Below are 144179 nucleotides of genomic sequence, written 5' to 3' on the forward strand. Positions count from 1 at the left end.
TGCTCAAGATATCCAACTCTCAATTTGAATGCCTATGTATAGGATTGCAAGGACTTTTTTTTTTTAATGAAAACCAAGAACTTTATTTTATTTCAAATGTTCTCTTTCACCATGCAGAATTTCCATGCAATGACAGACAGGATCACCATACACACCCAAACCCCCAAATGTCGTAATTTAAAATAACTGTGCAAAGACATTAGTTTGCCATCTGCATCCTCTGCTGGTCCATTTCCTAGCTAGTGATCTAACAGAAATTCCTTCCCTCTCTGAGCTGTGCTTACCATGCACAACTAATTTGATAACAAAGTGAAGCAGAGGACCTGAGATGCCAATGGACCTCACTGCTGAGCTAGAGCAGCCATTCTTCTGATTCACACCAGTAAAGCTCTGTTCTCTATAAATCTGATTTCCCTAGACTTTTCCTGCACATCAAAGTATCACCTAGTAATAATGTGGAGCAGAAATGAAGGTTTCTTGGCTGCTGGATAGAGATATGACAGCACTCAGGATTAACAGATGTTTTTGCTTTATCAGAAAATGATCTCAGCTTTCACCCCCTAAATTTCTCCTTCTATGGGAAAACCAGATTAAATCAATAGATTAGGTATTTGATGAGTGGGAGGGGAGCTATTTTTCCTTTAATCTTGGCACTAGTAGGAGCCCAGGCCAACTCTGGCACTTCCATCTCCTCTTAGTTCTGTGAGTGTTTAGGATGGGCAAAAGCCATTTTCCTCACTTTCTTCCTCCCCTGTACGTTTAGGGCAGTTTCCAAGGCTGCTATATGCTTCCTCAGCCAGGCAGAGCTGCTGGGCCTGGGGCCAGGAATCTGGCTCACTGTCCAGAAATGTGAGTCTGATTTGGATTTTGCAATGGGTAAGGGAGTTGCGCTTAGCTTCCTTTGGGAAGAAAGGAGTTTGGCCAAAGCCTTTGTAACGTAATGCAAGTGTAAACCCCAGAGCTAGAAAACATAAAGGAATAGAACCAGTTTGGGCCAGCTTCATTTATATCACTTGCAACATTGCTAAGTCTTGCAGCTGTAACATGGCTATATTACATGTAAATGCTGATAGACCATCACTGTGTTCATAATCATGCAAAGGCACAGGAATCATTCAACATATTCCCTAGAGTCTACGGTTCATACTAACCTCACAGCTATCTGCCCCTAGTTTGGAATAGGATTAAAAATCCACAGAGAGCAAGGAAAGGGGCTCTGTACTAGTATCCTGCTTGATCAGAAATTCAGTAAACATGGAAAAGCAGAGAAGCAGACAAGCTCCCTCTCTGAGGAGCACTGGCTCTTCTCAGGCTCAATGGGATTTTGGCTGGTTGGGATTGAGAAATGCAATAAGCCAGGCTGTTAGGGTTTGGCACCACAGCTTTAACTATCTGAGCTGTTTGCCTTTTATTTTGCTAATTGTTATAAGATTATATAAGTAACTATTTAATGCTTTGTTCCTTAGAGTGAGAGTGAGTTATAGAGTGTATGAATTCACAAACCAGTAGTTAGGATGTTGAAAAAACATGTTAGATGCTAGGACGTTGCTTCCTAGCTAGACTGTGTTTTACATTATACAGAAATAATCTCTGGCCCAGGGATGGAGCCCAAACCTCCTTATAAGACTCCAAACCCACGAGCTCCTGCACTCTTTCTCATTGCACCATCCTAGATCCTTGCACCTATAATATCACCTAGCATCAAGAAAATGTGTGGCCAGGCACTCTCTGTGAAATGCGAGCTGTCTGCCTGAGCCATTCTATCTTACAAAAGAGGACAGTAGCACAATTTCCTTGGGACACTGTGCTTTTATGGTTACCTGTACAAAGCTGTAAGACAGCATTTGATGATTTTATTCTCAAGCAGCCCAAAACATCTAATGTGTTAGTTTGTGTTTCTGCCTAAGTTTAAGAAAGGAGAGGGAATTCAGTTCCACAACAGCAGCATGCATAGTATTTCTAGCAGGAGCACTGATGCTGTGCTCTTCAGACACACCTAATTTTTGCCTGTTTGCCAATCCTTTAATAATTCTTGCTATATAAATAACAGTGCCTAATTTTGATAATTCTATGAAGGCCAAGAACCCACATTGTACATAAGAAACTGTGTTACCTCTGTAACTATATAAACTTTGTGAGCTGCCAGAACTGCATTTTGGAGAATCAGAATTCTTTTCATCACTCTTAGAAATCTCTAGGAAATTTACAATTCCAGATCTGCAAGCTGAGTCTTTTTTTCAGAGTTCTCTTCTCAGGAATTACAGTTCTCTCTTCTCAGGCCAGTGGGCTCTTCCTTGATCTTGTAGGGTCCTAAAAACCATGGATCATTTTTTAATTACCCCAGATAAGACAGGATCTGGATATAGCTCTGGCTCTCTGACATTATGTACTTGAAAAAAGTGACCTTTACGTAGAGCAAATACAAGGTCTAGATTTATTTTCACAGTAAGAATTCTACTTCACTCTTTTTCTAAGATTATGCCTCTAGATTTTAAAATCTCATTTTGAAATCTTCTAATAATAGCCCAATAATTTATGCTGTCTTTGCTTCACTTCTCCTGACCTGTGCGACTATTATTATTGTGCTATTGACTATATTGACTATCATCCTACTTCTAATGAGGAGTAAAATTTGTTAGTTCCAAATAGATATTCCCATCTAAAATCTATAGGCAGACAGTAGTGTACAGCACCATTACACTGGTATACTTTCCAAACCTTAAATTCCGTGTGCAGCATAGAATAAAGATTTTTAAATATACTAAAGGCTTTTTTTTTGTCAGTCACGGTTTTCATAAAAGCAACCTTGCCATTCTTCAGTGCAGTTACAGAGAAAACGAATACAGTTGTAAGCACAGCAGTTCTTCTACAGGAAGGCCAGGAAAGAGATAGAGACACAGAGCAGGTAAGAAACACAGCAGAAACCAGTCTTTGGACTCCCAGAGTGGTTTTGTTCAGCTAACAGCAAAAGCTAGTTCTTAGTAATTAGCCTCCAAAAATCTCGCTTGTTTACCCCTGCCATTATTTTTGTGTTATTATCTTCATTTTTGACTGGAAAAAGATTTGGTATCACAGGCTCAGAAAAAGAAGCATTTTCACATTGCAGTCAAAGCTTTTAAGTGTATGCATGTGCTACTAGGCAAAAGTGCCAGGCAGACACATCACAGGTAGCAATAATATAAATTCTGACTATAGAACATCACTCCAGTGAATAAGACTAAGCTATCTGTTTACCCTAGGAAACAAACACTAACTTAGAGTTCTGGTGCTGCACAACAGATAACTGATACCTAATAAATAGGCTCAGTTTTTATGGGAAAATCTGAGAGAGTGAAGGAAAAAGAGGCAGACCATGTTATTACATATGTAACTACAGTAATATGTTTAGGTTGTCCACAAGATAATAAAAAAGCGTTCCTTAAAAACAACAAAAAGAGATAGGAATGGAAGGAGAGGATAAACAACTCCTCTGCATCTAGAGCTGTTGTCAGGTTCAGGTATTTCAGATATTTGTCTCCAGAGGGAAAGAAAACTGGGGTTCCAAGCAGAGCAACTAGCTTTGCTATGCTGATTGCAGCAGTAGGCAAGCAGCAGGCAAGAACAGGAGAGTTTCCTGCTGAAATGAATGGAATTACACCTCTATAAAGCTGGGTGGAGTGAGAAGAATATGTCCTCTCCCCAACCCTCCTCAAGAGAAGGGGATTTCTCTGCAGACCAATCTAAGCCATAAAAAGAGGCCTACTCTTAGGGACCAACCTGCTAAAAACACTTAAAAAATATTTTTCCTTTCTAAAGAGATTGCTTTTTCATCCAAGAAGAGACAAATTAAATTGCTCCATTCAACTCCTTTCAGCCTCATTCTTTTTTAATTCATTTTGGCCTTGTGACAGCTTCCCTTTCCTACCCTGTTGCTCTTTCAGATCTCTTCTCTTACCCCAGCTAGCTGTCAAAATTCTTTTTTCTATCTCTGGCTGCTATTTAATGCCTTTACGCAAACCCCCCACCACAGGCTCTACCCCACAAGTCTTTTTTCCCTTGGTCTGTGCTTGCAGACTCTCATCTTACTAAAATACAATGGAAAAAGACCACTCCTTATTTTGGCTTCCATATTTATGCTACTGTTACAGAAATGGTCTGTTGAAAGACAGAAGAGACATATGGGTGTTTGGGTTTTCAAACTGCATAGCAGTATGCTTCAACATTTCACCACAAGTGCACCTATTAAAAATGTCTTTTTGGACTGTGTGCACTTGTGGTTAGCAGGTACTGACAGGTCTAAGGAACTGTTCCGTGTCAAGTAACAGTTTAAAGGCCCTCTGACTTCCCTGTGTTTTTACTCCTCCCTGCACTTCATTGCTTGTGAACCCTAAACAGAATTTTACCTTTTTCATTACCAGTTAATCTTCTTTCTTCCAATACTTTTACATAACATTACTGCAAAAGGCATATGATTGGGGAGAACACTGGAAAGCATTAAGCCCTACTGGTTCATCTGGCAGACAATTGCACAACTTCATTAACACTGACATGTTTGCAGAGATAAAATAATCAAAGAATTTTAAGTACTAATTTGACTGCAGAACCACATTCACAGTGACTGCTCATGAAAGATATCAGATAACTGTTTGGAAAGTACTAAATATTTGACTCATACTGAAATATGAGACTCATAGTGACAGGCTTCCTTTAGTATAATGTTTGACAACATGTAATAATTCAGTGTACCATATGCCTTCAAGTGAATTGTAACCAACTACTTTGATGTATGTAGGATATTGTGCTGGATAAAAAACAGACTGAAAAAGATTTATAGAAGCTCTTTATCGGAACATTGCATTGTCATTATATATGAGAATAGTACATTTCCAGCCTGCTGAATCAGACTTTTTTTTAATGGTCTTGTATGGGACCTGGATATGAAAATATTTCCCCGTACTTGTAAAGGTTTTTCTTGTCTGTGAAATCATGTGTTGAAGTATTCTTATGAATCACTTTGTTCTTGATTTATATCCCAGCTACTTCTCTGGGAGACTACTTAAAGTGAAAAACAGAAAGTTAGATTTTTTGATAGGTTTGGATTTTTGTTTCTTGGGGTTTGTTTCTTTATTTGTTTTCTTCCCAGGTCTTTGGTGCTAGTTCAAGTACCATATTTTTCCCCTTCAAAATACCCGATTTGTATGTCAAAGCTAATGGCCATTATTTTATTCAGTTGGAACTTGAGCATTATGATGTTATCCCACTATGACTAGCTGTAGGGATATCAACTGCCAGACATAAGAAATTTATTATCTTGTCTTTATGAAGTGCTTAGAAACTATTACAGAAGAAATAATGTCTCCAATCTCATTACCATGTTCAAATACAAAGTTAGTTTACAGGTGCCGTTAATTTTATGACAAGTCTATTTTTCAGTGAACAAGGATTACCTAAAAGGATAGTAGGGCATATCAACATTAGAGCCTTCTTAAATCAGGTTTAAAAACTACTTGTACAACCTTGACTTAATAGTGAATATCTAATGATTACTCAGTTAAGCAGTTGCATGGTTTTCCTCTGAGTAAACCAGTGACTGCAACTCTAGATTAGAACTTTTAGAAAATATCATCAAAACCAAATGAAAAATGAAATTACATTTTAAAAATGAATTAGTTGCTTCCCAGTTACACTGACTATATTTTATGAGTAATATGTACCACACTCGTTGACCCTAATGATACTATTTGTCACTTACTATCAGAACCACTAGTATTTACAAACATAAATATCACAAAAGAATGTAACGTCAATTATAATATATTTAGTTTGCTGGACCTACAAGGATACAATAAAAAAATATTGTGACTCAGGTCTTGAAACCCTTGAGCCTCTAAATCCATACTTAATGTTTCAAATGAATTGTTGATGCCCAGCGAGGGTGGACACTCAACCACTGCAGAAGTCAGAGCAAACTCCTTTCTTGTTAAGGAACTTAGCCATTTACTTAATTCTCGGTGCAAAACCTCCATCTCCTGGTTCATTTGTATCAGTCTTTTTTGAATCAGGATCATCAGGAAGAATCAGAGCATTTGGTGCTTGAGAGATAATGTCCATGTTATCTCATTGTGCTTTACTGTGTTTTAACTGCTACATATTATCCTTTTGAAGTTGTGATCAGTAGTATTAAAATGCAATACATAGTACATTCAAAACACAGCAAGCTGAAAGTGGAAATTGCTTCTGTACACAGTAGTATAAAACCATTGAAATGTTTTTAATAGTGCTGTGGCTCATTTTTAAAGAAAAATCCTTTTTTACAACACAGACTGGATTATAAATTCATGGTTTTCATATGAGAAGAGGACACTGTGATCCTTGACTAAAAAGACAGTTCATGGGGGATTAATGCTTGCCAAGTTAACTAAAAAGGAGCCCAAATTCGCATCAATTCAAACAGGAAACTGTTTTGTTTTCCTGTACTTCATTTCAAGATCAATTCTTTACCTCCAAGTTTGGAACTGTTTGGAATTAAGCCTGGCTGAAACACTTGAATGATTTTCTATTGTTTAAAAATAAATACAACAACTTTGGAATATTCTATAATAGAACTTCTGTGGTTACTTTATTCCTTAATTTTTTTTTAGTAGGAGAACAATTCTCCCTCTATCTTCCAGTTATCAAAAGCACAAGAATAATTCATGTTCCATTGATAGTAGTCAAATGCTTCTTGACTTTGTCTGGAATATTTTTCTTTTTCATTTTATGGTATTTCAAAATAGGAGGATTCAGAAATAGATAATATTACTATAGATATATAACCTAATTGCTAAGTACAACGAGTATATCACAAGAAAGGCATTACTTGGAAATGGCGTCAATCTTCCTCTGTTTTCAATTAAACCCAGGCCCATTCCCATGACAGTTTTCAGTTAAGGAGGAAGGAGAAGTACTCTCTATATTAGTAAAAGCCAAAATCTTAGAATGAATTCTTTTGTTGACATAAGTAGCCCTGCATGAGCAATATTTAGTTATACATTTGAGGTGCTTGCATGAAGCTCAGTGGGTGCAGATGGATGTATGTCTTTAGACCTATCACACAACTCTGTATCACAGAACCCAGGAACAAATATGTAACTGCTGCAGCCTTTGCCTTGAATGCTTTTCCTGCCCAAGGTAACTTTTTCTTTTCCAAGAAATCCTGCTGTGTGCTCCATTCCTGTCTGCATGTGATGAAAGAGCTGGCTGGTAAGTTGAACACAACCATGCTTGCAATCATAATTGCTGGAAGGGCTTTTTTTGTGATGATACATTCTCTTTCAACACTTCAGTTAGCTGTACAGGAGCTCCTTAGAATTTATGAATCATCCAGACAACTGCATCTGGTGGAAATGCAAGCAAAACATTACAAGTGATTTCATTATTTGCCAGCTTGTCGCATCAGCATAGAAAGAATAGGGTGGAAATAAGTTTCTGGTGAAACTTCTTTATCTGACAAAGGCATGTTTTGAACGGCATTCAATAGCTCTTTGGATTCACTGCACATCCTGCAGCCTGTCAGCACACCAGCCTTCTGTCCCTGAGTCTGCAAAGAGCTTGATCCTACGCTGATCTCATTCCCCCTTCATAAGCCAGAGAAAGGCCACCCTGGCTTACTAGACTTGAGAGAAATGAGGTTCAATGCCATAGCCATTTAAAACACTTCTGAGGTAAATGAATTTATGAACTACTGGAAACTTGGTTCTACACATGGAAGTGGATGCGGTAGTATTGTTACTACCATGAGTTGGCTGACATAGAATCAGTTTTCTTCAAATTGAAAGTACAAAGCCGTTGATAGATACAGTAAATTAGCATCACCATTAACAAAAGGACTTGCTTCTTCTGAGCTAGTGTGCAACAGTCCATATAAGAGAGTTCCTGTATAGTCCATTTCACAACTTCAGACCTCTGTTCATCCTGGAGAAGTTAAACAGTTCTTTGATAGTCTTTGAGAAAATAAGAAACTGAACAAATTCTGTAGCTCATTATTTCAACTCTGCTGAAGTTAAAGTTGTGAGAATAATGAATTTATTAATTTGGTGGCTGACAGGAAAAATTTAACACCAAAAATAATTTTAATCTGAAAAAAATGCTTTGCATTTTTTGATGAAATATAAGAAATTCGGCATTTTACATTTTCTTGACAACTTTTGGGGACAATTTCAAAAAAAGGCACTTGGAGTAAGTGCAAAATAATTTGGAAGAGTCAAAACTTTGTCCTCCTCTCCTCAAATGAATTTACCCTAATCGATCTTCAAAGTCCTGAGTGCATTTGATGGCATATAAGGCACAGAGCATAAGATTCAGACTGAAAATTTTCAGAAACAAGCATGTTTCCTCTCCCATTCCTGAGATGCTGCTATTCTTTGGTTTCGTGTACTCTGTCCATCCCTAGAAGCATGCATCTGCCTTAAATCAACTTCTTCAGGGCTGGTGGAGTTTTTTTTTTTTTTTTTTTTGGTTGGTTTTGTCTTCATTCTTATAGAAGTAAGAACAGAGTATCAAAGGAAAAGAGTGTGAAAGATTTTTTTGCATGGTCCCTTTTCCTGTCTGCAAAAACACAAACCTAGACAAAAGGACCACTGCTTTAAGTGTTCTATAGTGATATCAGGACAAACACAAAGCAGCTTTTTTTCCCCCTTCTTACCACAAATACACATTTATTATGCAGTGTTGCAATTCTATTTGACAAGTTCAGAGAAAATCTATTGTTTCACTCATTCCCTTACCCGTACCCCTCTTCTTCCAAACTGATTACACACACCCCAACTTACTGACTTCCCCCATTCAAAACGAGATACAATGGGTCCATGAAGCAAGTAACATTAATAGGAGAAATTGATTCTTAAGCCTCATATCTTAAAGCCTTGTTTAAAAGAGTTTTAACTTAATCATGTTACTGGAAATCCTTTTACAGACACTAGCATATGGCTTTTCTTTCTCTCTTTCTCTCTCTCTCTCTCTCTCTTTTTTTTTGGTATGCTTTGGTTTGTTTTTCATAGTCTTGAGTCATGACTCACAATAATGTGTTATTTCAGTCTATAATTTATTGCTATCTCCTGTAATACCTTTGAGAAGAAAAAGGACCATGGATATTCCAACAGAATAAACAGAAGTGAACTCCACTGAACGTAACCCTTAGGGCAAGAAGGAAACAGGCCTGAACATGAAGCAAGCGCTTCAAAACAATACAGGAAATATAGCCATGGATGTCTTTAAAGTGAACTAGTTAAAAGAAGCCAGTAAATGTAACAACTTTTTGGCAATATATGAAACTATACTGTAACTCAAACTTGATTTTCAAGGTGGCTTGTATTTTTCCTTTCAGTATGTCATATGCTAAGACCCTATGCAGAGAAAAAAACCTCACACTTTTGGACAACAGATGTTCTAAAAGTCAATGATTGCTTCTATAATCTTCTTGCAGCTTTTGTCTTTTTAGCTGCTTGAAGTTATGCCAATCTAAGATCAACCAAAGAGATTCAGAGAGAAAGAAGTTATGGATTGAATTATTCTAAGTAGAAGGAAATGTCCTCCACTCAATGTATGGAAAACACTAGAAGCAAGAAGATATTAAAAGGTAAATTTTTCCTCATTTGTATCTTTATTATATTAATCACTATTTTTGTTGACAGCCTAAAATAAAATAAAATAAAGAGAAATCAGACTCATAACAAAGTTAAATAATTATGAGGACGATATTTTTTAGTACTGTTCATGATTTTGGCACTGGGATGGGAAGCCTAGTTTATTTTTGAATAACAACGACAAAAATCATCAATCCTTTGATGACCGAAGCTTATTTTATACTTGGAAATTAGAACAAAATCTTTTGCAACTTGTATCTGTCACCATACACCTAATGGGAGTTTGTTTCTCAGGCTGATAATTTATTATTCATGTGAGACCATTTTACTCCATGAATCCCATCTCCAGGTAAACTTTTTTACCTACAAATAGATACCCACTCTGTTCAGACCACAGAAGAGGCTGAGAACTTGCTTGTATTGGAAGCTTTACTGTCCCAATGACATCTTCCTTGCTTAGTACTTATACAAGAAGAAAACCACACTGAAACAGAACTTACTGTATAGCTGTATTTTTTAATGCATTTTTTGTTTAAAAAATGTGGCATGTCACATATTGAACTTAGTATCTTGCACATAAATACTTAATAATTTTGAACTGAGAAAAAAAATGTAATAAATTAACACCATCTCATCTGCTCCTTTTCCCTATATGTAAGCCTTACATTGGGGGGAGGAGGTGGGGATAAGCTAAGTTTTACACTTCTATCACAGACTTGGACTTTAAAGCCATATAAAAGGCATTTAAAGTACCAGTGAATGACAACAACTAAGAATTTGTTTTCTGGAGATTAGCAATCCACAATCTGAAGGAGGGTAAACTGACAAAATGGGGGCACCCCTTGATAGGCCTCACCTCACCGATTTTTTACTGAAAGCACCCTTGGAGAATTTGTCCAATACAAAACAGAGGACAAGCTATGGATCATTCACCATGACCTGGGTCACAGTTGGAGAAATGCCTGTAGTATGTTAGCTTTGCTCTTAGACATTATCTGGTGTCTGAAAAGCCATAGCTGTTTTTTTCTATTACGTAACTTTTGACAAGGGGGTGGAAGAGGAGAAAGGGTTCCAACTTCCTTTTTTATTCCTTTCATTCAGTCATGTCCACTTTTAATCCCCAAAGGAAGAATTAAAATCAGACCATCTTCCTGATACCTGTTTGTTCAAGCAATATTACTTTATTTACAATATTAAAGTATTTTACATCAAAAGCTTAGTATTTTTAAATATCTTATTCTTAAATTGAATTCACAAATTTTCTTTATTCAGTTGCTAAGTCAATTTATTAAAGTATTAAAATTTTAAACTAATTAATATATTAATTTCAAACCTGTCATGCTTTGCATGTAAATCATCACCAGCTGTATAAATATTTAAAATAGTTAATTGCTGGGAGAATCTGTGGAGTCTTTAAACAGACTTCGCAGACGTTTTCATGATCCAAAAATCTATCATCCCAAATTCAGTGGTCAGCAAGAAAACCTGACTGAGTAAAGGCCACACATATGTTGATCGTCTTCCTAGGAAAAAAAAAAATTCTCCCTTTCCTCAATGGTCAGACAATTAAATTGAAGAACAAATTCATATCCTAAACACTACTTACTTAAATGATCCATCACCAAACTTTTCTTCTTTCATCACCAAGTTTTTTTTGTAGATTATCCATGTCACAAGAACTTTGGGTAAAGATTTAAAAATGGGTTCAAAACATGCTATTTGAACTTTGTGTTACTTAACAGCATAATGCAGTATGTTTACTCTCCAGCAGCAAGTACCTGGAAAAAGAGAATATAAGCACTTCAACTACAGTCACTTCTTGGAAACTCCTTTTCAGATCAAATAAGTAGAACCAATGCTTTTGATCCAAAGTTCAGCTCACAGCAGGGAAACCTTTCTCATAGATCAGTTGAGTTACTGGACTGACTTACTACTGCTCTGTAGATGATGGCAGAGATCGGCAGCAGCAAGAGAGCGTCACGGTACAGGAGTTCAGAACTGCTTTAAGAGATAGGCCAGTAACAAAAACCTAAATTTGAATATGCTTAGATTAAGAACGCTTTAATGTAGAACAAACTTTGTTGTTCCCTGATAAAGCATTTAGACATGTACCCCAGCTCAGTATTATCAACACAAAAGACAATAACTTATCTACTTTTGTTTACTCACCAGTGGTCTTTTCTTGTAAAATGTGTGACTGAAATGGGTAAAAGCTTGACCAAGAAATAACAACAAAAGGCTCACTGAATAATTTAATCAGCAAGTCTCAAAAGAAACTTAAAGAAAAATAGCTCAACTGCTTACAAGTGAAAAAAGACATGCTACTTTTGAAGGTTTTATCATATTAATAAGATTTAGCAACCCCCCCCTTTTTTTAACAAGCATTATAACTAACTTGTAAAAATATTTATAAGTTGGAAGAGGGGCCTAAATTGATTTGAAATTTCTTTTAATTGAGAAATTAAGATCAGATCACAGAAAGTATCAGAGAAATACTCCATATTCCATCTCTTCCTTGAGAGAATAATTAAATTAAGGTTTTTAAATTAAAAAAAGAAGTACAGCTACTTCTTTTAATCACTGAGATTGCTGTATAATGTTTTTAAAACAGCAATGGACAGAGTTGTTCCATAAAGAGAGGAGGAAGAAAAAAATGACACTATGAGATTTTTTTTTTTTTAAAGTTTCATATTTGCCATGATAATTACAAGAAGATTGGTAAGACTGGCATTACAGCAATATTCATAAGCAATGTTGGCATAGCTACCTGTAAGATTTAAAAGAAAAAAAACAATTATTTTAAATACTTTTGTCACTACATACAATTATCCTATCTAAAATTGTATGCTTTAGCAAGTACACCTTTGCTTTAAGGAAAATTTGTAAGTTGAAGAGATGCTTTAAATCTGTAGTATCAGAACTTAAACTTATTATGTGCTAAACATTCTGCACACCAAACCTCAAGTAAAATTTGCAGTAAGCAGGTGTTACACTCCCTAGAGGGAGGGAAGGAAGGGTTCCTTCAAACATCACTTACAGCAGCAAGCTAGAGCCATTGCTATACAAGGTAGCGTCTGTGATCTTTTTTCATAAATCAGAATGCCAAGAGGAAAACAATTGAAATGTACAGCGAAAAAAATAAAATCTCCAAAACAGCCGCTGCATTGTTCTTTATTCCCAATTTACCCAGCCAAACAACAGTGGATAACAGATACACAAGTGAGGTTAAGAGAAAGTAGTGTTGCTGATACTACAGGAACCATGCACTTTTAGGGATGCAACATACTTTCCAGTATAGGTATCTTCCTTCCCAGACCAGTCTTGTAAACCTGTCTGCAAAGTACCCTTCAAGCTAATTTCCCCCTCATACTTGCAGCTGAAATTTTCCATCATCACAGCTCAGAATTTTCCAGGGCAAGATTAGAATATCTGGATAGACTGAAAGAAATTCTTACAATTTCTGTTGCTAAAGCTTTAAATACTTCTGGTTTAAAGGATAAATAGGAAGTTTGACATACATTCATGGGTGGGTTTTCTGGAAGGGTGGATGGAAAGCAGGAGGGAAAGAGCAAAGGGACAGCTAGGCTCTGCTACTGAGACCTGCCGTTACTACCCCTGTGAAAAACTGCCTAAATTTGGAAGTTGAGATTGTAGTTTCTAGCAAATGTTCAGAAAAGGAAGAGTTTGATATCTAAATTACATAAAGATTCACAAAGCACTGGGCAAGCACCAGAGTTGTGAGGATGCCAGTGGCTTTTAGCCATTTCTCATCATAGCACAGGGTTATTGGTTAACAGTGAAACAGAGCTAAAAGCCTGAACTAATGTTGAATTACTTAGGAGGTTAAAAAGAAACAAAACAAGCCATATCAAAAAGAACCAAAACAGAGATAAGATTGAAGACGAAGGAAGTAATGCCACCAAGTTGCTCTGTGTGGGAAAGAAATAGTGGGGAAGGTCACAGAAGATTCTTGTCAAACACTGTTTTAATAATGTTTTGCGGTAAAAAGGGCTGATGAACCATGGAGTTGAGACAGACTTGGGGGTAGTGAGTAACATATGATCCAGACAAAAAACGTTATTAAACAATGAGAGCTACCTGTCTTTCATTAGTGAGAAAGCATATTTAAAATAACTTATATTATTCAACAAAGGGTGTATGCAGCCAAAAAAGTTACAGTACTCAGTTTAAAACAAACAAAATCCCTCTAAAACATCACAGGCGGCTGGAGTAAGAATGAGCTGCCAAACCAAATTCTTTGCAAACACTCTGGACACTCGCTAACATTTAAAAATTTGGTGTGTTCTAACTGAGCAGTTCTTTCCCTTTGATTCATGTCTAAGACATGACTAAAAGCTTGCCAGGGCTCATTGCAGTGTTCCTTCACTTTCCATTAGCAGTGTTTTGAGGCACATGACATAGTGGTTTACAGAGAAAAACGCCAATGCACAAAATTTAGATTTAGGAGAGACTGAAAGGAAGCATTTAAATTCTGTGTTAAAAAAACAAAAACAAACAAAAAAACCTCTGAACTAGACCAAACTGTGTTCAGTCTATGAACACAGTAGTCCATATGGACCCTGTGTAGTATACGTCTACATAAATATCTCTGCAAGGTAGAGATCTCTAGTGGACAAGAAATAAAGTGTAGTTGACCAGGGAGAAGCAATTTAACACTAACAGCTACATCAATTTTGGTAAAAGTAGACTTGAGGTTCCTGATGGAAGATGAAATAAAGGTTTAGTTAGGTGTGTCTGACATTGTAAGCATGTTTTTTTGATACTTAAAGAAATGAGGTGGTATAAAATGAATGCTCAGGAGAGTGTTCAGGTCATTAAACTGTGAAAATGCCAAACCAATTAGGACCATAGAATCATTAATGAGAAGTCTGAGTTAACACTTTTTAGTATGAGAGCACTACCTGAAATGAACTGGAAAATACACTTTCTGTAACTCCTGTGCCAGCAGTTATTGAAATACGCTCCACCACTTGTGTCTTGCTCTGGAAAGATTTAACTTCTGAAAAGAAGGAACAGTTGTTTTTTCCACTGCTCTCCTTTCTCACTCAAAATATTTTGGATGAAGAACCTGTACCTCCTCCCAACATAAATGGAAGCAAACTAGGTTTAAACATTTAAAAAGATATAAAGGTTTATTAAATGAATCCAGATTTGACAGATATTACATAAATTAAACAGCAATAAAATTTTACTAGGGTTTATATACAGATCACAGTGATTTTCATTGTGCAATGAGGGCTGACTTTGTAACTTCGAACAGTACTTATACATGTGAGCTACAACAAGCAACCAGCAACATATAACATTAGTCCAAGTTAACCTGGAAAGTCTAGCAGTTCAAACTGATTATGTAGTACATCAATACCTGCTACCACTATCACTACTTATTACACAGAGTATTTATAAAGCAGTCAGGTTTGCCATAGAAAAGTGCAAAACATGGAAAGTCTGTACACAGTACAGTACAAAAAGGAATCATGCTACAGTCATTGAAAGCTGAAAAATAATTCTATAGCATAGGAAGCACTGCATCACAACTCTTCTGAATGGCAAGCAGATGGGCTGAGGAACAGCCATATCTTAAATTGCTTTCAAAACTGCAAAATCCCTGTTCATCCATTTAAACATAGTTTAGTACCTATATTTTGATCAATTAACAATGACTTTTCTACAGTGGAAGATCACATTAGTTAAAGCTCAGTAGCACACATATTCATTGATCAAGCTAATTTACAGGAAAATCTACAGCATGTTCTCCATTTAAATCATGAAGCATTTTTACCATTTGGTTACAAGGCAATTGTGTTTACAATGCACATTTATTCACTTAAAACCTCAAACTGGGCAATTAAAAATATATATATATAAAACTCAAAAATAAAGATTGTTTTTTAATGTTTAACATTCTTGTTCACCAAAGCAGAAGGAATATGAAAGGCCTGTGGGCTCTTGCAAGAAAACAGTCCTTATGCAACAGTCTATATGCAAAAATACATGTTAACAGAAGCAACCATAATAAAATGAACGTCAGAGAATACCATACTTAAAAAAAAAAAAAAAAAGTGTTCTAGCTTGCTTAAAAAAAAAAAAAAATCCAGAGTCCTTAGTGCACTTTGTATCTGGAAACTCCTTATTTAGCACACAGACAGAACTACATTAGTGGTCCATGAAGTTCCAGCAAAGACTTAAGATAAAACTGACTCACTTGTGCAAATAAATAAAACAGGTGGATAATTACAGCTCATTAAGTTCAAGACTGCAGAGAAAATAATTGATCATTTAAAATAATGCTTCAAACTTTTTTTGTTAAGTATTTTAAATTAAAAAATGTGGAAGGAGTTTTGTACTAGAAAGCATATCGACGAGGTCAGTAGTTAGGTATATTTACTCATGGCTGTGGAAACAATGTAAAGTCAGTGGATCAGCATAATTAATAAGATTATATTTGTTTCTTTAGTCTCTATCATAATGTGTGTCAGTGCATCCACTGCCAGCAATGGATAAGATTCATAAACAGAAAGAAAAAACACTATCTCCTGTTGTTCAAGCATTCAAAACTTCTAACCACTAATGTGGCACATTTATTCAGATGCTACTTCATTTATTCAGCTTTGAAGACTTAAACACAGTCCAGGTTTTAACTTTTGCAAAAAGAACTTGATATTTAGGATACTTGCTTATTGCAGTATATACATCTTTAAATAAGAAACTGTTTTTGCAGTACTCAGATTCCATACAATACTGTAAGCTTACAAAAGTAGAACTGTAGTGGCTTCCTTTAGACACTGCAAGTTGTGTTTTTATGTACTTCAGTTTCTCTAATTGACTTGGAGTATTTAACTCCAAGGATACAGAAGAGAACAATGTATCTTTACCATGTTAAAATGATGATTCTCTATGCATTTCCTGTACTTTATTATATATTCTTATACAGTTTTCAGTGAGTGGCAGCTGGGGCCATCAACTTGTGGCATTTGCATAACATTATCAAGACAACTTTTTGATGTTCCAGAATTACCGCTTTGAAATGTCATGATTTTGTTACACAAAGAAAAGCAACATTTGCAGTTCTGCAAAAAGTTATACAATCTCTTACAAATTTGTACTTCTTATAGAGAGATAGCTCTAAAGACCTAGAAATTGCAACTCTTGAAGTACATCTACTATTTTCCTACACTTCTGTACTATTTAGAGCTTGGCAACAAAAATGGAGGTAACTTTTCTACCAAGAAACTCCAGCTATAACTTTGTCAGAAAATTACTGACACAGTAATTTTATTAGTTGTTACCAAATATCTACTTTTAAAGCATGCAGAATTTAGTTCAGAAAAATTAATCTTTGGCCTGGATTTCTTATGGTATTTGAGAACAAAAATATGGAGAACAGTTTGTGGGGTATACGATCTACTTAAACAGTTTTAAGTTTTATATAGAATCATCAAAGAAGAACTCCAGTGAACTGATGTGCTTTTCAAAAAACACATTTGGTCTAAATATAACAATTTCACTAAAAGTCATCAAAACCCACAACATCTAAAAGAATGCATTTGTGTTTTGAAATCGAAGCACTTCAAAATCAATTTCCCTATATTAGCATAAGTATCACAATATGAAACAAAAAAACCTGAAAGATATCCTGATTTGTATACAATCTACCTTCATCTTTATGTATATTCATATACATAGATACATACATACACACATAGTGATATTTGGTGCTACTTAAAATGAAGCAATATTGCAAATATTTCCTAAATTCAGTGTACTCAATCTGCCAGAGCCCCATATAGAAAGCTGTTAGTATAGGATCAAAGAAAGACTCCTTACATCTAAGGTTTCAACTCTGTACATATGGAAATCCTGGCAGTAGAGATTTTAGAACATTTCTAAACGTGGAGCAGAGGATCGGCTCTAATACATATTCAGTCTTCTCCCTGATATTCAGAAGTGCCAAGCATTCAACAACAACTGCTTCAATAATGAAAAGAGTCTGTTATGGCTCGTGCTTTAAATTTGGAGAAGACAGAGAGAAAACAACTCCTGTAAGATTCACTCTGGGAACTTATTAGAGCCCTTTTATCAGTATGCACTGAATTACATGTTTACAGAGTCTTTACATGAGTAATCTCTTTTTAGACAGCGTATCATTACTCAATATCCTGGTTTGTAAAGAGACATCACTGTAACAGAACTTCATGAATTAGCCAGTCAGATGTTTCTTAAATCAACAATAAAATATGCCCTTGTCTTTCTGCTTTCAAGTACTATGGTTGCAAGTGTGTGAGGCATTGGTAATTTTAGGTACAAATCTTTTTTAAAACTTAATTATTTTTATTTTTTACAAAGAATTATAAAATGTATATAAGATGATGAAAAACTCATTTATCCTTTTAAGATTTTTATCCCTAGAGAACTTCTTGAAAAACATTATTTGAAAAATAAAAATCATAGACTCTGCAAAGTACAAAAATTTACATCTTTGCACAGTTCCTGTGCTTTAGTTGTACTGTATTCATTATATACATATATACTAATTTGTGCTTTTAATTACACAAGTTTATACTAAACTTATAAAATTAAGTCAGAGATAACTACGCAAAAAGGATCTGGGAATAGCAGGAAACTCAACAAAACCATAAGTTAAAAAAAAATCTAAAATATACCATTTTAGTAAGCCTACTTCAGAGTAGGCTATCAATATTACAATTTGCTAAACTAACGCCAAATGTTTACAGCTAAAAATGAGTTTTGTCTGCCTCCAACTCTTTAAATATTTAGTATGCATATCTGAATGCAGTAACATTCTCATCCACATCAAAAAAGTCTTCATTTACGTATGAACTCATTTGTCTTCAGACTTGCTCTTAGCACTTCAGTTTCCTTCCAGTTTCTAATACAAAAATAACAACAAAAAAGAACACAAAAGACAATATTGAGCATGTAACTTGGACAAATATCAATCCATCACAGTTTAAAAAAAAGACAGAATCCAGGGTACAAAATTACTCTGATGATCTTTTTTCCTCTAGCTAAATTTTTGGTTCTTAATGTAAACATCTCGCAATCAAGAACAATCACATTTGCTTATCTGTCAAATCAATCTAGATCTTTGCTTTTAACACACTATTTAAAAGTTTTAAGGACAGAAAAGTTTACATGCCTGTACCTGGAGAACTCTTGATCATTGTAGAAATAGCAAAGCCTGTGAGATAAATTACTTCTGTCATCCAGTAGACCTACTTTAAAATATTTTACAATATATTATTTCAACCGTTTCCTCTACTTTATACTTTTATATATACTAATATATACTTTTATACTTTATATGTTCTTACACTGACCAATTCACACTGGTTTTAACAGCTATAATAAAGCACTAATCAGTGTTATGAATCAGAAGATGCAATTTCTGCATAAAGCTCTCACTCACAGAACTGAAGGGTTTTGAAGAGAACTCCTGATATGTGGACATACCTTGTCCAGTGTGGATGTCACATTCAGAAGTTCTTGAAAATTTCTAGATCTTTAGGGGGTACCGGAGGTGTTTTGTTCCAGTCATCTTCAGGATAAGCTTCAAAATTGGATGTATCCCCATCATTGGATACTTTCGGCACTATAGGAGGCTAGTCAGAACAAGCAAAACAAAAATATAAATGGTTTCTCAATCAGCCACTTTCCATCATATTATTAAAGAAGAAATTTTGTGAAAAATTGATTTAAAAAAGTGATACAGATTTATGAAAATTCACAGCTTTCACCAATAATGAATGGCAAAAGAGAGAGAAGCCTGTAGCCTGTGGTTAAAAAACACTTTTATAATACAGATACCTATTTTATTTAGCCCTCTAATTCTAGCTGCTATGAAAATAAAAGATAACTGCAAAAGAATTCATTAAAGTTCCAAGCATGTTCTGTTATAGCATAGTCTGTCACTCTCCTTTCCCCTCCTACCCTCCCCTTCAGCCAACCAGCAAAAAGAAACATAATCACGTTAGGCCCCTTTCTCCTAAAAAGAAATGAGTCCTCTTGATAGCAGTGTGGGTAAAAGCTCTGTAATTGAAGGGGGGGAGGGAGGAGAAACCCACACATATCTTTCCAATTGACTGCTTTTAAGGAGGTTGCAATAACTACTGCATGCTTCTCACTACCTTTTTTCTAGTCTAGCAATGAATTCAAGAGGGAAAAGAAAGTGCTCAACTGTAAAAATTGTGATTTCACAAGGATGTCTGCAAAAGAACCTGACATTCAAATGACACATTTTCACAGTTTTACTTTCAAAGGACTTAATAAGTATCTTATGGTGTTGATAGCTTTTGCAAACATCAGACCTCATGTAATTACATTCATAAACCCTTCTCTTTCACCCTCTTCCTCCTACTGCCATATGCTTTATATTTTATTAGAGCATTTATCTGAGTTGAACTTGGAACAAAAATTTAAAGCCTAGAGTAAATAATTCCCACAGATTTTCAGTGGAAAAAAACAAAACAAAACAGTCACTTCACAATAGTTATTTACAAAATCCTAAGAACTTTAAATTAAATCCTGTATTATGTAATGCAAATCAACTTCACATTAGATAAATAAAGTAGGGATTTTTAAACTTGTTTATAGCAAATGCATCATGTAAACAGACATTCAAATAAAGTAATTCTACTGCATAAAAAGGCAAAATGCATATATATAAATAGCAATGTGCTCAAATATCCACACACGCTCATACACAAACAATAGGCAAAAAAGCCTCAGCAAACAGTTTAAATGAATGATAATATCTGGTTGCCACGGCCTATAGAATATTTTGAAGAATATACCTTCAGTTTTCTTTGAGGTACAGCGTCCCAATCTATAGACCTGAACCATCGATGTCTCTTCACATCATCTGCTCCATTCTTTAAAGAAAAAGGAAAATAAATGTTTAAAGAAGTTGCATATATGCCAAAACATGTATTTCATCACAAAAACTGTGGCATCAAGGCAGACTAAAGGTCCATCTAACCCTATATTCTCTATCAGGTGGTAACCAGTAAAAGATTCTATAGGACAAGTTCACAGTGTTACTTCCTACCATCTCCTGAGTTCCAGCAATAATATCCAAATAAAATTTTAACTTTTTTTTAAAGCATTCTTCTGATACAAAAAAGATCAAAAAAGGCTTTCTGTAGGAAAAATATTACAAAAATATTAATTTGACCACAGAAAATATTACTTTGGCCTAAAATATTAATTTATTTCTACAGAAATATTAATTTGACCTAAAATGATTTAATATATAACAAATTCAGAAAATTTTGTATCAGGTCAACGTAAATCAAAAGACTGTTCAAATCTCTCAATTTGGCTACTGATCTGGTAAAAAACTAACAGACAAGCAAAGAAAACCAAACCACTGTTGTACACAGTTCAACCATTCACTGCAGTTCTGTTCACTTCTGTTTTCTCCAGTGTTTTAGAGAATGTCTCTTATTCACATATAACTGAGGGTTGATGGTGTCTTAAACTTATGGCTAAGAAATGCTTAATTCTAGGACCTACATATATATCAATATATTTAAGGAGCCTGAATGACTGTTCATCCTTTACCTGCTTCAGCAATGTGCAACATAATTCATGCTTTAGGCTAAACAAAAAAGCTAACAACCCCCACCCCCCCAAGTTCTACCATTCTCTGCCCAGTGAAATGGAAATTTTAGCTGTTTTTAAACACCTAAAGGATTAAGCAAGCTAATTTAGGTATCTGTAACACTGTAAGCATCATAACAAGTCAATGAATATAGGGTTAACTTACTGTGCTAGAAGGGTAAATTAACCTACCCTTAGTTTTGTGTTGCTCTGGATAGTCTGTCACAGTATCTGTGCTAGTTCACAAACAGCTAACTTCTTACAACGCTACCAACCATAACTACAACTTAGCTGCATAATCACATCAGCTTGTAATACAACTGTCCTCCTCTTGGCATCAGACATAGCACCTCATCAGGACACCTGACAAAATACGCAGGATTGCTTTGTGTTGCTCTTTGACAAATCAGATACAGATGTATATTCGAGGTAGGCTGAGATGCTACCTGATCCTTGTGAGCATATTTTTGACTAGTAAGCCACTTCCTCCAGAAGTCTACAAGATGACACCAACAACAATTCTTCCTGGCAGAAGGAAGACTATTTGACTGTGCTTAATCAGCCCAACCACCAAACTATCAGGACAAAAATGACCAAACATCACAGTACAACACCAACCTCTATGTGTCTAAGTAAATATGAAGCCTCAAATTTGTTTAGTGCCCCTTCTGGGGTTAAACACCTCCAAAGGAAGAACCAAATCATTTGGGTTCTCTCAGTCCTACAGGGTTTACATTAGACCAGAAACACAGTGCTCAGTCTTCAAATCAATCAATAAACAGGTAGTGGGCTTTGGGGGCAGGGGGAAGAGGCAGGCAGGGGCATGAGGAAGGGGGGGGGGTGCACACGTCTGTGTGTGCACAAATCAAATACAGATTAATCCTGATGGTATGAGTAAGATTTTCAGAAACACAGTTAAATTTTGCATTTAGGACAGCACAAAAAATCAGGTATGGGAAAATGTATCTCAGTTTTGTGCTTACAGAAATGAACAAAAAACATAAGAATTTTTCTATATCTTTCCTATAGATTTCTTCCAACCCTGTGCCTTGTTCTGCATGACATAGCACTTTATACTGACCTTCATATTTCCTAATCGTCTTGTCCTATCAACCACAAGCAGCTTCTTAATAAGGTCTCTGCAGTAAAGAAAATATTATACATTTTGTTAAACAAAAGCAAATTACATTTGCTGCCATACAAATGTTACAGAATGTGAGCATACTTCCCTTTGACTAGCTAATACTGTGTATAATTTACCCAGCCATTTCTTTCATACTTCAAAACAGTTAGTTAAGAGTGAATGATAAAAAGGGCAAAAGGGGGTAACCTGGTCTAAAAGGAAATAACAAGATTTATTCCAAGTCTCTTTCAAGAAGCTACACTGCAAAGGAGACAAAACCTGTCTCTCTCTCTTTTGTAGTACTGTATCTTTCTTAGCATTTTGCTGGGCTTTTCAAATTTCAAAACATATCTCAAATCTATTTGCAGAACATAACTATAAAGCATATCAAAATAAAAACACAGATGTAAAGCTGCACCTCCAATTTTATAAATTCATATTTAAGTTTCTGTGATAGTTAAATATTCAGAGAAACCACATAAGAGCTAGTCATCTGCCTAAAGCTAGTAACATTCACAAGTTCTCATTTCATTGCAAACGAAAAGCCTCCTTTGAGGCTAGTTCATTGAACAACTCTACATGAAGCTATATTAACATTTTAAAAGATGAAGGTAAGTTTAGAGACAGAGGACTTCATTTGTAACAGCAAAGTACTTTAAATATCAAGCACCAAACAACTCCAATATAAATCAACATGAACACCACAGATATTGTTGAGTTAAATCCATTACATATGGGTTAAGAGAAAATCTGGCTGCATAGTTTTATAAGCAGTTACTTTGTATCTCAAAGATTATTTCGCTATTTACGTTCAGCACAATGCAATTTTGCTCTCATTGCATAAACTACCAAAGAGAGGAAAAACAGAACAGTTTAGCCATCCTTCCTGTTTCTACAGCCTAAAATAGACATAAAAAAAATACAGTACTGCATGAAACTCTGGGGAACTAAAGAACATGGTAAATTCTGACTTTTAACCATGCAGAAGGCTTTGAAAAAAAGAAAAAGAAAGCAGCTTTATTAACAGAAGAAAGGCAAGCAAAAAGGGCATATCTGCCTTCCCCCTACCCCAAATTGTAACACCTACCAGTCTCCCCCCCAAAAAATATTATGTCATGTACTCTAGAAATCACAAAAGCATACACATAAAGAATATATGAACTGAGACAGAATGTGTTGGACTGTTTGAAAAGCTGTCATATTTGGCAGGGATATAATTCTAAAACTCAACTGGAAAATATTCAATTGCCAGATAAAAGGAGAATAAAAAAAGTCAAAGCAGAAAGCAATTTTCTAAACTCTCATGATCATTCCATCCAATCAGCGTTTGGATTAGATTGAATCATGTGACTGAATCCTTTTACGGTCACCCTCAGAGAAATACCTCCTTCTAGTTCTTTACGGAGAAGACTACTTTTTATAGAGAAGACTACAATAGCTATAATAAAAATTTTCAATTAAAGTAGGACTGAAAAGCAATCCAGAAACCCAGAACCAGATTCACAGACCATATGATCAAAATTAATTCATGAGGTTTGCTTCTCCTATACAACTAGAGAATATGCAACAGATGATTCTTGGCTTGCTTTAAAGATTCATCTTGGAATTGCACAGCTATAGGATGAGCTTACTCAGTGATACCGTGTTATCACTGAAGAAGAACACACCTGCTGCATTCAGTAAAACAAATAACCATTAAGCCACATCAAGTAATAGCTAGTTTATTGTTTCTTTATTACAGAGTTTCCCAAGTATAGTTTAGAAATGATCATGTTAAAAATCAATACAATAAATACACTGCTGTATGTATACATATTTATATGTATATATGGGGGATGAAATTCTATATCAAGGTATTCCCAGACCAATGACCATTAGGCTGCTGTAGCACTGACATTATGTTTTGCACTTTCCAAAACTGTCTTTGCCAAGAAGAGTTTACAACAGCAGGAAAGAAAAATGAAACAGAACGGAATAACTTATGAACTCATGAGTGGCCAAAGAAACAGGTGGAATATCAATTAATACTTTGTTTTACCAGAAGTGACGTAGTGCAAAACTATGCCAACAACCTCCTATTTCAGAACTACTAGTTGGTTAACTAATTATCATATTCATGGTAGAAGAGGGTCTTCAGAAGATATTTGACCTAATGGTCAAATGCATTAAGGACTCCATATATACAGAATAATGGACTTACAGAAAACATCTGATCAAACAGTAAGAAAACTAGCAAAAGGGACACAGTAGAGAGCAATGTGAGAAGAGGCTAACTTAGGCCAGAAGAAACAACAGTTATACAAGATCTTATAATATATTAAGAGACAATGAATGTCATATGATAGAAAGGAAAATTAAAGTGGCAAAAATTCAAAAAATAAAATAGCAAGGTGGTGGTGGTGAGAGAGCAGAAAATTTTCAGCTAACAGGTTGTGTAGTAGATCTTGGTAGAAAAGCTTTCTCAGGGTGCAACAGTAACTGCGGGGAAAACAGCCTGGCTGCCTAAAAGCAGACAGTTAAAGTTCAGTTCTTCCAAATACTGGATTACATTAACATTTTAGACATAGCCTGGATGTGACAGATAGAACCCAATATATTCCCCATCCCTGCTGAGATACCAAGTGATAGGAAGAAGGGAATGAAACCAAAGGGGATAAAAGGAAAGGGAGAAGCAGACTGACTTATTAGGACAAGACAATATAACTTAAAGCACTAAGTTAATGGTGCAGAGATGTCAAAGACCATCCATTCATTTCTGCATGTTGTGGTTTAAAAAAAAGGGGGGGGGAGATGGTTGGAACAAGAGATGCATTATGCTAACAGTTTTCTGTAGAAAGAAGCTGAAGCCGTGCAAGTGGATGAGATCACCCCAAAACAAGTTGTAAAAGGTGAAGAACCTAATCCAAATCCCATGAGATCCTTTAAAGGCAGGCGCGTAATGGGAATGAACTTCCAAGCACACACTGAAAGAACATCTAGATGATGAAGAAAAACTGGGAAAGAAGTGTAGTAACAACTATGTTGATTAACATTGCCTACACTCCATTGATGGCCACATCTAGACTGAACATCAAGATCTAAATATACACACTGACTACCACAACTAGAAAACTTCATAGCATCAGGCATCCTCTAGATAGTCCAGATCAGTAAGTGTTGGTCTGTGAATGTTGAGTATGAACAGATACTAAGAGCACCCCTACATTTACATGTTTTCACCATGTTAGACAGGATGTTAGTAACAACAACCTACTTTGAGCTGTTCATCTTTCTGCACACTCTCATAATTTAGTACACACAGTATGTTTGGAGATACTCAGTTTTTCCTAAGAAAAATTGGGTTAGGAAGACTAGGCAAGGAGACAACACTAAATTGGAAACAGCATCTAAATAGTAAGTGAAAGCTCTGTTAACAACACGCACAAATATGACACACTAATCAGCCTAAGCTGATGTAAACATGCTTCATTCAGTGCAACTTATGATTCAATGAAGGCTTACAAAATCCTTCCTGAAATGATTATTTTTGCAAGAAGCTCTTTACCAGAAAGTAGAATTCATAGAAGTTCAGAGAAAGTGAGACAGATGCTATTAGATTTGCCATACAGCATTTTGTCTATCTACCTAGCAGTTACAATAAACAAATCCCATCTCTGCAGGGCACTTCCATCAAAACACCTTGAATGATAAACCTGGGTATGTAAGAGTAATTTCCTGTCCTCATTCAATCATTTGTGCCTCTGAGGAGAAACTTCATGTTAAAACTTGTACTTCCTCTGTTACAATATTTACGTTAGCACGGCTAACAGAGGCAGCGAACAGACGCAGCAGTTTGCGCAGCAGTGTCTGGGCTCTGCTTAGAACTTCTGAGGACCTTGCTGGAAGTTGTGGGGGCTTTCTGGGGACCCCCGAGGAACTTAAAGGTGATTGCTGCTAAGAGGAAAGGCAGCTAGGCAAGGACAGCTACAGGAGGCCTTAACTTCTCCTGGGAGAAGCTCTAGCTAGGTGTAGCTGCCACTAACAAGCTCTCTTGGTTGCCCCTGATTAGAGGGAGTTGGGGGGTCTTTGATCCAGGTGGCCCTGATTAGGGTGGGTCAAGCACCCTGCGAATCAGTGCTAGGGAGAGCCCTATATAAGAGCCAGGCCCAGAGCACAACAAACAGAGGCAGCAAGCAGATGCAGCAGTATGTGCAGAAGGGTGCAAGAAGGCACCTTCACTTCCAATCAGAGTAGTGTACATTTCCTCAGATATGGTTATGACATACCCCAGTAGCTGTTGGAGTCACTGCATCAGTTGTGTCAGAGGCTGGGACCCAGACAGACCCTCTGACAGCTGATGCAGCTCTACAGGTCTCAGGCTGCAGGGAGTGCTTAGGGCCTCCCCAGGAGGCCTGGGCTGACAGTCAGCTCTCCTGCAGGAGGTGTGCTGCTGTTGACAAGTTGTGTCGTCAGGTAAGGGAGTTATGGGAGGAAGTCAGTAGGCTGCATAGCATCTGAGAGGATGAGCAGGAGGTAGACAGGGTATCCTCATAAAGCTCCAGGAGTCCCAGCCCCCCACAGCAGTGGAGTTGCTGGAGGGCTCTGCCGTGTGAAATGGTACATCATAACACCGTAGAAGGAAGCTGGAAACTGGTCACTTCTCATAGGAGGAGAAAGGTTCTTACTCCTCCTGAAGACCTACAATTGATAAAGAGGTTTAGTGCCCTCCAGGCTAACGAAGAGCTGGGCATGGCTTCAAGGGAAGCAACTGGGACAACAGACCCTGTGCCTTGCGGGAACACCTGGAAGAAGCAGTGAGTGATTGTTGTGGGGGACTCCCTGCTGCAGGGGATGGAGACACCTATCTGCCAACCTGACCTCTTGTCTAGAGAGGTTTGTTGACTGCCAGGGGCTTGAATAAGAGGTGTCATAGAAAGACTGCCAAGGCTTGTCCACATGTCAGACTATTACTCTGCTGCTCTTCCATGTGGGCACTAATGATACCAAGGGCAAATTGGAAACCATCAATCAGGATTTCAGAGCTCTGGGGATGGTGGTCAAGGGTCTGGGAACCCAGATCATTTTTCCCTCAATCCTGACAGTGAGGGGGATGGATGGGAGGAGGAGGAGTAGACAGATTTTCCAAGTTAACAACTGGCTGCGCCGCTGGTGTTGGCAACAGGGTTTTGGTTTCTATGACCATGGGACCCTGTTTGAAGATTAACAACTGCTGGGGAGAGATGGGATCCACCTCACTAAGCGGGGCACGTGGGTCTTTGCCAACAGGTTGGCCAACCTGGTAAGGAGAGCTTTAAACTACGAAAGATGGGGGAAGGGGAGAGTTATAGTGACAGGGTAGTTGGCAAAAGACAGCACAAGTCAGGACGCCTCCAGCAGGTGCGCGAAGCCAAGGAAGTACACAGAAGACAGGACTATGGGGGATCCTCTTGCATCCCTCCTGGGAAACCTGAATGCTTGATCACCTCTCTGAAATGCCTGTACACCAATGTACATAGCATGAGGAATAAACAGGAAGAACTAGAGATGTGTGTGCGGTTGCAGGGCCATGATCTCATTGCAATTACAGAGACATGGTGGGATAGCTCGCATGACTGGAGTGCTGTCATGGATGGCTACATGCTTTTTAGGAAAGACAGGCCAGGAAAGCGAGGTGGTGGAGTTGCTCTTTATGTGAGAGAGCAACTGGAATGTATCAAGCTCTGCCTAGGGGTGGATGAAGAGCGAATATAGAGCTTATGGGTAAGGATTAAAGGGAAGGCTAGCATGGGTGACACTGTTGAGGGTGTTTACTACAGGCCACCTGATCAGGATGAGGAAGTCAATGAGGCCTTCTACAGACAGCTGGAAGTAGCCTCACGATCCCAGGCCCTGGTTCTCATGGGGGACTTCAACCACCCCGATATCTGCTGGAAAGACAACACAGCTAGGCACAAACAGTCCTGGAGGTTCCTGCAGAGCATTGGTGACAACTTCTTGACACAGGTGGTGGAGGAGCCAACAAGGAGAGGTGTGCTGCTGGACCTCGTACTAACAAACAAAGAAGGACTGGTGGAAGATGTGAAGGTCGGGGGCTGCCTTGGCTGCAGTGACCATGAGATCGTGGAGTTCAGAATCCTGCGAGGAGGAGGCAGGGCACCAAGTAGGATCGCAACCCTGGACTTCAGGAGAGCAAACTTTGGCCTCTTCAGGGACCTACTTGGAGGAATCCTATGGGTTAGGGCCCTAGAAGGAAGGGGTGTTCAAAAGAGCTGGTTAATATTCAAACATCACTTCCTCCAGGCTCAAGAGCGGTGCATCCCTATGAGTAGGAAGTCAAGCAAAGGAGGTAGGAGACCTGCATGGATGAGCAAGGAGCTCCTGGCAAAACTCAACCAGAAGAAGGAAATATACAGAAAGTGGAAAGGGGGACAGGCCACTTGGGAGGAATATAGGAACGTTGTTAGAGTATGCAGGGATGCGATGAGGAAGGCTAAGGCCCATTTGGAATTAAATCTGGCAAGAGATGTCAAGGACAGCAAGAAGGGCTTCTTCAAATACATCAGTAGCAAGAGGAAGACTAGGGAAAATGTGGGCCCTTTGCTGAATGGGGTGGGTGCCCTGGTGACGAAGGATGCAGAGAAGGCAGAGTTACTGAATGCCTTCTTTGCTTCAGTCTTTACTGCTCAGGCCAGCTCTCAGGAATCCCAGACCCTGGAGGCAAGAGAGAAAGTCTGGAGAAAGGAAGACTTTCCCTTGGTCGAGGAGGATCGAGTTAGAGATCATTTAAGCAAACTTGACACCCACAAATCCATGGGCTCCGATGGGATGCACCCACGAGTGCTGAGGGAGCTGGTGGATGTCATTGCTAAGCCACTCTCCATCATCTTTGAAAGGTCATGGAGAACAGGAGAGGTGCCTGAAGACTGGAAGAAAGCCAATGTCACCCCAGTCTTCAAAAAGGGCAAGAAGGAGGACCCAGGGAACTACAGGCCAGTCAGCCTCACCTGCATCCATGGAAAGGTGAGGGAGCAGCTCATCCTGGAGGCCATCTCCAAGCATGTGGAAGACAAGAAAGTGATCAGCAGTAGTCAGCATGGCTTCACCAAGGGGAAATCAGGCTTAACTAATCTGACTGATAGCCTTCTATGATGGAATGACTGGCTGGGTAGATGAGGGGAGAGCAGTGGATGTTGTCTACCTTGACTTCAGCAAGGCTTTTGACACTGTCTCCCATAACATCCTCATAGGTAAGCTCAGGAAGAATGGGTTAGATGAGTGGACAGTGTGGTGGATTGAGAACTGGCTGAATGGCAGAGCTCAGAGGGTTGTGATCAGTGGCACAGAGTCTAGTTGGAGGCCTGTAGCTAGCGGTGTCCCCCAGGGGTCAGTCCTGGATCCAGCCCTGTTCAACTTCTTCATCAATGACCTGGATGAAGGGACAGAGTGCACCCTCAGCAAGTTTGCTGATGATCCAAAACGGGGGGGGAGTGGCTGATACGCCAGAGGGCTGTGCTGCCATTCAGAGAGACCTGGACAGGCTGGAGAGGTGGGCAGAGAGGAACCTCCTGAAGTTCAACAAAGGCAAGTGCAGGGTCCTGCACCTGGGGAGGAATAACCCCATGCACCAGGACAGGTTGGGAGTTGACCTGCTGGAAAGCAGCTCTGCCAAGAAGGACCTGGGAGTGCTGGTGGACACCAAGTTGACCATGAGGCAGCAATGTGCCCTTGTGGCCAAGAAGGCCAATGGTATGCTGGGGTGCATCAGGAAGAGTGTTGCCAGCAGGTGGAGGGAGGTGATCCTCCCCCTCTCCTCAGCCCTGGTGAGACCACACCTGTGGAGTACTGCATCCAGTTCCAGGCTCCCCAGTACAAGAGAGACATGGCACTACTGGAGCGAGTCCAGCCAAGGGCTACAAAGATGATTAGGGGACTGGAGCATCTCTCTTATGAGGAAAGGCTGAGAGAGCTGGGCCTGTTTAGCCTGGAGAAGAGAAGGCTGAGAGGAGATCTTATCAATGTGTACAAGTATCTTAAGGGAGGGTGTCAAGACGATGGGGCCAGACTCTTTTCAGTGGTGCTGAGCGACAGGACGTGAGGCAGCAGGCACAAACTGAAACGCAGGCAGTTCCATCTGAACATGAGGAAAAACATCTTTACTGTGAGGGTGACAGAGCACTGGCACAGGTTGCCCAGAGAGGTTGTGGAGTCTCCTTCTCTGGAGGTATTCAAAACCCGCCTGAACGCGATCCTGTGCAAGGTGCTCTAGGTGACCCTGCTTGAGCAGGGGGTTGGACTAGATGATCTCCTGAGGTCCCTTCCAACCTCAGCCATTCTGTGATTTACTAACAGTTATTTCAATTATGGAATTTTTAAAACAGAAAACAAAAATGCAATATATCTGTAATGATTGCAAAATATTATGAATAGAAAAACTGATATACATATTTAAGACTGCATATTGAAGTAGAGCCCTGCTATCAGAAATGGAAGTGCATTTTGTATCTGTGAAAGTATCAAAGAGTCTGAGTTGTTATGTAGAGCAACTTAAAATTGTTCCTTTGTGTGTTAATTTTCCAGTGAAGTCCTCTTCCTGTTCTCCTGATGTTAATACATGTTGAATTAACTCCTATTAGTTCTCCTCTTTTCCTTCTCCCACACCACCCTGGCATCAATGAGCTTTGTAGAAAGTGGAAAAACATTTAATATTTCAAAATATGCAGAAAATTGAGAATAAGATACTATGGGAAATAGTAGGATATTATAATCATACCTCTGTCTGGAACTCTATTAAACACAAAATTTTACTTGAACCGCAAGACTAAATGTAAACTAAAATATATTCAGAGTGTTCTAGAAAAATCAGAATCTGGTATCTATTTATGAAAATTCTTTAAAAATAGTGCTCAGGAGGTATGTAGAATATAAAAGATAGTTTGGGGAGCCAAGAACTTACTTTACATACAAATCCAAATGCCTCGGGAAATCTATTTTGCCAGCAAGAATCTTCTGATATATACCAAATGGATTGTCATCAAAAAATGGAGGAAACCTATTTTAATACAGCAAATTTTTAGAGGTTAGAAAAAGAATCTGCAAAAATCTCATAAGCAGTGTTAGACTATAGTAAGTGCCCACAAAAATCATGGGTTATGTAATTCTTTTTGGTAGGACAACATCATCAACCACACACTACTTGAAGAATAACTTTAGTTACCAAGCCATACTGAGGCTGCTATTGCAAAACAGAAAACATTTTTATATACAGTACATTCAGAATGTAATTAAAATTGAATTATTACAGGAGAGCTATTTCTTTTATTAATACAGTAAAAAATTATTTGTGAAACAAACCATCAGTATTACAAAGTCAGAAGCTTTTTGTCTTTAGCTATAAAACCCAAGGGTGTACTTTCCAAAACAACATGACCATTCTTGACATTTTCCTGTAACTGCCGGCCTACACTTATTCAGTAGTTTCCACCCAAAATGTTTCAAAGGACCCTCATATGAATACAGCATCAAGTTCAGTTATTTGTTATACTTCTTTAATGTAGGTGTAGGCTTTGTTACAGAGGTTTGAAGACGACAGACTTTTCAGTCCCTAGAAGTCTCTCAAATGGCAGCTGTTCTTTCATGTTGGGGCAGATACAAGACTCATGTTTCATCATCTCTGATATGATCACCAAATTAAAGTTCAATTAAAATTCTGTGCTTACTATTTTCTGAAAAGTTCTCCATAAAGTTAGGAGCCAGTTGACAGGTTGCTTCTTGTGTTACACCTACAGTAACAATTGAGTCTATTTTCTGTTGTGCTTCCTTTACTAGTATATGATATATACTAATTACTGGAAAGGGCACAGAGTGAGAGTGTATCAGTACAGTAGGTTTAATTAGCTTAAACCAAGTGCCAATAGATTTTCGGAATGACAGTCCCCTTTCTAGAAGTTACCATGAAAAGCTTTTTAGGGCAATGAGATAACTAACTATTAATTCACTGATCTCAGTCTCAGCTTGACTTCCATAGCATGACCAAAGCACCCTGCTTAATAATGATTCTGTCTCAAAATCTTGTACAGAATAGAAAAAGAGATTTTGAATATCAACCATATTAATAACATCTAATAACTATTACATTCTGAAAATTAAAATATTTTCGTGTCTCCCTAAAGTTTTGTAATTTTTTTTTTTTTCTAAGAGAACTGAACTGCGTGCACACACATACCATGCTGATAACTTTGGGAGACACTGGTAATAGAAACAAGGGCTGACCCAACAACATTTGTTCATTTCACATTACTTCTTTCCTTAATTTTCTGTTACTCAGTTGAGCTTATTCCTGAAAAAACACTATGAGCTAGTCGCACTACATAAGTGTTTTCAGAAGTACTAAGTCCTTTCTTATTCAGCTGATGGTCAAGCGGATTAGCATTCCCTTTAAAATATTGTAAAATTCAGTCACAGACTAAGCCAAATTCCATGAGAACTGTTAAATAATGCTATCTGCGTGCATAAGGTTAAAAAAAAAAAAGTAACTTTGAAAATTTATATAGTTTTCTTACTGACAAACTGAATTGAAAACTTGACCGATACTACTTGCAAATAACCTCCAAAACATCATGCAGATTTTGGACAAGACAGCATAGGTCTTGTGCTGGAAGCTACCTAATAATTCAGCAAAAACAACCTTTGAGTTTCAGACCATCTTCACACCGATAAGGCAAATATGAACAGCTGCCTTTTTTCCCCACCAACTGGCAAAGAATCTAAAGCTCTCTGTGTACGGGACAACAGCTGCAAACTGTTCCTTCTGCTAACTGATGCATACAATGGCATTGACATTGGTGTCATAGAAAGAGATAGAAGAAATGTTGCAAAACCTCAAGCGAATACACACCAGTCTTAGAATATGAAACTGTAGACAGAAATCATTAGCTACCTAAATAGAGAGACCAATAGGTCACATGTGACTACTAAAGCAAAAACAAAAAAACAAACTCCTCATTAAATGAAAACTTTCACGTGGCTATTTGTCTAATGACAGTACAGTTATGACCTAACACATTTAACATCTTAAATAAGTATATTTGCCTCTATGGCAGATTGTAACCTAATGTGATTACTCAAAATTGCCTTTTTTTGAGGGGAAACAATGATCAAAGTCACAAAACAGTCTTTGAACTCTTTCTATTGACTGCTTTGGGTTTTTTTTAGAATAATTGAAGGACTAGTATAACTATAACTAATTTGTTTTTGTCGTAAGATTTCTTTCATTAAGTTTTCCCTATTCACTCCTCTTCCCATATTTTCTTATCTTGAACATAACTGGGACCTTGTCTTAAGCTTAGTATGTGTGTTAGAATTCCATGGGCCTCTAGAGATAGCAGTAGGTTAGAGAAATAAGACACAGCAGAACAGGAAAGTGTGGTTTTATTTTGTTTGTTTGCTTTTAGTCAGACCATTTCCTTAGACACAACTCGCTATTCTTTTTGATTGCTTTTGGGGTTCAGAGAGAATTACTTAAGGAAATAACTACCAAATGTCATAATTCATTTCTTTACAGACAAAGACTTAGTCATGAAGTTAGGTACACATTCAATTTATTTTCCTACTTCTTAAATCTTTAAGTTTCAAGAGATAAAGTTACCTATGACTATTTTTGCATTAAAAGCCTTGATAGCAAATAACAAGCCACATGTTGAGCTGGTAAGGAAAAGTGTCTTAAAACGTTGCTACTGCCAACAGAAGTGAAAAAGTTGGTAAAATGATAAAAGTGTATTCTCTATGGGGTAACCTGCGTGCTTAAAGAAAACAACATGCACAAAACACAGACCTCTCCAAAGCAAAAGAAAGACCAAGAATCTTAAAAATTGTCCAGCTTTGGATAGGGACTTCCAAACACTGAAAAAAATGAAGCATCTAACCATTATGAAGAGCATATATACACAGATACTTCTATTAAATCAGAAATACTGTAGTAGAATAAAGACCATTATGAAATCACTTGCAGACAGCTGCTCTGTCAATCAGCCTACCAAAGATCTCAGTTGCCTTTGAGAAATGCATGATTTCTCTCTACTGGTTAAGAGTCTCTATAGCCAAAGTGTTTAATTTAAGCTGAGGGGGAATCCAGACCTCATCACTTGAGCCTTCTTGTCTCAGGACAGAGAAGATCCTACCTAGGTTGCTGCTGTTCCCTTTTTTCCATATTTCGTCTTTTGGAGAGCATATACCAGTCACACTTCAGTGCCCTGCAGTCTTTGTGTCTCACCAGTTCCCAAACAGAGATCTTCCTTGTCTTCAGTATGTTAATTTTGGAAACCACATTGCCATTACTACTCTAGTAGAGAGAATCCTATCAACCTCTGTAAGGCAGGGGAGTGAAAAATGCCCCATTTCCTCTTATACTAGGACCACTTAGACCCAAGCGAAAGCTGATATACAGTGGTCCCACAGAGTCCTATGTCAGAAAGTTAAGTTGCTCAGATACAGGCGGAAAACAGTTAACGCCTGAACTAGTATTATAGCACCAGACACTTCTGTCTGCACTCTTCATGCTGCCTAGGATTAAGTTTAGTGGCAATAAGGCTCCTGGGAATCTCTTGCTCCCTTTACCTCTCCAAGGATTCCCTTGACTAACCTGGTCACTCACTCTTTCAGGGAGTAGTGAAAGAAAGCAGAAGCCTGGCCTCTGCACAGTGCAGCCTATGTAAAACAATGACTTTTTATTATTTCAGTCAGCCAAGCCTGCCTTGGTCAGTACAAAACAACCAGTGCATTTTTATCCTTTTTTTGTCCAGAAGTTGCCTTGGGATTCAAAGCAAATGCATATACAAGCCCCTGGGACGTTAAAAAAGAAACCAGCTGACAGCAATACTGTCTTGGGATAAACTTGATACTACTGATTGTGCTTCTTCACACCAAGAGCATGCATGCACACACACACACACACACACTCTATGGAAGGGATCTCTACAGTGACCGTCCCTCAGGGCAGCCATCTGCTCAGGCAGCCTGATGGGCTTGCTCTAACACCAGAAGAAGAGTTACCAAGGTTATCCTGAGCTGATGGTATTATATACAGAAAGGGAGGAATAATCCATGCCAGGATGCTTTTGTTCTGGCTTCACTTTATGGGAGTGCAGATCTAGAATGAAAGACCATGGAAACAACCACACACACACACACACGCACGCACACACACACACAAGCACGCGCAGAGTGAGAAAGGACAAAGCGTACCCACGGCCTGGTACTGAAAAGCACCAAGTTCTAGCTATTGTAAAACCCCAACTGACTAATTGAAACTACTATGTTTCTTGGGAAGCTATGAAAGAGTTAAGCTCTACTGCAGCTACCATTACTGGCAAAACTGATTTCCTCATATATAATCACTCTTCTGTTTTTTGTTTGTTTCTGTTTTTTTGCAAGTAATAATAGATTTTACCAAGATTAAAAAAAAAAAAAAAAAAAAGGCGTGGATGCCCTGTTCAGTATACAAATACTAATTGTTCAAAGAGGTATTTTAGAATTTCATGTTCTCCCTAGTCTAGTTATTTTAATAAGATAGTGTTTCTTTTTAAAATCAGAGTACATTAAGGCAATTACTTGGATCCACCTAATCATTAAGTCAGAAACAGTTAAATATTTTAATGCCTGAAAGTCTCTCTTCAGTGACAAAGGTTTTATCTTTTGAGAACACTGCCATCAAGAAAATTCCAAAGCATCAAAAATAATGTTTGAGCCAAATATCAAAAATGTTTCAGCAAATTATTTTGAAAATAGAGCATTTAACTTTTCCCCTATACTTTTTCTTTAGTTTAAAATAGTTCAAACCAAAACTCATGAGTAACTCAAGCTGTACTTATTATATAGCCTTCCTGCTTAACATCTATGCCTTTAGACAGACTGAAGTTTCCATCGCAAATATTTCACTGTGCTAGAAATTAATTACAGACGTTTCAAAGAAAATTGGTAGTCCTTGCCTTCACGCTTTATATAAGAGAGTTCACATATAAAAATTTAGACTTAAATAAAACCTAAATTTCTACAACAAATTAGAAAAAGAGCAGCTGTAAACAAGAAAATCATAACCACCTCATTTAATTAAAAAAAAAAAAGAGAGAAAAAGAAAGTAATGATGGTGATATATGTTCCTTTAAACAGCTCTCAACTGCTTTCTTCAGAGACAGACAGAAAAGAGGTATATCAGTATTAGATTTAACCCAGGTAGTTCAAATCTGCTATTCAGAGTATCATAAACAGAAGCAGTAAAAAATCCTAACCTCAGCTTTGATACAGTATTACTGTGATACAGTGGTCAATACTACTATCACTTACCCTGACAACATCTCAAATATCAGAATTCCTAGAGCCCACCAATCCACAGCTCTTCCATGGCCTTTGCTTTGTATGACTTCTGGCGCAAGGTACTCAGGGGTACCACAGAGCGTCCATGTCCTTGGAGAAAGGAAGAAACAAAACCAGACTGAAGTGAAAATGAAATTACAGTAAAATGAAAAAAGAAAAAAGACAGGAAGTGCTCAAGATGCATCTATGAATTTATTATATATAGAAATAAGAGGCAAAGAAACCTCTACAAGATCTGAAATGACTCCTGTGATGATCCTGTCCAATTCTCCTGCAACAGAGGCACACAGAAATTAAAAGACTTCTCCACGGTTACAGACTTCTCCACGGACACTGATTTTCCTGCCTGCTAGCATGGTGCTCTACCCATTCGGCTATATATTGCATTGCCATTGTTAACACTTGTTTTCACCCTGTAAGCTGCAGACCCCCTCCCTGGGAGTCTATGGACTACTCCTGATGGGTCCAGCAAAAGGCAAGATTACTGGCAACCTGAATCTCCATCAGAAAAGATTTTTGTTTACTAAAAATAAAAGTGTCCGTGTGGGAAAGGTAGGAATTTAAAAATCAGTAAGTAACCCCAGACTTGAGTAAGATTCCTTTTTCAATCTGTCTTTTTAAGTAACATGTTTTTCAAATAGGATTGAAATATCACCCAGCAGCATTTTTATAATATCTATTAAAAGGTAAACATTTTGTATTTTAATTATTTAAAATATTTACAAAGTGTAGTTAAGCAAATGAAAAATACTTAGGTTACAGTATCTTATTTCTGACATACTTTTAATGTCTTGCTTTCACTTATACCTTTTTTCTTATAATCTCAGGATATAAAAAGCATTATACTGCTAGCTAATTGAAATATATACTTCAAGTCCTATAAGTTTATGAAACAAACTGGAAACAAGCAGTTAATGTTTAAAAAGTCCAAATTACCATTTGAAGCAATATTACAAAACCATTTATTCCAGACATGAATTCATCTTTGTAAAAATACCTGAACAAGGAGAATTTGACTAGCTTCACTCTCTTGACTTATTTTTAAATACAGGTTACAGAAACAAATGTGCATTCAGTTTAAAAAAAAAAAAAATTACACTTTCCTGGTAGCAAGCCAGAAGATGGAAGTTTGAAAAAGTGCTCATCAATTCAAGAGAGGACAAAATAACAGTGCAGAACAAGAAAGAAAAAGCATGTTGGATTTTAAGAAAAGTTTTGGTAGAAATGACAAAGAATATAACCATAAAATTAATGATCTCCATGTAGTTTAACAACTGATTCCTAACTTGCAGCAAAAGAAACATTAATTGTCAATCAGATTCGCAAGTGTGATACAAATCTTCTTCAAAGCACGAATCAAACTGGTAACTTAGTTCTGAACAAATGAATTAACATGAATAGCAATTCCCTTCAGCACCTTCTAGTTTTCCCTACCACTATTCTGATAAACTGAACAAATCTTCTTCCCAGCTATACAATACATACATGGATATTCAAGATCTGTATTGCAGCATCTCAGACTATCAATGTATTTGTTAACACATTAAATAATTCCACAATCTCAGAAAAATGTTTTATTTGAAGCAGAGCATTTGATAAAAATGATTAAGTCTCAGCCTTGATTCATAAAATACTTAAGATCAAGGAAGAGAGGCTCTTTAGTCAAGCCTTTACAAGATTTATGATGCAAAGACTGAATTTCTTTAGGCCTGATTTTAATATGGGAAAAGTTAAATTGTTTCAGCTAAACTGTTAGAATTGATAGGGACACACTGTGCACCCAGCAGCTCCGCAGCTTTTAAATTATGTTCATTAGTGCAAAGAATACATCTTCAATTTCCATCACACAAATGGGAGGCATAATTTTTATTGCTAGAAAATATGAACTCGTTTTCCAAACCAAGCATACACAAGAGAACTCTCACATACAACCCTGCTTTACACACTACTGCCATCTAGCAGTTGCCTAGACTGTGACTAGGTAATAAAGGAAAAACAACAAAGCTTTGTTACCTTTGAAAGCAAACAAAATTTAGGAAGTTGTATTACAGTTCTCTGTGTGAATTTTTTATTCACACAGATTTAGCCAGCCCTGGAAATGACACATCTGCCCGTTTCACTTTAGTATTTGGCAAGCAGGGCTGTACAAATAGAGCAGGTAAGACAGGCACATTGGTGTTAGCTGACAAGCCAGACAGTTTGCAGGGCAGTGCCCTACAGCAGTCATCCCTCTCTCCCCCCAAAACTCCACTGTATGAAAAACCTAACACAGCAGAGGCAGGGTCTTTGAGCATTTTCATCACTTATCAAAATCATTTGATACAAAAGACTGTCTAGTATTTGACTATAACTTCCAGGACTCACAAAGACTATTTGCTGCTGCCAGGGTAACTAAAATGATACTCAATTACTTTATAAGTTAATAACAAGTAAGATCTTTTTTATTCAGTCAAAAGGAAAACTACAGAATTAAGGAAAAGGCAGTATACCCTCAAGTTCCTAGCACTTCTCAATTTTAACCAAGAAGTTTATGTTTACTAACTACACAAAATTTGGAGGAAGCTCGAATTCTTCATCAAGCTGTGCGCAGTTTTGTCATATGGTCACTACCTGTATTTCTTCTTTTGCTGGATATATATAAAAAAATATATTTAGTATTTAGGGAAATGCACAGTGTAAATTATATAAAAAGATCAAATGCTCTCAATTATTTTTATTACTATTTCATGACTGTTGTATAGTCATCTGATCCTCCAGAAGATTCTTTTGAAGGTACATTTTAAAACAGAAAAATAAGAACAGACTGTTTCCTTCAAACTGGCTTAAAAATTCCACTGCTCTGGGTTTTCAAGATAAGAGCTGAAATACAGGTAAGCAATAGCTGATAAGGTTAAACATATGTATTTTAAAATGTGAAAATGAAAAAAAAAATGAACTGACTGGTCAAAAAGATAAGCTATCAAATAATATTTGCAGGACTTGTTAATAATTTAACTAAATAAATTAAAAGACTTGATGACTAGCATATTTCAGTGTTGCATAGTATTTCGCATTCACCTCTGTAGCTCCTGACAAGTTTCTAACAGGATCCACAGATCCTAATATTCTTTTTGGTGTGGAAATTTCCGCATAATCATATTCAATGGAGATTGCTTTGATTTCAGCCCACACAGGTTTGTTCCACAAGATATTCTTGCTTTTACAGTGACATTCAATACACTCTCCAAACAAGATTTGCTGCATCTTGTTTTCTCTGAAGTCTGCTGTGCAGAATTGTCATGAGGCACATGCGTCATGAGGCAAACTACAGAAGTGGCCAAAAATCTTTAAGGTTAATCACTTATGAAGGTAAGTTAAATATTCTTAAGAATTTGGAAGACTTTCCCATTTTTGTTTTTTTTTTGTTGGAATTTTAAACTGAGTAATCTAAAAGTGAGTAACATTCTTCTAAAAATTATGAATTCATAACTTTAAACTTCCAAAATTTTGGAGTAATATCTGTACAGGAAGAACTGTAAAATTCTATGAATTTTTGTGCTTTTTCTCTGAAAAACCTATAGGGGAAAAAAAAAATGAGTGGGAAAGAGCAGAAACATTTTTTATGTATGTATTATACACGAAAAGTGCTATGTGCTTGCCAGAAAAGGAAAGGTCTAAAAAACGTAAAGGCAGTATGGAATGGCTATAAAGCTCAAACAAATCCTTTCAATATACTTCAGATGAGTCATTTATTTCCCCCACCTCTTTTTCTCCTTTTCCTGACACTGCCCTTTTCCTAACGTAATGGCACACCTATTGTATGCTAAACGTACTTACAAGAAACTGAAAAAGTTATTAAGTCTTCAGTTAGGGAATATGGAGGTGGAAAGAGAAGGAAGCAGCAGCAGCTGAAGCAAGAGAAAAACTGGAAACTTAAGAAGCACACTATGACCGAAAAGGGAGGAAATGAGAAGTCTTTCTGTTTACCCCAAAGAGGAAAATAAGTAGACAAGAAAACCTCCTCTCTTTCTTCTTTCTCTAGGAAAAAAAATATTAGGATCCAGCATGTCCTGAGACCTAGTATTTTATTTCTAATAAGAAGGTAATGGGAAGCTTCACACAGTGGGAACACCAGCTGTGAGCCACTCTCTCTAGAGAAGAGCTTAATTGTAGATGGGCAAGGAGATCACTTCCCCCTTTCACACATGGCAATGGGAAGAGAGGAAAAGGTGTACAGAAAGTCTCAAGTAACTACAGCAACATTTATGGGATGTAAAATGTATCAAAAAATGTGTAGTTCTACTGAAGGCTTTCTGTGGAGAAAGTTTATCCGCTCATCTTCACCAGCAAGTTCCTCACAGCCATTTGAAGAATTCATGTAATCTGCATTTTATTTTCACAGTTCCGATGGTCTGCATATACACACACACACACAGAAATAAAAAGTGCATGTACATACATACAATATGCATGTGTATAGACATGCCATATATAAAACAAATGCAAACATCTGTATCTTAGATCAAATGTAAATCTTAGATCACATAGTCTATAAAACAAAACAGCCTATTGTAGAGTACTAGTAGATAAATTGCTGACAACTATTATTACAATGACAAAAACAGGGTTGTCAAAATGCCTACTGCTAGCAGGGAATATGCCATGATAACATAAATGCAACCCTGGCTTCTTCTACCTTGTGTTCTGCATTTTATATTACCTGTTGTACATTTATAGCTAAAGTAGCTAGTAATTTAAAGCTAGTACAGCATTCTGTGATTCAATTCAATGGAAAGTGTTCACCTCCCTCCTTACCTCCGCCCCCCAAGGATGCAAAATATACAGAAAATATAGCAGTAATAACTTGTTCTATGTCCAAAAAAAGCTCTGAATGAGCTTACTCTTACAGATATATCTTCCAGACTGAAAAATACACTTTGATTTGAACTACCCCTTGTTTGATGAAGGGCTACTCCTGTTGTGCCTTAAGATCACAGAATTTCAAATTAATAACCACTAAGTGGCAGTATCTACATTTGAAAGAAAGTCATGAGAATTAGTTTGAAAACACCTTATAAAGAGATCATCCTACTTTCTTACGGGGGAGTAGTTTTGCCTCTTTTTGCAAAAAGTCACTTTGATTTAAAAACAAAGTATTAAAAAAAATTGCCAACTTTTACAAACCTATCTGCTTGCCCAGTAGGAACTGATCGAACACAGAGATATGAAGGTTCCAATAGGAGTAGCTCCCTCAGATGCACTTTCAGTTCAGATTGCTCTTGGAACATTTCCTACACATACTTAATGGTGGCAAAAGAAGCATTAAATAGGTGAAATGGACAAGTGAAGATAATGAGCATCTGTTTAATGAGGACTGACTAGTCTACTATACTGCCCCAACTAGAACGATCAGATCTGGTCTTCCTCCAGAGTTTGCCCTAGAGCATACCACCAACCTTGCCACAGAATTTTGCCTAATATGCCAGCCTATGGTCTTTCTGCTTAATTTCAATCCTAATAACAGTTCTCACTTTCTTTTAAAAATACCTGCTATGATACTGGAAGAGTAGTTCAGATGGAGAGAGCAGAGAAATAACTGGAAAAAACTGCATTACCAGTAAAACCAAAATGATATATGATAGTAAGACAGACAAAGCTGAGAGTATTGTAGAAGTTGCATACTCAATGTTGAATCTGGCATTATGGTTCTTCCTAGATTTTGCGATTTAATTTTAGCAACATGCTCATGACACCACACAATCCAATTTTAAAATGTTACTCCTACCTTTCAAAAATCTCTCTAAAAAGGAAACAGAAGAAAACAAATCAGTTACAAGGCATTCAGCATTTCAACTTGTATGGAAGATTGATGTCATAGTTAACACAGATGTACACGTCTCAGTATTTACTCATTTTACTTCACTGAACTCACTTCTCTAATACGAGGACTGCTGAAAAAACGGACAAAAACTATTCACCCCAAAAATTTTTCTAATGCAACTTATCTCTGGTATTGCTTCTAGCTGTACCTACAGTGTAACACTGTTTTCAGTACAGCAGGTAAGAGCACCATTTTCCTTGTATTAAGGGATTTGACATGTGGGAACCATGCTGGGTATAGGTGAGATGCTGAGCTCTGAAGTCAAACTATGTATCTTCCAACTGTAATTATGTTTGTTAAAGCTTAAAAAACAACAACTTACCTATCCACCAGTTTTTTAGCAAATCCAAAATCAGTAAGCTTGATATGTCCTTCTTTGTCTAGTAATATGTTTTCAGGTTTTAAGTCTCTGTAAACTATTTCTTTGGAGTGCAGGTATTCTATTGCACAAATAATTTCTGTAGAGTAAAACAGTCCTGTGCTGTTGTTGAAACGCCCCATGTTGCGCAGGTAACTAAAAAGTTCTCCTCCTGGCACATATTCCATTAACATGTATAGAAAACGTTCATCATGGTAGGTCCAAAATCTGTAATAAAAATATTGTTTTATTTAATAAGTCATCTTTCTGATTTGCTTTAGAAGAAAATTTCTGTAAATTGATCTCTATTGTCCCAAATATGTACATAATTTAGTTATGGTTCTCATTGTGCAAATATTAACCCCCCCAAGAAGCTAGCAGGATTATGTAATAGATGCTCAAGCAGTTGACTTTACCTGAGTAAGTAAAAACTAGATACATAGTCTTGAAAGAAAACTTAACTGTTAGACAGACTGCTTTGTATTGTGCAAGACAGTTCTCTGCTAAACACCCAATAATTGACTTAGGATTCTGCTAGTCTGCTAAGATCAGGCAAATCTCACATTCCTTACATTTTTTTTTTTAACCAAATACTGTCAAAATGATGGGGGAAGGAGAGCAGAATCTGCATTTGTAAAGATTATTTATGACAACATGTTCAAATAGGGGACACTACAGAGTTATCCTGCTCCTCTCCTATCTCTTCCTTCCCACGTATACACATCTCCCCATCTAAAGTGATTAGTTACTAGTTAAATGTAAGACCACACTGCTTTTCTACAATCCCTTTTCTACTGCTTTTGTTGAAGAGGAAAAGACAGTAAAGCAGCATGCATTTCTCTATCTTGGAATGATCCTCATGATAAGCACCTTTCATTCCTCAGACTGTTACCTCTAATTTAAGGAACACTATTGTACTACATTCATTACTAGACTGCAGTAAAAAGCAGCTAAGGAACACAAAGAAAACCATTCCAAGTGACCTTCAAAAGCTTCATCACAGAACAAAAGAACCTTCTCTCCCACATTCTCCAAAACTAGAATGTTTTTCTTTCTACACACATTAAGCAAGTCATATACCACACATATGAATGTAACCCAACAGTTAAGAAAATCAGTATTTGCTAACATCTGGAGCATATATTACTCTTTTAAAAATTAATAACTACCATTATTACTATGACAGTAGATAAAGAAAACTGTATCCCTACCTACTTCACTGACACAAGAATAGAAGTTACTTCAGTTTCTAATAACTGCTCCTTGACCATCACAAGAATGGAAAGATCAGATATCTTTTTTTGCTTAATTACCTGGTTCCTAATCAAGCTAGAGTCTCAAGAAAAAAAGCAGAGCAAACTAAGCTCCCAAGCCTGTGAGTAACTTTTGCTCAAGTAAGATTTCCTTTCCTCCTACAGGCACCGAGGGCAGCCATGGAAAGGAGACAATCAGACATCAAACACAGCTCCTCCATAGGTTCCAAATGATAAAGGAAAAAGAGCTCAGGCTTCTGTCTCAAGCTTTTATGAAACTACTGCCCTATTATAGAGTCCTGAACATATTTAATCTGCTATTATTTGTATCTTTACTGACTATATAAAAAACACTCTTGAGAAGTATTTTAAGAAGTTAGGCAAAATTACAGCTACAAGGAACAGAAAGATGAAAGCCAAATAATCTATTATAGCTTATAGGACTAACAAGACATGGTTTATTTTTATTAATTCTTGTTTTCTTGAAAACATCTTAAACCTACAATACCACATGTTCTGTTGCTCCCACAGAGTTACGATACTTCACACAAAAATGTCAGTAAAGATTGCCTATGAGACCCCACTGATCAGTTATTGCAAGAGCATAAAACATTTCCAAAAAACAGTTTAAAACAGAATTAGATAAATAACTTCACTGTCCACATACCCTAGAACTCCTCTTACTGATGCTACGCCACATGTGCAACTTCTAAACATTGGCTGAAACCTGACAGCATCATAGTGACGGAAAAAGCAACAGTGCACCACAGAAAAACCACTCCACCTATAGGGCTCTTTCCACCTTTGGGACGATTGTCATGCTTTTGCCTCTGTTCTTCCCTCACTGATACTTTCTGGGCTGTGGGAAGATGCTGCACTACCCTCAGTTAGATATTAACTAAACTAATTTTATCTGATTTTGTGTAAAACTGATTAAAGCAGGCAAGTGCAAAACGAACTCTTGGTCAATAGCCCTGTATCAATGAACAAGAAAATATAAATGGAAGTTATTAACTGTGCAATTAAACAGACATTTAATTATTCATTTAATAAAGATGGACTCAGGTACACAAAAGGAGCTGTGGTGCTCTGAACAGAAAACTATGCTCCCTTCTCTCCTTAATAAAGAGATCATTAGAATCATCAACCCTCCACTACACAGAAGTATCATTCGTGAACTACATTTAATGTTCATCAGTAGGTTATATCACTTTACCTCAAATATGGGAATAACCAAGATGAAGAAGTGCTGCTCTCACTTAATGCAATACAATATTTTCAGTGAGTTTATGAAAGTAAAGTTTGCAAAACTTTTGAAAAAGGTCAGATACTTAAATCAAATTCTAACTTTTTCTAGATACCTGCAGTGAATATACACATATTCACTACCTAACCTTTCCAGCATACACGACTAATAAAAGCTAATGAAATTTCAAGATGAAATATCAGTAATTTATACTACAAGAGCAACCTTACATTTCGACTAAGAGCAGGCCCCCTCTCACCCCCACCCCTCTTTTTTTAAATTAGCATCCCGCTCCAAAATGCTAATGTTGCTGAGGTAAGGAAGGAAAGAGCAAAAAAGCAGTGAGAAAAAAACAATCAAAAAATGGATCAAATTAAAAGACTTTTTTTATTTAAAAAAATATCTGTATGTTCTTCGATAAGGCTATAAAACACAGAGGTACCTTTCATTTTATTTTCAATATTAAACTCCTCTACCTCCTTTCAAGGCTCAAGTATTGTCTGCCTGATAGGACAAGTTTGCTATCAACTCACAGAGAATATAGGTAATAAAGATAATTATCTAGATTAGAGATAATACTCTTTCATGGGATGAAGAAAAACTTATTTTCTTGCTGTTCTAAGATCTAGAAACACGCTAAACTAGAGTTCATTTTAATGAGCTAATCCTAACATTTCTTCATTAATATTTTCCCCTTCCTAAGAAAATTCCTCTTCTGCAGTGTGAAAAACAGAGGCAGATTATTATTTCAGCAGAAAAGCTTTATAATAAGTTATTGCTTAAATATTAAAAATATTATAAAAGAATCACGTATTTGAAATCAAGAAGCATAGTTTAGTCTGAAGTCTATTTTAACCTATACTGCAGAATAGAAACTGAATGCTTGATGTTGGTTAGATAAATAAAGGCTTGCAATTTTTGATTCTGGAACACTTTGTTCTTACGGTACTTTATGTAAGAGTTAAATGAATTAAAAAAATACAAAACTTACAATCTGATCAAAAATGGGTGATTGACCTCTTTCAAGACGGATTTTTCATTGTGCACATGTTGTTCTTGCTTCAGTCGAATAACATCTGGAATGCTCATTACTTTCAGTGCAAAGTAACGTTTGGCCATTTTTTCCTTCACCAGATGAACACGCCCAAATGTACCTGTGCCTGAAAAGTTAAGAAAAAGTGTCAACTGACCACATACTTACTTATTTAAACAAACAAACAAACAAACAAAAAAAAAACAAAACAACCCGCAAATGAGCAAAAATAAACAATTAATTTAAAACCTGTAGGATCACAATTCATGTACTATTCTAATCAATACTGTATTTTTCACTTGTTCCTATGCAATTATTTTCTTGGGGTTTGTTTATTGAAAATGATTTAATAAAAATAAGGGTATCGTGGTACTGCCATTCCTTGCAAGAAGTGTTTTCAGTATGTATCCAAAGAAGAAAAGTGGTCACAATGAGAAAGGTTAGAAGTGAGATATTTTATAAAGGATGTAAACGTAACCAAAATACAAAATGAATAAGCAAAACTTTTCTGAAGTACAGCAGAAAGAAAAGGAAACATTCTCCTAAACTCTGGGAATCAGTTTTTAAATTAGATCAGAGCAAGGGAAACATACATTCAAAAGTAGTATCGAGCTTAAATACATACACATTGTATGTGTATATATACATAAGAAAAAAAAAAAAAGATGACCAAGGATTTAATATTCAATTGTAATAGATTTAATAGTTCCTCAAAGAACAATTTAACTGTCCATACATTACTTACTAAAGCATTGATAAATCAGTGTTTAAAATGTAATATAGCAAAAAAGTACAGAATTTATTAAAACGGGGAAAAAAAAACGCAAAATATTCACCTTCCAAAGGTTCAATAATTGAGAACAGCTGTCTGCAGATATTCAAGTTAGAAAATTATTCCCTTAAATGTGCACAGAGAGGTGAAATGATTCAGTAGGATAAAGGGAGAGATGAGAAAAAGAGTATTTAAAAGTTGCTGACCCTTCTGAAACCAAATAAAAAACCTGCCTGTAGTGCTGCATCTGTATAGTACGTGGAAGCAGTAAAGATTTGGAGCACCTGTTTTTGCAGGAAGTATATTCTTTTTTCAATTAGCTATTAAAAATATCAAAGGAAAAGAAGAAATTTTGAAAAAATATATTAGGCCTTCTGAATCTTGTATTTTGCATTTCTCTATTCAATGTAGTAATCATTACAGTTCCTTTTAAACGCATTGTGTCTCAAGACAATTATACATAACTGAACTGAGTATTATTTTTTAGTTTGAAAAGAAAGTTAAAACTATTATGTTTAGACCACACTTCTATCTCTACTGCAGCACAACATTATACATTTGAAAGCAGCACACATTTCAACTCTGGGTGGTTGCTCATTGTTTTTCGCTCATTAAACAATGTCACGTAGGCTTTGTTAGAACAGTACACCAGATATTTTTAATCCTATTCTCTGAAAGAAATGTGTCCCACTATAAAGGATGCTTGGCATCCAGAACAATTGCCACATCTGTAAAAAGCCACTTTTGTAGAGAAACGCCTTCCAAAAAAGTCAAAATCTTACACTGAAGCTCACAGCTTTCCCCTTCTTTGCACATATTTTGTTTGTGCCCTAGAAAGGAAGGCGACAGACCTGTTTCAGTACTCTTAACTGGTATGTCATCTGATCGGTTATGATCAACCTACAGCAAAAGACAATTTTCTAAAATGCATAGTAGGTGCAGCCAGATGAATATGTATGTGAAAGGAGATAGGATTTCTTTTCTGAGAGAGGGGAAAAAAAAATTACATTGCAATACAGTGAGCAAAAAACAACCAACCAGACAGAAATAGGAGTTTTGTCTCTAGTATGTTCAGGAAACAGGAAGTTTAAGACTTTTTTTTTTTTTTCTCCACTGTATGAATTTACGTACGTAAAACTTCTTCATTTTATTTAAGTTACTCTTTCCAATCACTTGTAATATTGTTTAAAAGCACAGCATTTACTAAAAGCAAAATACTTTTATTCTAAACTTGACTAATGAAGAATTTGTTAGTTTCCAATTTGTAGAGCTTGTAGCTCCACTACCAATACAGCTTCCAAAATCCACAGATAAAATTTCAAACTATATAGATTCACAGAGTATTACAGTTGGCCAGCCTAACAAAGTAATTTTTACATTCCCACCAGTCCTGAGTTACAGTTCTTTAACTACAAAACCATAAACAAGTCTCAGATAAAGCTTGTTGTTATGTTCAAGTAACCTTCTAGGTTACCCTGGGAAATTTATCATGTAATTAAATCCCTTAATGCAGTCACACTACATGACTATACCTATAAACAACTTTGTTTTCATGGGGGTGGGCTTAAGCAGTAAAGCATTAATTACAAACAAACAAATGCCAAGAACCACCATCTCTTCAAGGTACTTAAAAAACTAATTATTTATATCCCTGTTGAATTTATTGACAAAAAATTAACTTAGATTATCGTGCTTTCATGTTTTAAAAAGAGGTATAATAAAAAAATGGAAGAAATAAGCACAGAACAAAAGAAGAGTTTTTCAGAATTAAAAACTCAATTTTAAGTTCTAAGTATCAAGAAAGATGTTGTTAAGAACTATGGTTATATTGCTTACTGAAACTACAGACTATCTTGAAAATTAACTACCTTCAAATATCCAAATGTGAACTCAGGCAAATTAATCTTATCAGCCCCACAAATAAATGCTGTTTTTATATGCCTTTTGATACTCATGTGAATAAAACACTTCCACAGACAAGTTAAATAGGCAAGTTAGAAATGAACACATTATCTAGTTGACCCTAGGTCTTTAACGATCTCGTGTTTCAAAGAATTGTCCTAGCTGTCCTAGAAACTTTGGGGGTTTTTTTTGTTTTGTTTTTTGTTTTTTTGGAATGTTATGCTTTTTCATTCTGCCATTAGTCTAACATGACAAATGGTGGCGCTCAGAAATAAAAAAAAATGCCCAGCTCATATGTACTCCTTCCATTTTCAAAGGAGGACCCTGCCATGGATTTGTTAATAGTTCTAACTTTGGAAAAACAGTCTCTTTAAAAAAGTTTTCTGCCAGAAGCTGCAAAGCCTGACAGGCTATTCCAGAATTGTGGCAAACACCTAATCTAGAAGGCCTCCGGGAAAAACAGAAGACCACACAGACAGGCAAGAACGTACAACCTCCCTAACCAGTTTTATCGTTTAAGCGATTGCAAGCAGCCTTTTTTCAAACATCTTTAGCCTAACTTCAAGCAACTACGGAAATCGGGAAGACATTACAGAATCGCTCTAACTCAATAGAGCAAGAAGTCATCTAACATTTGTTTTTAGAAGTCTTTTGCAATATGAATTTTCTCTCATTCAAGTTTTCTCAGAAAACCCATTAGGTCTACATCAGATGGCAGTGACAGTACCCAGACATGCAACCACTGCCCCTCCGGCACTTTTGACAAACACTATAATCTCTTAAAGCCCCAAAGAAAAATAATATTCGTGTTCTGGAATTTACACTGAGGTTTCACTTACCCAGTTTAAGTTGTTAGTCAAGCTCCTCTCACTGCACAGAGAAGCAAAGAACAAACATGCTGGGTACTACATACTTCTTCAACCAAGAAAAATTTTAACCACATGGGGCCATTAACAAGAATTGGGGGCCAGGGAAACTCGCTGAAAGTTAAAAGCAGTTGTATACAAGTACGCAAATGTGATTTAATTTATGCTTTTGCACATGCACTTACAGGACTAACTGTTCAGTATTTTCTTACACTTACCTGCTCTTCAGACAACTAGATAAAGTTTGCATACAAGGATGATTAAAATCTAAGGTACCACACTTTAAACTTTAGTTCTGGATTTGCTGCATATGCTTTTACCTATTTCTGAAAAAATCTTTATAATTCTGTTCCTTGCAATTTCTTGGGGGGCAAAGAAGGAAGCTGCCATAGGGCATTGTTATTGTTGTTTAGCACAGTCATGAAAAAGTCTAGTTGCTTTATACAGAAATTTGAAGGCAAGATAAGTGTCTTACCATTGTGACTAGGTTGAAATTCTGCACCTATCTCCATAGTAAGAAGTCTAACAAATTCAAGTAGTGAAGTGGCAGTATGCAAGATGGATGCCACACTCCCATAAGATTGAGGGAAGACTCTGAAGCAGAAAGCAGGAGGACTACTAGGTGGTCTCCTGTCAGAGCACCACTGCCTCTTGCCCTCCAGGAAAGAGATACTAAGGTCACAGAACAGTTTCTATTAATCCCCACGAGAGAATTGTTCATTTCTTTGCCCTGATCCTCTCAGAGCTCAGCTATTCGAGGTGGCTATATTTGACCCTCTGTGACATACACATAAACAACCATTAGGATTACCTTAGAGGTATTCTGTTTTTACCCATCTTACACATAATTAAAGGAAATACGCTGTTTATAGATTCGCAGAATATTCTAATGACGTTTGCTGTTTAGTTCAAAACAAAAGAACTTCAGTGACCTCATACCATTCTGGACGAGTCCTGAGATCTGTTAAGTACTATCCTGCCAAAGGAAGAGCAATGACCACTGCCACCCCTTACGGCGTAAGTGCCAGAGTTACAGAACAAGAATGCTTGTACATCAGAAAATTACACCTTAATGAAATCCATCACTATTAGAAGGTCCAAGGACCTGTAGTGTATTTGTGCGCTCCCTGCCTTCCCCTCTAAGGCATGCAGCAAATGAAGGTTCCAGGCCACCAGTAACAAAAGCAAGTGCCTGAGCTATCTGCAACATGCAAGAACACAATTCAAGATTTTCTGCAATAAAAGGGCAAACAGAATAAGTACGCAAAATGCTAACCACTAATCTAGTATAATCTGTTTACACTAGAATAAATTTTTTTGATCCCTTTGCAAATTTAATGTGGTTGCAGAACTTACAAGGAATGCCAACAATCTTCTCAATTAGGTAGCCTTCTCATACTAAATGCACACAAGGAGGAAGAGGAGGTCAAAAATTGCAGAAAAATCAGCTTGACCTAGTTATCATCAAAAGCAAGGAGGGCATTCTCAGTCATACAAAACAAGCTAGATTCCCAAACACCATGCTGAAATATCATATCCAGTTTCCAGGATTTTGCTCTCTTTGAAGCCTGGTAGAAAAGAGCAAAGAATGTGGGAATATTTCTGATGCAATTTTAGATACTTTTAATGTCAGAAAAAAACAATCCTACAACTTTTGATCAGCTAAAATAATTGAGTGACTAGTCATGTAGTGACCTTTTTACTGTTAATGTAGGTGACTAATTTAATGCTCAGTTTGCCTCTTTATTTGCTCCCATTAATTAAGTCCAGCTGCTCCAGCTTCCCATCCTTTTAATCCCGAGCTCTTTCTTGAAACCGTGTGCCCTGCTTGGATAGATACCATCTGTTTTAATGAAGAATAAACTAGGTCATGTGAGATCCATGACCCTGAGGGCTGCTTTCTGAGTCCCAAAGGGGTTGGTCCTGACTTCCGCAGATGCCTACAAAAAGTATCAGATGTATTGCTTTTATTTACAGTTAGAATAAATGTTTCCTACTGTGCCACACATGAGGGGTTTTTTTTTTGGTAGCCACAAATGCAACAGAGACTCAATTCTGTTTAATATTAGAGATTAACTAGCTGAATTTGTATCAGATTACAATCTCCCTGTTGAATGTTGAGTGTCTGCCATTTAAACTCTGTCTTGGGATGGATCTTAAACAGTCTAGCAATACAAGGGAAGGAAAAGGGGGGGTTGGGGGGAAGTAATTAATTTTGACACAGAAGAGGCTCAACAAAGGTTACCAAAAGGAACCAAAATTTTACCATTTGAGAGATAGAAGGGAAACCACGTGGGCTTCTACAACAGATGATGTGGCTGGCATACAAACAAGGCAACACAGAATGAGGATGATGATTCCTGATATCACAGTAGTCACGTTCAAGCTTTTTTTTTTTTTTTTTTTTAATCCATAGACCACCGCCAACTCAAAAAGCCTTTCAGACCATCACTCAACTTTCTCAAATTCAGGGGCTTCTCATCATTCCAAAAATCAGCTGTGGATCATTGATTAAAGACCTAGACAACAGGTTCTGTACCTCTCCCACTCTAGAGGGTTCTGATCTAAATCTAAAAAACACTCCAGAGAAATAAAGAAATTTAGAGGAGGCTTTACAGGATGCCTGTCATTCTGTCTAGAACTACGTATCTCGTGTACTATTGAAAGTAAGTAGTAATTGCTGTACAATATCTTTTACAAAGCCTTTGTTGATCCTCCAACTATCATATATCTGAGGAAAGAGTCTGACTAAAATAGCTTAATAGCACAGAAAGTGGGGCCAAAATACAGATGCCTCATACAGTGTTCATGATGTGTAGCTTTGCCAGAGCAGTTGCTTCTATGACTTTGTTCATCCATCCATTGCGTGTGTCTCAGTTTTCACTAGGAACTCCTTGGATAGAAAAAACATCTTTCTTCTTAGCAATAATGTGAGGTATTATACAGCAACAAATATGCTTAAAAAAAAGTCTATTTCTTTAGTAAATTCGAGGCAAAGTTCAAGATCAGCAGACACAAATGCAAAAGATCTCAACTATTTTCCAAATTCATATAAATTTACATTGTAGGTAACTCACTTCTTGTTAAAACTGGTGATTATCAGCCTACAAAGATTTGGACATGTCCTGGAATTATCATTTCTACAATTATCTCCCCCTCCCCCCACTCAAAAAGTAACTTTTACTCAGTTACTGGCTTGTGGCTCTTGCTCACGTGAGGGGCTGCTGTTTTGTAAAAGTTGTACACTTCCAGCATTCCAAGCAAGATGATCACCTCTCAGGAATGTAAGACTACCCATCTCTGAATTATTATGGCCAGAGTAATCCTTACTTCTATTTTGGATTCTGAACAACCCTCAGCAGCTTTTTTTCCATCTGAAAGCTCAATATCATTAATTCTTTATCCCACCTCAGTTGAAGTTGAAAAGAAAGTAGCAATGCTTGTTCTAACTACAGTCTAGCTTTTGACTCAAAGATCTAGCTCCAACTTGTTGTGTGAAACTTCTCTCTCTCTTTGCTGTTTCCAGGTCCCAAGGATTCTGAAAATGAGTCAAATTTTTCCTTCCTGGCATACTGTAAGTCTACAGCAACACACCACTAAAACTAGATTTAACAATCTAGAATTTGGTATAGTCTCTATTCATCTTCCCACAAGATTTGATATGCCAGGAAGAATGCTGGGCAGTTATGTGTTTCTCTATTGTTGAGCCACCCATTTAATTCTTTCTGAATTACAGCCTTCAGAAATTAAGATCATTAGAATCACGAGGCCAATTAAGATACATCCAGTCAAGCTTCCTGTTTTTCCTGTAATTCAAAGACAGGTTCCTGACCTCCAAAAAGTGCATTTCAACAGAATACCCATGAGGAGAGCTCCTTTTTAAATTCCAGATAAATTATTTTTGGCTCATAATTTGCTGGGTCTCTATTAAAGACACTGTAACTATTAGAGTGTCAGGTTTCTCCTCCCCCTTTACACAATTCTTTATTGGCCCCTGGTATTTCAAAATGGATGGGGGGGGGGGGGGAAACAAGAAGAAAGAATTTTGATGAGATGGTCACCAAGCAGGCTCATTTATTCCTTTCCATTTCTAAACAGCTCTTAAAACACTGAATATAAATATGCACCCGTATCTCTTCACAGATCTCTAACATCCAGAGTCTTCAGAACAACTCTTATAAAGCTGGTATTTCCCTGCTCACTTGATTCTTCAATGGCATTTTTATATCTCTTCCCATGCCCCCCACTACCTGCAATTTGTTATGTCTATATAGAAAAATACACATACAGATGTGTGTATGAGAAGAGTTTCTCCTCCATATTTAAAAATAGGACATTTCAAAGCCATCCTAACTCTTATTTCCACCTATTTGGATATTACAAATGAAGTGTTGATAGCCCTCCAAAAAAAAAAAAAAAAAAAAAAAAAAAAGTAAAGCTGTAAAGACTTTAATAGCTCAAATAAAAACTTTATGTACCTCTGCTTCACCTAGTATCTAAGCTCCATACAATTTTTGCTAAACTAAAAGAGGGCTGTTGAAACAGCCTATTTTAAATGATGCCAAATATCTGCTAATAGTAAGGAGTTTCAGCCTGTATTTAGCTGATTTAAGATAACCATCTACCACATTTCAAAGTAAAGCACAGTAAGTTAGAAAATGGGCATCTGGCTGGTTAGCAACACATTATCTGGGCATTCCAAATTAAAGCACTAGAAAAGCCATTAAGTTATCTGAAAGTATTATCAGACTTAATAGATAATTAAAGCATTATCTGAAAATGTCACTTTTTAACAGTTGGAAAAGAATCTATAAATTAGAAAATATACTAGCAATATAGATTGCCTTTGCCTTTTTAAAGTTGTAAAACATCACTGAAACCGCTTTCACAAAATTACTTCTTTCAGATAGGGAGAGATTAAAATAAGGAAGTTAATCAAGAGCTTCTTGCAATGCAAATACCAGAGAGAAGGGTCTGTTTCAGTATCTAAAAGCCCCCAATCAACAAAAACCAAACACATAAAACCTAACATCTAGCCACATCCTGCTTACTAACTGTTGGTCAAAATTCCCATCAAATTCAGAATAATTCAGGTACCTTTCTAGATGCACTTGTTCTCAAAGTTAATTCGTTTATGGTAGCAAAGTTTTAATTATTTTTAAATACAAATTTTTATTGTTAAAAAAAAATATATGATACAGCTTCCTTAAAATGAAGCTTAAAACAAATCAACAAAAGTTTAGGCTAAGTGTTACTATTTTTAATTACAATTTTGTTACTATATACCACATAAGCAAAATAGTATATGAATACATCGCAAAATAACCAGACTCATAGAAAGAGGAAGAAATGCAAAAGAGTAGTCTGGTACAATGCTAGGTATCATTTTAGGCTAGAAGTTTGATTCTGATTGTTTAAAAAAATGATACGACAGAAACAATGTATATTATATACCCCAAATGATGAATCCTAATCTCTCTTCTAAGGATACGATTTAATTTTGTGTCTGCTATTGTGAATATCTGCCTCCTACTACTAATTCAAACTCATGGAGTAAGTTCAAAATTTTGAAAAGCTTTGGGTATCCCAGAAGCAGTCTAAGCCAAAAGTGACTGACCTCAAATTTCATACAAAAAAACAAAACAAAAAAACCCACTTCAATTTACCTCTGGTAGTGCAGTAAGGAATCCATTCAGATAAATCATTGATACACTGTTATTTTTCCACTTATTCTATTCTAATGATGAGCTACTAAGTGCTTACCAGTGATTCCCCCCAACAAGGATAAGAAGAAAGGTGGAGAGTAAAACCTATGCAGGAACATACTAATTTGCAATAAACTGCTTGGTAGCTTGGTTTAACTCCCTAACCAAACCTTTATCCAAGAGGACTGTAAAGCTTTCTCCCATCATTTGTTTGCACTTTCATCTTCTCTTTAAGTTTCCCTTTTTACAGGAAGTATTTTCAAAATAGATTTGGCCAAGAGCTTTACTCAAATTCAGCATGGAGTTATTTAGCTTGGATGTATTTCTAGAACTCTAAAAATAAAACAAACAACAAAAACCTCTGCTGCAAATAGTAATCATCATCATTTGTAAGGTTTGCATTTTTCAAAATCTATAGATTTTTATTTCATTATCAGCCTCAGAGTTACATGGGCTGATATGTATGTGCAGGGTTTCGTGACACAGAAATTCTTAACACAAAATATACTTCCTTATATAAGGAAGCATGTATTTGTGAAGTAAAAAAAAAAAAAAAAAAAATCTATCTATATATTAGTATCTCATTAAATTCTTTCTTTCATACCTACCACTAAAGGTACCTGAAGGCAGAACTATGCCAAGTGATACCTATAATTTCAGCATCAAGTAAATACAACTTACTGGCACAGTATCATGAAAACACAAAAGTAAGACTTAAACAATATGCTGAGTCACTGGGTTAAAGACAGACCTGGACCATTTCAAGCACCTCTGACATAAGGAAACAGTCACTAAAATCTTACAAGTTTAAAACAGCAGCTCTGTAAAAGATATGTCACAGTTCAGATGCCTATTAGCTTGCTCCAGTAGTTTTTGCTGTGTCAGTTACTATAGAGGAACACACTGGGTCCTATATGTTGCTGCCAGATTACTCTGTGGAAAGAGCTTATAATTATATACAGAAAAAACAGAAAACCTTAAAATAAGTTGAACAGCCAATCAACTACAGAACACAACTGCACGCATAAACACGTTCCTTCCTTGTAAAAACTAACACTTCGATGACTAAGAAAAGAATGCTTACAAACAAAATAAGCCACAAAGCATTCAGAGTCACTTCATTCTATAGATAAATTACTGTTACTTGGAGCCTGACAAATATCAGAGCCGCAGGCAACACCATGGGCCCAAACAGTAAAGCAGCTCCCTCTGGAGTTTGTGGGACTACACTGGGGTGCTCAGCAGGTATTTAACACCTGCTCAGCCACTCTCCTTTGCAATCCAGAAATCTGTGCCTGTACAAACTGCTCGGGTTTTACATAATAAGCATATCTTTTGTCCCTCTTGAAACTCAGCTGTTGCAGATTTCTTCCTTAGTTTTTCAGAAACAACAGCTTGATGCAAGTCAGACTCACATTAATGCAAAGAAAGTATCAGGCTTAATATCCTTGACTGTGTCCTTTTAAAAGGCAAATGAAAAGAAATCTTACTAAAGTACAAAGGTTTATTATTGCTGGATGAATGTAATAAAAGCCACATTGTTTGTACTTGACCGATTTCCTCCTTCATCAGCACTGAACAGAAGCCTTTGAGGGACTGGTACTCCTTATAATACAGTCCTTTCGAGTACATTTCAATTCTGTCTTCATCTAAAGCAGTGCTAAAGCAGAAAGAAATCAAGGGGTGGGGCTGACCTAGTGCACAGAAAACGTATTATAAATAAGCAGTGAACAGGTAATCTATTTCAAAGTAGTAGATCTAAAATGCTTCTGAAGCACAAGACTGAAGAATGAATTATGCTGAAGAGCACTTGGGCCCCTGGATAAAGACAGATCAGAGACTTTGACCTAATTTTAATGCATTTGATACTTTTCAGTTCTTTGCTTGAATGTTTCAGGAATTAGTTAAACAGGCAAGTAATAGAAAAACTTTCAAGATTATCTGTTCCCTGCTGTTTTGTGTGTTCAGAAACACACTTGCTCATATTTAACCTTGCTCATATTTAACCATATCTGTAACAGCTAGAAAAAATGAGATTTAACTAAAAAGGTCAGATTGAAACCAGAAATCAAAATCTATCAAACTAGCAGCACAATTAAAGTTTAGTGGCAGCCAGTACCTACCTTTCCCAGATTTTTTTTTTTAATTTAACCTTTTTCCAGTCTTTTCATTTCCACTTCTAAAATTCCACCAATCTGGGATTAACTCACAATAGCAAAAGAAAATAAACTACCAACATTCCTGTTGAAGATGAAGCCTGGCCCATGAATACCAGCAGAAGGCCCTGAAGCATCAGGAAGCTCATTCTTCACAATACACCCTCAAGCCTGATATTTCTGAAAAACAGACAAACCGGAGTTCTTTCTTTTTTCAAAGGTGCAAGATTTTAACAGAGAACCATGTAGCCTCTAATCATCTCTTTAAGGTTGGATGAGTCAAGATACAATGAATACATGTCCTCAAAGGCTGCCACAGTTCTCAGCCTGTTGCAAGGCACAATGGGACCTTTAATTAAATCTCTTTTTACAATGCAAAGAAACAGAAAGAGTAAAGTTGCACGCTAACCTTGTAGGAACAGTAACCCACTAGCCTGTTGCACCTCAAAAACACACGTTAAAAAGAGAGAGAGAAAGAAAAGGAGAAAGAGACACTGACTCTTTCTCCATCTTTTAAAAAGGTAACATAACCAACAGTCTCTCCAGACATTTTGGGTTGGAACTACCTCACCTAATTATAAAGCCTACTTTTGAACCAGAGACGCAGAATCTTTTCTAAGTCGATGGAAAAGAAGATGCTTCTGTATTCAGCCCAACAGTTTTACACATCTACACATGAATCCAGAAGCACCTATTTTTCTCTGCTCATTGTAAAAGGATTCTATACATGTAGGTTTGACACAGTCATCTATACTGCACAGGTCTAAATTCAGAGAGATGAAACCAATGTTTGTATATCTTGTATGTCTTTTCACCCATTCGTATCTTTTGGCCTATTTAGGTTGAGGCAAAGAAGTGAGGGCAATTATCTCTTCCTCTAGTTTTCAGCCATCTTGAAGATAAAATATTAATGAGCACAGTAAAATTAGGTATCCCAAACTAAGAGGGTTTCTTCTGCTTCATTTTCCTGTTTCATGTCTCCAGAAATTTTATGTTAGAAAAGCTTCCTGTTATTTGGGAAAGCTTTTTCTTTAGAACCCTAAAAACAAACAACAAAAAAACCTCCTGCAAATAGCAATCATTGTCATTCTTAAGGTTTGCATTTTTCAAGACCTACAGATTTATTTTGTTATCAACCTCAAAGTTATATGAACTGATATGTATGTGTGGGACTTCATGACATGGAAATTACTAACACAAAACATACTTCCTTGTATAAGGAAGCATATATTTGTGAGGATTTTTTTTCTTTTTTTTTTCCTTAAGGTATTAGCATCTCATTAAATTCTTTCTTTCATACCTACCACGAAAGGTACCCATAGGCAGAACTATGCCAAGTGATACCTGAACAACTCTATAACCTTCAGCGTCAAGTAAATACAACTTACTGTCTCAATATCATGAATGTGCTATTAAAAAAAGTCAACTCATCTAGCATTTTTTTTAATAGTGCTATTCTGAGTAAGTTAAGAGGACATTACACACAAGAAAGAGGAGATGCAGTTTTTACAAATAATCATAGCTCAAACTATATTCAATTTGCTGGCTTGCATTTACCTACATAATCTATAATTCTACATATGCTATTCAAGTTTATACAGAAGTTATACAGAAGAGTCTTAGAAAGTACTTAAAAGAATTTTTAATTCAATTAGTTTCACCTTATTCTTGAGCTGTTTGCAGACAAAAATAGAAAAAACTTGTAACGCAACTGAGCTCTTTTCTGAAATTTGTATTTATTTTGATCTTTGTTTTGTTTTGAATAGGACGTACTGAACATTAGAGAAGAATTTATTATAATATGCATGAAGAACTTTGTTTTAACCATAGCAAAATGAATACCTCCCTGAAAATGACTCAAATAATTTCTTTGCATCTAGAAGCTATGTACAGTATGCTGGGGCACTGAGACCTTATAAATTAAGTTTTACAAAATAAATCAACCAACAAACCAAGAGGAATCTTCTCCTAAAAAACTATTTCAATCTGGAACTCTAACTACAAATGGATTTATTTTGGTTAAGGGTTAATAAGACCACTGACAATTCACAAGTGGGACAAAGTATTCCTCAAAGGGAGGCTTTGTTTATATTCATAAGACTGTATCATCAGATATTCCTGAGAGACTACAGAAAGATGCATTACGTATCCAGAATTTACTTCAGGTGCCATTACCTTCCCAGATTCACTCATACTATACCATACAAAAAATAGTGTAATATTCTCCAAGGAAAGGTGATGAAATCACTGTTGCTTGGCACAAGAGTGGACATATTAATGTTCTCCACATAACAAGCTATTATGTGAGAAAGAGGAAATAAGTCTAAAGCATCCAAATAAAATATATAATACGGAACTGAACGACTGTGCTAACATATTTCAAAATCCCACTCTCAGAATTCCATTCTCAAATAGCAACCAAACAGCAAAACATTTCAGAAGAAAATCTCCAAAGGACCCTGAGGAAGTTCATTACTGATAAAATTAAAGAGTGAAAACATTTTAAGTATTAATAAATGTTGCTAAGGATATGCCATCTTAACGTTACAGTTTTATGTTTAGTGTAAACACTTTAACACTGCAGCTGAAAAAGAGAGTGGTTTAAAATTTGTCATGCTATTCAGGTTTGTACAGTTTCTTTTCTACATTGCAAAAACATAAATCTAAACTCATTTAAAATTCCAGTGTGTTTTATAACTTCAGTGTTGCCTGTGTGACTAAAACAACTAGAATGTATAGATTCTGTTAAAAAAAAAGAAAAGTAGTTTCTTAAAAAAAAAAAAAAAGCTAACAAGCTTCCACAGTTAGAAGCCAACTGCCCAGGTTGGCTTTACACATACACTTTTTTTTTTTTAAACTGGGACCCAATCTCTCTCCACTGGATTTTATCTTCAATATTATACATTTGAACACCATACAAACCAACAAATAAGCTTTTAAATAGAAGGTGTACATGATGATAATCATTTAAAAGGACAAAGATAATCCAAGATGAGGATATTTGAGGATTTATGAAAGAATACACCCAAACCACCAAAACTCAATTCCTTTCATGAAACGAGCCTGACCTTGGACATGACTTTCAAGAAACAAACTGTACAAGAAGACAGAAATCAAGAGGTGAACAGGTCACTCTAGTCAATACTAAAATAAGTTTCAGAGGCTGTTGCATAACGATACGATTAATTTTACAACAGTAAGGACAAACTTTTTGGCTTACATCAGACCATGTTTTTGGTCCATATATTGTTTCTATACAGTTTTTCTTTTTGTTTAGCATAAAATCATTTAAGGTACAATACTTATTTTAACACTGTTAAGCATTAGATACACTACACAATTCCACATATCTGGAACCAAAGGTGGGAAAATGTCACAAACAGACAAGAACATAGGTGTACTCTCCCAACCATAAATGTTTCCCCAAACAAAAGTGAGAAATCAATGTATAAAGGTAGGAAAAATCTCTCATCGAATTACTATTAGTTGCTCTTAAAAAAAAAAAAACTTTAAAGAACAAAAATAATATTTATATATAATGAAGAATTTATGAGATTTGAAATTATTCATGAGAGTCACAGTATGAAATTAAGAATTCTCCAGATAATCACATAAAGGGTGAAGAGAAGAATAAAGTTCAAAATTAAACACCAACCAAGAGAATGAATAAATTTGACCAGCATCAGAGACAAAAATTCATCTTCCAAAGGAAGGAAAGCAGAAGAACCTACTACACTGGACACACACCTGCAAGTACCCTGACACATAGCTCTCCATCAAATCTGAAAGCACTTCTGAGCTCTGCCCCATAGATTAGATTTAGTCTCTAAAGGCATTCAGAAGAAAACATCATGCAACTGCATTCACATTTACCAATTTATGCTGCATGTATTAAATCTCATCCTTACATTTTTCAATAATACATAACGAGTTTTGACAATCCAGCTCATGTTGCAGAATCTCAGCCTCACGACTGGATTCACCCACTCATCTGATGGGGGCTAAGCAGGCAGTAGTGCAGTGGTGAATCTTGCGTGTGGACACAAGAAAAGTCAACTGAGGTGTTTAAAAACTGCATTTCAAGACAACTGTTCAGGTAAGTACACTGACTCAATATATAGGGACAACTCTCTGTCCCAAGTGCGGTGGGGAGGTAAGGGAGGGAGAGAGGAAAGCACATCTTTTAGCTATGACAGTCAAAAGTGTCTGGGGTTTCCCAAATATGTACAGCGCTTGGCCTTGAGATCTACAACTCACCAGTCCATGCGTTACCTAACTACATCCTTTCCCACAAATCTCCACCCTAGACACAGAAGTTTAACTTTTACATGTAGAATATTTATAATATTGCACGGAAACCACATTTCAGCATTAAAGACCAACCAATTTTTCCCAGAATTTAACTCCTAATGCTCTATATGGTCAAAAAAAAAGTCAAGTACATTATCTAACAGTAACAGTAGTGAAAACTATTACAGATCTTAGTAATAGAAACAGAGTTTCTACCTCAGCATATCAGTTATATTTGTATGCCAGTCAGCGTTATAAAGCCCTTTTTATATCCCAGTGCTCTCACTTTCCAGTCACTAGAAGCAGTTAGATTTATTAATACTCAAATCTTAAAAAATTTCTTTTAGATTTTTGGTTATTTCACACTGCTATTCTATGAATACCACTAAGTTTGACAGCTTAACAGTTTTGCCGATGTAGAGCAAAACATTCCATACGTTGTTTCACCAAAGCTAAAAAAAAAAGTCCTCTCTGATACATGCCATATATCAAATTTCTTAGAAACATTTAAATATATCCATATGCATACACACACACATTATATATATATATATAAAATAAAATACACACACACACACACACACACACACACAGAGTGAGTATGTGAGTGTGTAAATACACACCCATATGTTACCACAGGTTAATCTATTTTACTGTTCACTGCCATGGCTGCTTCTCACTTTTGCCCTTTCCAGTTCTCTTCCCCCATAAAATGTCAGAATGAATTATCTGTACCTGGTTTGATATATTTAAAAACAGGAGCACAGGGCACAGTAAAGAGAGCAGTGAATAGCAAATTCAACACCACATTGATGGGATAGATTAATTTACAGCTTGAATTCATGAGCTGTAGTTCACATGGCACAGAGTATCCGACATGCCCTTGTGGACTCTTGAGTTTCTCAAAAATTGTAGCATTATTGCTTACTAAGAGGTTTGCTCACTATCAAGAGTTGATGCAACACACATCTCAACAGAAATGTATTTTAAATTATTCATGTTAAAGAATAAGCATTTTAATATAATTTGTAATTCAGGAATTATGGTACACAAGCACATATGTGCTAAAATTAGAAGGTAGGGCCAGATATAAGGGTCAGAAGTGAACGCAAAACCTATCTATCTGGACAGGGTCCTTGGCTCAAATATAACCCAAATCAGTTGTGACTGAAAGCTACTGGTCTATTCATCATCACTTAACACTTCTTACAGAAACTGAAGCATCTTAAGTTTTCTATAGCAAGGAAAAACGGCATACCTCTGCTGTGAAAAAAGATGAATTATGCCGAACATGAAGCATTATTTGGCATACTAGGTATTTACAATTCTATGAAGTGAACTGGAGTTTGTTTCAGAATGCTTGAACATTTCCTAGGAATAAATCAACAGTCTCAGAAGACAGGACAGAGACTGATGAAATTGTTTCACCTATAAGAGATCCTTCTACATCACTGATGGAAGAGGATACGAGTGTTGCACTATCCAATATATACCTCCTCAGGAGATACCAGAAAAAGTGATTAATACAAATAAGAGAAAGTTAAATACTATCGTTAACTTGTATACTGGTAAATCCTTTTAAGTACCATCAATGTTTAAGGAGTCCCTATGCAACAATTTTCTCTGTACTGTCCTTTTTAGTCATATACTGAGTTTCTCAATCTTCAAAATGAAATTTGTATACGATTTGCAAAACCCTTGGAAGAAATAACTGTACTTAGAAATAACTGAACTTTATTGCAATTTATAGGAAAGTTTGCAAAAAAAGAGGATTCATCTTGATTATAAAAAAAAGCAACTATGCTACAGAAGGATCTCTGAAGCAAAGCAATCAAACGGTATTTTTTTTTTCCTTCTCTCTGCTCTCACCCTTGCCCCTCCCCCCCCCCAAAGTGTCCTAGCATTTCCAGGTATTTTGTATTACTGCAATCATTATCTAATTTGCCTATTTCAAGAATCATATTTCAGAGAATCAAGGGAGGCCAAGCAACAGAGTTGTATTTGTTCCCAAACAAAATCTCTCTTTAACATCTCCACCAGAAATGAAAACCAATTAGGTTCTATCCAACAGTTATAAGAAGGAGCATTTTTCCTCCTACAAACACTTTAAATGCCAAAATACATGAAGATTAGAAAGAGATTTATCAACATATTTCATTACAGGAGATAAACTGGCAGTATTCTATGCAGGAATGCCCAGCTTTTGGATATCAATGAACCCATAGCTGGTGTATTTCCAGATGAAGCATTAATGTAAAATTGCTGACATCTCACATTCTGTACTAACTATCAACTAGTACAAGTTCAGATATTCCTACCAAATCAAGCACTTGTAAAATCTATTTCTTCACGTCCTCATTTAGAATACCCAGTTGTGCGCCTAGCCAGACTTCCATTTTCTTCTGTTCTGTTCTACTTATTTTGCTCTGAAAAGAAACAATACTGAGGCAACAGAAACCTACCTGAACAAAAGGGAAGAGGGCCTCAAAACAGCATAAGCCCCTTTACCTTACTCTGTTGTTTCAACATCCAGCAAGTTTAACTTTGATTTCTTGAGGTAAATGCTACTCCACTAGATTTGCACTGTCTTACTTTTAAAGGGGGAACTCAAACATTCTGGATAAAAGATAATGTCTCACCTACACATTCATCTCTATTACTGTCTGCCAGTCTTCTCTGACTGTTCACCCAGTTTGGTCGCCCATATTTCACTAAGTAGCCTCTTTATTAAGAGGCTATATAAAATACAAATAACAACTATGCAAAAAAGTCAATAAAAATTAAACAATATCTAAAATTAATATGGAGGTGTGAGTCCTCATCTCCAAATACATTATTTCAAAGCATGTCACTTATAATTAAACTTTTAAGATCGAGATTAAAAGGGAGATAAAATTATTTATATTTCAGACTTTTATTACCAAGGTACACATCCTAGACAATTCTTAAAAGCAATAGGAAACAAAAAATATAGTTCAAATTCATTTAAACTGAGAACTATGCAACCAATTCCTGCTTTAGTTTTAAGTTAGGGAGGTTTACCTGAAGAACTGTCAGAAAAAAAAATTAAGATTGTTAAGGGACTAGACTGTTTTCCAGGTATCTCATTTCATAATTTTGCTTCTCTACTTAATATTGCCATATTCAACAAGCTCTTCTCAGCAGATAAAGAATTCACCGAAAAGGGACATTTTCTGCAGAATAGTATAATTCATACATATTTCATGTTAAAAGAATATTAAAAAAAAAACTTGCTAAACAAGATTGAGCCTGTTTCTCAATCCTCCCCTGATGTCGGTCAGGCTGCACATTTACGGAATTACATTCAAGTTACTTGGATATCCTATTCTCAATTTCTGTTTGAAAAATTATGTCCTTCTGGAATATATTATACATTCCAAAATACCTTTTAGATTTCAGAGTTCAAATATACCGTTATACCACAGAATGCACATGACCCACTCAAATTGTCCTATCACTGATTTCCAGAATCACAAGCCTCACAAGCCAGAAATGCTACATCAAATTACATTCTGCTAACCCACAACTGACAATGCAGTGGGAGCACTGAAAGTTTAGGCCTACCTGACTTCAAAACAAACAACATAAAGAAGTCAAATATCTTCCTCTCCATCAAAATACTCTTTCGGTTTACTGTAAACACCAAGTGTTGCAGATAACAAGAAATGAGATAATTCTAGAAACTCTCTTCGCTTACACATTTAGAACAAAGGACATATTATATTTTATATACAAAGGAACAACAATGCATCACACAAATTCCCAGAAAAAAGTATAAATACTTAGTTGCAAAATGTTATTCACTTACAGGAGAAAAACCCTTCTCATTTCAGTTTTCAAAGACAAACATAAGTTTAAAGAAAAAAGAAACAGTTAAATAATGTCTGCTAACACATAAAACTGTGATAGGGACAGCTTTCACAGGCTTAAATTTCAAACATCACAAGTGGCTGTTCCCCAATTTGTCATCTACTTTTCAACTTACAAAGCAGCTGACACCCAAAAATATATTTAAAAAAATATATTTTTTCAGAGGAAATACAGTTCCATTTCATTTATAGTATTTTGCATTAACTTCAGTGTTAGACAACCCTCAGATTATTTCCTCAGTTACTTTTTTTTCCAATGGCTCTGTCTTGTGGGACATACTGTCCTTCACACAGCTTCTTCCTGGCTGCATTTTCTAGGAGAAAAACTACAAAAATAACTTTTAGCAAGGAAAAATTTCCATAACGAGGTCCAAGGAATCACTTCTACTCACTGTGAAATTACTAATAGGGAGCTTTTAAACAGAATCATTTCAAATAAATTGCAACACTCAAGCTATCAGAAATACCTCTTTTTTTTTATTGATTATATCTCAAATTATATTATTTCAAAAGATATTACTGAATGGGCAATATCTACATAGATGGTCACTAATGTGAACTTTCTAAGTGAACTAAATTAGGCTGGTCTATAAAAAAGGAAGAGGAACAATGCTGTTAATACAACTTCCATATCCACCACCTCACAGAATCACAGAATGGTTGAGGTTGGAAGGGACCTCAGGAGATCATCTAGTCCAACCCCCCTGCTCAAGCAGGGTCACCTAGAGCACGTTGCACAGGATCGCGTCCAGGCGGGTTTTGAATATCTCCAGAGAAGGAGACTCCACAACCTTTCTGGTCAACCTGTTCCAGTGCTCTGTCACCCTTGAACCTCAGACTGTGACAAGTGGGTTGCTTAAACAGAGATATATAGTGCAGAAGTCTTCACAGGCCTTCAAAAGTCACAAGAATCTGGGACATCTTAGTGGTATCAGATCACATATTCAGCATACTGAAATGCAGCCTGAAACATTTTGATGAAAGAGGCAACAAGAATTCCAGTGTAGCAATTGACTGACCAGCAGCTGTCCTCATTGTTGGTTAGCTCTCCATGGACAGAGATGCAAAGTTACCCACTAATCTTCCTGGAAACAAAACAAATTTTTAAAATGCATACTCTAAAATCATTTTCAGCAGGCCATACAGTATTAAAACCATACAGACTATCACCTTCTGCACCCAAAGAGATGCAAGAAGCCTGTACCAAGCTGGGGAGAAGCCTGAGACCAGATATGTCATCATTCTGGGGTAGGTGGCCAGAGCAGTCTGCTATTATAGTATCACAAGTTTTACATAAATACAATCAGCATCCACGCCTTTTATTTTTATATTTAACATCCACATAGCTATTACAGTGCATCCTAACTAGTGCATCAGCAAAGTAAAGATCTTCTACCAGCTTAGCCTGTTTTTGAAGAGTCCATGAAGGGAAAGCTTTCATAACATCCACCTAAACAATTTTGGAGCATTTAATTTACTGACTAGAGCACTAACCGAGGTGTAAAAAGTAATACTAATAGACATTTTGCTTTAATCCAGGGAGCTCCCTATACCTCCACAACAACATCAGTGTCATTACTGTAAGCATTTCAGGTTGTTTGAAGTCCCCACATTCCCCAGTACAAACGGAACAACATTCAAGCAAATGCCAAAAATGCTGCGCAAGAAGCTTTGTTTTAATGAAGAACCATTCCAAAACTCAAGTGCTGCATAGAGGACACCCTAAAAATGCACAATGCACTTTTTTTTTTTTTTTTTAATGTCACAAACCATTACCTCCCTTGTAAGAATCACATAAAAGACAAGAGGGGGAAAAAAACATGTTAGCAGCAGATGTTTTCCTCTTGTATTAGAGGATATAAATAACTAAATAGTCACATTTTCCCAGTAAAACAATACATTACATTGACAGCTTTAGTCCTTTTTAATATATGCTTAAGACAATGCCAGGTACATGCAAGACCTAAGTCATGGGTTATACTTGTTAATAACAGTTTAAATTAAATAGTTCTTCTGACTTGAGCAACCTTTCCTCAGTAGTCCAATAAATGCAAAATACAAGTCATTACATCTCTTGAATTCTTTCCAGTTGCACAGTGGAATCAAGTAAACATATGCTAGGTATGTGTCCTGTCATGAAAAATTAGCTCAGAAATAATCCTCTACAGGAGTCAGATGTATCCTAATTAAAAATAAACAAAAAAGCTAGTTTTGTTACATGCTGCAGATTTTGTATTAATAGTTTGTAGAAATAAAGAACTGCTGCCTTTAGGCAGCCAACTAAGAAGTCCCATGCTCTGACTGATATAAAGTGAGCAGACTTTTCCATATTTTAATTCTCCTTCTACTTTAAGTTGCAGAATTTGTTCTATAAGTTCTATAAATAATTCTTTACATTCTTATAGAGAAAGCTGTAGTTCATCTTCAAACAGAATATCCAGAAAAGAAAGAAGAGCGAAGAAGATTTCACATAAAAGCTAGCCTGTTTGGAAGCCTTAACCTGTTGGCATATAAGCGCTAGAAAATATATTGTGAAAAGTAGACTGGTTATCTGGTTTTATTTTTTTAATTTTAAGCAGACGATCTGCAAAAAAGAAGAGTATTAAAATTGCTTAATGAGAACAGTGCATGTCAAATTGATCTAGTTTTTTTTATTATTTTGCAATACTAAGAAAGTTAAGGGGTACAAAGAAAAACTTAAGGAATGACTCCAATGACCAGACCAAAAATTAACCTGACAGCCAAGGATAACATTCCATTGCCATTGGTATTATATAGAAACATGTTATGTCACCAAGTTTAGTCACATGGAAACAATGCTTTTTTTTAATTAATTTTAATGTATTTCAGTTATAAATAAATAACTAAACTCACATGCTAGCAACTTCTCTGAGATGAAGTGTATCAAAGCAGACCAACTGATTCCTTGGAGAAGAAATTACAACTCATTTGCACAAAAGTTACTGTCAATCACTTAATGGACCAGCTATCAACTGCTCTGGGTTGGGACTGGAGTGAAGAAGTGGAAAGTTCTCACAGAACAAATGCCATAGATCACTGCAATTTAAGGCTGGATGGGGTAGCTGTCAAAATTCACCAAGTATAAGGAACAATTTTGAAGTGCATACATTTGAAGAGCACTCTACACTGCAAACAAACTCTTGCAAACATTCTCAAATTACCTTTAAGATGGGGAGAGATATTAACGCATCCTTCAGCATGAGCATTACCCACAAGCTCACACAAGCTTATTTTACCAATAAAAAAAGCGCAGACACTCTAGCCATACAACTGCTGCCCAAACTGGACAGTTTAAACTTTGTTTCGGTATGTCTAGAGAGGACAGCTGTAATTGCCTACATGGCAGATACATCCAGAAGAGCATATTCGGTCTACTTCTAAAACGTTTGGACTTACAGCTTCCGCACTTTTTTTCCTGCTTCAGTTATCTTTCAGCCTTTCAGTGAAAAAGCTTAAGTATTTACACAGATGCAGTTAAATTGCTTAAACTGAATTGCAAAAACACCAAATTCAGAGTTCACTAAGATTGTGGCCCTTAAACTGGGGGGGGGAGCTCAAGTTAATCCTAATTAGGAATACCTTAAAGTTTTCAGAATACATTTCAGAGTAGAACGTCTTCTTCCAGTTCAAATCATCTTTCCAAAATGAACAATTTGTATTATCCTCAGAAATTATATTTTTTATTTTGAGATTAAAAATAGGTGCAGCACAAAAGTGGTCACTGTATCTACATTACAGATATAAACCCTGTCCACCCAAGCCTTTAAAAACAAACAACATTCAGTGTTTCAGAGGCAAATTTTTTTTCAAACACTCCCCCAAAATCCCTCAAGAAGCCTTTAATTTGCTAACTTACAGTCTTACCATCCCAACTAAATTAACTTAAAACCCTTGAAATATATCATTTACGCAAAGTAAAATAGCAAGAATAATTCATATAAAGGGCAGAAATTTGAAAACTTCCTTTGACTGCACTTAACAAAGCCAGGCTAAAAATATCCACAGAAGTACATAATGAGAGCCAAGTTAACTAAATTCACTGACCTAAATGTTTTGCTAAAATTTTCTTGTTCTGTAACATTCCACTCAGTTTTCAAATATGCCATGGCAGTTTTGTTATGCAATGCCCAGTAAAATGTGGAGGTTGCTATCTCACCTGTCTTTTGGGTGAATTTCCTTAGCACACTGTTGAGTCTCTACAGCAAAGAAGAGGCTCCACTAAGATAGGGAAAATCCCTGATGTGCCTCAGTATTGAAAAAATAAAGCAAAGCATATTTCAAATCAAAACTGAACCACTGCTCTAATGTGAAGTGCAGACAATGAACAGAGCTTAAAAGAATCTTGTATATCCCCTTTAAAATAAAAAGGGCTTGTTTATTCATTCACTTGAAAGAGTTTTCCTTTGGGAAAACAAAATTGTATTCGTATTTCCAGAATTAAAATGAAACATACCTCCTTAGCACCTGAATATCCATGGTGCACACTAACACATAGTACTCAGCAAAATTTTACTTACCAACATTTTTGAAGCTGTTAAAAAGAACTCAATACCTGTGTACATGTGGGAAGAGGTATATGATGCTTTATCAAGAGAAGACACCATGTTAAATTATTCCTATATAGATCAAACTAATGCTGAAGATTATTTTACACTGATAAGCATCAACAGTATGGGAATTGTATTGTTTAACCTAAACTAATTTAGTTAAGTACAGCTTATGCCCAGACAAGCCCTTGCAGGGTAAACACAAAGTTCCCATCTTTCAGCTTATGAAAATTCACTCTTTGTTGCTGTATGCACATCTATGCCTCTCATAATAGACATCGTACATAAAACCAACCACCCTTTTTTACTTCTGAAGTTTATATATCACAAATGACCTTTAAAGAGGACCAAACCAGGATTAAGTATAATTTAAGATGGGGTTCATTTCCCTTATTTTCAGCAATGTAATAGCCAACGCAGCAAGACATCCACCTCCAGAAAGCTACTCCCTCTGTCCACTAGACAGAGAGTCCAGACATGCATATTCATGTTCATGTATGTTGCCAATCATCAGTATTTTAAGTTCCAATTTCCTCCCTTGTAGGGAGGGAAGAATCAAATTTAACTCACATCTCCATTTCTTTTCAGGTTTTCCACCTTTTTCAGTTTGGGCAGACACACACCACTTCCTGGTGGAAGAAACTGTCAATAGTATCTTCTACTTAAGCAAACACTTTTTGGGGGAGGGGGAGAGAGGCAGGGGAGGGTTGGGTGTTCTTGATTTTGTGGGAAGGAGGTTTTCTATGTTTTCTTTTTCCACAACATTTGCAGTTGGATTCCAGATTACTTAATTCTTTGCATCAGAGCAGACACTTTGGGGCATCTCTGGGTTATTTATAGGACTTACTAGATTATTGATCTGCAAGTAGTATATTTGAGTGTCAAAGGACACCCATTCTATAATATGTTGTCAAGCCCACAACATTAGAGAAAGAATTCTGAAGTTTCTTCTGCAATCAATTAGATACTTAAACAAGATTAAGGCAAAAGAAACAGGCAACAGGCAAACACTAAGCCATTTACCTCAACATCTGATTTTTTTAAACTGAAGTTAGAAAAGTAGAAACATGAACTCTCAGTTTTCACATACTCAAACTTCTTTCATATGCTCTCTCCCTTTTCTGACCTTTCTTTCTGAAAGTTAAGAGAATATTTGTTTCAATCCAATGCTTCCAGCCTAATAAGAACCTAATTGGAGAGGACTTGTTGCTGCTCACTCCATAATAAATATTATGCTACTTCAGTTACCCTCACCAGTGCATTGCAGGAAAAACAACAGAATAAAGCTGACTCACGCTTGGTCATTTTCTCTGTAGAACATCAGGTACAACAATAGCAAGGATTTATTTTAGGACAAGTATGATCTTGTGGAAGGGAGAAATGAAGTAAGAAACACATTCCACAAATGGAGAGAGAAAATAAAATCCAAGTCATTTAGTTTGATGACTAAAGTTTCAAAGATGTACTAATATAATGGTGAATTCAGATCACCATTACAGTCACAACATTCAGAAAATGTTTTCTTTCAAAACTTGTGCTATTTAAGGATATTGCCAAGTAAAATCATGGATTATTATTCATCATTTCAATATCAAGAAAAGGTGACAAACAGGAAAAAATTCATTGTACTTTGAAAAAAAGGGCAGGAAATACCTCTAGTAGGAGAGAGGGCAAAAATAAAGTTTGCCATCTTTCTCGCCCCTATAGTTCCATTTTCCCCCTGATTATTATACATTTCATTTGGAAACAAAAGATTTCTTCTCCCATCTTACTTATCCAAAAGCAAAGCAATCTCTTCTGTTTTTCTTGTGCTTATTATTCTAGTTTATCTGAATTACTTCTTCACTACAGTGTAACTCAAAAGTTAGTATCTTTGTTTCAGGATAATATGTAAGGCATTCAGTTGAAGCCCCTCTGGCTACTCTGAATAGTAAGGGTGCTCCCGTTAAATGCTCACCGCCAACAAGGATGGTTCAGGAGCTACTAGAGTTCACAATCTCTCTCACTCTCTTCCACAGACCAGACTTCAAAAAGGCTGAAACGGGCTCACATAAGATTTGTGCAAGCAATTGCTAACACGCCTCTTGGGTGGACCATGAAATTTTAGCAGGTATGTTCCACTGAAAAAGGTCAAGGCATTTAAGTTTTTGCTTCTGCGCATGTGCAGAACTATCGCAAACTTGGCACAGCTGAACATTACTTAAATCCAATAGAGATTCACAGAATATTTCAGGCTTGTCTGAGCAAACTGAGCACGCCGAGCAAACCTTCATAGTTTAACTTCCTTTAAAAGAAAATTAATTCAAAAAAAGAAGAAGTGGACAAGTCATGTTCAATAGCTCCAGAGCAAGCACACTTAGCTCTGATTTTAGAGTACTAGTCAAAAAGCATGCATCTCAATAGGTTCAAATCCACATCTTCAGCCTCTCAGGAAGTTCCCTCAGATGAAAGGCTCTTCCTGTTCAAGTTCTCTTACTGCCAGAGACCAGCATACACCCAACTCCTGTCCCCTCTCCAGTCCCCTAATTTCAGTTTATAGACTAAAGATGAGGGCACTCTCCCAAGAGGGATACCTGTGTTCTAGTCTCTGCTCTGCTCCCAACCCTTTCAGCAAAATGTCCAAAAAACACCAAAACAAAACAAAGGTGGAAGCTGGGTACATGCTAGGGATATAAATGCCCTCCTACTCACCATGCTAAAACTGTTCTCCCCTTTTGCTCTCTTTCTGCCTTCACATTGAATTCTTTGCTAGAACAGGCATAGCTTCCAAAGGAAACTGTAGAGAGGACTCTCAATCCAGCCCACACTACAGCAGTAAGGTTAACAGAGAGTTTTTAATCATCTTAGACTATGAAGGATATTAAAACAGTAGCTATTACATGCAAAGCTGGCACTACTTCCAACTTTTTTTTTCACCTTACAAACTTTTATTCCATCCTCCAAGAGAAGGCACCTAAATTCAAGAGTGACCAGAGTCTCATAGACATCTAATTCAAGAGAAAAGGAATTACTTAATTTTGGGAGGAAAATGGCATTTCAGACATACTCCCCCTACATAGCTTAAAAAAAAAAAAGTTAAGTCTTCTCAGCTGCTCACTTTACAAGCCCTGTTTGTAGGTACTTAAGTTCCTACAAAAATTAAACAGAGCAACAACAGATCTAAACCAGATTTGCAGATACTCTTCTTGGGCCAAATAACTAAAAAAGTCAGATTCACTAACCAGCACAATGAAATTCCTTACAAACTAGCTAGTACACCGTCTAATCTTTAGTCCTCCGTTAGCTGAACAGGGCAGAAAACAGCTCCCCTCTTCACGGGTGACAAAAGAATAAACGCTGTGAGGTTTCAAAATGGTAATGGAGATTACAAGCATCTAAAGGACCATCATTTAGTCAGCTCAAATATTACTCATACTGCAGCTGTACAAGCATGGAACTCACCTTTTGCCACTTTCTCAAGCAGGCAGTTTCCAAGACCATGCCTGGGTTTCTAAGCCTTGATATATCTATAAGCAACAGTGATTCTAGTAGAGATGTATCCTGAAGACTGAAGCACCCCAGCTACTGTATTTTCTCTCTCCTCCTCCACTCCTTTATCACACACATATCCTGGTATCAGAACTTCCTGCCCTGTAATTTCTGGGCAGCCCCCTCGCCTTCACAGATGTCTCTCAATCTCAGATGGAGCACACAGCTTTCCAGAACAACAGAAGAAAGAAAATGGCTATTCTTATCACAGCAGTCAAACCGCACACAAGACTAAATCGCTGCAGTAAAATTGATGACAGTACAATAATCTCATCTCCTCATACAGGGAGGTCAGAAAAGTGGAATATGGTATTATTTAGTTAAACTTTTGCTTAAAAAAAAAAAAAAGTGTGGAAATACATACTCTTCCAGTGCATGTGATATAAACCTAAACTGTATTTAATTAATTTAATTAAAAGTAGGTTTAAGCCTAGCCAAAATGAGCTTCTCAAGCTAAACTAAATATCCATATTCTGGAGTATGCTGCACTGTTGCAGCATATTTAACTAAGAAGTGCAATGTAGCACATTAGTAGGCGTGTGCAGAGCTGCCCACCTGCATGCAGAGATACTAGCTCAGACCTTGATGTACTATAGACACATTAGCAAGGCACTGCATCTTTGAGTGTATAAACTCTGCCACTCAGAGGCAGGTATAAATGCATTCAGTTTCAGTATCACTTTGAGGCAGCTATTTTGCTTTCCAGTTAAGAGCTACATCTGTTCCCTCTTCACAGCCTTCTACTGAGGAGCATAGGCATACAGTAAATCCATTTTAAAACTAACTTACAATAAACCACCTCAGCTTCTTTGTTAAGGCCATCTGTGTTTATCTGTGCACATTTTTATACCCTTCAAGATTTGTGTTTTGTCTCTCTTCTCTCTACCCAACAACCAATTTCATGGTTCATAAAAGATGTAAAGAATGGTTAACTTTTCAGGTAGAGCTAGCAAAGAAAAAAAATCAAGCTAAGGGAGTCAGGGAGGAAAGAGGGAGTGTTCTTTAGGTATTCTGTCAGTGTCCTAACAGGCGACAGTCTGCTCTTTTCACCTTGTACTCTGTTCCCCAGGACTATGTCTTCACATCAGTCTTTTTTTTTTAGAGGAATCTCCTCTTTAAATTCTTTGTGGAATGATGACCTTCCTCTTCCTTAAGCTCTAAGCTGCACCTTAAAGAACACTGTGAAAAGATACGCTGTTCAGAAATAATCCTTGTGTCAATTTAAAATATTTCTTCATTTCCTACAGAACATTTCCATGACAATTAGGCCTTTGTTTAAGAATCGGTATTTTCCTGCAGTCTATGCTTCACGTGAGGTCATAATCCTGTGATGACAATCACATCCACAGCAACTAGTTGTGATGTCACAAACTGGATTAATCACTTCTAGAGGAGAAGCAGCATCAGGATGTTTTCAAACAGTCTCTCAATAATCTCATTTAACTTCTCAATAGAACACCCATTCACATTTTAACTTGGAAATATTATTTAAAAAAGCAACGCGCTTCAAGAAATAATAATGCGGCCTGCATCAATCAAGATATTCTTATGCCTTTCCAACAGCATTTTAAAAAACATAAATTAAACCATCATCTTAACTAACAAAGGGTTTAAATCACACCATCTTGACTGAAGACAGCTTAACTACAGCAAGCTTGGGGAGAGAAACTGAAGTTTAAAGCACTTACTGAAATAAATTATCCAAAAATCATTTCACAGCTAAATAAAAATAATAACAAAAAACCCTCTCTGTATAGCTGAACAAACAATCCTTCAAACCAAGTGCAAAACTGTTCATAATTATACATACATGCTCCTTTTCAAGCATAATGCACTGATAGATACTGGAGTGGGTATGAATGCAGTGAACATCACCACAGACGTCCCTTGAGATGTCATTTTATTAAATACATGCATGTACTTTGCAAACTGCATATTACAGGCAGGGGTTTTGTTTTTGTTTTGTAAGCGTGGTAAATGCAAGACATAATTTTGCCTTTTATCAAAATTCTACACAAGGCAAGACATCTTTGCATCAATACTCAGGGCGACAGCATGGATTCAGGTTTTTCAATACACCTATCTTTATTCAGTGAACCTGTCTGATCTTTTCACTGGTCCTACAGCTGCATTTAAATAATGAATTTCTATCATGATGCAGGTAAATGAAGCTAACCACATAAATCAAGTTTTTATAACAAAAGGTGTTTAGACTTCAGCAGTGATTGTCCCTGTCTCACAGACAGGCCAAACCAGGTTATAAATTCATTCAGCTGTAGCTCTAAAACATGGTATCACGGCAAGAGACGGTGATACTGAGAGCACTTAGGCTTGCTAGCGCACTGGCACAACAATGTCAAGCAGGAACAATGCGAGCAGTCTCCCGTGCTCCTCTACAGATTCAAAACACAGTTGCAGAACTACATTAATCCTACAGCTGCCCAGCGTCCTCCTGAAAGCAATACATACGGCAACCATAAAGCAGGCTGGGAGAGAAGCCGAGACTGGTGCAGGAGCTCATACGAGCGACGGCTCAGATCACACGCGAGTCTAACAAAAACAGCTCGCGGCAGGGGAAAAAAAAAAAAAGAAAAAAAAAAGGCAACGCAGTGCTCCGGGACCATGGACAAAAACAGGACGGTGACTCCCCAAAGCCCGACTAACTTTAGACGCGGAGCAGTGCCAGCACCAGACGGCAGCCTCCGCCCCACTGCCGCGGCGGTGCGTTTCGGGGGGGGGGGGGGGGGGTGTCCCAACGGCGGGCGGCACCTGCCGGCTGTTAAACCGTCCCACCCCGCCGCCGCCGAGCGGGCCCAACACCCCTCAGCGGCCGCGCTCGACGCGCCGCCGGGGAAGGGAAGGGGGCGGGGGGCAAAGGGGCAGGAACAAAAAGCCGCGGGCGAGCGGGAGACGAAGGGGCGGCCGGCCGGGGCAATCCCCTGCGGGCGGGCGGGCGGCACCTGGCAGCTCCTTTGTTCCTCCCGCTCTCGCGGTCCCTGCCTGCCTGCCTCCCTCACTCACCCACAGTGGCCAGGGTCTCCAGGTCCTCCAGCTTGTAGGCGGCGGGCTCGGGCGCGGCGGGCGAGCCGTGGCTGGCGGGGCTGGGGGACGGCGCGGCGGGCTGAGGCGCGGCGAGCCCCGCCGCCGCTGCCGCCGCCGCCTCGCCGCCGCTCTTCGCCCCCATTTTGGCCTTGGCGGCGCTGAAGGCGTCCATGGGGCCAAGCGGGCGCCCCGCGGCCGCTCAGCGCATGGAGAGGGTCGAGCCGAGCCGGGCAGGGCCCGGCGGAGCAGAGGGAGCGGCGGCGACGCAAAGTTTCAGTCTTCAGCAGGCGGGGAGGCTGCTCGGCAGCGCCGGGGCCGGTTCCTGCTGCCGCCTTTGAGGGGGTGCGGAGCCCTTCAGCATCGCGGCCCGGGGCGAGGCGAGGCGCGCCGCGCCGCTCGCAGCAGGAGCCGCCGCGCCGACAGACAATGGCGAGGGGGAGCCCGGGCGGGCCGCGCCGCGCCGAGCCGAGCCGCGCCACACGCGGGGCGGAGAGGCGGGGTCTGCCGGCCCGCCCGGCGCTGCGGCACGGTCCCGCAGAGGGCTGGCGGGGCGGAGCGGCGGCGGAGGCGCGGCCTCGCCGCCCGGCCGCCCCCTCACGGCGGCCTCGCCCAGGGCAGCCGGGGCCGCCCCGCGGGGCGCCTCGTCAACCCGCTGCCCTGTGGCGCTTACGCCGCCGCCGCCGCGTGGCCTCGCTCTCACGCTGCTTCCCCGCGGGGAGACCGCAGGCGGCGGTTACCGCGCCGGTAACTTGATCTGTAAATCGAGTCGCACGGGTGGCATTCTGCACCTCTTCTTTATTAAGTGTGAAAGAGTGGAAATGTAAGGCCTATATGGCTTCTGTGTGGAGTAGATTCAATAATGATGAGAAATAATCAGGTGTGTGTATAAAAAGTATGTAAATATATAAATTATATATCTTATAAATTTACATGCATCTTTCCTGAATTTTAAGAGATGCTTACAGTCATATTTATAGTCATGATACTCAGTGACGGTACTGTGCATTTTTATCTTTTGGCTTGTTGACATGATGGGTTATGACTAATTCAGAAAAATGCTAGGTCATCTCTGCTTCCTGTCAGCCTCAGAAGAAATCACCAATCAAGCAGGATGACTTTGCTTTTGCTATAGATTTTCAAATTTCATTTGTGTAGACTTTAGAATGTAATGCAAACTCTGAACTTCTGTTTTCCTTTAATATGTTATTCCCTTTTGTATTGTGTTTTGTAAGTTGTCTTCAAGAGTTGTTGTGATTCGTGCTTTGAATGGAATATTTTAAAGTTTTCTTAAATTGCAAATTGTAAATGTTCTGGAAAGCTGTAAATTTAATTGCTATTTGGTCAAAAGACAAGCAAGCCAATAAGCCTTCCTATCAATAGCGGAAACATCTTTTTTAAGGTCACAGTTTGGAAAATCAACTTAACCTGCCATTCAAACATTAAAGATATCTGAGTGCATATAAAAACATAACTTTTTTTAGCCAGAAAATTGCAAATTGAGATGATTTTGAGGAAGAGGTGCAAGCTAATTACGATCATTATTTTCAAAAGAGAGTACCTTAATTTAAATCTATCAAACACCAATATATGGTCTTGAAACCATTTTTTTCATAAGAAATAAGAAATTATTCACTCTTCAGATGTTAAAGAGGACAGAGAATATTTTACAGAAGATGCTGATTACTTTTAACTCATGTTTCTGTTTATGCTACAAACTTTGCTTTTTTGGTGGTTAGATTGCTTGCATTGAAGAACTTAAAGCTTCTTAAAAATTCTAATGGCGCACTTCAATAGTTGATGGCCTAACACACAGCCTGTATGACAGGATATAATCAAAAAGACTATGATTCAGGAAGGTTTGTAAGCATAGGATTAGTTCCACTGAATTCAGTGCCTCTTTTCTTATGATTAAAGTTAGCCTTGTACTAACTAGCTCGCTGGAGTGGCATCCAAAGCATTTGCTAGTTGTAGTTGTAACAATATAATTGTAGTGTTTATATTTAGACTGTCAACATATTATTACTGTGCTTTTCCACTTCTATATGACCTACTTAGAACTTATCTTGCAAAAGCTGATTATTTTCCACAATATTTTAAGAAAATAAAATGCCATTCTTCCTAGATAAATTGAGATTAAGAATCGAAACTCCTCACTTCCTAAAGTACATTTGGAAGCAGTATTGGCCGCTGAGCTACAGTCATGGATATGAAACTTAATTACCTTCCCAGTTTGGCCACGTGTCATAGGAGGGTCTACAGCTCTGTTCTATGTAGAGTCTACATATATTTCAGCTGCAGAAAGTGTTCAGTTACTTATATTCCTCTATATGCACAGAACTTTGAGGGCCCCAAAAGATCCCAGTCTTCAGTTCTGGTCCCCCATGCTGCCTTTCTTGTATGTATGTCTGCCAAACTTTGGTTTGGCACACATCTAACCACACTGATAGTTCAGTGATTTGTTGGATCATAAGCTACTAGCCTACTTCCCATTCCTTCTTTTTCTCTTGAGACCTTTGGTTAACAACTGTAAGCTAATGGAAAGGATTCCAGGCTTTCTACCTGACTATCTACGAATTGGTAGCAGAGACCATTGCTCTGTCATTTAGTTAGCGGGGACATTGATACACATATCAAACTTAAATGGAATATGATTTAGGCACTTAACTCTTGGTCTTCTGGTTCTCTGTGAAGGAAACCAGTCATTTAGATCTCTTTCTGTCTCTAGACAAAAGAATCTTTCCTTTCGTCTGAACAGGCTTGCATTTGTCTACCTGAAAGCTTGCTTTTCTTTCTTTCTTTTTTTTTCCCCTCTCCCTATAAATATATTAATTTCCTTACAAATCTTGTTAAAGCATATCTTTACCATCACCATCATAGTAAAACCACTACAACAAGTTAAAGAACCTGTCCAGACCTGTAGGGAGGAAGTGAATAAGTCCCTCAGTGATGGTTATTACTAATAAATAGTTCCATATCTTCTCCCTTTGTCACATTATGTACAGTGCCTAAAAATGTGGAACTAATCTGAGGGAGAAGAATAACTAATAAAGATAATTAGTACTGGTATGTGTTTTTCATTTGTTTTGTTTTGCTAAAGAAGCTCATGCAAGTTCTGTGAAGTTAATAAGCTCTGTTCCATACATGAAATCCCTGCCTGTGACAAAGAAAAGAGGGAAATTGTTCCACCCATCTGAAGTAGTTCCTTCATAGTATGGAAATAAGACCATGTGTATATAATGAACAATGCTGTTATGCAAATGTGTCTACACATTCATAAAACAACTATCACACTTGTATATTAACACAATAATGTTTAATGTTTTTAAAAACATTTAATTAATGATGAAAATAGTGACTAAATTCAAATAATTATTTAAGCAGCAAAAATATAACGTAGATGCCTACATCCAAAACTGTGATTTTGCAGTTTTGCTGAGCTGATGCCTGGCTTCGGAAGTGCCTTAACTCATCCAGTTCAAACAAGGAAATGCTGTTACTAAGGTGTCTAGACTTCTGTGCAGTCTGAGCAAGTTTGTGCCTAGCTTCTGCCAAAAGTAGATCGAGATCTGGAAATGAGACATTGCTTTGCCTACATTTGCTGAGGAACTTGTTCTGAGAGGCACTCTCAAAGCATATCTCACATATATGCAAAACTGCTCTCCTCACAAAATTAAGTTTTGGTCAGCTTCTTTTTAGAGAAAATATTGGAGGAATGATGTTGTGTATTATAGGTGACATACATTGGTATTTACTGGTGACTGGTATTTTCCAGTGTGCTGGATGACCACTTTAAAGACAAACAATGGCATTTTATTCAGACAGAAGACAGAATAGCACAGCAGTACACTAGGACTTCTTTTTGGTCATTCTTTTCCCCAGATAACTGGTTGTGTATATTCATATTAGTACATCTCATTTTGACTGCTCAAGATAGTGTGCTGATTATAGCAATCACTCAGCAAATGGGATACCCAGAGTTTTCGATCTTAATTGTATGAAAGGAGTTTTCATTCCAACCTCCTTTCTTTAAATTACCAAAGGCAACTGCAAGATATATTCTTCCATATTGTGTATTCCTTCTTTAATTGTGCCCTTGAGATGAGGTTGTGGATTCACTGCTTTGTGGAATGCTGCAAAAGTCTTAGAAATTAAATATAGTTCTTTCTAATGATCTGAGGGACAGTACAAGTCACATTTATTTATATAGTTTGTGCTAGGTAAATGTGTGGTGTATTTTTTACAAATTTTACCAAGCTTCTGTAAAGAGAGAAACTATCTGCAGAGAGATTGTAGAAATAATAAATTCCCAGATGATTAATTGGTATGAGGATAATCAGAATTTGTAGCGTGACAGATGTTGCATGAACTTTATAACGTTCAAGGTCATCAAACAGAACAATCAAACGTATCTGCTGAGAAAGAATTACCATACCAACCTCAGGGAATAAAAACGTCTCATCAAGGAGTCCTCAATTAGAAAAAGTAGAGTTTCTGTGCCAAACCATTTTTTTAAATAAAAGCCATAATACTTAAAAAAAAAAAGAGAGAGAGAGAGAGAGAGAGAGAGAAAGAGAGAGAGAGAAGTTGAAAGACTTTTACAGTGAATTACATGTAATGCCTTTTCTAAGGCATGCAAATCTAATGCATGGACAGAGTAAATTCTGTTCGGTTTCATGTTGGTATCTTCCTATCCAAGAGTAAGGACTTAGGTGAAGTAGAAACAGCTAAAATCTTCCTCTAGTCATAGGCATCAAAGCAGGAAAGATACCAGGTTCAGGAGTCCATCATATCTTCAGGCTTTCTCCATGTCACAATTTAGGCAGGCTTCATAGGTGTGGTTCATTTTTAGCTGATCTAAATCCAGACTGCCACGATTCTGTCCTCCCTCTCCCAGCTGAGCAGTCCCACCCACACCCTTGCTTTTGCATTTAACATTTGGGCAGCTCCCTGGTGAGCTGGTTCAGGAATTAGTTCAGGAATTTATTTATAAAATAAAGTGATTAGGTTTTTAGCCAGATCAGTTCCCAGAACCATTACAGTGCACAAGCTTTTGTGCCAGCAAGAAAGGGTATGGGAATTCCTGGGTTACTAGGATTACAGTAACCCAGGTTTAATTTAGTTTGAACTTTGAGGGTTCTACACCTTAAATCTTGAAGAGTAATTCTTAGAACCTACTCTGAAATGCCTTTAGTCCTAGGGACCCTTACATCTATCAGCCCACCAATTTTTCTCCATATATTTGTGGTAGTGCCTAAGCAGAGACTCTGAATGTGTGTGCTCTGAGGATGTTATCTGGGAATGTGGCATTAAAAATTGGTTGTGATTTAACCTGTAAGTGAGCTGCTTCTTCATCTTGAGCACAGTGCTGAAATCCTGGAAAATACAGTGGTGTGAGAAGCTTTCTTCTTCATGGTAATAAAGCTTTGGAGAGAACTGGCCTGGACTTGTGAAGAGTTTCAGGCCCAGTGTATCCACATTGCACTGAGGTTCCCCAACCACTGAACTATAGGGAATTCTGATGCCTGGAGCAAGCTGAGTTTCCATAAAGTTGGTTCAGTTTTATGCTTCATTTTCTTCTGCTTACTCCCTCCCTGTCCCTACCATTCCTCAAAAAAAAAAAAAAAAAGCATTCTGAATCCTCTGTGGATGTACATGGCTACAGCCAAAGTTAGTGTTTCCTCTGACTGGTTTTTAGGTAGAGCATCATTCAGTGTTCTGGAGGAACAATCACTTCACAGTGGTATCAATAGGTGAATGAAGAAAAGTAATCATGACAAAAAGAGAAAAATATATTGAGAAACTTTCCAGAACAGTGGTGTAATCCTTGATAAAATAAATTTGTTAATGATGAGAATAACATGATGCCCTCTCTACCTCATGATGGATCTGATCTGATTTCTAGATCTCAAAGCTGACAAAGAATGTTTTCATTTATTTTTAGCTGACTTAAAGCACCTCTTCTTCCTAAGTGATTTTTTTCTCTAATTCAAGCCATCATCTCCCTCATTCTCCTTGGACTTGCAACAAATTGCATTGACAAAATGTCAGTTGTATGCAGTTTACTACTTCCCGAAATGCTGGTAGCTTCAATTCCAGCTGTCAGATTTTAGATTTAATTAAATAATCCTAGTTTTTTTCAGTCTAAAGTCTGTAAAATTACATCAGTCTAAAACATGGATACCTGAATGGCTGTGCACCAAACCCTGGTTTTCTTAAAGTTCTTATTAACAGAACTGTGAAGATGCACTTCAGGTGGCCAGAGAAACAACACATTGCTTTACAACAAAGTCAAAAACTGGAAACAAATTCAGCCAGAATGTAGTTGCTAAACATAGTAGTGGAGTTATGTAACTAGGTATTTTGCAAAATCAATGAACTATTGGTCTGCTTATATGTTGTTGAGCTCGTCTACATTCGCACCTTGATCTATCCAGAGTCGTTGTCTTCTATTTCTGTTATGCTGGCTATTTTACAGATGTTAAAACTATATGGAAACAGTATACAAGGAAAAATAAAATGCACCAGAATTTCTCCAAACATGTCAATGCAGTAATGAATTCACAGGAAAAGCCCTTGATACAAATTACCCTTCTGCAGGGTAAATGTGACCAGCTGATACAGTGTATATATTTAGACATAGTGTATATATTTAGACATAATCTAGGGTTTGCACAGATCTGTAAATAATCAGGTATTAACTTGACATTTCCAAAAAAGCACAACACTTTTTTACTGAAGTTCATAATCAAATGTGCGAGATGCCTGAGTAGGATATGTTTTCATTTTATATTTGAAAGTAAATTAATTCTCAATTTCTTTGCTTGAACAGTTTTATGCTTTTGTTTTATGCTCCCATTCTTAGAAGCACATAAACACATGCATAACTTTAAGCGTGCAGGTAAACTAAACCATAGTCATTAAAACATTGAATCTTGTGACTAATTCCATTGGTTTTAATAGGATTTAGGCACTTGCTTAATACTAATAGAAACTAAGTACTTCAATATTTTGTTAACAAGTTTGCAATGACTCTCATGCATGGCTGAACTGAACTGTAAACACAGGAATGATTCACAACTATATCACTCCACATTCATGTAGCAAAATATATATTTCATTAGCAGAGCCAGAGTTTGAAAATAATACATAAATTTTATTTCCTATATAAGATTACAAAAATGAATTCTAAGAAATCTAAAATCTATTACTTAGCAGTGATCAGATTGTGGGAAGATCAGTAGAAATATTTTGAAAGTTTTTCTATCTGTCTGCTTTATCTCATGTTTCTATAATGAAATTAACTGACAATGAAAGATAAAAGTATAAATCAGGTCAGCTTTGAATGTTAAAGTGATAAGTATACCATTACAGAATGAATTAACAGAATTGATAATATTTATAATTAAATTAATTTAATGAATTTACAGAATAACACAGAACAGATTGAGAAGAGAACATATTTCAGAGCAGAAGGGATCAGTTATGGATAAAGGCATAATTATTGTTTCTGGATTCAGCTGATAATGTTGTCTCTTTTTATGATTCCATTTTACTTTTAAAGATGTAGTTATCATGCATGCAAGCATTTTGCTTTCAATAAATAAATAACAAGACTTGTGTACATTTACCCATGAATAAAAATGTTTACAATACTTTTTCATAGCATCTGTACACTTTTGGGGACTGCAGTGTCACCTTCCTTTAGCAGATTAACTGCATAGATCTGTAGAGATTTGCCTAAACTTGCAGTAAGTAAGGTCCAAGTATTGCTTACATGGTTTTAAGTGTGACAGAGCTAAGTATATGGTTCTTAGGTTGGCTGGACAGTTGCTGATCACCTCACCTTTATGTGTCAGTGATAATACCTGACTGTGCTAGCCTAATCCATGCCTGCATCTGATGTCACATAGGATGAGTGATGATCTTAGCAAAGACACACAGGCAGCTTTTCAGAAGTTAGGAAATCAAGAACTGAATCTGTGGAAATCATATTATGATGATGTTACAGATAGTGGAGTTAAAGGCACAGCACAGTTGGAAGACAGAGGCACCAAAAGTTTCTTTGGGTTTATTCGGTGCCCTGTCCTACTCTGTTATGTGGAATAGAATAACCTTTAGCTGGCCATATATCGATATTCCTTTCACTACAGATATTCAAGATCTTCAATAGTGTAGTCTGATGTTCTGCCAAAATTAATTCATTGGTTATGTTTGATGACAAAAATAAGATAACATAAAGATGATTCTGGAATTTGACAAGAGATACAAGAATGGTGATATTATTTCTGAGACTGTTCAGTGGGAAGTGTTTACCATTAGATAATTTGAAAAACATTAAAAGCATTTGTTTGGTAATATTATAAATATTACATATTTTAATCATATTACAGCACAGATTATTTTTATTTCTTAAAAATCAACGGTTATATGTTGAGCATAATATGATAACTTTGACGTTCATTTAAAGTTTTTTGACATAGAGGCTTAAACATTTGATAAGGTTTCAAAGATTGACAATTTTTACACAAAGATTATCTTTGTAGAATTCTACTATGAGTCAATCTCCCCAGTCATACCTGGGGATTTTGAGCAGGATAAAAACTTCAATGAATTTTAACGGAATCAGATGGCAGCTTGCAGCTTTGTCTAATAAGTCCATTTAAAACATATTTCTTAGTTTGGCCTTGTTTCATGAAAGAAAATGTGTGTGTTCTTCAGTTTAAGCTTAAAAATCATTTGAAGTCAGCAGAAATGGAAGAAATGCTTAAGTGCTTTGTTGACTAACAAAAACTTAAGCACATATTAGTAAGGGCCTCACTAGACTGAAACTCTAATTTAAACATTTTCTCCAACTACAGTGAAAATAGAAATGAAAAACTATCTTTGGTCTCACTGAACCATTTAAATTATAGGCATGGGTGTCTAACAACCATTTGTACCAAATCAGGCCAGTTTGGCAGAATGAAGCTTCAACTTGGATGCTCTTATTACATGTAACATTAATTTTACTGGGTGTGAAATTGGTTTCTGCTAATCTAAAAGCATGAAATAATCACACAGAAAAGGAATATCTCATAAAAATAAAGTACCACACTGATGGTTTTTTACCATGGATAATGATTTGAGAGGGGTAAAAGCTGTATTCATGACATAGGTATGCTAGAAGCTCAAACATTCACATTCACATATTTCTTTAGCACCCCAATTTATTCTTTTTCAAAGATATGCTAAATTTTTAGTGGCACAGTGCAATAAAAGTATCAATAGGGAACTATTGATGCAAAGGAAATGTGATATTAGCAATGTGCATTTCTATGGTTTTATACATTTGCTGAAAATATGAAAATCATCTATTGACAAATGAGTCCTACAGTGCAGTGCACAAATAATAGACTAACAAAGAACATATCACTGACTCATGTAAATCTCTGTGCTAAGACCTTCCAAAAACCTACAATATTTGCTACATGTCTACACATCTATCATCTAAAGAACTGGATTCTCCCATATTATAGAAATACCATTAGTTGTCAATAGAAATGATTATGCATTAAATATCTCAAAATGAAATGGCAATGATATAAAGATCCTGAAAAGATCATTCCTGTCATGAGATGAAGGTCTGGCTCTGTTCAGAGAGGTTGAAGCTGTGACAAGCATTCAAGGACAGAGGAATAGCTCCTCTAGAGTGCAGTCTGGTTAGGTTTAAGTAGGGAACTATTTTAAAATGAGGAAAACTGTATGACCTCTAAAGCCACTCAAGACCTCTTGCTGTACCACAGTAAGATTTCTATTGGTGTCTATTTATTCTTACACAGCACATCTTCATATCAGGACAATGAGGAAATGTTCATATCAAAAGTTTTATGAACATTTCATATATTGCCTCTAAAAACAACTTCTCAGAATGTTAGCTATTTTACTTTTTAGTCTTTGCTTTTGCAACATGTAAACATGAACATAAAGAAAGTAGTCTGCCACTTATTTCAGTCCATTTCAGTATTCCCATTTTATCTATTTTCATTCTAATGAAAATCATTTTCTGAGCAGTTCATCTACCTGACATAGGGAACTTGAAAACTAGGTAAGTGATAAAATCAGAAATAATATTGCCATGTTTCAGTTAAAAAAAACAAAGTTTCAAATTCACATCAAATGTTGCTTAGGGGTCTAACATTTTTCTTCTACCAATACTTTTATTTATTGCCTGAGTGCCTCTATGACAGATTTATGCTTTGCATTTTCTCAGAAGCATATAATTACAAGGAAAAATGTCAGGCTATATCTTTTGCTCTCTTTTAGAAATCTTCACTAAAATTGTGCTTTTTCACTGTTTAAATTTTGAAAACAATACAAGTGTATTTGTTCAAGATAGTTCACTTTTAGCTTTTTGAACAAAACATCATGAGTTCATTTTCTGTGAATTTCAGGAATTACCTGTTTTATTTTTTATACTCTGCAAAAGTTTCCTTGTTTCTCCCTGAAGGACTAGATTACTTCTGTGACTAGAGACATAACAAGAAGGAAGAATCACCACTGCTAATTACACTGACATGATACTGAAGCTGAAGTTGCAGAGCCCAGTACACTGGGAACTAGTTGTCACCCATGGGTGAGAGGTTGTGGAAGGAGGCAGGACAAGTGGGACGTGGGCAAAGCCATGACTTTACCTTTGATGTACAGATTAATGTTGCACAAAATCAAAAGGGAAATACCAAGAGATGCCTTATCACTTCAGTCATTGGAGCAAAATGGGATTCAGGCCAAGTTAAGCAAACCTCAGCTGATTGTTTCTTCTTCCCCTAGGCTCTTCCTCCCTCAACTGTACAACTACCCAGTGCCAACACTAGCCTGTATTAGCAAAGTTACCAGGTTGAAAATTGATCTAATAGAAAGAGGTTTTTTTTCAGCTACATCAGTTCAAAATCAAGGAACCTTGATTTGGGTCACCACACTTCTACAAAAATAGCTCTCCAAGAAAAAGGGAACACATGGTGCATGTGGCCATGTATGATAGCTCTGCAACTGAAGAAACCCACATCCCATGATGACCTCAGAGATGTATTTTTGTCAAACTATTTCTTGCCATTGGCTTACTACAGAACATAGTAGATTTGCAACACCTGTGTCCCCTTCTAAACCTAGACACTGTGTGAAGCTGCTTTTAAGATCACTGTTCTTAAAAAAGGCTTACCTTTTTATATGCCTTTGCTTATAAATCTTGTTTTTTAACTTGAGAAATAGTCTGGTCCATCGAAATTAATGGCAATAGTCAGAAAAGACAAAAAGATGGTGAAACCTGTCTTTAGTGATTTTTAGCTTTCTTTGGACTACATTCATAGCTGAATCTTAAACTGTAGTCCTTGATAATATACTCCATGAATTGATTCCACGTGAAGAAAATTATTTTGTATTCCTGTAGTGCATTGCCTGCCTTTCGTAACATAGATATGGCTTTTCTTTTATCTTTTTTTTTTTTTTTTGGCCTTATCCTCTCAAATATTTGTGAGGAAATTATCTGCATGCAGTTAGAAAAGAAATATGACATTCTAATGTCTGTTTGATTTGTTGTAATCCTATTACCACAATTGCTCATCAGAGCCAAATTCCATCTAAGATCTTGTTAGTCTTGATCTCTTTATATCATTCATACTTCTTTACTATCTTCCTCTGATACATATTGTTACAAACACTGGACAGGTCCCCAGATGAACTTCTCAACTGTTATTATTGGAGTGCCATTATCTTTATTGATTTTTGACATTTTTTCATTCTTTCTTCCATTATTTCATGTCTCTGTTTTTCCTGTCTTTAACAATCTCTTTTCTTTCTTTTGTAATAACACCTCACCATTTATACTGTAAAATATGTGAAATCTATGATGGTTGTTAGTTTAACAACTGGACCTACAGTACTGTAAAAGATATCTCAACTTTCCTGTGTTTCCTAGGTTTTGTTCTTCCTCCTAGTGAAGTGTTTAACTTTTCTGTTTCTCTGTATTTTTCAATATCTTTCATCTATTTCATATTTCTGGAATACAAACAGTCTGTTTTGGAGCTTTCTCTACTTTTTGTTGTTTGGGTGTCTGTGTACTTACCCTCTGTCCCACCCACTTTTCATTTATGTAAAACATACCACTGTTTCTGGCACATTTCACTCATTCTCCCTCACTACTGTCTTGCCTTCTGCTGTTCATCTCACCTTTTGAAACAGTACTTCTATTTGTTTATGTGTCTTGCATATACGTATTTAAAAATGTATTGATCCCTGATGATTCCATTTCTACTTATTTTGCAGAGGTAAAAATATTTAGCAGATATGCTGTGCGTATTACTTCTCTGTCCTACTCATCCATTTCACATATATGTACTTTTGTCAGCTGAGATCTTCATTCTTTTTAAAATCCATTTGGTAAAAATTCCCTGTAAGTGATTAATTGCTTGCTTGCTGTTGCTGCTGTTGGTGATAGATGAGAGTAAGGTAAATGTAGCAGCTGCAGCAGGATTTCCCTAATATGGATAGCAAATCAGCAAAACGTTTGAATTTGTTTTCACTGCAGAGTGAAGGGTAGAGTGGAGTCACTAGTTGTTATCAGCCTGCCCCAGAATTTGCAGACACTGAAGGCACACAGGTACCTGGCTGACAGGGCTTTTTAACTCGGGCATGATGATGGCTACAGCAGCAATGATGCTTCTGTGTTGTAGCAAGTGGATGTATTAACTCTATTGGATACTGCAGTTGTGACCCTAGTGTTTGAGTGAGAACTATGTGGAAATAAAAATTCAGCTGAAGAGGAAAAGCATGCTGACAAAGAATCATGTAAGCCATGTAAGTCATTATAAAGTCTGCTGCTTTAACTAAGTCTCACAGGCCAATGTATCCATTTCCACCTCTGGCCTCACTGTGCTCTTCACAGTACTACTGAAATCACTTCACTGCCAAGCTTTGCCTGGCTGAAGGCCCTGGAGAAAAGCTCTGCAGAGAAGGTATAAAGATATTAGCACAAAATAAAGAGAAATAGCCTCAGGCTTCCTAATCTCTTTGAGGCTGAGAAAAACCTCTCTGTTTTTTATTCCTACCTCACTAACTTCAGAAAATGTGCTACTCAGTAACCACCTCCTCTTCTCTGTGAAGTTTAGGCCTGTGACATTTCTGTATAGGCTTAAGAAGGCTAGATGGTACCAGACAGGCAGTCAAGCCAGTCTTTGTATTGGAGGGGAAAGAACTGTACTTGCCAGGTCTCCTCCCAGGCTGACTTTCAGAAAAATTAGTCAGTTCTACAGTTTTAGAAATAATTTGTGTCCTGACTAAAGGAAGATGCACAGACCAAATGACATTTGTCCCAATTCTATAAATGCTTTTCACAATTTATTAAAATTGCTAATTGATAAGCAAACTTCAGCCTTTGTGTAAGAAAGACTTCCTGAAGCATCTTCCATAGGGCTGAACAGCGCTGGACAGTGCAATGTTCTGTAGCACGTTCCCAGGTCCTTATTAATATGAGAGTGAAGTATGTTGTCAAATTGTTCAGCTGAGAACAAGCCTTTTGATCTTGTTGGTGAAGCATTTATAACTAGAACTTAAAAGTCAAGCTGGTTTAGGCAGTTAAAACATATGATCTACACTCTTTCAGTATTATTTCTCATTAGAAGTTCTTTCTCCCACACTTAACTCTTTTTAATACCATTTAAATTTCACATTCTTCTAATTACATTTTGCTGAGTATATGCTCTGTTCCATTAGCTCTCTTTCTTCCTTTTATCATGTCCATTCCACAGTCTCTATGGATTTTAAAAAGTATCATTATTGTTTTGTATTGCAGTAGAAAGTGGACATTGCTATATGAAGGAGTGGATAGGACTGTGGCTGTACAAATGTTCTCCTCTATTACCAGAAATTACCCACTCTTCTGGTTTTCTCAGGAAACAAATTATCATTGTAAAACAACCATTACTAAAATAGTGTTTTATGGTCATTTCATCAAAGGATTGTTTTTAAAGCTGTCTACTTATAAGATGGTAAGTTCCCATTTAGTTCCTAAATTAATGTTCTGAGTTTCACTAATGTTAAGTCTCTGGTAGCTTCATCTGAGACAGTTGCTGCATATCTGATCCCTTCAGAAAATCATGCTAACGATGTCTCTATGTGGATGTAGTAACCCAGTTTTAAATATGGTTTAATTATAAAATTCTTATAAGTTTTATTTTGACATTTTCAGGCTGAATGCACATTGTTTTTAAGTTCTTAATGATGTGGTCTCATTTGAAGGACAGAGATTCACCTATGCATTGCTCTCTGGAATTAATTGCACATGACAGTCACAAAAATCCCACATGCTCAGTTGTGATATTACTGCTTATGCAGTAAGTATTTTTCTGGTTTTGTTTTGTTTTGTTTTGTTTCCAAACTGGAGTATGGTGAAAACTGATACAGATATTTTTATGGTCATGGTCAGTCACTAAATCATTAGTAATATCTTCTACTAAATCTCATGCTGATACCTTGTGATTTCTCAAAAATTGTTACTTGGATGTCTTATTTTTCATTATTTTGAAGAAAGAGATAAATTACTGAAAAATATTTGGTTATATTTCTGAGTACATCTTTGATCATATATACAATTCTAGGACATGCTACACCTTTAATTTATGTACTTTTTGCCAGATGATTTCATGGCCATTAACGCGGGTTTAGATTGCTACTATAATTACCACCATGTAATCTAGAGTGTAATAATCATATATAAATTCCCTACTAATTACCCTGTAATCTACTATTTGTTGATTAGCAGAGCATGGGATGAGTATTTCTGCTATTATTAATCTTAATTTACATGATAATTATAAGGCTGTTACAGATTTTTCTTGTTTAGTCAATTGGCTATGTTGTACGACATTTTGTTGTGTTAATAAAATACTGCCTTTTCATGTTCATATGTTTGGAACCCTTCTCAGCCAACTTCTCCTAACATGCACTTCTAGCCTGCATTGTTCTTGAGCTGGAACACATGCAGGTCACTACAACAGGTCATCCTTTGTTTTCTCTGAAAAAGTACCCAGAGAAGTTTTCAGGCTTTGGGATATAAGTCAACGTTTATGTGAAATAGTCACAATGCACATTTCTAGTTTAAATATAGGTTGAAACTCTACTCATGCTGAAGGAAAAATACAGGGAACTGTTGCTCTGTGGATCAAGAATGTACACATACTTGCTCTGAAGTTCAGGAGGAGGCAGTGAAGTTGAATATTTGGGTGAAGATGAAAGGGCAAAAGAAAAAGGTTATTGTAATGGTAGAGATTTACTATAAACTGCCAAACAGGAGTAGGTGGATGAGGCTATTTTTGTGTAGCTAAATAATCCTTCCAAGTAGTAGGTTTGTAATAGATGATTTTAATTGACTTGGTACCTTTGGAAGACTAATTTTGCTTTTCACACAAGGAACATCAAATAATCTGGATGGACACAGTATTTTTATTTGAATAAATGGTACTAGCTATTTTAGATGTGATTCTAACTAGCCAGTCAGAATGGCTTGAAAATCCAAAGACAGAAGACGTTTTGATGTAAGTGATCATGATGTATCTGGGATTCTAGGAAGACAATGTATGGATGGAAGAAAAGGGTCAGGAGAGACAGAAGTATGTTTCAGAAAAGCAGACTTACATATTCAAGGAGCTAGTAGGCAGGGTTTCTTGGGAAAATATAAGGGAAGAAGGAGAACTACCAAGACAGAAAGCTGGAATTCAGTGAAAGAGATTACATTAGAGATGCAACAGCAAATTATCTCAATTCAAGAAAACAAAAAGAAGTGCACTGAGGTTGGGCGTACATCTAGGCTTCTTTTCCTCATTTAACTCTCCTCCCAACATACAGCTAGACTGAAAAGGTGGGCCTTGTCCTGGGTTTCCTAATCTAGTTATAGCCTAAGAAGCAATTATAGCTGCATTGGAAACCCTTTGTAGATCTTGACAACAACAACAACAACAACAACAACAACAATAAAAAGAAATCATACAAAATGGAAACAAAATGTAGAGGAAAGGATAATGAAGGAATAATGCAGAAATGTAGGGATAAAATTGGAAACCTCAGGCACTAAAGTGATGACTGGTAATGAACGTAAAAGGGTTTTTAAATATATTAGAAATAATAGGAAGACAAGAGACAGTATAGGCTCATTACTTAATGGAGAAAATGAGAAAATGTTTGGTATAACTAAGAAGTTTTATCACCTTTTGCTCTTCATTTGTAACACAGAAGGTTAATTCTGCCCACGTATTAATTTTTTAGAAGGAGATAGGTGTTCAGATCTGAATAAGGTTAGAGGGATTAAACAATTTCTGCGTAGGTTAAAAGTATCCTGGATGAATTTGCTGTAAATTAAATATAGAACTAAAGCAACAAAAATCTGTGAGCTATAAGTTTCATGAAGAACAGGTGAGGTCCCAGAAGATGGCTGAAGGCCATTCCTCATACTCTTCATTAGATGTGAGAATAGGGGAGAGGAGGAATAGGGAATGAGGGGATTCATTTCCAATAAGTTAAATTTGGTTCCTCAAAGTGTTCCAGGACAAATACATTTTTATGCACTAGCGAGATTAAAAGATTAAAAACAAATCCAATGTCAAAAGAAAATCATGAAAATGCAATCCTAATTTTAAAAGGCTCAATTCAATAATTGGTGAATAGAACAGAGAAAATATGGGATGACACTGAACTGGAACAGGTTGTAAGCTATTTGAAGGACAGGATGAGAATTTAAATGAATATCATAAATTGCAGAAATGATCTGAAGTCAATAAGATGAAATTCAATAAAGAAAAATGCATATTAAAGCACTTGAGGATCAAAAAAACAATTACGCAAATACAAAATGGGGAATCAACGCTTAGGCAGAAGACTTTCAAAAAAGGATTTGGAGGATATGCTGTATACAGAAACATAATGTGTGTAAATCAACGTGTGATGTGGTTACAGAAATGCAAATGTCATTCTGGGGTGTATTAGCAGCGGTGTTATATATAACACAAATAATAATTCTGCTTTTTCCAGGTCTAGTAAGGCCTCAGCTAAAGTGACATATCTAATTTTAGGAATTACTCCATCTGAAAGATGTAGGAAAGTTAGAATGAGTTCAGTGTAGAGCTAAAAATGCTAAACGATTTAGACAATATGATCTCTGAGGAGAGTTTGAAAGAACTGAGTTAACTTAGTCTACAAAAATAAGACTGTTAAAGGACACATCCTCTAATATATATCAAGGCTGTTATATAGTGGTATTCAGTTATTTTCCACGTCCACTGGAGGACAAGGAGAAAATTGGCTGAATTTGCAGCAAAAGAGGTTTAGATTAAGTTTAAAAAGATATATTCTAAAAACATGGATAATTAATAACGGCTAGAATCTGCCTAGTGTAAAAATAGCATTTCTATTCCTTGAGGCTTTGAAAGTGGCTAGATGAACATCTGTTAAGGATGGTCTATCCTGTCTCAGTAGAGAGAGATGGACTAGGTAACTTTTTGTTCTCCTGCCACTTTGACATTTCTGTGCTACTTTTAAGTTGATGGCAGTAGACCTTAGACTTCAGGAGGGCATTTCATGCCCTGAATGAGTTGGATGTGAATATAGCTTAGAGGTTGAGAGCGGAGCTACAAACTAGTGTAAAACTGGCATTCTGTAGCCAGACTCGATGGGGACAAGGGATTTGGTTCAGTACACAGTAGACATAAGAACGGTAGAGTAAAACAGTGAGCTGTATGCCTCCTTAACTCTGATCATTCTTTATGCTGGATCACTGGATCAAGGAATTTAGTGTATGAAATATAGACACTAGATAAATAGAAGGAAAATAGTTTAAGTACATAGCATGAAATTGCATAGCTTGGATACATTATGGTATTCGAAAATTTTCATCTTTACAAGTAATTATAGGAGTTCAGATTGAGGCTAACAATTTAAAATAAAATAATTTCCACTTGAGTGCTTTCTTTCAGATTCAAATTATAAATTCCCATTATAACTGACTCAATCTAATAAACCCTTATTCTTGCAGATGATATGTTATCAATCTTACTTGAATCATTGGGAACAAAAGTAGAAATTAACATAAATAAATGAATAAATCCTAATGAAACTAAACCTTTAGTAATCAGATAATGTTCTAAATTAAAAAAAAACCTAAATATTGAAGAGGGACTGACTTTCTAGAAAATGCTTGGAAAATTTGAACAATAGAGCCTTCTTCATTTTACATTTTAAAGACTAAGAAAAAAAAATTACTTACATCTCCTTATTAAGTCAATGTCAGTCATGAACCATAGAGAAACCATCATTCAAGAGTTAACCTTATACAGTGGAAGCCACCAGTGCATAATCAGTGCTATAATTAATACAATGATTTAATAGCCCATTCAGGGCTTTTTAAAGAGGGTCAGAGCTGCTACCCAAGAATTTTCTGTCAGCAATTTTTGCAGTTCTGACATGTATGACTCCTAAGATTCAGCATACGGTGCTGCTCTGTTTAACAGCTAGATATTCCATAACTTTGTGCCTGAAAAAATAGGTGTTACCCAAACACATCTTGAATTAGAACGCTTCTAATGGGGGGAAAAAAAAGTCAGATAATAGGAAAAATTGCATTACTAAAGGAAAACAAAACTGCAAAGTGTAATGCCACACAAATTATTGATTTGGTCTGAACACATGATAGAAATATGATTGTTCCACACAGCGGCAGTCTTTTGTAAGTAGTGATATATTTATGTACTATTATTGTATATGATGTTGTGAATGATCACACTGTGATGCCTACATATAATAGGTTTCTCATCAGCTTCTGTTATGTAGAAGAAAAAGTTAGAGATATTCATTTTTATGGCAACATAACAGAGTATCTTTAAAAGCAAAGTACTCATCAGTACCAGGGTACAAAAAGAGAAAGATGAGATGTATCTTTAAACTGCTGTAAAATATATTTCTTACAGGCAAATAAATCTGTATGTGCAGGTGACTGTTCAGACCTGATAGCAATATTCAGAATATGCCTTTTTTTTGATCATTTGCTCAAGAAAATAGAGGTGTCCAAGGTGCTAAATTTCTGTCATTCCTTTAGCTGTCCCTTTAAAATTCTGTGCAGTCATTGTAGCTTTTGAAGAACTGTAGTATACAAACACTTGGTAGACTTCTTTGATTTCACCAGTAACAATTTCGGAAGATTATCCCCCATGTGTAAATAAGGGAGTTCCCATCACCTCTACTTCTGACCCGATAGTGTAAACAGCATGTCTATAATAGATTGCATCCATTCCAGGCTATGGGGTACAGAAGACTTTTTCTGTGAAGATTCCTCCAAATTAATGGTCCAGAACTGTGCTTGGGTACTGAAAGAGGGAGCTGCTCAGGAACCCAATGCTGTTGGTGTCCAGATGCCATAGATGATACACCATCTAAAGTTAGGCCTGCGAGTTACAAAGCCATTTTCCTTTAAAATTCTTTATAATCTGTGAAGAGAGATAGGTTCCTAAGCTAGGCTTCTTCTCTGAAGTGGAAAATCATTTCTTCCCTGATCTACAGTGATGAAAAGGGGAACCTCAGGAATCAAGCCTCAAAGTCTGACGCCTCAGGCTAGATGAGAGATGAAAATCTCTCTGGGTGATTGTCTCAAATATAGTGATATAAAACCCAGAACTATGAGTTGGAAGCAAAGGAGGAGACTATAATATGCAGTCCAGTAGAACTGGGACGGGGAAAAGGCAACCCAAACTTGGAGGTTGGGATCATCAGGGACAAATCTTGTTATCAGTGGAGTATTGAGGCTAGATGGACAAAACTGTGGGAGTAAGATACTTAAAGAGGGAAAATATCTTTGTACAGCCAAGAATAATGGGAAAAGGAAAAAGAGCTAAGCTGTGGGAAAAAGCCTGGTATGGAAAAAAATGGAGAAGATAGAAAAGAATGGGTAAAGATTGTGAAAGGCTCTGTGACCACTGTCACATGTTCTTATTCAGAAATAAGAGTTGAACTAGATACTCCTTGGGTGTCATCAGTCCTCTGTTGTAGTTCCCAATTCTACTGGCAACCTGTACAGACCATCATCATGATACAACATGTTAGTTTTTTTTTTTTTCTTCAGTTCACATTTTAGAAAATATATGCAGAAAAGGACACATTAAGGAAACATAAGGTTTTCACGTACTCAGAATTAAGAAATGCCAGGCAGAGGCTTACCTCTTATGCCTCTACAGTATTGTCTTTATTTGCATGATCATGGGACCATGCTTCATGGGCCTATTCTTATAATGAAGGAGATTGTAATCATAGACCTTAGGTTTACTTTTCACAGCAGCTGGAGGCCTTGAAAAAGTAGTGTCTTGCTTTCTATTGAATAAACACCATCTACTTTGTGTACTGCAATTATTCACTGAATGTAGCAAATTAATACATGAATGTGTAATAATATCCATGCTAATGTAGATGATATAGTGGAAGCCTGTATAAAGGTGGCATAGGTGACTGTAGAATGATGTAGTGTGGACTATTCTTTGCTCTGACCAGCTCTCTAAAATTGTCTGTGAAGAGTATGAATTGTCAGGGGTAATATCTCTCTGCAATATGACTTTTTTATTTACCCCAAATAAGAAAATTTGCTTTTCGAAACTCACTTTCTAATCCAAGTTTCACTGGAGCTTGCTATGCTCATCCTAATTTCTAGACAGTTTCATACCAACATTTTTCATCCATTTGCGATTATTTCTATTTCTGTTTACATCCATTCCCACTTGATAGTGTGGTGATTCTAGACAGTTTCATTTTTATGATATATATTTTTTGTTCAGTCAGCATTTCAGTTTTCTTTCACAATGCATGGTCTCCTTGGTATTGTGGTGTGAGAATATTTTTCTCCAAAAGCAGAAAGTTTTATTATTTCTTTTGATGTTTTTAGCTATTTTCCCTCTCGTTCCAAACAAACTACAGTAAAGCTTTTCAAGAAAGCTATAAACACTTTGTCTGGCAGAGTCATTTTGTGTTGCTGCCTGGTTTGTATTGATCTTGCAGCTCTGTTTCTGTACCCATAGAATTTTTGCTAGTGACATTTGGGATGTGCATCTTGCTTGTAACTAGACAGACAGTGGTGAAGTTTTATCCTTATAATTATTTCATGAATTCAAAGCAGAAATTTTATTCAACAGTGTTATTTGTCCTTTATACTTTACTTTACCTGCCTTTCCCCCACATTATGGGAGTGAGAAATAATTTATTTGGACATTTGGGGAAGAAAGTCTGCCAGGATTTCTGTAAAATTTTTGAAAAAAGTACAGTTAATTGAAGGAAGAATTTGCAGTAGTTGAATGAAAAATTCCTTAAAATGTTTGTAAGACCAGGCAGAAAAGGAAATAATAGATGAGAGAAGAAAGAAGGAAGAAACCTAGGGAAAAAATGAAGATATCTCATTAAGGAAGGAGAGAAAAGGGAAAAGAAGTTTCTTCTCAATATCTAGAGGCCTATTTGTAGAAATCTTTCTTCCGTACACAAATGGGGAAAAGCTGACATGACACATGTCCATGGAGCTATTCTGACATGCAGTTAAATCAGAAACAGAGACTAGCAAAAAAGAACTAGTCTCTGGTAGATGTATAAAATCATCCTCTCCAAAGTTTATTCCTCTCCTATTTCACCTGAATGTCTTTCTGCCCTCTTGGATTGCTGCTGCCCTGAGACTGTATTTATAATCCTAGAAATTTGCTCCCACTGTGAGCTAGTCCTTCCTTTAATGGAGCCTATATCTAGCTCAAAATCTATTTTCTTCAACTCACCCTCCAGAAGGGTAAGAGTTGCAAAGGATGTGACAGGGCAAATGATCAAAAATACTCAGAATGTAATGCAATTTCACTCATGTTATAAAAATAGCTACAGGTAAACCCTGTGGACAGTACAGAATTGAATTATTAAATGGTGCCAGAATGGTCACAGATTTGCTATGTAGAAAAAATGAAGATGCTTGGAACTACTGTGATAATAAAACCCATCTGAGGAGAAGACAGACAAACAGACAGAAGCTGACTTGCTGATTATCACTGAAAACTGTCTATTGGGTTGTCTTTGTGCCAAATGCCACTTTCAGAGGGTGGAGTACAGTTTGTTCTACATTTCTTGCTCCCTTCCCCCTCCTCCCCCTTTCCCTTATACTAACTGAATGAAATCAAATTATCTTCAAGAGAAAGGCAGCATGTGTTTTTAGTAAATAAAACTATTTCTGGCTTGTTTCTCCCACAGGCACGACAGCACATTATGGAATAATCTATTCAACTGTTCCTGAGGAAAGTGTGCTCATAAATCTGCCAGAAGACAGAAAGGTGACTGCAGCACATTCATGGCATGTTGCTGTATTCACTGCCTGTTAAAAAGCTGGCAAAGTTATCTGCAGGGTTGAAGAAGGTTTAGATGTGTCACTGTAGAACCAACAGCAATCCCTCCTTGGAGCTGAATAAATGCTAGTATTTATCCATGGATATCACTAACAGTTTAGATACTATAGATACACAGTGACTTCTGGTGCACATTAGATTTGAAATGTGTTGTAGACACCATGAAATTATGTAGCTAGGTCACTCAGTGCACTGTCTCTCTTATTTTCCACTCTCTTGCACAGCCCTGTTTAATAGGCATCTGTTCCTCCAGTATTATATTTATATTAAATATGGTTTAATTAAATTCAGCAACATGAGATGTTTGAGAAGCTAAAAGAAAACTAAAGGTTGGCAGTTTGACAAAGGATAATTGGGTCCTCAGGCACCTAATACAGCATAAGAGAGTGTTTGGTTTTCAGTATCTAGGGAGCAGTTTGATTGGGAAGAGACATATTTCTTTATTCCCTGTTTTTGCTGGCCAGGAACAGAATTACTTTAAATTTGCAGAGAAAAGATTTGTATGTCTTTAACCGCACCCAGCAACCATTTAACAAAAGCTGTAGTTATGTCCAGTGTGAGAGATTTAACACAATGATCAGTAGGGAAATAATTGATGTTAACAAAATTGTCACCAGACTTCACCAACAACATCCTGCCAGGAGGTACGTGGCAATTTACGCTATTGCAAGCCAGTGCTCCAGATGCTAAGCTCAGAGAGACATCACTGTATTGAATACATACTCAGTTTATGTTTTAAAGCACTAGGACTAGAGACAATTGAAATATAAACCATGAATCTGAAAACTAATTCTATGGCAGTTTAAAAAAGAATCTGAGATCGTGCAGCAATGTGCCCAGCTCCATAATCACGCTCATTCCCTGGCAATAAGACTTAGGCAAAATGGGTGGGATATATCTGGCAGTCATTACCATTGGCAAGGATCTCTCTGGTCATAGTGACACTGTGGTTCCTGTGGCTAACTGTTCTCGGGCCACTGGTGACTTTTTTCATAAACTGTATAATGTTCTGAAAAGCTTCTTTATCTTTGGACAATGCTCTGGCAACTAGAAACCAAACCTGCAAAATCAGGTGCTTGGCTTGGTGGAGGTCCTGTGATCTCACTAACTGTTGATCAGGCATTACATGTCTGAGCATGGATTTAAATGACTAGCACTAGAGGTACTTGAAATTTTAGAGCTCCTTCTTTTCTCCTGGATTTGCATTTCATTATGATATAATTTTGCCCTGCTGGGTCAGAACTATAGCTGTGGCCAAGTATCAGGCCACTTCTCTTGCATTTCACTCATTTTCTGCAGCCAGGAGAGAGCAGGCCAGCCAACCCCAAGCTTATCACCTCCAACTACTCCTAAAATCATCTGGTTTGTAGGAAGATTTAACAGGTAGATTTATACTATTAACCATCTTTTAATAGTCAGATTTAAAATACTTTCAGCACGCTAAATCTTGTCTTGAGATCTGTTGCCTGCAAGTAGTGTGGGGACAGCATGTACCAGGCTGGGAGGTATTTTGAACAAGAAGCTCCTGAAGTGTTTTGTGCACCTGCAGGCCTGGAGCAAAGTAAAAGCAAGCTTGACTGCTAATACTAAAGAACAGGAGGCATTGTGTTTTCATGCATACCACATGTCAGTGTCACCCTTGCTAGCTCATTGAAGGAGCACAAAGTGAGCTGCTTCCAAGTCTTTGCTGGGCTGGTTCTTCCGGCCAAGGCAGAACTAGGCAGAGCCAGGATCCTGACCTTTGCATGCACATCCTTTTCTTTGTGAGAAAGCTCTGGCTGTTGTCAGTATTAGCCTTAAACAAGCTTCATGAGGGAAAAACACCTTGTATTCTGACCTCTATGTCTTTTATATGACTGCTGTAACTTAAGGTATGGTGTTAGACTTATGATTCAAAACAGGAAAGACTGGCAATCTCAGAAGCACGTGTCAGAATTTAGAATGAAGATATGTTATTATTAGACATTTTTGTATTCTCTTAACTACAAGTATGTTGTTTTTAAAGGCCAGTGTTTACATTAAAACTCTTATCAGCTCCAACAAAAGCAAGGCTTGCCTCTCTAACAATAGGAACCCTGTTATTACATCCTGATGAGCGCTAGGAGAAAAATGTCTCCCTGATGCCATTGCTCAACTGGGCTGAAACAAGCAGCGCAAAAGGAAAACATGTGACCCATCACAGCTTATCTCTGAATGTGACTGTATCAAGAAAGTAAGGATGTTTTTTGCAGCCTGTCATACAGAAATTCTCCAGTGGCTCTGCTTATTGTTAAGGAGCTGTCAGCATGGTGGTAGCTTGACTCCGCTAGAATGCTGTCCAGAGAATGTTAGCAGTGTGGGGTTAATACAAAGTACGAGATGTAAAACTTAAAACAAGATTAAAGAAATGAAAATAATTAGTCAGCACAAATGGTGCTGAGCCCCTTTCCATAAATAGCAGATTTAACATTTCTTATGAGCAAGAGCAGAAGTATCTTTCAATGACATTGGCTTTGTGGCAGGAGAAATATAAATAGAAGCAAGCAGTTATGAAAGCCCTTGAAAGGAGAACTAGAATGCACATGAAAGACCTTGCAATCATTTAATCTGATTACAAAGAAGTAGAAACCTTAACATTAAAGCTAATGTTAATAGTCTCAAAATTAATTAACAAAATAAAAATAATTAAGATAAATAGGAAACAGGCAGCCTCACCAGTCTGTTGATCTAATTTGTTTAGAAGTTTTCTTTTTTTTTTTTTTTTAATGAATGAGTCAGAAGGATAGATGGACTTGGCTTATCTTCTCTCTTTGCCTGATGTGGATTGTAAACCAGTGGCCTATTTCCCCTCTCTCATTTGGATCGCCTCTTTGTTCATGGGGAAATGGTTTTAAAAACTCCTCCCTCATTTTCTTTCTTTTTCCTAATGGATTGTATCACTGCAATTTCCTTTATTTAGGAAAGAAATTGGAACAAGGATGAAGATAGACAGTAGACACAATGCAGAGTCTCATTGTTAGGTCAGTGGCTTGTTTTGGCACAGTTCGAAACTGACAGACAGTCATGTCTTTGGACATAAACCAGCCCTTTGAAACTTTTGATGAGGCTTAAATCTGATGAATCCCACCCTTAAAAGCTGCCCACCCTGTTCAGTCTGTGCCCACATTTCTCATATTATAACTTGAGACAAGACTCAGTGGCTCCCTGGGAAGAAAAGTCTTGCACAAAGCTACTAGCTTTCTCACTGTATGAAAAGGTAATACCTTTTTATCAGGCTTTTGTAAACGTAGTCTGTGGTTTGAAAAGTCATTGAACTACAGATGCAAAACAACAAAAACTTTTACAGCTTACATCCTCTTTGGCTGACTCTTTGGCCATAGATTACTCTGACACAAAAGCAAATGGCTCAGATACACTAATTAGGTAGTGAGGGGAGAGTTCATCTGATCAACATTTGTGGATGCGGGTGTGGTATGTTCACGGGAGGTATGGTTTTTTTTTTTTTTTAAGGTACTTTAGGATTTTGGAATAATAAATTATTCAAAAGAAAGGAAGATGAGCACTTCAGATTTTTAATGCAAGTAATCCATTTTAATGCAAGGATTTTTCCACCATTAAACTCACTTGTAATATTTAAAAGGTTTAAATTAAAAGGAAAAAAAAAAGGAGATGCAAATAAGTAGTATGAGAAACCTACAAAAAAATGAAAAAAAAAAACCCACCCCCAACCCCTGAGACAAAGAAGTGTTAATGCCGGTAGCAGAGTGAAGAATGCATGGACATGACCCAGGAATGGAAAGTCATCATAGAAAAAGAGCTCTAGGTTTCTACAGTGATGAAGAGACCAGTAGGCAGATGCAACCTCAAACAGGAATGGAACCTAATATGAGTGGTGTGCTTTATGTATCGTGTTGCAGAGAAGCCACAATGTTATGCCCTAGCGTAGATTTACTGAGAGTCAAGAAAGGGTCAGCCTAGGATCAGGCAAGGACTCCTGCATTCACAATGATTATATTTGCCTAAGGCTCTCTGGACGACAGGCAACCAGTTAACTCCTGAAGATGGCTGCTCCTGGCTAGAAATGTGGGGATAAGGCAAATGTTTTTTAGTTGCAAAGGGATTAAAAAATCAATACTAATTATTTAAAATTATCAAGTAATTGCAGACTACTAAATTATAGTAAAATGAACCAGGAGGAGTTACTAGATTTTCCATTAAACGTGCTGTCTGTGACTGACAAAAGGAAGTAGGCAAATGTAGGTTCTATATGCTTCTGATCAGGCAATCCTCATACTGCAACTTATTCTGCATTTGCAGTACCCTCTGATTGCACTGACTAAAGCTGAATCTTGTACTGGGTGATTGCAGCAGTTAAAACTTGCTGCTGGGATAGGCCTGTGTTCAAAAGGCAGAATGTTTAGGTTCTGTGCTCTTCCTCCTTTTTTTCTTTCTACAGTAAACTCAGAAAAAAAAAATAGATGGCAGGGAAATCAATGCAACAAATTGCTTCTGAGAGTACAAACAACACTTGAATTAAATGGAATGATAAGCATCGTTAGGGTGATTTGCATTCTATCTGGTTCAACCTGCAGTCTAAGGTAATGCTGGTAGGCATCCCATAGGCTAGGTAGATAGAATTCGTTCTGCTAAACTAAGAAAGAATAGATCTGCTAGGATCTAATACTTCAGATCTTCATATATAGTTAGTAGTAGTTAATAATAATATATAGTTATTGTTAATAAGCAATTTTCAGCTGCAAGTAATGCAAACTTCATTGAGTGATGCTCACTGACATCTCTGACTTTAGACACCTCCAAATATTCTGCAGTGCCCTGCGGTGTGGATTCTAAAGAACAGAGCCCATTTTAGTAGATATCATGCTGATCGAGATACGCCCTCTGCATCCAAATAGATATTTCTTTCCTCTCAGAGAAATGTTTGAGGTGTAAGCTCCAAACTAAGTGAAGAGCACTTTAACTCATTGAAACATTAAAGGAATAAGAAAAACAATTTTGTATTGGACTTTTGCCTCCCGTTGCTTTTGCTAGAAGCAGTTATTCAGCATCAGAACTTGAAAAGCCACCTTTGCTTTCAAAGGATTATGGGTTCAAATCCAATTACAAGTTTCTAAGCTATTTTTCTGTTAAAAGCTATCGTGGCCATGTAATCGCATTAGATGTTGACTGGCCTCTATCTGGGCAAGGCAGAATGCCATGATTGATGCAGAAACTTGGCACACGCTAACTCAGGCCAAAGAGCATTTTTAAATGGATTATCCACAGAACAGCTCTTGATACAGGATCACAGAGGAATCCACAGCTGTGCTTGCCCATCTCTATGCCTAATGCTTTTTCATGGTTATTCAGTGGAGAATGACTGAAATGCACTTTGTAGCGCTGTTCTCCATCTCTTGTGTATGTGTTTTGGCTTTAGGCTTTCTTTGCAGATTAACAGTGGATCTGCTATGCCACCAGATATTTCTTTTTTGGGTCTGACTATCATTATAAGGCTTAAGGCAGGCAAGGTTAAGAAACTGTATATTTAAATTATGTAAACATTTATGCAAAATATACTTCATGTATTCACAAAATAGAAGAAGAGTTGACTTCATCATGCTGTGTAGATTAGTGTCTAGAAAATAGCTGCATGATATAGGCTAACCCAGGCTATATCAAAAGTATAGAAGAGATCGATTCATGGTCCTCGTGTTAAGATGCAGGGGTGGCTGTTAATCATACATGTTTCCTTGATCATGTTCAATTTAGTACCTGAGCAAATTTCATTAGCATCCGGGATATTCTCACATGCCTCACACCGGCCTAACTCTAGCATTCCTTAGTAACATTGACACTTCCACAGGGACTGAATCCCAGCACCAGTGACTGACAGCCAGTATCAGTCCCATTCTCTGATTTTCATGATGATGGCTTAAATTTGGGAACATCTCCAAGTTTCACTATCCTTTTGGGGGTCCTGTGCTACTATAGTTCTGCCTGTGGTTTTCATGTGGGTTAACCTAAGCTGCATAGCTTGATATTGGAGTTTCAGACAAATTCACTTCCCAGACCACATCAGCGGACCTGGAACTATAATGAGAGTGCTTCACTACCTCAAAATCATCTGCATATGGCTTGTACTTCAGAAGTGTGGGGTAAAGAGTCCTTTTTATTCAAAGGAGCTCTAACGGGAATTAAGATGCAGCTTGTCAGAATGGATGACCATTTTTCTTCCCAATGCACAGCACAGAGAAGAGCAAAATTACATAGGAGACGTGAAAAAAGAAGCAACAGGTCAGGGTAACATATGGAGCAGAGTAGCAGACATACAGAACCCAGCAGGCATAGAGCATGCCAATATGCTGGCAGGGTCCTGGCATTACATCTGTACTTCACGAGAAGTGTGTGAGAAAAAGGACATTTTTAGTTCCTTTAGCAGTTTGTTTATTGAAAGAACCTTTATTATGCTAATGCCGTGATCACTGCCCTCTGAAAAATTACCCAGAGAATGTATTTGGAACTACTCAGTGAGCTTTGTTCTCTGTTGCCAGCATATTTTGTTTGAATTTCATGCATGAACATGCCCATTTCTCAATATAACACTCTTGGTTTTCTTTCTCTTCTCATGTAATTCTGCAGCTGCTTGAGAGAAAAAGCAAAAAGAGACATTTGCTTTTGACACTTATGAATGCCTTGTTCAGTCACAAGCAAAAAAAAAAAAAAAAAAGTGATAGGACACTCAGGCTCTGTTTAAGGCATCCAAGTCTTTAATTAGATCTTACACTAACCCTGTCAAAAATAGCATCAAAACTAGTGTGTACGTGAATAATTTGCATTACTCTGTGTGTGTATAGATGAAAACAGTTAACTCACTGATTTTACCACAATAGAAAACTTATTTTCAGTCCAACATTGCAACGTCTCAAAATATTTCTAAGTTTGTATCACTGGCATAAAAATCAGAGAACAAAATTAAGGGAAAGAATGAGAGAGATTTGACTCAAGCAGTAATGGGATTTTTCCAGGTTCAGTGTGCGGATGCTCTGACAGACAGAATAGGACTAAAGCTGTCTTTTGAAATACTTTGCAGAAGATTTTGAAAACGTTTATGTTACAATACAACACAAGTCCAAACAATTCAGACTTACATAATAAACACGATTGTCTTTGTAGTAGAGGCTATTCAGAATATTTTAGGCTAAAACAGCTGCCACCCTGCTGAATTAAGAAGCAGATAATATCGCTGTAATGGATATTTTGTTGTTAGTGTGTGTCATAAGGGTTTGCAATTAAACAATCTATGATGAAATTGCATATGGCTGTTTTGATAACATATTTTAAAAATAAATTCCCTTTCATTATTATCTTTAGACACCTCTACACTGACAATCTCTGGATGCCTTTCCCCTCCACACCCCAAAAAAGACCATGTGAAAGATGTATGTTTTCCTGTATCTTCTGGATCAAGAACATATTTTATCCCCCAAATTACATTTTGAATAAGTGTTTTTTTTTCCTTCTATTTTTTTTTAACACATACACGCACACACGCACGCATGCACGCATGAAGTTAATAGACAGATGGACAATTTGATCAAAGGTAGCCTCCATTTACTTTTTGAATGGGAATTAGAGTCAGTGTGTCCCAGAGTTTTTGCATGTATATGTAGCTGAACTACTGTTGCTGATTATAGCCAGTGAAACTGTAGTGACCTCTTTGACCTAGAGGTACATGGATTTCAAGGTGCTCTTGTGCAATCGGAGACCAATCTTGAAATGAATGTGATATTATCTAGTGCTAATAAAAAACAGCTGATTATGAACTTTCACTCATGTGTCAATACCACCGGGAAAATACCAGCACAGTCTAATGTAGCCAAATACTTCCACTCTTAACTGCAGTAAGAAAGACTTTCCTTCATAGTATCTATTATTTTCTTCATTTGTATGCCACAGGGAGTTAGATATTTGCTACATAAATACACAAAGCAGAATAAAGTTAATAACAATTGCAAGTATGACTGGGTTTCTTTGCCATGGGGTTGTTACGGTTAAATAACAGTTGAATAATAAATAAACAACACTTATATATGCAGATGTATCCCTATACACTGGTTGAGAGTGGCTAGGTGCATGACACTGGACTAGGCTGCCCAGGATTCTCCATCCTTGGAGATATTCTGACCCAGGCTGGATGAAGCCGCAGCAACCTCATCTACCTTGGAAGTTAGCCCTGCTTTGGGACCTCCAGAAGTCCCTTTCCACCTACATGGGTCTATGATTCTATGCGTGTATTTGTATATATGGTCATGTATGCACACATACATGCATATGTGTGTACTTCCTGAATGTTCATCCTGACAAAATCAGAAGTCCAGTGATCATCCGACTTTTGACCTTTTTTATTGTCAATAATGTATGCATCTGGATATTTGTAATGAATACAGTATTTGGTGATATTTTTATGAATTATTTGTGAACACATTTTTCTTTGTTATTACTGTATTTGCTACTCACTGCTGTCCAACAAACACTCTGCACTAACAGATAGAACCACTTGTTTTGCTGACCATTCATTTCAACTATTACATGGCTTTAGGAATGAGGCTGACCACTTTTGTTTATGGAAGTCCATAGACATGAAAATTTTGGCCACACAGTTCAAAAAACTTTATTTCAAAGAAGTTATACTTGAGGACTTAACTGTGTAGCAGAGGTGTTCCACTTACAAAACGCAGCAATGAGACAATGTCACGACCACTCCTGAACCCTGTAACAGTAATATGGGATCATATTTGAATGGGGTTTGACCCCAAACTTGTTAGTGTGATAGGAATTGTTTCAAGCTACTCGATGGCTTTTACAGAAGGCCTTATGCCAAGCTGATAATTTATTCCTTTGTTCTAACTCTGTTTTAGTCAAAGGCATCACAGTTACTACAAAGGCATAACTGGCTTTTTGGATGACAAAGTATAAGCCTGCTCACTTGGTCATCACAGAGAAAGATATTCAATGGGAAGAACTAATGTTTGTGTGATAATAAGAAGTACTTGGGTAAAAGCAGACTACTTAATTATTATATCAGCTTTTATGAGATGACTCTTTATTTATACTACTCCTCAAAATTGCTTTCAGCACAGAGTTAACTGGATGCAGCGCTCCATATTGGTGCAAAGCAATTTTGGAATAAAAATTTGTTGACAGAGAAATAAGGGATGAAAATAATGCACAAAAGTAGGAAATGGCAGTAATGAAGATAGGCTGTGACTTTAATTTTCTGCCCGTGTATGCAATATAATAGTCTTTAATGATATAACCATGTACAGCAGTATTTTTTCACACAGCAAATCCTATTTCTTGTACACTGCTGGGTGATGTTGGGGGCTCAGCTGACCCATAGGCCTGGGCCCACCTGCCGGCTGGGTGCTCCTCTCCCAGCCTCCTGCGCCAGCCTCTGCCCCTCATCCCCGTTCCCCATCAAGCAGCCGCCCTCATCGCCTCTGCGCCCGGGGCTGGTGTGTCTGACACTGCTCCCTGGGGTGGCCTGCTGTGGCAGATGTGTGCTAAGCTTGTAACCCAGGAGAAGGGGAATTAAAACCCTTCTCTGCTTTCTCTTTGATGAATTAAATGGCCAAAAAAGCAAACTGAGTTTATTAATTCATTTCTTCAATTTTATTAAGTAAATAGGGCTAGACTTTCTGTCGAGATGGTAATGAGCACTAGAAATGAGATATCTGTCATAATTTTTATTAGTTATAAATAATAAGAATAAATGAGTTATAAATAATTAGAATAAATAATGAAAAACAACACTTTTCCACAAATTACCATGTGTAGTAACCTAGGTATGCGGAAACTGGGGGGAAAAAGAACACTTACATATCTAAGTTTTTAGCTACTGAATTAAAAAAAAATCCATTTAAATTTGTTATATTGAAGGCATTGAAAAATACTATTACAGCTGAATAAAGCAATCTTTTTAACAAAATAAAAGACAAAATTTAACATTGAGACTATCAATTCTGTCTGATAGGCCAAAGAGAGTAGCTGTTGTGCTTATGGCCTTTCATCACCAGTTTGAACCTCCATAGATAGGTATTGTCTGATGCAGACATTTTGGATGTTGTATAAAAACTGGACGGTCTCAGTCTGTTTATGGATGGATGTTCATGTTGCTTAAAATGTAAGCTGAAATTGTGAATGTTATTGCATTCACTATAGGACAGTTTATCCCAGTCAGATATTTCTGTCCCAGTCAGATATTTCTGTCTGGGACAGAAGGATACAGATAATTTAGTCTTGTCATACTTACATTCTTCTTTAATCCTTCTCTGGAACTACCAAAGATGCATGTTCCACACAATTACTCTTTACTATGAAATAAAGCAAAATCTGAAACCAGACAGTTCGCAGTTCTGCAGGCCTTATGACTGGATTGAGATATTGCGACTTGATGTCCAATTCTTAAAAAAAACCCAAAAACAAATAAACAAAAAAAATCCTTAGATTATGTTAGAGCTGTTCAGGAGGGAATTATCTACTCACATATAATGAAAATGAACGTAACAGTCTGACTACCTGTCCGTAACCTTGTGGTAGCCTTCTGACAACAGCTAGCAATATCAGCTTTATGAGTTTGAATTGCATGAATCTGGAGAGAATTTCCAAATTGGACCCTTGCCAGGTATCTGTGATAATTACAATAAATAAAGTTGTAATGGGCAAAGCAGAAGTATATTTTTCCATCTTAGTATGAAGAAATTTTTCACAAGAAAATATGTAATAGAAGTGTAAAACCTTTCTTTTTGCTGTGAAATGACATTTTTACATTTTAGCAGTTTTGCAGGCAATGAATATTATATTGAACATTCTTATTTTTGAATCTACCTCTACCTGAGTAGAGCAGAAGGTACTATTTCTTCTTTTCACTTCCTCAGAAATGTTCATTCGGTGAAATTTATAAGAAGTCGCAGCAAAAGCCCATTTGACCAGTCACAGATATACAATATTGGGTATAGTGCATGCCAGAGCCTATTTTATTTTTGAATTCCAATCTTCTGTGGTTTAAAATGGGTTTTGCTCTTCAGTTCATTGGTACAATAAACAGCACAACTCCTCATGGCTGTTACGATATTTTATAGAAACATGTATTAGTACGGACTCATAATCTGTGGTTTATATGCATGAAAGATTTTTTGTTTAATCCTCAGGTCAATAGGATTTTATCTACCTTAAACAAAACAAAACAGCACCTCTAATCCATGTACAGTTGGTATAAGCATTTCTAACATTTTAATGAAAAACAGTTACTGCACACTTTTTTCTTTAAAACACGAAAAATGTAGCTCTTTTCCATTTTTATTCATGTTCTGAAAGTATTTGCATTCTGTTCTTCTGGGTCTTTGTTGCTTGTGTCAATTCTCTACAGAATTTAACATGGAATTGCATTTGATTGTATAGGAGGTTTAAGCCATCCCATAAAATTTTCTGGCTGAGACAATTATCTATCAAATCTTCACCAGTTACAAAACTATGTTTATTAGTAATAGAAACATAAATGTTTAATTTTTAATACATTTTATAGGGTTTTGTTGTAAGGCACAGTATACAAGGGAATAAATAAACAAATAGATTCTAGGCATAAAGTCTAAATGAACACCTAAACAGAACATTGATAAATTACTCCTTTCCACTTACTCTGTTTTATAAGAGGCTCCCATAGGAACAAATGCAGCTGTGAGGCATCTGTGAACACAGACATGCAAATGGTTGTTTGGGTTTTCTGTTTGTTTGTTTGCTTATTTTGGAGTCAAAAAGTTCATTTTAGCCTCTGCGCTTCTCCAGAGGAACCCTCTGAGTTTCTTCATTGGTTTTAATAGAAGCAGAATGGTAGCCTTCATATTTCAAAATAATTTTCAGCCAAGCTACTCCTAAAACCCACCCCTTCTAGTGCTATTTAACTGTTCTTGTGGTGATACATAAATTCATTACATTGAGATGCTTTAAAATAATTGATATGGCCTGTTTATGACTGAAACTGTATTTAACGAACTAAAAAAGCACATAAACTAATCTCTTTGTATTCTAAGAGTATCCAACTGTCACAAAATATCACCTTTATTTTGGTTTACTGGATATTGATTCAAGTGCTTTGTACTGCATATTCACTAATAATTTGGCACTTAACAAATGAAGATTTCAGCATTAAAAATATATATCCATACTGCTGTCTGGCATGAGATATATTTAGTAGTGATTATTTTTGTTTGCTCATCCATGGAGCTTCACAGATTTGAAATATGCAAATGGCTCGCACTTTTGTAGACACAATGCTGCTTACTTGCACCTCCTCAAGAAGCTGGTTTGTGGGGAAAATGAATCTACAATATTATGGTGCTAGCAAAGGTATATTTGATTTCTCTTTAATTTAAAAAAAAAAAAACTAGGAATTTGAGTAACCAGACCTACATGATATAAAATAGTTTTGAATTAACCCCCCCAAATATTATCAATTCAAGTAAAATTTCCATGTTCCATCTTTAAAACTCTGTGGATTATGCAATCATATATTTAGTGATCATGCAATTATTAATATAATGAATTTAATTAGGGAGAGATAAAATGTATTCTACCTGAATGAACAGCTGGCTACAACAGTCCCATAGATAAGGAAATTCTCTAAAGATTTCAAAAGATATTTTGATGTTGTTTCCCTCTTGCTTGTTCTACCACCCAAATAATTTAAGCATTTGTTATTACTGACAAGGCTTGAAAATTACTGGGACAGCCTGATAAGCTGTGAAATATCAGAAACTCCTTTTTTCGGATAGTATGTTTGTCTATCAATAGTGTTTGAGGAAGTTAAGAGATGAGTTATTAGTGTCACATATAGACGTTTGCAGATAATTTTTCATTGTGTAGCTTAGGTTCGTGAAAGTGAAAGTGAAGAGAAAGAAGTGAAAGAAAAAATCAGTGATCTATATATTACCCAGAAAGCAGGTGCAGTATACAGATTCTTCCACAAATTGTTCTGAGACATCTGACAGCTGGAGAAAGCTTGTGAGAAATTTTATGTTATGAGTTTGCTTACCAGATACAACTGTTATTGTACTGCAGAACTGTTCTTTGGGTATTTGACAGAAAAATTATTTTTTGTGTGTGTTTGTGTGAATACCTGTGTTAACAGTTCTGGTTGTCATGAATATTAAAATTGTTTACAGTGCTGTCTGAGGAGTTCTTTTTATAGCCAAAGGTGCAAGCATTCAAGCAAAAAGGGGCTGTGTACTCATCTGTTCAGGGAACATAAACCATATTCTGCAGCTAAAAGAAGTAACACAGGTTGAGCAGTGACTACTTCCTTTGAAGTTTTCACAGTCATCTCCAAGAACTAGCAACCTCTTAAAAAACACACACAGTTGGAATAATTGAGGTAATGATGGATTTGAGAAACAAATGTATTTTGAGAACCTGACGTATATTCCACAAGCAACAGAGCTCTTTGGATAAATAATTTAAAAAGAATTATCTACTAGTTCTGCTACTGAACTATTTTATGTTCTTGCTGTGTGTGAATTTTCAAAATACAGGTCTTTTCCTACCACTGTGGCATTCTATTTAATTAGTCAAAGTCTAGTTAAAATAAGTCATAAAAATATAAAGGACTTGTGTTCCCTTTGCGTCTTATTTTGGTAGTGGTCAGAGAAGAAGAGGTTATTTTTATTTATACAGATTTATTGTATCCTTTCCCTGGTTAATGATAGCTTATGCTGTGATTCCCAAGATTGTATACAAAGATTACAAGACTAATTGCATTCTTACTGCAAAACAAGTACATGATTTGAGTATTTGGGTGATAGGGAGCTGTTTTTTATATACTATGTCTTCTATAGGACTCATTTCATTGACATACGGTAAGCAATTTTCCTCTGATTGCATAGCTGCATTTCAGAATGCATAGGAGTGAAGAAAGAACAAAGAATAGACATAGTGCTAGTAGATTTAAAGTCAATTATACATGATTAGTGTACTTGAAACATAATACAATTTTTATTATGAATAATAATAGTGATCTAGAAGAAGTTTATGAAGAAAATTATCTCTATTTATCTCTTGGTTATTTGGTAGTCCAGCTACAGCAGGAAGGGTGAAGAGTATTCATTCCTGGTCTGTACTATAGTGAGGTGGCTGGAGACTTTCCTGGAAAAAGATGTCACTGAGAAAAGACAAGAATCTCACACCTCATCTGAATATGTTATGCATTGGGGTATTATAAAAGCTGGATGGTGACATACGTGGCAAAACGACCTCTTCCATATCCTGTTTTAAAAGCACAACCCCTGCTAATGTAGGGGCACAGCCCAAAAGAGGACTCTGGACTGAATCCCAAAAGCGGATGAGCTTAAGGTATCCTGTCAGGTAGCTCCAGGCAGTTTCCTGGCTAGTGCACAGAAGTGCTGAATTGCCCCATCACAGGTGTTTAGCTTTTTCTACTAATTGATTGTCTAGGCACCTAGTTTGAAGTCCTAATATATGGATGGGTGCAGACATGTTCAGGCTATCCTGTCCATGCTCTGGAGTGTGTGGACACACACAGAGACAGGTCCATCACTAAACTGGCAGTCAGCTTCTCAGCCAACTAACTTGTAAAGCAAGCAGAGGGATCTCAGGGTGGTTTCTCCATTGCCATGTAAAAAAGTCCTGCATATTTGACGGTATCTCGATGCACCTTGCTGCGGACAGATATCCATGTTTTAAGTATTGCAGTAATTGCCTGGTGTCTAATGCAGCCTCTTAGGCTTTGGCCCAAAGCCAAAACAGGTGATACAAGAAGTTGAATTTGGACCTTATAATGCGTGTTTTCTCAGCAAGACTGTAGAGTTCTTGCTTGTACCGCTGAATCATTATCACAGAGATTGATATCTAGCCCTTAATTCCATGGAGCAGGGGAAGTACTACCCAAAAATATGCATGTGGCACTATTTTTATCTTATAATTTAAATAAAGATATAATCTCAGTACTTGACTGGGTTCCTTGGGCAGGAATGTTTCTGCTACATAATGCAATCTTTGGAACTAAATATGCAGTGCAAGCTGGAACAGACATGAGGGCAGGAAATGGAATGGGGTTTTCCCCTTCTGAAGGTCTGGCTGAAAAATGTTTTCCCATCCAATAAGTTCCAAATTCATGGGATTTTCCAGTCTGCATTAAATTTCATTCAAGAATTAAATTTTTAATATTTTACATTAAATTCTTAGAGATCTTTGTGTTGTACAGCCAACTCAAGCTTTACATTAAGTGTACTTCACTGAAGAAGTGGCAGAAATACTTTAATGCTAATTCATTGGAGTGTCATTAAGACAGGCAGTGGCTGGATATTGTTGAGCTGGAAAGCTGCAACTTCATCATCTACAAATTGCAAATGTCTGTGGTTGTTGCATGATATCACTATTTTTGCAGAGTTAAGTTGTATTGCGTATTTCCGTCCCTTAGCATGCTGTTCTTTCTTCTTGAGTATTTTTCATTGCTGAAAGTCCTAATCTCAAACACTTACTTCAATTTCCTTGAAATGCTTTTGCTCTCAAATTGCTCGCCTGTGCTCTTATTTCTAATTCTGTTTTGCCATTAAAGTTAATGGACTGTTTTCTTCAATGAGGTTTGGTTGCATAGTCTTCTCCTGAAAATGCCGGAAAATAAGAAGTTCACTAGATCAGTTTAGCAATAATCGCATATATAAGACAGTAAAAGCATTGCACCTGTCCTGCCTAAATGCTTTTTATTTTGTATTAGTGGTGAAAAGAGCTTTTAATACCTTCTCAGACAGGTCTTTACCCTTATACATTGAAATCCTTGGCTGAACTTCCTCTAACATCATCTCAGTACTGCGGCCAGTTTACAGTATCCCAGGAGCAGGCGTGTGAAAGTCCGCAGCACAGAGCTGTCAGGCCAGTCCTTGGCTGACAGAACTGTGATCTACCACACTAAAGGCACAGAGCAGACCATCTAGGCTAAGGACATGGCTCATGTTGCAGCAAAAATCATTCCCCACATATTTGACTCCTTGTTTTTGCAAACTTACCAATTTTAGTAACGTGGATTACAGTGTCTTCCCGGCCATAATTTTCCATTAGTGCTTTTTGTAAGTTTATGCTTTGTGAAGACTGCAACACTGTGATTTTAAGAGACTGTGTGACTGAGCTGTGTTTACTGGCTTTGGTGAAGTCATTTACAACTCCGCAACATGACCACAAAATGAGTGATTTATGATAGTTCGGCTTTGGTAGCATTTAGCATCCTATTCCATTTACTACAAGGAGGCATAAGTGATCACACAGAAACAAATTGAAAGGCATTAGGGGATTAAGCACATCACAGAAATACTCCATGTTTTTGGCTTAAATGATACTTATGCCAAATACGTGGAGAGGAAAAATAAAGGCACTGTAACACTAAAAATGTTGCAGTATACATGCAATTTGTCACTAATAATAATTTATGATTATTAGTGGTGATTTAAATAGTATTAGGGCAGATTATCACTCCGCTCCTTGCATACGTGCATTCAGAAACATACACATGCACACCAGTAATAGCAAACTTGGGAATCTGAAGAAACTGTAAGGTAAAACAGGGAGTACTGATCATACAACAGAGGCTCAAAGGAATACAGTTTTTCTACTGTGTGAGATTAGACAACAGTATTCCTTAAAATTTGACCAAGTGTTAGAACCTGGTGACATGATGTTTTTTGTCTATAAAATATTCAGGGTTAAATTACTTCACTAGTAAGTTATTCATAGGGTTTACATGCATGTTTGCGGTGTGCATTTGTGTATGCATGCAATTTGCACAAAAATGTAATGCGACACAGAAAAACAAAGCAACGCCCCCCTCCATTAAGAGCAACCAGCACAACAGAATCCCAAATAAACAGAAGAGAATTGGTCTGACTTCACCAGAAATGCACCTGACACAAGGGTATGTCTCAACAGTGAGAGAATTTGAAAATGTTTGGCTGTGGATTTGGCATACTTGCTGATGAGATCTGGTTTCCATGTCAAAGAGAGAACACTGGCAGATTCCTGGTCTCCACAGAGCCAATTGCAATAGTGACACCAGACACGCTAGATTTTCACTCTATGTGAAAATATGCAAAAGAAGAGGAACAGCTATTGTTCCCCAAGAATAACATAAGTTTAACAGCGATTTCCTGGCTGTATTCCCTTGAAGGGGAGGAGCTATCATGATGTAGTGACAAAATTATTTCTGTGTAGGATGTGATGCAGAGACTTACTGGGTAGTGTGCAGTGAGGTGAGATTAGAGCTGCTGCAGGTGTGCAGCTTGGCAAGGTGTTAATTAGATAGCAGGTGAACATAAAGAAGGAGCACAGATGGTACTTGTAGATGCAATTGGGAGTCAAGGGACAGTGCAAACTCTGTGTTTTGTAACATAAAATGGTAAAAGGGGTCCTGGTTCTTCTCTGTTTTACCTGAATTAGTCACTTACAGCTGAACAAAGTTAGTCCAGAGTACACATTTAATTGTAGGTCTTGGAAATCAGCAATTCTGTCCTAACATGAAATTCTGACAATGTTTCTGGACTAGAAACAAAGCTTTTGTTGGTAACGCACCCATAGAACAAAGAGTGTCAGATTTTAAAACATGTTGTGAGAAAGAGAACGCTGACAAAAATAAAGCAATTACTTTTCCAAAAATTATGCAATAGGCTGAGCTTAAATTGGTGTTTGAATGCTAGCTGCCCAACAGATCCAACCTGATTTTTCCTGGAAAAGAGCATGAATTTTATCTATTATTAGTAAAGCTGTATAGGAAGAAATTTCCTCACCCTATCTGAGTTTTCAAGATTAAGAAAAAAGAATGTTTCCATCAAGACAATAAATTGAAATTCTAAATATTTTTATGATCCAGTAATCTAACAAAATTATGATTAACCAATCAAATTCTTCATCTGATTATTTGAAAATATTAGACTCTAATTTCGTTATATATGTAATTCTTTAAAAAAGAAATAAAATTGGAATTTAGAAATCACATATATTCTGATTCAGAAAATGAACTTTTTATTGACCATATTAAATTGAAGCATATAAAGTTCAGAGAGTGTGGAAACATGACATCATTTCTTCTTTTGAAACTATTCATATTCAGTAGCATCTTTGGTACTTACATGGAGATTAATTTTGAAAGGAATGTTATCACCATGCTTTGATGAGTAGGCAGAGTATATTTCCTTTGGGGCTGGATTCCTTGCTTATAGTATTTTCACATTCATTTTGTAAAATGGAAATTGGTGAAGATAAGTCACAATGAAAGAAAATAATTATTTAGTCCTTTTTTTTCTTAGAATATCTATAGAGATGTATTTTACAAAAATATATTTGTTGCTGTCAACAGAATATGACTTGCTCAAAAATCTATGTAGCTTGGCTATATTTGATATTTGTTTCAGATACTTATTTTCTGTGGTTTGTTTGTGAATTTGCCAAACTGCAGTGCTTAATTTTGATTACTTATTCATGTAAGCTGTCAAAATGTGGAGTGCATTAATTTAAGCATCCAAACTTGGTTACTCTGATGTAACTTTCTCAGCTGAAAATAGATTTATTCTTACAAAACCTCAGTTAAATAAAAAAAAAAAAAGTCACCTCTTTTTCTAAATGAAGAACTGAACCATGGAAGGATTTCACCTTTAAGGATGGTAGGGCTTGGAATAGATTGTTGAGGGAAGTCAAAGAATCACAGAATCACAGAATGGTTGAGGTTGGAAGGGACCTCTGGAAATCATCTAGTCCAAGCCCCCTGCTCAAGTAGGGTCACCTAGAGCACCTTGCACAGGATCGCGTTCAGGCGGGTTTTGAATACCTCCAGAGAAGAAGACTCCACAACCTCTCTGGGAAACCTGTGCCAGTGTTCTGTCACCCTCACAGTAAAGATGTTTTTCCTCATGTTCAGATGGAACTGCCTGCGTTTCAGTTTGTGCCTGCTGCCTCACGTCCTGTCGCTCAGCACCACTGAAAAGAGTCTGGCCCCATCGTCTTGACACCCTCCCTTAAGATACTTGTACACATTGATAAGATCTCCTCTCAGCCTTCTCTTCTCCAGGCTAAACAGGCCCAGCTCTCTCAGCCTTTCCTCATAAGAGAGATGCTCCAGTCCCCTAATCATCTTTGTAGCCCTTGGCTGGACTCGCTCCAGTAGTGCCATGTCTCTCTTGTACTGGGGAGCCTGGAACTGGATGCAGTACTCCACAGGTGTGGTCTCACCAGGGCTGAGGAGAGGGGGAGGATCACCTCCCTCCACCTGCTGGCAACACTCTTCCTGATGCACCCCAGCATACCATTGGCCTTCTTGGCCACAAGGGCACATTGCTGCCTCATGGTCAACTTGGTGTCCACCAGCACTCCCAGGTCCTTCTCCTCAGAGCTGCTTTCCAGCAGGTCAACTCCCAACCTGTCCTGGTGCATGGGGTTATTCCTCCCCAGGTGCAGGACCCTGCACTTGCCTTTGTTGAACTTCAGGAGGTTCCTCTCTGCCCACCTCTCCAGCCTGTCCAGGTCTCTCTGAATGGCAGCACAGCCCTCTGGCGTATCAGCCACTCCCCCCCCCGTTTTGGATCATCAGCAAACTTGCTGAGGGTGCACTCTGTCCCTTCATCCAGGTCATTGATGAAGAAGTTGAACAGGGCTGGATCCAGGACTGACCCCTGGGGGACACCGCTAGCTACAGGCCTCCAGCTAGACTCTGTGCCACTGATCACAACCCTCTGAGCTCTGCCATTCAGCCAGTTCTCAATCCACCTCACTGTCCACTCATCTAACCCATTCTTCCTGAGCTTACCTATGAGGATGTTACGGGAGACAGTGTCAAAAGCCTTGCTGAAGTCAAGGTAGACAACATCCACTGCTCTCCCCTCATCTACCCAGCCAGTCATTCCATCATAGAAGGCTATCAGTCAGATTAGTTAAGCCTGATTTCCCCTTGGTGAAGCCATGCTGACTACTGCTGATCACTTTCTTGTCTTCCACATGCTTGGAGATGGCCTCCAGGATGAGCTGCTCCCTCACCTTTCCATGGATGCAGGTGAGGCTGACTGGCCTGTAGTTCCCTGGGTCCTCCTTCTTGCCCTTTTTGAAGACTGGGGTGACATTGGCTTTCTTCCAGTCTTCAGGCACCTCTCCTGTTCTCCATGACCTTTCAAAGATGATGGAGAGTGGCTTAGCAATGACATCCGCCAGCTCCCTCAGCACTCGTGGGTGCATCCCATCAGGGCCCATGGATTTGTGGGTGTCAAGTTTGCTTAAACGATCTCTAATCCACTCCTCCTCCACCAAGGGAAAGTCTTCCTTTCTCCAGACTTTCTCTCTTGTCTCCAGGGTCTGGGATTCCTGAGGGCTGGCCTGAGCAGTAAAGACTGAAGCAAAGGCGGCATTCAGTAACTCTGCCTTCTCTGCATCCTTCGTCACCAGGGCACCCACCCCATTCAGCAAAGGGCCCACATTTTCCCTAGTCTTCCTCTTGCTACTGATGTATTTGAAGAAGCCTTTCTTGTTGTCCTTGACATCTCTTGCCAGATTTAATTCCAAATGGGCCTTAGCCTTCCTCATCGCATCCCTGCATACTCTGACAATGTTTCTACATTCCTCCCAAGTGGCCTGTCCCCCTTTCCACTTTCTGTATACTTCCTTCTTCTGGCTGAGTTTTGCCAGGAGCTCCTTGCTCATCCATGCAGGTCTCCTGCCTCCTTTGCTTGACTTCCTACTCATAGGGATGCACCGCTCTTGAGCCTGGAGGAAGTGATGTTTGAATATTAACCAGCTCTCTTGAACACCCCTTCCTTCTAGGGCCCTAACCCATGGGATTCCTCCAAGTAGGTCCCTGAAGAGGCCAAAGTTTGCTCTCCTGAAGTCCAGGGTTGCGATCCTACTTGGTGCCCTGCTGCCTCCTCGCAGGATCCTGAACTCCACGATCTCATGGTCACTGCAGCCAAGGCTGCCCCCGACCTTCACATCTTCCACCAGTCCTTCTTTGTTTGTTAGTACGAGGTCCAGCAGCACACCTCTCCTTGTTGGCTCCTCCACCACCTGTGTCAAGAAGTTGTCACCAATGCTCTGCAGGAACCTCCAGGACTGTTTGTGCCTAGCTGTGTTGTTTTTCCAGCAGATATCAGGGTGGTTGAAGTCCCCCATGAGAACCAGGGCCTGGGATCGTGAGGCTACTTCCAGCTGTCTGTAGAAGGCCTCATCGACTTCCTCATCCTGATCAGGTGGCCTGTAGTAAACACCCTCAACAGTGTCACCCATGCTAGCCTGCCCTTTAATCCTTACCCATAAGCTCTCGACTCGCTCTTCATCCACCCCTAGGCAGAGCTCGATACATTCCAGTTGCTCTCTCACATAAAGAGCAACTCCACCACCTCGCTTTCCTGGCCTGTCTTTCCTAAAAAGCATGTAGCCATCCATGACAGCACTCCAGTCATGCAAGCTATCCCACCGTGTCTCTGTAATGGCAGTGAGATCATGGCCCTGCGACCGCACACACATCTCTAGTTCTTCCTGTTTGTTCCCCATGCTGCGTGCATTGGTGTACAGGCATTTCAGAGAGGTGATCAAGCATGCAGGTTTCCCAGGAGGGATACAAGAGGATCCTCCATAGCCACATCCCATGCGCACTTCCCTGGGTTCGTTCACCTGCTGGAGGCGTCCTGACTTGTGCTGTCTTTTGCCTACTACCCTGTCACTATAACTCTCCCCTTCCCCCATCTTTCCTAGGTTAAAGCCCTCCTTACCAGGCTGGCCAACCTGTTGGCAAAAACCCACGTGCCCCGCTTAGCGAGGTGGATCCCATCTCTCCCCATCAGTTGTCGATCTTCAAACAGGGTCCCATGGTCATAGAAACCAAAACCCTGTTGCCAACACCAGCGGCGCAGCCACTCGTTAACCTGGAAAGTCCGTCTCCTCCTCCTCTCATCCATCCCCCTCACTGGCAGGATTGAGGAGAAGATGACCTGGGCTCCCAGACCCTTGATCACCATCCCCAGAGCTCTGAAATCCTGCTTGATGGTCTCCAGTTTGCCCTTGGTGTCATTGGCGCCCACATGGAAGAGCAGCAGTGGGTAATAGTCTGACACGTGGAGAAGCCTTGGCAGTCTTTCCATGACGTCTCGCACACGAGCCCCCAGCAGGCCACAAACCTCTCTAGACATGAGGTCTGGTCGGCAGATAGATGCCTCTGTCCCCTGCAGCAGGGAGTCCCCCACAACCATCACCCGCTGCTTCTTCCGGGCGTTCCGGCAGGGCACAGGGTCTGTTGTCCCAGTTGCTTCCCTTGCAGCCATGCCCATCTCCTCCTCATCCTGGAGGGCACTAAACCTGTTCTTCAGCTACAAGTCTTCGGGAGGAGTAGGAGCCTTTCTCCTCCCATGAGCAGTGACCAGTTTCCAGCCTTCTTCTACGGTGTTATGATGTACCGTTTCACACAGCACAGAGCCCTCCAGCAACTCCACTGCTGCAGGGGGTTGGGACTCCCGAAACTGCACAGTCCCCAAGAATACCCTGTCTATCTCTTGCTCCGCTTCCCAGATGCTGCGCAGCCTACTGACCTCCTCCCATAACTCCCTCACCTGACGACACAGCTCGCCAACAGCAGCACACCTCCTGCAGGAGAGCTGACTGCCAGCCCAGGCCTCCCGGAGAGGCCCCAAGCGCTCCCTGCAGCCTGAGACCTGTAGAGCTGCAGCTACTGTCAGAGGGTCGGTCTGGGTCGCTGCGCTCACTAAATTCAAGAGCAGAATTCTCAGGTAATGCACAAAGGAAGGAGAGTTAAGGTGGTTAGATTTGGATTTAATCTTCCAGCAATTTTATTGAGAAGTAATTCAAGGAGCCTTTTAATTTGAAGACTTGGCCTGGTCTTTCTGCTTGCCAGGTTTTCAAAGGAATCAAATGTCCCTTTTGAAAAGTTGCAGGATGTCCTGAAGGGACAGGAGACAGGATGTCCTCCTCCTCTCTTGTGGAGGGCTTTAAGGTGCTGAGCTTTAAGGTGGATTCTGAGACCCAAAGTGAAGGTTTGGGTCTCCTGCACATGTAGGATTAACACATGGATCTTTAGTTATTTTAAAATGTTTCTTCTTCTACTTTCCTGTATTTTTATAGTTAAGTAAAAATGAAAACAGTTGGGTTCTGAGTCACTGTGTTTTACTGCTTGCAGGCTCCCCAAAGGAAAACCCGTGTCTTTCACGTTGTCAGATTTACTGGATAATGACAATTAGCGTACAAAATAGTGTACTACAGAACCTGGTCTAAAAATAGGAGAATCATAAGATCTCATTGCATTACAAACAAAGGCATGAGAGACAGGAGACTGAAGAAATACAGTTAAAAATACACCAGAGAGGATATATAAATGTAGGTATGTGCCATCTAGTGTCCCATCATACTCCTGATTCCTCCTAACCTTGGTCTGCTCCCATTCCAAGTGCCATTTTCCTTGACTTTTTCTGGTCCCCAGCTGTCTGCCCTTCATATTTTTGCCCACCCATTTTCAAGTGCTCATTTCTCCTGTTAGCCTGCAGTCATTCACAAGCCTACATTTCTTCAGCTCACTGGATCCCAGTTGCAGTCTCACTCTGTGAACTTCTTGTTCAATTACAATTTCACCTGTTCTAGGAAGTTCCAACTTTTCCTCATTTTATTGTTACAGCTCTTCCTTTCCTTCTTTTCAATTTTTCACCCTTGCTGGATCATTTTCTTGAGTTATCAGTCCCAGAATTCTCTCCACTTCAATGACCAGTCCCTTCCTAAACCGCCTGTTTCTGGGGACTTTATTCATATCCTTTATTCAAGCTCTTCTTTATCATCAGCTGCACTGTCCTCACCCTTCTCACCCTTACCTTGCCTCACTCACACCTTTCCTCACCCCATCTCCACACAGTCAACCACATAATAAAGAAGAGCTGGTTCCCACTCTGTCTTCATTTAGACTGCTTCTTCCTATACAGATCCTACATCTACTTCAGAACTCAGGGAAAAAGATAATATCCTTTCCCTCATTTCGAGTATCCACACCAGGCATAGCTACTGAAGAAAAGCTATAACTGCAGCTAAGGTGAGGCTGAGACCACACATTCATCATAGATGGAAAATTCAAGGAAGACAACTGTGAAAATAGGTCTCCATTCCACAAACCACATTTTTTCTTAGGTTTCTAACATGACCGAATTTCTGCAAATTTTAACCGGGATGACAAAAGACATATCCATGGCAGCACTGTATATGCAGTTCACATACTGTGTTCATTCTTCAAGCATAAGCAACAGCATTTATTGTTATATAGATACCTATAATTATAACAATCCATGATACATAAGGATTACAGTTAATATTATTATTTATAGTCAGATGAGGGAACATATGTTGTTCCTTAGCTTTTGTCCCAAAAAATCTGATTCAAGGATCAATCCAGCTTCAAAAATATGAACCAAAATGATTCACATTTGGTAAATTTAGAAGAAAATGAAAACATGGAGAAGTGAAAGAGCAAGGTAACCATAACAATAGCTAGGCTTACCTATAATAAATCAGTTTATTAATCTCAATGAATCTTCTTGAAAAGGCAGAGATTGTTTGCTTGAATGAGTAATTTATAGCATTAAGATATTACTTACAGGGAAAACTAATTAATTTAGGAAGAATTTAGAGCTTTTGAGAATAAAAAAGGCCTCCGTATTTGTTAAATTATGGAAGGCTTTGGTCTATATTGGGACAAACTGCACATTTCTCAAGAACTCAGTACATATTGTCCATTCAGCAAAGCACACACATTACCCACTGCTCTATTTTCCTAGGACTCATCATTATATTCCCTGAAGAGAACTCTGCTGGGAATACTTTTGAATGAACATCTACAGACAAATATCTGCTGTTGAGTAAGCAAAATGAAGCACTTATCAGCAATCTATTGATGAAAAAGTCTAAAAAGTTAGTCTTGCATGGTCTGCAATATTATTATAGCATATATACAATAGTAGTGTTTAGCACAATCAGAATTAATCACCTATCTTTTCATTCTTTCTTAATTACAAGAGAATACCAGGCTAACAGAGTAATGAAATAGGGCTAGTCTAAAACTAATTGCAATAAATATATCCCTGTATAAAAAAATTGTAGATTTCTTCTGTGTACTGAAACATATTTAATTTGTTTATAGATTTATAGTAGTCTTTTAAGAAAAAATAACATCAGCCACAAAATAAATAATAAACATATTGGGAAAAAATGTTTCTGATTATCTGCTGTCTAGTTTATTCCTAAAGGCGAGTATTTTACTCTTTGACACAGCTCTTGCTATCTCTAACAGCTTCTACCGTTTAATTTTGGTTTTGGTTTAACTCGTGGGCAGATGTCCTGAGTCCAGTCCTCCCATATGCCCAGAAATTCATTTTAATCTTTATTTCACCCGAAGACAATGAAAGCAATGTGAGTTCTATCTAAATTAGCAGCTTTGTTTTATCTCTTGGTTTGAAATCTGCAATCCACTCATTACTCTGGACAGTCAGGCACAAGGATGAATCAGGAGACTTTAATGACATCTAGGTAAGTCATATATATATAGCTTGTGCACATCAGCATAGTGAGTCAGCATATCAGCCTAGTCCATGATTTACACCAAACTGGGAATGCATCTTGTTGACCTATTGGGTACGTTATGCAAAGCTGGCCTTGGAAAGGGGACTGTATGATCTCTAAACAAAAAGGAGGTGTAGGAAAAAATAGGAACAGTGGATTTTTACATTTATTTATTGTTTTTTCTGTGCAGAAAAGGATATTTTCTTGGGGCTCTTTTACCTTCCTGTTTTCTCCTGTTCACATGGTTAAGAAAAAATGGAAAATATGCCAGCAGCTGGAGCTGTAGTTTACATATTAAAATCCCTGGAAATACTACTGGTTTTATCCTAAAATAACTTTTTCAGTGCTACAGTCTTATACGTTTAAAAGACAAACAATGTTAAAAGCAAAGTAGTACTAAGTCTTAAACAGATTACTTTAGAAAGATTGCTTTTAAAAAGATGAGTTCAGAAGGGTTTTCCCTTTGAATTTGCTTTGTTTTCAGACAGTGGCTATAAGTCTCTTCCATAGCAATATATGTCCTAGAAGGATAGAGCTCTCAAGGGTTTACCGAGTCTGCTCCCTCCCTAGCACTGGTGCTGACCTGTACAGCTCCCGAAATATGCGTACTGCTGTCCCGGAGGCAACATCTCTTAACAGTTCTGAGAAACCACCTCCTGTGTAAGCACGCTGTGAGTTTTGCCCTTTCGCGGTACTCCGTGTGGCTTTTGAGACACTCAGTGCTCTCGAGCCCTGCTGAGGTCTGCGAGAACTGACACAGTGCAGAGTGCTCCTCGGTGAGATCTAAACCTTGCCAAAGGGAGGCCTAAATTGACCTTCAGAGTCGTTATTAAGGAGCAGACATGAAAAATACTTAGGGAAGCTAGAGATGAAGCAAACACGGAGTTGTGAGCATTTTCTTTCACGTACAGTCTGCCAGTTCCGTTATTCAAGTCTGTCCGCAGTCAGGCTCTAGCTCAGCAAAACAACTGAGTCAAGCACTTAAATTAAGTGCGAATATTCACACCGAAATCACACTGAAACATGTACTATTACTACCTCTTAATATTAAGATTTATTGTTTCCTTTATCCTTTCTAAGCCAAATTCGCCATCTTTTCCTTTGAGACCCACAAAACAAGCTTTGGAAAAGCCCTTGGGAGCATTCCCAGCCTGACGATTCTCAGAAATATTTATCTGTGCTTCAAGCTTTGGGCCTTCTGTAAACATTTTTATAAATAAAATTTTACTCACCTGATGCTTGGAGGAAAAGGGGGCCAGGACACTGGCATGCTACAGTTTCCCACTTTTTTCTGTTTTCTTTTTTTTTTCTTGTTCTCCGAAATCAGTTCTGGTCTTTTCCTACAATTATTTTATTCTATTTTTAGCAGAGTCTGCTACTGATTTTGTTAATATGTACTGCTTACTTTCAGCCAAAGGCTTCTCAATGCCATTAGGCTATTCTAATACTATATTGATTGTAATGTGCCAGTGTAAACCAAGAGCAAACTGGATATTTGACCCATTAGTGCATCTTAATTGCTATCCTAAGTCCTTTATTTACAGTATTTACAGATTTTTTAAGTAGGGAAACAAATCTTTGCTTTGTCTCTGGGTGGCTTCTGCAGCTTGTCAATTAATTTGCAAGTTTTAAAAAGTTTGACTTCAGGCCCTTAGGGTGCTCTGATCCGGCACTGAGCAGAGCAGAGCTTTCCAAAATAAGCTTGCTAACGTCAGAACCTCTTGTTGCTAAGAGAAGAGGTGAGTGTAGCCTGGTAAAAGCACGCTGTTTCAACAAATCCATTTGAACTGGCAGCCAACTTGCCTAAAGACAATGGAAGTAGTTTTAAGCAACACACACCAGACTGTTACATCAGCCTGTGTTACTGGAGCAAGGAAAAAAATGCAAGGGTATTGAGGGAAAAAAAACAAGAAAAAAAATCATCCTCTACTTATAGAGATTGCAGAATGTAAATGTGGTCCATCAGTCAGAAAACTAATGGAGGTGAGAATGACCTACCCCAGGCTAATAATGTACAGTACACAAAAGTTCTCAGAAGAATTTCCAATTAAGCTTCTTTTTATAACCACCCTAACCAAAAGCTCCGCTGCTGCATGGTACATTGCTTTTAAGAACTGAACATTAATTTAGGTTAGAGGTAGGAATTCTCATCCTGGCTAGGAGGAATGCTACATGATATTTACCCTGCTATAGGAACAGCACCTCACTTGATAAAGCAATCCATACCTCACAGTGGGAACAATTCACAATTAGCTAGCGACCACTTGGATGCTTTTTTTACTTTTCTTAAGTTTCCAGCCCATTAAAAATCAAACATCCTACAGTCTTGCATTCTGCCCTTCTTAAAGAAAAATCTAAACACTACTGCACATTCCTCAGAAGCTGAGAACAGAGTAAAATTCAAGAGCATCTTCAGTGGCCACAGATAAATGATGATTCAAGATACTGGTTATGAGTGGGAATCAAAAACTTGACACTTTCTCAAAGGTTCACAAGCTCCAAATATAAATGGTAGCTATCAGATACTTAACAAATGGGAGTAGAATACAAGTTGTTAATTCCCACTGGATCATGAGAGAAGGCAGAACCATGGCTTCACAGAGAGAAAACCTCCAATGAATTACAGCATGAAATATCTCACTTTACAGGCAAACCACAGCGTGTACATAGTATATTCATTTACTGCCTATTTTGTAGAAATCACTTTCATTTCAGTTGGACTGATTTGATTTTCTTTGCAAAATTATTGTATCTTAAGAACACTGAACATTCAAAAGGACTGGAAGAACTGGACCTGATGGTCTGTGTGTCCTTCCTTTCTTAAAAAATTTATTACTTTTTGATTACCTGGAAATTCACTGCAAGATGAAATGTCATTTGTTAATGACCAGTTTTCATAGCCTTTTTGGAGGAACGTGAATTTATGCCAAAATTGTTTTGTTTTAAATCCCTAAATTAAGATGAAATATCTATGCTCAAAATAGACAAAGGACATTCCTGATTTTGGAAAATAAGGTCTCGATTCAAAATCTTATATATTAGAGTCCTTATATATTAGGGCTTAAGAGTGTCTTGAATCAAGTCACTGATTAATGCTCATATCATAAAATATATGGAGCACATACAACTGACACAGATTTGAGGGAAGTTCTCTGAGTTCAGGGTAGCTTTGCCTTGCTTGTGTATGTGATTATATTAATTAATATGAGGAAAAATCTTTTAAAGATCATATATATAAAGAAGAATAATTATTTGTTGTAATCAGGCAGCCAGTACTGGAATGTAGAATATTTAAATAATGAAATGATTTTTCAGTTACACTATCAGAAAAAAAAGAAGGTAGCTGATCTTTTATTCAAGGAAGAGAAACATAAAAGCTATTCTGTTACAAAACTTGTGTGACCTAATCAGTTTTGCATGACCTTGAACTAATTTGCATGGGAATCAGCAGAAAAACTTGGGAGTTCATGGTGGTCTTCCCTTTGACTGCAACAGAAGTTTGAGTAGGACCTTCTGCTCTCTGGACCACATTTGGACTCCTGTTTATTATGTGGATCCATTGATTTTAACATTTGGCAACAAACTCTGTCTTGGTTTCCTCAGAGTTAACATCAGGCTAGTTACATTAATGTTTATTAAGTGTTGTGAGGTCCTGTGGTGGGAGATTCTGTGTTAGTGTAAAGTACTGTTAATGTTTTTTATTTTTTACTAGTAACGGGAAAATAATTGCCCCTTAAAGATGATTTTACTTCAGCCATGCCTTTTGAGATCATTTACAGAATATATCTGAATTGTCCTCTAAGTTTATATACATTTCATGGATGAAATTTTCAGAGGAGTTTATTTCAAATTCTCTTATACAAGATCTTGCAGATAAAATGTACACTCACTCAATCATAATTTAATGTCCCTCTAATTAGAAACACCACCAGGGCCTGTTAATTTACCTGAAGGAAGAAAGGCTGTGCGATGGAGTGAGCGTCAGTCTGAGCCTCAGGAGACTGTCACTCAATTCCTTGTTTTTCCAGGTATCTTCTCTGTGACTTTGTATGAATCATTCATATGCAGATTCTGAAAGGTATTACATTATTTGCAATTAAAATCTCATTTAATGGCAGCTGCCTAAATCACAGATTTAAAAATAACCCTATGAAAAGAACTAGAGATTTCTGATATCTCAAAATGTTCCCTACTCCACCTGAAGAGGGACCATCTATATCTATTGCATTCCTTATAGATGTTTGCCTGGTGTTGCCAGCTGCCTACCAGCATACATGTGTTGTACGCTTCCTCAAGTATGGTCGTGACACGCTGCAGAGCACATTCCCCAGTGGCTGTTGGAGTTGCTGTGTCAGAGGCTGGGACCCAGACCGACCCTCTGACAGTAGCTGCGGCTCTACAGGTCTCAGGCTGCAGGGAGCACTTGGGGCCTCTCCGGGAGGCCTGGGCTGGCAGTCAGCTCTCCTGCAGGAGGTGTGCTGCTGTTGGCGAGCTGTGTCGTCAGGTAAGGGAGTTATGGGAGGAGGTCAGTAGGCTGCGCAGCATCTGGGAAGCGGAGCAAGAGATAGACAGGGTATTCTTGGGGACTGTGCAGTTTCGGGAGTCCCAACCCCCTGCAGCAGTGGAGTTGCTGGAGGGCTCTGTGCTGTGTGAAACGGTACATCATAACACCGTAGAAGAAGGCTGGAAACTGGTCACTGCTCATGGGAGGAGAAAGGCTCCTACTCCTCCCGAAGACTTGTAGCTGAAGAACAGGTTTAGTGCCCTCCAGGATGAGGAGGAGATGGGCATGGCTGCAAGGGAAGCAACTGGGACAACAGACCCTGTGCCCTGCCGGAACGCCCGGAAGAAGCAGCGGGTGATGGTTGTGGGGGACTCCCTGCTGCAGGGGACAGAGGCATCTATCTGCCGACCAGACCTCATGTCTAGAGAGGTTTGTGGCCTGCTGGGGGCTCGTGTGCGAGACGTCATGGAAAGACTGCCAAGGCTTCTCCACGTGTCAGACTATTACCCACTGCTGCTCTTCCATGTGGGCGCCAATGACACCAAGGGCAAACTGGAGACCATCAAGCAGGATTTCAGAGCTCTGGGGATGGTGATCAAGGGTCTGGGAGCCCAGGTCATCTTCTCCTCAATCCTGCCAGTGAGGGGGATGGATGAGAGGAGGAGGAGACGGACTTTCCAGGTTAACGAGTGGCTGCGCCGCTGGTGTTGGCAACAGGGTTTTGGTTTCTATGACCATGGGACCCTGTTTGAAGATCGACAACTGATGGGGAGAGATGGGATCCACCTCGCTAAGCGGGGCACGTGGGTTTTTGCCAACAGGTTGGCCAGCCTGGTAAGGAGGGCTTTAACCTAGGAAAGATGGGGGAAGGGGAGAGTTATAGTGACAGGGTAGTAGGCAAAAGACAGCACAAGTCAGGACGCCTCCAGCAGGTGAACGAACCCAGGGAAGTGCGCATGGGATGTGGCTATGGAGGATCCTCTTGTATCCCTCCTGGGAAACCTGCATGCTTGATCACCTCTCTGAAATGCCTGTACACCAATGCACGCAGCATGGGGAACAAACAGGAAGAACTAGAGATGTGTGTGCGGTCGCAGGGCCATGATCTCACTGCCATTACAGAGACACGGTGGGATAGCTTGCATGACTGGAGTGCTGTCATGGATGGCTACATGCTTTTTAGGAAAGACAGGCCAGGAAAGCGAGGTGGTGGAGTTGCTCTTTATGTGAGAGAGCAACTGGAATGTATCGAGCTCTGCCTAGGGGTGGATGAAGAGCGAGTCGAGAGCTTATGGGTAAGGATTAAAGGGCAGGCTAGCATGGGTGACACTGTTGAGGGTGTTTACTACAGGCCACCTGATCAGGATGAGGAAGTCGATGAGGCCTTCTACAGACAGCTGGAAGTAGCCTCACGATCCCAGGCCCTGGTTCTCATGGGGGACTTCAACCACCCTGATATCTGCTGGAAAAACAACACAGCTAGGCACAAACAGTCCTGGAGGTTCCTGCAGAGCATTGGTGACAACTTCTTGACACAGGTGGTGGAGGAGCCAACAAGGAGAGGTGTGCTGCTGGACCTCGTACTAACAAACAAAGAAGGACTGGTGGAAGATGTGAAGGTCGGGGGCAGCCTTGGCTGCAGTGACCATGAGATCGTGGAGTTCAGGATCCTGCGAGGAGGCAGCAGGGCACCAAGTAGGATCGCAACCCTGGACTTCAGGAGAGCAAACTTTGGCCTCTTCAGGGACCTACTTGGAGGAATCCCATGGGTTAGGGCCCTAGAAGGAAGGGGTGTTCAAGAGAGCTGGTTAATATTCAAACATCACTTCCTCCAGGCTCAAGAGCGGTGCATCCCTATGAGTAGGAAGTCAAGCAAAGGAGGCAGGAGACCTGCATGGATGAGCAAGGAGCTCCTGGCAAAACTCAGCCAGAAGAAGGAAGTATACAGAAAGTGGAAAGGGGGACAGGCCACTTGGGAGGAATGTAGAAACATTGTCAGAGTATGCAGGGATGCGATGAGGAAGGCTAAGGCCCATTTGGAATTAAATCTGGCAAGAGATGTCAAGGACAACAAGAAAGGCTTCTTCAAATACATCAGTAGCAAGAGGAAGACTAGGGAAAATGTGGGCCCTTTGCTGAATGGGGTGGGTGCCCTGGTGACGAAGGATGCAGAGAAGGCAGAGTTACTGAATGCCGCCTTTGCTTCAGTCTTTACTGCTCAGGCCAGCCCTCAGGAATCCCAGACCCTGGAGACAAGAGAGAAAGTCTGGAGAAAGGAAGACTTTCCCTTGGTGGAGGAGGAGTGGATTAGAGATCGTTTAAGCAAACTTGACACCCACAAATCCATGGGCCCTGATGGGATGCACCCACGAGTGCTGAGGGAGCTGGCGGATGTCATTGCTAAGCCACTCTCCATCATCTTTGAAAGGTCATGGAGAACAGGAGAGGTGCCTGAAGACTGGAAGAAAGCCAATGTCACCCCAGTCTTCAAAAAGGGCAAGAAGAAGCACCCAGGGAACTACAGGCCAGTCAGCCTCACCTGCATCCATGGAAAGGTGAGGGAGCAGCTCATCCTGGAGGCCATCTCCAAGCATGTGGAAGACAAGAAAGTGATCAGCAGTAGTCAGCATGGCTTCACCAAGGGGAAATCAGGCTTAACTAATCTGACTGATAGCCTTCTATGATGGAATGACTGGCTGGGTAGATGAGGGGAGAGCAGTGGATGTTGTCTACCTTGACTTCAGCAAGGCTTTTGACACTGTCTCCCGTAACATCCTCATAGGTAAGCTCAGGAAGAATGGGTTAGATGAGTGGACAGTGAGGTGGATTGAGAACTGGCTGAATGGCAGAGCTCAGAGGGTTGTGATCAGTGGCACAGAGTCTAGCTGGAGGCCTGTAGCTAGCGGTGTCCCCCAGGGGTCAGTCCTGGATCCAGCCCTGTTCAACTTCTTCATCAATGACCTGGATGAAGGGACAGAGTGCACCCTCAGCAAGTTTGCTGATGATCCAAAACGGGGGGGGGAGTGGCTGATACGCCAGAGGGCTGTGCTGCCATTCAGAGAGACCTGGACAGGCTGGAGAGGTGGGCAGAGAGGAACCTCCTGAAGTTCAACAAAGGCAAGTGCAGGGTCCTGCACCTGGGGAGGAATAACCCCATGCACCAGGACAGGTTGGGAGTTGACCTGCTGGAAAGCAGCTCTGAGGAGAAGGACCTGGGAGTGCTGGTGGACACCAAGTTGACCATGAGGCAGCAATGTGCCCTTGTGGCCAAGAAGGCCAATGGTATGCTGGGGTGCATCAGGAAGAGTGTTGCCAGCAGGTGGAGGGAGGTGATCCTCCCCCTCTCCTCAGCCCTGGTGAGACCACACCTGTGGAGTACTGCATCCAGTTCCAGGCTCCCCAGTACAAGAGAGACATGGCACTACTGGAGCGAGTCCAGCCAAGGGCTACAAAGATGATTAGGGGACTGGAGCATCTCTCTTATGAGGAAAGGCTGAGAGAGCTGGGCCTGTTTAGCCTGGAGAAGAGAAGGCTGAGAGGAGATCTTATCAATGTGTACAAGTATCTTAAGGGAGGGTGTCAAGACGATGGGGCCAGACTCTTTTCAGTGGTGCTGAGCGACAGGACGTGAGGCAGCAGGCACAAACTGAAACGCAGGCAGTTCCATCTGAACATGAGGAAAAACATCTTTACTGTGAGGGTGACAGAGCACTGGCACAGGTTGCCCAGAGAGGTTGTGGAGTCTTCTTCTCTGGAGGTATTCAAAACCCGCCTGAACGCGATCCTGTGCAAGGTGCTCTAGGTGACCCTACTTGAGCAGGGGGCTTGGACTAGATGATTTCCAGAGGTCCCTTCCAACCTCAGTGATTCTGTGATTCTGTGATTCTCCGCTATTTTAGTAAAAAGTTATTACAAGCAGATCAAAATGTATATGATCCAGAGAGCCCGAAGTCCACGGAGTGGGTCATTAAGGGCCATCCTTGGGAGACTGAGAAAAACCAGAACTTTCTCTTCCAAGCTGGGACTAAAACAGACCAATCCTGAATCTCTGATTTTATAAAACATCCAGTGAAACCTGCCGATAAAACAGTATCTCTGGGGCTAATGCTCACCCACAAAAAAGATAACAACTTACTGCTGCTACTTGAGGCTGTGGTTTCATAGCACCTGATCTATTGTGGATGCTCACTGACCTTTCAGTGATAATGCAGAAAAGAAAATGCAGGGTTTTTTTTTCCTCTCAGATTGTTTTTAAGCCAAGAGCAGATGGGTCCAGGGCTCCACAGAAGCACGGCCTGAGGCAGCCCCAGTGTCACAGGATCGTACTGTGAGCCTGCAGGTTCCAGCCCTGCTGGTGACTCAAGTGGAAATTCAGGATGATGAGATCGGATGGAATTTATTTTTTCTGATTTTGTGGGGGGTTAATCCTACAATTTGCAAATAGTAGCTTTGTTAAGCGAACATAATTAAGGACTAAAAATTAAGCTTGAAAGATTAGGGAATGTCAGAATTACAGCTGATTGTGTAACCTTCTTTTGACCCTATGGGGCACCTGCAGTATGACTTAGTCTTTAATTACATGTTCACATACTATTTTTCTACAGTAACCCTGCTTCATTTAGCTAATGGGTCAGCTCTGTTCCAAGGATCGCCCAAGCTTGCGCAGTTAAAAATGCTGATAGCTTATACCTGGAACCACAGTTTCTCAAACCTTAATTCTCCACATCTAAATTGGATATAATAATACCTTGTTGTTTTTGTTGTGAAAATAACTTAATTGATGTTTGCGCAGCACTTGGCTATTACAGCAGGCTACAGGAAAGCCCAGGAGGAAAACAGTGATTTTGTATCTAAGGAAGGCCTTGAGTCACGTGCATTATACAGGGCGTGGGCCACATTTTGGACAATGAACAGTAAACAAAATGTGGGAAGAGAACAAATCAGCAGTGGCATCAGCTATTGCAGGCTGGGAGCACCTGATTTTGGCAGGTAAGCGGATCTTGGCTCATCAGCTTGGAAGGTAAAGGAGAGGAAGGAGGAGGAGCTCAAAAGTAAAACAGTTCAGTCTGTGCACTGAAGAGGACAGAAATTTAGTGGGTGGAGAAAAAAGCATTCATGATGGGGGAAGTAAGAAATGCAGCGTATTCAAAGATTTGCACAGGAAACTTTACTTGGATATTTTCTAGCTTTTGAGTGCTAGGCCTTATAAGTTAACCATACTTCTTTGAACATATCTTTCTTTCTTTTGTATATAGTTACTTAGCTTCCACCCATTCAAAGAAATATCTTGACTCCGGTCTGGATTCTTCTTTGGTAATCCTTAAATAAACAGCCATGAAATAGAAATCTCATTCCACAGAAATCACTGATAACCACAAGCATTCAAGATCTATATCAGAATCCATTCCTGCTAATGGAAACCTATCTGGTTGCAGCAGTCCTTGGAGTTTCTCAACTAAGTCTTTATTTGACATTGTAGGTGGCATGGCTGTTAAAAGAAAATCTCTGCAAAAGCTGAAAAGCCCTATAAAAATACCACCTGATTAGGGTCTCTATATCAAGCACCTCTGTCATCATGCCTGTCAGGATGGTTTCAGGCCAGTGACTCTTAGCTAATTCAGGATTGTAGAAGACAAAACAAATCCCTAAAATCCACTTGTTTTTCAGAAGGCTGGAGGCAAAGCCAAAGATAGTGTCAAAAATAATAGCATAAAGTGCTCATAATAAAATATGACAAAAAGGAAGCTGCTAAATTTTGTACCACTTTCACTTATCAGCTGGAGGTAAAATGTAGTTCCTACAAGTTACAGTCTTCTAATTTGGAAATGTAATGTTTATAAATTACAGCTGTAAGTTCTCAGTTGTAAAGCAAACAGCAGAACCTCATTGACATTTTGGTGAAGAAAACATATTTCTGCAGCTGCTATGTGACCTGATAGCCATTGAGAATTAGATCAAAGAAAAAAATCACTGCAAATAGCAACAACTGCCTAAAAAGAGAAAGGGTCAATGATTCATAACAAGCTGAGAGATAGAAGGGGAGAAGAAAGGCTAAACAAGTTTAAAAACATTATCAATTTCATCTCAATTCTGTCTACTTTTCTATGGAACTTTTTTTTTCTTTTTTCTATGTAGGATTAACTACATTTAACACTACTTATTTCTCAATAATAGTAAGAAACACCTAAGACTACTATCTAAAAGGTAAGATTTTCTATAGTATTCTATACATGCTTATAGTGAATTCCATATATTCCATGATATTTTCTCAGATTTGTCTTACATGGAGTAACAGCTAAAAAAGGATATTTAGAAATAAAAGTTTAAAACTACCAAAGCTTCCTATGAAAGGTGCTTTATGATCATTTATGAAAGTATGCCATGACACGAAGATCCCTAAAGGTGGTGCTAGTGCTCAGGGGAGATTCAGGCAGCAGTGTTTTCTTCATACCGTGTACCAGAGCATGTATCAACCCCATTACACTATTGCCAGAGGGGTGAATTCCATATTTCAAAGCTGTATGAATCAGGTGCAATATGTACAAATCCCAGAACAGTTATTCCAGGAAAAATGGGAAACATTTGGTTATTCTCCTACCTTCATTTTGTAGAGAAGAGAAAAAAGTCATTGTGAAGAGGTTTTAGCTTTGATTCTGTGTCCAGCAAGCTCTTCTGACTAGCAAACAGATCAGGGTTTCTTTAATGCTCACTGAGTCTCTGGCCCTTCTTCTACTCTCCTGCAAGAGGAAATACCAAAGCAGAGGGATTCTCAGCTGTGTAGGCAAACAGGAACTCTCTCACCCCAGATTTGAGCCCCTGGGGTGGAGGGTTGTAGGGAAGAACCAAGATGGGATAAAAACTACATGAAAAGCTCCAGGGAGCCAGGTTGGTGGATTTGGGCCATGGCAAAGGGTGAAGTAGTGTCAGTGAACAGTGCTTCAGAGAGGGGCAGCACCTCTAGCATGAGTCACAAACTTTGATCCTCCAAAAGCTGCCGTGACACAGTGACCAGCATCACTTTCCAGTATCCCACCACAAGCAAAGTCAACCAAGGAGTCACGGTTGTTTTGTGTCTCTGTCAGTTTGTCTATCTGCCTGTGCCTAAAGATGGTGCTTCCTCTATCCTTAGCCTGCTTAGAGTTATGGACAGGCTGAACAGGGGAACTTTTTGCTTTCTCTGCCCTTTGGTTAAGACAATAGACTTTAAGCAAAGCTATTGTAGTTTTGTTTCCCAGCTTCTCAAAACCGAGTTCTGCTTTAACATCTAAACTCCTATTAATAACAAGGAAGAAGCCAGGGGAAAACCAACAACAGCAATCCAACCTCTATAACAAACGATCTCTTTCAAGTGATCTATATAAAAGGATTTTCTTCTGTTATGTACTTGACTTGCCATTGTACTTCAGAAGGAAAATCAGTTTGTCAGGAGATATATAATGGAGCTAAATTACACATTGCTATACATTTAAAATAGGTATGGATTTACTGGTTGAGGTGGAGGGGATTTCAGCTCCCACCTGTTAGACCTCAGAAGCAGAAGCTGAGCAAAGTGTTTATCCCATTCCCTCCCCATTTAGATTAGGCTACACAAAAACCTTTGTATCTGATCTTTCTCTATACTGTTTCCACTGTTTGTTTGCATTTTTATTTGTCTGTGAACTGGCAGTTTGTATCACACCATGATTTCCTTGTTCAAGTAAAAATACTGTGGTACAAATGTAGCTTTCTTTTTTTTTTTCACGAAAAATCGGAAAAATAATGAATAGGAATTAGCTCTCTTTACTCTGTCAAGTAGTCAATTAACTCAAATTAGTTCAGAATACAAAACAATTTCTCTTCTAAATCCTGTGCCTGACAGTCTACTTTTCCCCGTATTTCCAACTATTCTGTCTTCCTTCTCTATTTTGTCTGACTTCCCATTGCAGAGAAGCAGCTGCAGAAGAAGAGAGCCCCACCATTGCCATCTATGAGGTCAGCTGTGTGTCAGATGAGGAGTATAAAGAGCTATTTTGCTCCCATAAAAAGGAGGACCAATAAGGGCAATATGCTGACTAGCTGGGTAAGAAATATAAGGGGAGAAAGTGGTCTCCAGCCTCTAACTACACCCCTTCTTTGTGATGACCGAAATATAAGCACCCTCCCAACCGGATGTCCCTCTTTTAATCTCCTGCAGATTTCCACTGCTCCTCCTCCTTTCTCTCTCACTGAGGTTTCCTCTAACTATCCCAAATTTTCAGACTTTTTAAAAATAAATAAGCAAGCCCAGATTCCTCTCATTTTCTATTTGCTATTTGTTTGCTTTATGCCTTAGGTATAATTCCCTGTGGTCTTCACCACTCCCATACCTTTGCTTTTATCAAGCTTTGTTTGTAAGGACTGCCACATTTGGAAATACAGGCTAAAATGTAATTATGCCTGGAACATTGTGTATGAGAACATTGGGTTGCTGTCCATTTTAGGCACACACAAGCAGCCTTGCTGCCAAGAATGATGAGAGGAGGAGTGGTCCTGTTTGTATCTCAAAAACCAAAATGGGGGTTCCGCCTAAAGGTATATGTGCATTTGTGTGAGCATAAATGTGGGATTGCTCCTGTTCTACATTAAACCCTCCTACCCTAGAACTACTTCCCATCCTCTTCACCTGTTCACCACAGACCCCTCTTGCTTCTACCATGCCCCTTTTTTTCCACCTGCTCTCAAGCAGCCTCCTTCTCCAAATTGCCCCCAACCATCTTTCCTTCCTACCCCTACCCGAGCAGAGTCCCCATTCTCATGGGAGTAGGCCATTCCCACTAACCTCCTCTCCCAGTTCTTTGCAATCTGCAAGCTTCTTCAGCTCTTTATTTCACCTACCCAGTAATAGCTACTGCCACTCTCTGCCTATGTGCAGAGACCCTTTCTGTGCTCCTGTTGATTGCCAACCACTGTATTTGCCTCCCTCTGCTCTTAGAAACAAACTGTTAGATCTTGGGTAGACCCTTAGGAATGCAGATACTGAACACAAATCTGTCCAGATGGGATTAATTCTAAAAAAGGGGAAAGAAACAGATATTCCCCTTTGGTTCCTTAATGGCTTGCTTGCTTCCTTCCTTGCTTGCTTCTTTCCTTCTTTCTTTCTTTCAGTATTTGATTAAAGCCACTTCCAGCTCTCAGTTTTTATTAGAAATCACAGTTTTGCAATTTGACTCCCAGGAGAATCACTGGGAACTTGATTGGGCCAACATGGATGAAAGTAGAGAAGTGCAAGTAATTTGAATAAAACACTTCCACAAGCTCACCTGAAACGAGGAGATTAGATCAGCTTTCCACATTCTTTTTCAGCTGATTATCAAGCATCCTTAGCTAGTTAGTTCTGCTGGGTATATCAAATGTGTTTCTGTATCTTTTCTGACAGTCTATTAGGGTTTCTAGTTCTCAACAGTAAAATACTTAATTGTAATGAACATTTGTAATATGATAAAGTGTTTCTCTACCACTGATAGCATTTTGCACTCTGTTGCCAAAAGGATTGTTTTGAAAGTAAATTTTTGCAGTGAATAGAAGTGACATTCTCTGAAGGCATCAGATGCAAACATTACTTTACAGAAATATAGTGGCAAGAAAGATTAATAAAACAAAAAGATATTTAATAGAGCTTTGACAGATTTAAGCAAAATCTTAACAATTTTTTTTTTTAAACAAAGAATAGGTTTATAGTCTCAGAAAACCTATTTAAGAGCATGTCCTAGTGCAGTTTGGACAAAATGAAAATAAATGTAAAGTTGAAAGCTTTACAAATATTTTGCAGATATGTTCATAAAGTTTCCCACTCTCTACTTTTGGCTGAGTGAAACTGAAGGAGAAAAGTATTCAAAGTTTTTTTTTTTTTTAATTCTTTGAATTATTTTGTTAACATTATTCAGTGAGTTATACCAAAAAGTTAATGAGAATACTGGTGATAGAGTGTTTGACAAGGAGCTAAGACACATGTTTTTGAAAATTCTCTTACTTCTCACATATACAGTCAAGTGAACATTACAAAGCCAAGTGAACAATCAGTGGCTTCGTTCAATGAGCAAACCAAAAGAAAAATGAAAGCTTTTACCTCCAATTATTATTTTTTTTTGCTCTGAATTCTTTTAAAATACTTTTTCAAAAAGAACTGAAATACCAAAACTAAAATGAAAATGATAACACTACAAATAATTTCAAAACAGGTGACCTAAATGAAACGTTTCGGCTTCTCACAGTTTCCCCCACCTTCTGCTGAATTAGTCCCTAATCTGTGAATAATCATTTCAGTCAGTCCCAATCCATGTTTTTTTTTTTTCTTTTTCCTGAAGGCAGTATTTGTCAAAAAACTTTATAGGGTTTATAGATGACACTAGCATGTACAGATGACAGGAAAGGCAACCTCAAGTCCTCCTGGAAGCCTCTACTCTAATAGGCATTGGTGGATTCTCCTGCTGCACTGAAGGACTATATGACAAAACCTGAAACCTGTTCCTCTCCCCACCTTCGCTAGCCAAAACACTCATACCATTGCCATGCTCTCAGCATCAATTCCCTCTTTGTGAAGAGGAGCGAAACTACCAGCTGCGACTGCCTCTCCCTGGTTTCTTCTCTAAGCTCTCTGGAGTTCAGCTGTTCATGCAAACAGTCTGCAGGTTTGCAGCATGGAAGAGCTCAGTACTGCACAGTGAGAAAGAAGAATCAGAGGTGAGCAGAAAGGAGCTTCGAAGGAGAAGAGGGAGAGAGCAGTGGCAGAGGAGAAGAGGATGGTGCTGGATTGGCAGAATGACCTGACTCTGCAGGAGAGATCCATTGGCCAGGGAGGATAAGAGCAGTTTTCCACTTTTTGATCCTACAGGATCAAGGTCCAGTTTACAGCAATATGAGAAGTTCTCTTCACCTTGGTGCATTGATGGTGGGGATAAGCTAAACCCAGTAGTGGGATCACTGAGGATTCAATCCATGTGTGTTGGCAATGAAGCAATGAGTCCTTAGTTCCAGCACTGTGCTGACAGCACTCCCTGAAAGAGTACCAGTTTTGATGTGTGAGATTTGAGTGGTTTAAAAGGCTGGACAGCTGTCAGATGGCCTGAAGGAGGAAGAGGAGGATCCAGAAAAAGATCTGTGGTCTGATGAAATTCATCATAATCTGTTTTGCTGGGGAATGTTCAGCTGCTAACTGTGAAAAGGTTTTTGCTGCAGGGGTTTATTATTTTGAGGAACTTGTCACACTGGAATGGGGAAGATGGCAATGCACTGGCTGTTGGGTGTAGTAGTGAGGACCCTGCTCCAGTGTAGCTGCAGTGGAGCCTGCTGAGCTGGAGAGCCCTAAGCAGTGTCTGTAAAGTTATTGGAAAGCAAAGATGAACCCTGTGAGCTGTCTCATCTTTCCCATTCTTCGCACTAGGGAAGTTACCAGCCAGCCTGCCCCATTTGTAGATATCCAAGACTGAACTCTTTTTTTCCTCTTTCAGTTTGTGTGGATTCACTTCCCTAGAGTATTTTAAGCCACTGACTACCAAATCCATCTGATTCAATATTTCATTTATAGCCCCACCCAAGTTTCACAACCCTGAACTTAAGGCCTGGTCTTGTTTTGTAAAGAGAACTCCCACCAACTGAATTGCATGGAGTTTCATAACAGGGACTTTACATTTGCATAGTTTCCCCATAGTCCGTCCCGCATAGTCAGGAACCAATGTCTTGTCAATCCTGCATGGTTGTGTCACATCAAACCCTGTTACAGACTAAAACAATGAATACACTATTTTTTTTAAGAATGTCGAAGGATATGGGAATTTTGACGTGCCTTTTTGGTCTTGGAATGAAAATAACACAAAAAGATTTAACATGTTCCTTAAAATTGTGTTTATTTCTTGCATGGACTAATTGCAAGTTTGACCTGCATCATCAGGGAATTTATAAAGGAAAATAGACTTTTTTCTTCCTTTTGGAGAACAAGTGTCACTGTCCCCAGATGAAAATGGGTTTCTCAAGGGAGTTAATTATCAAAGTCATGTGTGATATATTGGCCCTTTAATCGCTGGTGCTGCACAGCTTGTAACAGAGAAATATCAGCTGATGTTAACGTACAATTTTATTGTTTGATCAGTTAGCATTTAATGCAGTTCTAAATTACAGACTTTTTTTTTAGTTACAAAGCAAAATACTGCTGTGCCTGAAATTAAAAACTAGGAAAAATGAGAGAAGAGTTTAGTGGCTCCTTTCTTCTTTCAGGGAGTGTTTGTGTGTGTGTTTGTGTGTGCGCGTGCGTGTGTATGTGTATTGAAAAGAACAACACCATAAAGGTCTGGAACTGGGAAAGTTCTCTGAAATATACAACGTAATACAAAAGATGTGTAATTGTAGGGAAATATTAAAAAGTTGATGAGAGTGTCTGAAAGCCACTGATCTTGCTACTTTTGCCACTGATGTTGTTGCTTTTTTAGACTTAGTTACTGTTTTTGTTTTGATACCAGCATGTAAGAGAAAGAGGCTGCAGGCTATGGCTAATTAAAGCTATAGCATCCTTCATACCGGGGATTATATATTTTGTCCATGACAAGTCACATTTTTGATGTATTGAGTTCCACATCCAAACTAATAACATGGGAATATAGGAACTGGCACAGAGAAATAGAAGAAAAGCCATCTACTCTGTAATGCTCTTTCTCTCAGTGGTTAATGCTGGATATTTCACAAGAAGACAAAAAGAGAAAAGCAACTGCTCCCAACTCATAAATAGATTGATCATCTCTGTAGTTTTATGATGTAAGGGGTAACTTCTTGGAATCTTATGATTCAGGTCAATGTGATTTATAATGTGATATGATTAAAAAGAAATTGTTTTTGACTCTGCTGTTTAATATCCGATGTCACCAGATGTTACAAAACTATTTGTGAGTCAGAATTTGTGTAAGATAGCAAGACAGTTCTGACATCTTTCTCCGGATCGATTACAGGAGAAGTACTTGCTGTCCTGGCACCGAGAGAAGAAATTAGTCCTATAATATATCATTAACATATCAGGCAGCAGATTTAAAACAAACAAAGAATTTTTTCTTTCAACAGATAATTAACTTATGGAACTCATTGCCACAGGTTGGTGTGGAGTCCAAAGGCTTAAATAAGTAAGCCAAAGGCTTATTCCTTAAAAGGAGTTAGAAAATTTTGCTAAGAATGCACGCAGTAGCTGTTAAATATGATAGTCTAGTTGCAGCTTCTGGCTCTGAAATTCCCTGAACTTGATAAAAGCATCCCTCTGTCCTTGCCCTCTTTTAATATTCTTAATATGTTGGCATATGCTACTGTTCACTGGTGGAAAACTGATACTGGGCTAGATGGACTTTTGTTCTGACACGGTGTGATAGGTAACTCTTATGTTCTTGTTATGAACTGAGGGAGCACACAACTGCAGAATCCCAAACCTGACTAGTGATATTGTTTGCCCTAGATTGTCCTATTTAGAAACACGTGAGATTTCTGCCAAAGTATTTTGTCCACTTTGTCCAGCATATCAAATGGATTAGGCACTTGGAGTTGGATTTAGGAGGATTCAGTCTCTTCCTGCATCTAAAAGTGGCTTGCTGAATGATTGGTAGAAGACATTTTCCATCTTTGTATCTCAGTTTCTCTATATGAAGATAAGAGAAAGGAACACAGGCCTGCACTTAGATATTCTTGTTAAAATCCCTGCAAAAGCCCCTCATTGGTGTTATTATTATGTCAGTGTGAATTACTTGCAGTGAGCTACTTATGCAGTCTTATTTCAGCAAAATTCATGCCTGTATAGAAAGCACTAGTACAAGACCAAGAAAAAGCTAATAAAATCTTATTTAAGCCTATTTTAGGTTTTAAGCATACCAAATATTCACAAATACTTTATTTTAGTACTCACTCTGAATTACTGGTATCACATCTGCACAGATTTTGGAGCAAGCATAAAGTCACTCAGTCATCTCTTTTTTCTGTTCTCTGATCTTCTCTTATATACACCAGTTAAGCTTGAACACAGTTTTACCAAATATTTTTGTCATTCTCTTTCCTTAATCCCTTCTCCTTGATATTGATTTTAATACCCTTTTTTTCTGTTTCTTTCAAGCTTTTTCTAGTGCTGTTCTCTTCCTCCTCCCTCCCCACCCTTTTTTTGTTGTTGTTGCCGCCGATGTTGAAGATGTTACTTCTGTCATAACAAAGTGTTATTCTGCCTTGTGCCTCTAGCAGTCTGACTCTCTATCTGAAAATCTGATTCCCGCTGCAAAAGTAAGCGATCAAAGCACGCTGATGAACTGCAGGACTTTTATAGTCGATGCCTCTTCAGGAGTAGCAGCACCCTCTACTGGGACAAAACATGATTCAGTTTCTGGGCCTCTGTATAATAAAAAGAAAACCTTTGGGAGGGACTTCTTCCTAAAAGATTGCCACTTTCTTACTGTTGCCTCTACTGTGTATTCTAGAAATGGA

At 38.0% G+C, this 144179-nt stretch overlaps 1 protein-coding gene across 2 annotated transcripts; it reads right to left on the bottom strand.

Annotated features, from left to right (window-relative positions):
* Positions 1-14728: 14728 nt before the first annotated feature.
* On the bottom strand, positions 14729-77421 carry PRKX (protein kinase cAMP-dependent X-linked catalytic subunit). 2 transcript variants are annotated; one of them, XM_067296203.1, is made up of 9 exons: positions 77163-77421; positions 46423-46591; positions 42897-43160; positions 36685-36804; positions 31301-31396; positions 22327-22384; positions 20438-20515; positions 19098-19246; positions 14729-18513 (listed from the first exon to the last, which is right to left on the bottom strand). In XM_067296203.1, the coding sequence occupies exons 1-8, from the start codon at positions 77353-77355 to the stop codon at positions 19121-19123; spliced, it is 1104 nt and encodes a 367-aa protein (XP_067152304.1). In that variant the 5' UTR covers positions 77356-77421; the 3' UTR covers positions 14729-18513; positions 19098-19120. The 2 variants fall into 2 exon arrangements, with proteins under 2 accessions (XP_067152304.1, XP_067152298.1); XM_067296197.1 differs by lacking the exon at positions 36685-36804.
* Between the last annotated feature and the right edge of the window lie 66758 nt (positions 77422-144179).

Source organism: Apteryx mantelli, chromosome 1 (assembly GCF_036417845.1).
Source record: "Apteryx mantelli isolate bAptMan1 chromosome 1, bAptMan1.hap1, whole genome shotgun sequence".
Classification (NCBI taxonomy): domain Eukaryota; kingdom Metazoa; phylum Chordata; class Aves; order Apterygiformes; family Apterygidae; genus Apteryx; species Apteryx mantelli.

Excerpts from the sequence above, each read along its gene's own strand:
- PRKX (XM_067296203.1), bottom strand. The coding sequence starts at position 77,355 with ATGGACGCCTTCAGCGCCGCCAAGGCCAAAATGGGGGCGAAGAGCGGC. Across the intron at positions 46,592-77,162 it reads GGAGACCCTGGCCACTGTGG|GCACAGGTACATTTGGGCGT; the intron begins GTGAGTGAGGGA and ends TTAACTTTTCAG. Across the intron at positions 19,247-20,437 it reads TACCTCAAAGAAAACTGAAG|CCTCCTATAGTGCCGAAAGT; the intron begins GTATATTCTTCA and ends TGTTCTGACTAG.